The 144,179-nt window shown below is 34.5% G+C and overlaps 8 protein-coding genes and 4 long non-coding RNA genes across 14 annotated transcripts; 9 read left to right on the top strand and 3 right to left on the bottom strand.

The window, feature by feature from the left end:
- The first annotated feature begins 8,922 nt into the window (after window positions 1-8,922).
- LOC115978913 (extensin-3-like) lies at window positions 8,923-10,193 on the top strand. Its single transcript, XM_031100829.1, has 2 exons — window positions 8,923-9,292; window positions 9,323-10,193. The coding sequence occupies exons 1-2, from the start codon at window positions 8,966-8,968 to the stop codon at window positions 9,866-9,868; spliced, it is 873 nt and encodes a 290-aa protein (XP_030956689.1). The 5' UTR covers window positions 8,923-8,965; the 3' UTR covers window positions 9,869-10,193.
- Window positions 10,194-23,963: 13,770 nt separating this feature from the next.
- LOC115979516 (extensin-1-like) lies at window positions 23,964-26,118 on the top strand. Its single transcript, XM_031101571.1, has one exon. The coding sequence runs from the start codon at window positions 24,025-24,027 to the stop codon at window positions 25,762-25,764; it is 1,740 nt and encodes a 579-aa protein (XP_030957431.1). The 5' UTR covers window positions 23,964-24,024; the 3' UTR covers window positions 25,765-26,118.
- Window positions 26,119-28,522: 2,404 nt separating this feature from the next.
- On the bottom strand, window positions 28,523-33,323 carry LOC115981702 (putative laccase-9). 2 transcript variants are annotated; one of them, XM_031104022.1, is made up of 5 exons: window positions 33,020-33,323; window positions 32,761-32,854; window positions 31,163-31,314; window positions 29,757-30,001; window positions 28,523-29,147 (listed from the first exon to the last, which is right to left on the bottom strand). In XM_031104022.1, exons 1-5 carry the CDS (start codon window positions 33,088-33,090, stop codon window positions 29,095-29,097), a joined length of 615 nt encoding a protein of 204 aa, XP_030959882.1. In that variant the 5' UTR covers window positions 33,091-33,323; the 3' UTR covers window positions 28,523-29,094. The 2 variants fall into 2 exon arrangements, with proteins under 2 accessions (XP_030959882.1, XP_030959883.1); XM_031104023.1 differs by lacking the exons at window positions 32,761-32,854; window positions 33,020-33,323 and adding an exon at window positions 32,173-32,716.
- A 13,507-nt stretch (window positions 33,324-46,830) lies between these two features.
- On the top strand, window positions 46,831-49,611 carry LOC115979389 (pentatricopeptide repeat-containing protein At3g12770-like). Its single transcript, XM_031101416.1, has one exon. It carries the CDS (start codon window positions 47,041-47,043, stop codon window positions 49,498-49,500), a length of 2,460 nt encoding a protein of 819 aa, XP_030957276.1. The 5' UTR covers window positions 46,831-47,040; the 3' UTR covers window positions 49,501-49,611.
- A 2,470-nt stretch (window positions 49,612-52,081) lies between these two features.
- On the bottom strand, window positions 52,082-57,450 carry LOC115982121 (double-stranded RNA-binding protein 2-like). Its single transcript, XM_031104640.1, has 4 exons — window positions 57,181-57,450; window positions 55,297-55,544; window positions 53,563-53,782; window positions 52,082-53,408 (listed from the first exon to the last, which is right to left on the bottom strand). Exons 2-4 carry the CDS (start codon window positions 55,540-55,542, stop codon window positions 52,210-52,212), a joined length of 1,665 nt encoding a protein of 554 aa, XP_030960500.1. The 5' UTR covers window positions 55,543-55,544; window positions 57,181-57,450; the 3' UTR covers window positions 52,082-52,209.
- A 5,516-nt stretch (window positions 57,451-62,966) lies between these two features.
- LOC115979575 lies at window positions 62,967-65,546 on the bottom strand. The gene is made up of 3 exons (XR_004089099.1): window positions 65,274-65,546; window positions 64,276-64,342; window positions 62,967-63,304 (listed from the first exon to the last, which is right to left on the bottom strand). It is a non-coding gene; the product is annotated as an uncharacterized LOC115979575 (long non-coding RNA).
- A 16,881-nt stretch (window positions 65,547-82,427) lies between these two features.
- On the top strand, window positions 82,428-86,343 carry LOC115981493 (probable nucleolar protein 5-1). Its single transcript, XM_031103673.1, has 9 exons — window positions 82,428-82,533; window positions 82,950-83,040; window positions 83,313-83,354; window positions 83,579-83,758; window positions 83,927-84,091; window positions 84,162-84,362; window positions 84,739-85,236; window positions 85,313-85,447; window positions 85,527-86,343. The coding sequence occupies exons 2-9, from the start codon at window positions 82,963-82,965 to the stop codon at window positions 86,037-86,039; spliced, it is 1,812 nt and encodes a 603-aa protein (XP_030959533.1). The 5' UTR covers window positions 82,428-82,533; window positions 82,950-82,962; the 3' UTR covers window positions 86,040-86,343.
- A 14,078-nt stretch (window positions 86,344-100,421) lies between these two features.
- LOC115980042 (probable serine/threonine-protein kinase At1g54610) lies at window positions 100,422-107,397 on the top strand. The gene is made up of 8 exons (XM_031102239.1): window positions 100,422-100,686; window positions 101,129-101,524; window positions 101,913-102,197; window positions 102,277-102,594; window positions 103,263-103,490; window positions 104,429-104,529; window positions 105,128-105,245; window positions 106,495-107,397. Exons 2-8 carry the CDS (start codon window positions 101,162-101,164, stop codon window positions 106,831-106,833), a joined length of 1,752 nt encoding a protein of 583 aa, XP_030958099.1. The 5' UTR covers window positions 100,422-100,686; window positions 101,129-101,161; the 3' UTR covers window positions 106,834-107,397.
- A 3,659-nt stretch (window positions 107,398-111,056) lies between these two features.
- On the top strand, window positions 111,057-124,963 carry LOC115979866 (protein HASTY 1). 2 transcript variants are annotated; one of them, XM_031101933.1, is made up of 22 exons: window positions 111,057-111,338; window positions 112,064-112,165; window positions 115,094-115,237; window positions 115,323-115,403; window positions 115,507-115,576; window positions 115,730-115,800; window positions 115,875-116,038; window positions 116,123-116,194; window positions 116,315-116,552; window positions 117,443-117,505; window positions 117,597-117,887; window positions 118,832-118,945; window positions 119,070-119,196; window positions 119,293-119,462; window positions 119,556-119,657; window positions 120,153-120,256; window positions 120,348-120,642; window positions 120,784-121,031; window positions 122,613-123,116; window positions 123,213-123,507; window positions 123,643-123,826; window positions 124,310-124,963. In XM_031101933.1, the coding sequence occupies exons 1-22, from the start codon at window positions 111,237-111,239 to the stop codon at window positions 124,387-124,389; spliced, it is 3,621 nt and encodes a 1,206-aa protein (XP_030957793.1). In that variant the 5' UTR covers window positions 111,057-111,236; the 3' UTR covers window positions 124,390-124,963. The 2 variants fall into 2 exon arrangements, with proteins under 2 accessions (XP_030957793.1, XP_030957794.1); XM_031101934.1 differs by lacking the exons at window positions 111,057-111,338; window positions 112,064-112,165 and having other exon boundaries at window positions 115,147-115,237; window positions 115,327-115,403.
- Window positions 124,964-127,413: 2,450 nt separating this feature from the next.
- On the top strand, window positions 127,414-129,121 carry LOC115981627. The gene is made up of 2 exons (XR_004089410.1): window positions 127,414-127,922; window positions 128,744-129,121. It is a non-coding gene; the product is annotated as an uncharacterized LOC115981627 (long non-coding RNA).
- A 4,471-nt stretch (window positions 129,122-133,592) lies between these two features.
- LOC115981581 lies at window positions 133,593-134,942 on the top strand. Its single transcript, XR_004089383.1, has 2 exons — window positions 133,593-133,895; window positions 134,439-134,942. It is a non-coding gene; the product is annotated as an uncharacterized LOC115981581 (long non-coding RNA).
- Window positions 134,943-136,929: 1,987 nt separating this feature from the next.
- Window positions 136,930-138,610, top strand: LOC115981948. Its single transcript, XR_004089485.1, has 2 exons — window positions 136,930-137,138; window positions 138,296-138,610. It is a non-coding gene; the product is annotated as an uncharacterized LOC115981948 (long non-coding RNA).
- Window positions 138,611-144,179: the final 5,569 nt, after the last annotated feature.

Below are 144,179 nucleotides of genomic sequence, written 5' to 3' on the forward strand. Positions count from 1 at the left end.
GTCCGTGCACCATTGGTCATAGAATATAGACATAGCTCCCCGCCAAAAGTCATGCCGACGAAAGACTATGGACATAGACATAGCTCCCTACCAAAGCTTGAGCAAACTAAAGACTATGGATACAAGGTCGATCCAGTGAAAGAATATGGATACAAACATGGTGCTTAAACCAAAGATGAACTGGTGAAAGATTTGTCCACGGATCGGGTTGGATCAGGTTTTGGATTGACCTGCACTCGACCCTATTGGCTCGGGTCAACATAAAATGGACCCGCAACCGACCATATGTTCGAGTCGAACCCGGTGGCTTGGGTCATCAGTTGAGCGGGTTGAAGCCGTTGGGTAATTTTGGGTTTGAAGCAAAAGAAGAAAATTGAGAAATCACAACCCAAACAATTGAAACAATACAAAAAATCAAAACCCAAAAGAACACAGATACGGAGAAATCAATCCAAAAACACAAAATCAACACCCAAATGGACACAGATAAATCAACCTAAAAGAACATAGAGAAATCAAAATCCAAAAAGGACAGAGAAATCAACCCAAATAACACATAGAAATCGAAACCCAAAGGACACAAACCCAAACACAAACTACAAAAATTACATAGCACAAACAAGTCCTTAGATCTATGAATTGAAACGAAGAAAGAGAGAGAGAGAGAGAGATATATAACACTAAATCGGCACCAACACCACTCCCCTCCCCCATCATCACCACATCCATCACAAGATCAGTGTGAAATCTGAATTTTTTTTACTAACCCACCATCAGATGCACAAGATCAAAGGATATTTCGAGCAAATTAAAGGAGGTTTCGAGTGTCGGGTTAGAGCAACTTGACGATGGTGGCAACAATATGCCAATTTGATGACAACGGCGACAATAGGCCAACTTTACGATGACGGCGGCTGTAAGACGTGGTTAGGGTTAGGATTAGGGATTTGAGAGAAAGAGAGAGATCAGAGAGGGAGAGAGAAAGCGTGAAAATAATTTTTTATAGAATGAAACTCCACGGGTTAGATTTTTTGCCTTTTTTTAAAACATCTCACGGGTCAAGTTGGTTTCTACGGTTATGAGTTATGGAACCCGAAACTAAACTGAAACCCAAAATTTTGTCTTTAACTGACCTGCACCTGACCCTTCTGGGCAGTCAAATCCACCCATGGGTCAGGTTTGACTGGTTGATGGACAGCCCTACAAGCTAGAGAAGAAAAGAAGAAAAGTTGAATAATAAATAAATGAGGTCATTTGGCCACTTGGTGTAGAAGAGTGAAGAGAAGTCCCAGAGTGTGAGGATTGGTGCAATCTTGAAGAACTACATAAGTGGGAACAAGCAAAAGAGAAGAGAAACATAGAGAAAGCAAGAGAAAATTGTGAGAGATACACAGTGAGGAAGAGAGTTGAGAGAAAAGAGAACGTGAGGTTTTTTTTTTTTTTTTGCTCAAGTTGTATCTCTAAGTGTTGTAATCTCTATTTAATATAGTGAAATTATTTGGAGTTTATCCCGTGATTTTTCCCTTTAAGGAAAAAGGTTTTCCACGTAAATATTTGTATTCTTCTGTGGTTGTATTTCCGCTGTACTTGTTAAAATATATTCAGAGTCATTTAGAATTTTTCCCAACACATTGAGCATCATATTTCCTGAATCTTATCTTATGTTGAAACGTGAAGGAAGGTACACATTAGCTTTCATGGAGTTAAAAGGGATTCTGTCACTTTTATTATTCTCTTAAGGTGGATATGACTTATGAGGTAGTCTGAATAGAAGGCAGGACAAACTACTATATGAAGAAAAAAGTTCTCATTCAAGGGAAGCTAATGGAGATCACTATCCATGGACAGGCAAAATATGATTCTTCCAACTGTTTTGTCGTTAATGGAACAACTTGAAGGGAATCTAAAGGTGCATGAGAAAAAATAGTATACGACTCTTGCCCCATGCAATATAGTCGAATCTTCTACCGTTCATTTATCATGTAAGTAGGAACATTATTTCTCTATTTAAGGATAAGTTATGACAACTATAGAAACTGTGAAAGAAGTCCTAGTTCTTTAAGAAAACAAAGATTTCACTCAAAGGTTAGTGATGGCCAGATCTGGTTATGCTTATAGAGGCTACTCCACCTAGTTCTGATGAATGGAGCAAAACAAGCTATGCCTCTGACACTGATCAATATTTGTGCCAGCCTGTCATCGCCGATGCAGAGGGAAGGAAATTGGCAATCATTTTGGCAAATCCCTTTTACTGTGCACAAGGCTATGTTACAAAAGTTGAGGCAGTTATTGAGTACCATGGACCTTCGGCGATAATACCAAAAGTTGGGAACGACTATGGATACAAACATTGCTCCCCACCAATGGATGAGCCAGTGAAAGACTATGGTTACAAGGTTGAGCCATGGAAGTACTATGGATACAAAAATAGCTTCCCAACAAAGGCTGAGCCAATGAAAGACTCTGGATACAAGGACGAGCCCGTGAAAGACTATAAATACAAGACTGAGCCGGTCAAAGGCTACGGATACAAGCCCGAGCCTATGAGAGACTATGGATACACGGCTGAGCCGCCTGTGAAAGACAGTGGATACAAGGTCGACCCAACGAAAGACTACGAAAATAAGTCTGAGCCAATCAAAGACTGCGGCTATAAGACTGAGCCAAAAAGAGACTACGGATATAAAGCTGAGCCAATGAAGGAATATGGTCAAGTCGAGCCAATGAACGATTATAAATACGCTAATGATAAGTGGCATAGGCCTTCGAGTCCAATTCATGATCGCCCGCAAAAAGTTGAGGATTACACTGAAAATGGTCGAAGAAGGAGGTTTCAAGATGGACGACAATACAATAATTACTCACTCAATGCGAGTACAAACATTCCTAAGGAGCCCAGTAGCGATCGCTCTGTCAAGCCGCCTGAAAATCTTCCCAGGAATGGAAATGCTATGGAACCAACAATGATCAATAATTGAGGCTGGGTTAGGCCAAATCGTGCTACGTGGTCTACACACCACCAAGTCATCATGATGCCACTTTTAGCAAATCTACACCTGATCTTGGCACAGCCGTGGAGAATTCGAAAGAAGCATTGAAGCCTTTATCTGTCTCTGGTCCTACTCCTCGGTTCTCAGTACCACCAATGTCAAAAACAGTGCCAAAAAAAGATGCCTACACAGAAACCATTGATAGTAGGGAGGCTGCAAGGCGGTATATCAATGTAACATATCTAGCACCAGCTACAGAACTAACAGAAGACAACTACACCAAAACCATTGATAGCAGAGAGGCTGTTAGGAAGTATGGTGGTGCACTAATTGGTTAAGCCTCAAGTCAATGCTTCTAGCTGGGACGTTTGTTTTGAGATACTGGTCCGTTCCATCAGTCTATTTTCCCTTCTATTTACGCAATTACTATTATATATGCATGTGAGTTTATAATTAAGTTGTATTGCCTCTAATAATAAAATAAACTCTTGTAAAATGCTTTAGCAATAGACTTAATGCTTTCATCCATGAATTATTTTCATGCACACAAATATTGTTAAGCGTTATATGTGTTTGTATGTATGTGTTCTAATCAAAAGTAGCTTTTGTACGGAGTTTCTCAAAATGAAAAAAGAAGAAAGAAAAATAATAATTATTCTATAAAAGATATTGTATATATTAGCATAACTTATCTCATTATCTTTTAAAAGTTCTTATGACTTTTTCAAAGAGTTTGTGATTTGTCTCTATGTTAAAATCCTATCAGTTTACTTTTTATTTATTTTTTTGATTTTAAAAGTAATCGACATCATTCATATGATATGTTACGCATACAACAACTATATGTCTAAAACATAACTTTTTAGTATTACCAATTTGATTGTTGATATTATTAACACATTTCTAGTTGACATATTTAGTTAAATTTTTTTATAAAAAAAATTGAGAAAGGTTAGATTTTTTAATTTGGTATTGATAAAATAATTTGTTAAAAATATATCCTAAGTTTGTAACAACTTAGTTATATAAAATAAAAAATTAAAAAATTAATGTGTTAATATTTTTCTTATAAAATTTTCAATTATCATATGAAACACAATAAGATATATGATTAACAAGAAGGGGAAAAAAAACAATTCACAAGCATATTTTTGTGATTATTTAGGATATATTTCTTATTTTTTTTGGTCATTTGTTTGATTTATTTGACTTGAATGGTCATGATTTATATTAATCCTATAATAGACCATCTAATAATAAGGATATTTGATATTTTATTTATTTCACTATTACTAACTAATCATTATTTATTTATGATAGGCCAAAAACGGATTGACTCCTTGTGATTAATTAATTGATTAATTAGCCAAGTTTATTAATTAATCAAATTAACATGCAAAACGCGTGGTAGCACAAACAAATCACCAATTAAATTAGGTGCAGCAGAAATTAAATTGACACAGTGATTTGTTTACGAATGAGGAAAACCAATACGGTAAAAACCCCACCGGATAATTTTAAAGTCACCACTCCTGAGAATTCACTATTATCAAAACAAGTGGTTACAAGTAAAGGAATCCAAATACCTTATGCCAACTTACAGTTGAACCCTTACCCCAATACCCAATTGAACTTGTTTTGTAGTGACAAACTCTCCTTTTGATGCATGGCTCCCAGTACATGACTAACCAATTGCGCGGATCCTAATACGTTACTTCAATCACCAATTAGAGAAGGTTGTTGACTGCAAAATTCTTCAGTTCATCTAGATGATGAAGATCAAAAAAATGCTTGGTCACAAAACTCTACGGTGCACAAATACAGCAACTTCTACACAAGAACAATAAACTAGGGCAAATTCTGTCTCCGATCACAATTTGCTTAAACAAACTTTGCTCAACACTTGTACAACTTGTGTTACCTTTAACGGCCCTTAAAATAATCATTTTATATGTTTAGGGTTGTGAGAAAAGAAAGTCCAAACACATAATTACGAATTAAAGTCAAAACAGAACTGAAAATCTGTTTTTCTTAAACCTCGACAGATAGGCATCTGTTGAGCAGCTGTCGAGTCACGGGGTTGGAACAACTCTTCAAGCACGATAGATACTAGCTGTCAAGCTTTAATAAACTTGCACTTTTCAGCTTGAATCTTGGATAGACTTGCATGGCTTCAATACTTGATCTTGAAACACAATTTCTTGAAGTATTAAACACATCATAGATCTACTCAAATACAAGTAAAGTGCGTTTTGTCAAATAATTAGCCAATTACATAAAATAGTGACATATGTTCCTAACAAGTTAATCACATATGTCCTAACAGTCTCCCCCTTTGGCAATCCGTGACAAAACCATAACAAACAAATGAACATATGAGAGAAGTCATAAATCACTCAACTCATATTCACTTGTTGAATACAATAAAATTTATCTTAACACAAATTCTTGAAAAATTTTGAAAGAAGAGAGTTTATGGCAAGTAGATTTTGACAACTTATATTTCTAAAACACTTTAAACAAAACTTATCAAGGCATCTTTGTATGAAACAAAAATAATATATTACATGCACGTAATAAGAAACATATGCATAAAGAGATAAAAGAAACAACACATGTAAGGGTAGGTGAAAGAAACATACATCAACATTTAAAGAAAATAAGTATAATATATGTCAATAATGGTCACAAGACCCCCATGTACAAGAATAAATGTATCTAAAGTAGAGAAAAGAAAAAATATACATATAATCCTCACTACATCTCTCAGATATCAACACTCCTCCTAACAAAATGGTCTTATACTAATTCTCTCCCTAAGAATGACTACGTTCATATCCAAAACTACTCCCCCTTTTTTGTCAGGAGTGACAAAGGGTAAGAGTGTCAAGTAGACATCTCATCTATACCGAAAGAGCTAGCATCTCCATCATCATCATCCTTGAAAGTATCATCATCATCAACCTCAGCCTCAGAAGCCGCTGAAGGAGGTGGAGGAGAAGCCTCAGGAACAAAGCCACCCATGCCCGCCTAAGGCTAAGGCTTTAAAAAATGTGTATACTATATTATGATTTTTATAAAAGTGGGGAATCAAAATTTTATTCGACCCCTATGTAATTGTCATAATGAAATTATTGAATTTATTGTTCAATCACACATACCAGCAAATAACCTATACTCTGTTTGTTTTGATGGAAATTTTTTCATGAAGATGATTTTAAATTTTCTTGTGTTTGGTAGTATCAGAAAAAAAAATATTTTAAGGGAAAAATATTTTACTCAACACAAAAGCCTATTAAAAATAAAACTTATTTTTAAGAGATTGTTTTATGTTAAAATTTTTCAAAAAACAAATTTATCTCATATCACACTAAATTAAGAAGTTTAAGAGGTAATACGAAAACCATTGAAACTATTCTATCTCATTTTCAAGAACGCTACTAAACAAATGGCAAAACAAACAGAATGTTAGTACAGGCATGATTGCCTACTTTATGTTCCTCATCCTCAATTTAGAAGAAAACAAACAAAATCTACATTTCATTCAAAAAAATCTGTTAAAAAGATATTCTCCTTATATTAATCTAGCTAGTTATGACGAAAATGATAAACAACATTTATAAAAATTATAACTTCACGTAAATATCATCCACTTCTAAATTTAAAAAAAAATAATAATAATAATAATTATCAATCCATAGCCAGAATAGTGAAAAAGAAGAAGAAGAAAGTTTGGCTACAAACTTGATTAGCTACTCTTTATGTTTTTAACACACATGTTAAATTTTGTGCCAATAAGATATTATTTACTATATAATATATAAACTTATTTTTATGTATAAATTTAGACTACAAAAACTTGAAATTTAAACATTTTTTTGATGACATAGCTATTTATCTTTGATCTTGTGGAAATTTTGCTAGGTGAAGTATATAAGAAGAAAATGTAATTTATTGAATTTGTCAAAATTCACTTTCAATAAAAAGATATTGAGTGAAATTGTAGTCTTAAACTACAACCAAGTTGGTTACAAAATTTCATTAAAATATAAAGAAAGACTTCATAAAACATTTTTATTAGTCCCTTTCTAAATTTGAAAATGATAGCCTATCTCTCATTTATTAATGTTTCAAGTTAAATATTATAAATCTAAAAATGTAACCAATGCCCCTAAATACATGTTGTTAGATCCAAAAATAAAATTTTAACTATGAAATGGGTTCTGTTTATTTGAAGTGAAATGGAGACGTTTCTACCCCTCATCCTAGTAGACAAGGTTGAATCAGTGTCCTTTCCCAACCATCTTATCCCAGAAGAAAGACATCAAAGAATTTTGGAAATTTATAAAGCTTAATTATGCTGTTTAACTCAGATCCACTAGAAATACACTTGAAAATAGAGAATAATAAGCAAGTTTCCGAATGTGCTACAACTGCGCGTTAGTGCTACGTGGTTGGAAAATATCCACATAACAAAGATGTACAATGGGTCACAGTGACACCACAAGCATGGATTCCATGTGAGTGACTCCAAATGTTTTACCATGAAGAGATCGAGGGAACTTTAAATGAATTTGATTCTTCAGAATGCTTTTGTAGTGGCAGAATATAGGTGTAGTACACAATGTAGAATTGATCCTTGATGGATCGCTTAGAGAAAAAGTATACGAAGCCAAGTAATACCAACATTTTTGTTATATAACTGGGCGTCAATCACGTTATTGCAGGCTTCAAATGACTAATTATCATTCATCATTCTTCCAGAAAATTAGAAGCTGATGTAAAGAAGATGAAACTACTCAATAAAAGTATATTCACAGGCTGTGTTTTTATTTGAGTAGATTGTTAAATCAAGTGACTCAAAATATGCAATGACATGCATGGCGGGATGTAATAGGCAGCTTGGTTACCAATTCCGGCTATGGGAAACTACCAAAAGCATGTGAAGATGAAGCTAGGGCTTCTCTCTCTCTTAGTGATTATTGTGATTCAAATTTTATATCACTAAAAGAAAAATAATATAGAAAATGTGCTAGCTGGAAATGGGGTTTGTAGATGACTAGAAATTCTATTCAGAATTATAAGATTAACGAATACAAGATCATGAAGTTAGTAACATAGAGTAATATGTTCTTGGGCAATTTCGGTACGTGTGGCCGGGAAGCGCTTTTTGCAGTCAATCAGGCAGTGTTTCTAAAGAGTGGCTTTTCTTCTGAGTAATATGTGCTAGCAGAACTGAATAGGATACAGCTATAATTCTGGTTTGCGGGGTCCAAACTCAACTAATTTGTGTATTATGTCTACTGTATGTGTTGATTGTAAACCTTGAGTGTATGTTTGTATTGCGCATTTGCGTTCAGCGTTTTTTTTTTTTTTTTTTCTTCAACGCCTTTTACACTGTTCATGATAATGAACAATATAAACAGGCTAATGAACAGTATCATATGTGAATGGTAAATTTTATTATTATCTTTTTATTGTTTTTAATTTTTAATTTTCTGAAAAATAAGTTATATCCAAATGGATCAGAGTCTCTAATCTCATCAACATTGTACTGAAACATGAAAGAAGGTCACATTAGCTTTCATGGAGTCAAAGATATTCTCTTAAGGTAGATATGACTCATGAGGCAATCCGCACAGAGGACAGGACCAAGTGTTATCTGAAGAAAACAAGATCTCATTCTAGAGAATTAATCTAATGGAGATCATAATCCATGGATAGGCTAGAATATGATTCTTTAACTGTTTTGTCATTAATGAACAGCTTGAAGGGAATCCGATGAAAGTGGATGAGAAAAGCAGTGTATACGCTCTTGCCAAATGCAATATAGTTGAATCTTGTACCATATCAATTATCACGCAGATAGGAATATTATCTCTGTATTTAAGGATAAGTTACGATAACTATAGAAACTGAGGAAGAAGTCCAAGAGTTCTTTGAGTAAAAAAAAAAAACTCACTCAAAAGTTAGTGATGGCCAAGTATGGTTATGCTTATGGAGGCAACGCCACCAAGAGTGGTTTTCCACGTCGCTCTGATGAATGGAGCAAACCAAGCTATGCATCTGAATCTGATCATTTGAGCCAGCCTGTCATTGTCGTTGCAGAGGTAAGGAAGATGCCAATCATTTTGGAAACTTCCAACAACTGTGCACAGAGGTATGTTGCAGAAGTTGAGACAGCTGTTGAGGAGGTCTGTGCACCATTGGTCATAGAATACAGACATAGCTCCCCACCAAAAGTCATGCCGACGAAAGACTATGGACACAGACATAGCTCCCTACCAAAGCTTGAGCAAACTAAAGACAATGGATACAAGGTCGATCCAGTGAAAGACTCTGGATACAAACATGGTGCTCAAACAAAAGATGAACTGGTGAATGATTACGGGTACGAGGTTGAGCCGATGAAAGACTATAGATACAAACATAGTTCCCCACCAACAGTTGAGCCAGTCAAAGACCATGGATACAAAAATAGCTCCCCAGCAAAGGTCGAGCCGATGAAAAACTATGGATACAAGGCCGAGCCAGTCAAGGACTATGAATATAAGCCTGAGCCTGTGAAAGAGTATGCATATAAGGTGGAGCCAATCAAAGACTATGAATATAAGCCAGAGCCACTGAGAGATTACGGATATAAGTCAGAGCCAGCGAAAGGCCATGGATATAATCAAGCTCAATCAGACAAGCAGAATAGCAATTTTCCTCGGTTCAGAGTACCAGCGATCCAAAAACCAGTGCCAAAAAGAGATACCTATACAGAAATCATTGATAATAGGGAAGCTGCAAGGCGGTATGGCAACTTAATATCTCAGCCACAAACCATCGATAGTAGAGAAGCTGCTAGGAAGTACGGTGGTGTTCTAATAAAATAGTTGAGCCTCAAGTCCATGCTTCTAGCTGGGAGGTTTGTTTGGAGATACTGGTCTATTCTATTAGTCCTTTCTCCCTTATATTATTACCCAGTTACTTTTATGTGGCTTTATAAGTAAGTTGTATGCCGAGCTTAGTAACGTAAGCTTGTAACCAAGTTGGGGCATTAAAGTAGTTGAATGTATGATGGAACCAGCTAGGTGGGAGAGGTGGCTGTTGGTCTGTCACAAGCTTGCCCCTCGTCCTTGGGTTAAAGGGCACCCCCATCCACCAAGGGTGGGTAGCTCTCAATATCAAAAAAAAAAAATAAGTAAGTTGTATTACCTCGAATATTAAAATAAACTCTTGTAAAATATGCATGTGCAATAGACTTGCTACTTTCATGGTATGAAATTTTTTATTTTTTATTTTTTTATGCACACAAGTATTTTTACCCGTTATATATGTGTGTGTATAGATTCTCTAATCAAAAGTAACCTAGGTAGTGAACTTGTAATGAATTGTCTATTGTAAGATAGGCATGTTTGGCTGTGTCTAACAATAAAGAGAAAACTTATAAATATGATACTTTCATTAATTTTCTTTACCCTAAAAAGAAAACCTTTTGGGACCATGTTTCTAATAACAACTAGTCACTAACCCGTGCAATGCATGGAAAAATTATTGTGTAAGTAGATGTTAACAACTATTTGTCTCTTCCACTTTGATTGTACATAGTCGCTAACCCGTGCAATGCACGGAATAATTTGAGAAAAATAATATATATTTTCTTTGCTTAAAAACTCACTTTAAAATGAATATATAGGCTGGCTTTCTACTCATAATATGACTCAACATACTCAAAAACTGGAATCACGTTTGATTAAAGGAAAATTGAACAATATCAACTATTGTAAAAATGGTAAAAGAAAAAAAATATATAACAAATGAAAGTTTTCCATTATGTTTCTTCTTCTTATTAGGAAAAAAATAGCAATAAAAAAGCATATCAATCAATTTATTGAATTTGATTTGAATACAGTTTAGAATATATAAATTAAAAAAAAAAAAAAAAGGGACTCTCTCCTATAATTGAAACACTTCAATTTGGACTCTTTAAATATGCTATGCACTGAAATCCTGGCTATTGTAGACAATAATTTGGGATGATAATAAACACCATTTCCCCTTGGATCATGACAATAGAAAGAACCTGCAACATCTAACATTCAGTGAGCTAAAAGAGATGACAATCCAACTACAAAGAAAGACAACTCAAAACAAAATGGTATATAATTGATATTAAGATATGGTTGTTACTTAATGTAACCGATCACAAAAATATAAAGAGATGTATATAGGTTGCTAATCCAAGTATACTTTGTTATCCATTAGAAACTATTTGTTGAAATAGACACATCCATCATCAAAAGTTTAGGTAACATATTAATAACATAAAACTACCCGTCAAGCATTAGTTTTAAAACCAACACATGGTATGTAATAAACTATTTTTTTTTTTTTTTTTAAAAAAATGGTCTTAAAAGTGGGATAAGCAAATAAAAGCAGCATTAAATAGAGACACAACTACTAAGATGGCTTTCACATCAATATCTAAAAATTCCTAAGGAAATAATATTCTCACTAACTACATGCACACATGACATATCATGTAATTTACACACTTAGCTTTGAACTCATCATTGATACAATTCTCCTAGATAAAACTTTAAAAGATATTTGAATTTATACATGAATCATAAATATGATTGGAGAGAACAAAGCAAACCATTTTTAGTGTTGAATGGGTGAGCATTGAACCGCAGTCCATAGTGGTTCCCCTGCAATGCTTGTGCAGAAACAGCCTAAACAATAGAGGATATGACGAAAACAAATTAGACTATGAAACATGGAACCACTAATCAGATTGAAAAAGAATACATAAATCCCAATTAAGTCCTCAGGATAATAATATCAATTTCCCGGTGAAAAAATAACATATAAATATGTGTGTGTGTGTGAGAGAGAGAGAGAGAGAGAGAGAGAGAGAGAGAGAGAGATGAAAGAATTGACAGTAATAGTGGAAACAGCAAGAACACTCTACTCACACCAAGAATGATACTTAAGCAGAAAATAGAAACCAAAAAAAATTGAAAAACTCCCATTTGAAAAACCAAATATCAAATAAATAATCACGACTTCAATTAAATCAAAGGGAGCCTAGCAGTTACCTAAAAGCTTCAATCAAGAGTTCAAAACATAGTTCCATAGAATTTGGGAGTAACAGTGGCAACTATCAGTATATATACTGCCCTACATAGTTCCTTACTTCTTTTTTTATATATAGGTTATAAAAATTCATTGAAACAAAAAGGAAAATGGTTTTACCTTGTGGAAGAATAAATCCAAAAATACAAATTCAAAATGTTAACTCCTAAAATCTAACCTATGATATCTGTGAATCCATGAAAACTCAATGAAGAATATGAGGTCACAACATGTACCCACTCAATAAGAGTCTTTCAAAACAGAAGATTTTCTAAAACAAAACCCAATAACTATATAGCATCAAATCAACCGTGCCTAAAATTATTATTAAACCCCATAACTATCTGCAACACACAGCCCATACATATTACTGAAAATTCTGAAACCACAATCTACATCAATCATCAAGCCGACTCTTAGGCCTTTCAAAAACACAGAAAAAAAACCATTAATTCTTACAAAACCTGTAGAATTTGAAATCCCTAAATCGATAGAAAACCTAATTGAAGACATATAATTAAAACATAACTTTGAGGCTTTGCTCCTTTTAAACCAATTTCAATCTGAATTTTAACCCATATCAATCAAATAAAATTGAAACTTGAAAAAGATTAGATTGGAATTCTTCATACTTGAAAAATCATCCAACATCAGAAACGGAAAAGGATCCAAATTTTTCAAGTCAGTCCTGAAAATCAAATAACTTTGAGGCTCTATTCCATTTAAACCAATTTCAATCTGAATTTTAACCCATATCAATCAAATAAAATTGAAACTTGAAAAAGATCAGATTAGAATTCTTCATACATGAAAAATTGTCCAACATCAGAAATAGAAAAGGATCCAAATTCGTCCATAGATGGGTTCTTAGGCCGCGTTTTTTTGAGCTAAAAACGCGGCCTAAGGACCTCCGTACTTTATTTTTTGGCAAAATTTTTTTTTCTTTTCCTTAACTATGGCCGCATTTTAAAAACGTGGCTCTAGACGGGCTCTTAGGCCGCGTTTTTGAAGCGGGGCCATAGATGGGTTCTTAGGCCGCGTTTTTTTGAGCTAAAAACGCGGCCTAAGGACCTCCGTACTTTATTTTTTGGCAAAATTTTTTTTCTTTTCCTTAACTGTGGCCGCATTTTAAAAATGGGGCCATAGAATGATTCTTAGGCCGCGTTTTTTGAGCTAAAAACGCGGCCTAAGAACCTCCATTCAATAGTAATAGCACACCAAAAAAAACCCAAAGCCACAAAACATTTCAACCCCAAACCCAGAGCCATTTCGGTCAAAAAAAAAAAAAAACACAAAAACCACAAGCACCGTCGCCGCTGAGCTCAACCGTCGCCGATGAAGCTCAACGGCGACGCCGAGACTCCAACCCACACCGATCGCGACGCTCAAGCGTCGCGATCAGCGCCGATCGCCAGTGCAACCCACACCGATCGCCAGCGCAACCCACACCGATCGCTGAAGCGTCGCGATCGGCGCCGGTCGCCAGCGCTGAAGCGTCGCGATCGGCGCCGGTCGCCAACGCTCGGCGTCGATCGCTAACGGCGACGCTCAAGCGTCGCGATCAGCGTCGATCGCGACGCTTGAGCGTCGCCGTTGGCGATCGACGTCGATCGCGACGCTTGAGCGCCGCCGTTGGCGATCGACGTCGATGGCGACGGCGCACCGATGGTGACGATTAAAACGTCGCCGTTGGCGCCGATCGCGACGCTTCATCTGGCAGAACGTTCGCGATGCTTCAGTTCGCACCATCTGGCGACGCTTCCGGCAACCCTTCGCCTCCCACCACAACCTGCAACGCATCAGTTCGTGTAATGGGTATTTTTTACATTTGTTCTCTTTCTTTGATTAGATCAAGTCTTTGTTAGTGTTATTCTATATGGTTCTTTTCATTGGATTGGTTGAAGCTTAAGCCTTCAATTTCATTTCTTGTTAATGCAACCTTTCCTGTTGTATAGGTGCAATGTGGAGATGTGGAACTTGAAAAGAAAATAGATGAGAAGATTGAGCACTTCATTGGATCTTCATGTCAGTTTCTTTTCCTTATACTTGAGTTTAGTGTAGTTTCTATTAATCAGCTTAAAAGCCAATTATTTGAAATGGTCTTTAGTTCCTTTGACACTGTAAATTTCCAATAATTGGTGAATCTACTGTCATTTTCATTTGGTGTACTTGAGATGGTTAACTTGCACCTGAGGGCAAATTGAAGGTGTTTTTTTGCTGCAAACAATTAACTGTAGCCTTAAATTACTGATAATAACTGTAAATTTACTTTTACTCATCAAAAAAAAAAAAATATTGATTATAACTTTATTTTGGGATTCCTTGTGAGTGAAGCTCTAGTGGAATGAGCACTTACTAATATGGGTATTTTCATTTTGTGTGTCTCTTGATGACTAATGAAGTCATTTTGTCCAATTCGTACTGTTTATTACACCAAAACAATGTCCTTTTGGAAATATATGATTTTGGACCCTTAATCATTATTAGCCCTATATGAGAACAGTAATTGCTAATGTGATACACATTTACTATATATGTGTCCTTAAATCACAAAATTCTGGTAAAAAAAAAAAAAAACACAAGATAAATAGAAATATTTAAATATTGATTTTGGAAGACTAGCATAGAGCCTAAGGATGAAACTGAAATCTAATGGCATAATTCATAGACTAATTATATTTTAATTAAATAAATGAAACTAGGGATACTTAATCTAGGATGGAGGAGATCATGATTAAACATAGACATATTGAAGTTTGCGTATTTTTTTCAAAGATCATCCATGGTGATTTATTGAATGAAAATATTTTATCTCGCTTTGTAGGATGGATTAGATACTAATCAAGAAATTTGGCATGTCAAATTTTATAGTCCTCACCACAAATTTTATCTAAAGTGCACTGTGAGTACTATGTATGTACTTTCATTGCCCTCCTTTCTTGCATTTTATCTTTGCAAGAGATATTACTATGTATGTACTTTCAAAGTTTTTATAGTAAATGTGAGACTAATGCAAGATTAAAACTGTTTAATGAGGGCTTGGTTTGTGGTGACTGTACTAGAAAACAGGTGTGGAGGTCCTTAAGGCATTTGGGCTAGGAAAAAGAAAAAAAGGAAAAAAAAGGGCTATAGCCGCGTTTTTAAACGCAGCTATAGCTTTCACCTATAGTTGTCAACAAAGGTCCTATGGCCACACTTTTCAAACGCAGCCCAAGACGAGGACCTATGGCCACGTTTAGAACGTGGCCACAGGTCCTGGTCTTGGGCCGCGTTTAAAACGCGGCCCAAGACCACCACCTTAGGCCGCGTTTAAAACGCGGCCTAAGACCAGACCCTTAGGCCGCGGTTAAAAAGTGCGGCCATAGGACCGTCAGTCCTATAGTCACAGGTTTTAGGCCACATTAGAAAGCGCGGCCTAAAAAAACGCGGCTATAGGCTATAGCCAGGTTTTTTTGACATATGGCCGCGTTTTAAAAACGTGGCCATAGAACCTTTTTTTTGTAGTGCACACATGACATATCATGTAATTTACACACTTAGCTTTGAACTCATCATTGATACAATTCTCCTAGATAAAACTTTAAAAGATATTTGAATTTATACATGAATCATAAATATGATTGGAGAGAACAAAGCAAACCATTTTTAGTGTTGAATGGGTGAGCATTGAACCGCAGTCCATAGTGGTTCCCCTGCAATGCTTGTGCAGAAACAGCCTAAACAATAGAGGATATGACGAAAACAAATTAGACTATGAAACATGGAACCACTAATCAGATTGAAAAAGAATACATAAATCCCAATTAAGTCCTCAGGATAATAATATCAATTTCCCGGTGAAAAAATAACATATAAATATGTGTGTGTGTGTGAGAGAGAGAGAGAGAGAGAGAGAGAGAGAGAGAGAGAGATGAAAGAATTGACAGTAATAGTGGAAACAGCAAGAACACTCTACTCACACCAAGAATGATACTTAAGCAGAAAATAGAAACCAAAAAAAATTGAAAAACTCCCATTTGAAAAACCAAATATCAAATAAATAATCACGACTTCAATTAAATCAAAGGGAGCCTAGCAGTTACCTAAAAGCTTCAATCAAGAGTTCAAAACATAGTTCCATAGAATTTGGGAGTAACAGTGGCAACTATCAGTATATATACTGCCCTACATAGTTCCTTACTTCTTTTTTTATATATAGGTTATAAAAATTCATTGAAACAAAAAGGAAAATGGTTTTACCTTGTGGAAGAATAAATCCAAAAATACAAATTCAAAATGTTAACTCCTAAAATCTAACCTATGATATCTGTGAATCCATGAAAACTCAATGAAGAATATGAGGTCACAACATGTACCCACTCAATAAGAGTCTTTCAAAACAGAAGATTTTCTAAAACAAAACCCAATAACTATATAGCATCAAATCAACCGTGCCTAAAATTATTATTAAACCCCATAACTATCTGCAACACACAGCCCATACATATCACTGAAAATTCTGAAACCACAATCTACATCAATCATCAAGCCGACTCTTAGGCCTTTCAAAAACACAGAAAAAAAACCATTAATTCTTACAAAACCTGTAGAATTTGAAATCCCTAAATCGATAGAAAACCTAATTGAAGACATATAATTAAAACATAACTTTGAGGCTTTGCTCCTTTTAAACCAATTTCAATCTGAATTTTAACCCATATCAATCAAATAAAATTGAAACTTGAAAAAGATTAGATTGGAATTCTTCATACTTGAAAAATCATCCAACATCAGAAACGGAAAAGGATCCAAATTTTTCAAGTCAGTCCTGAAAATCAAATAACTTTGAGGCTCTATTCCATTTAAACCAATTTCAATCTGAATTTTAACCCATATCAATCAAATAAAATTGAAACTTGAAAAAGATCAGATTAGAATTCTTCATACCTGAAAAATTGTCCAACATCAGAAATAGAAAAGGATCCAAATTCGTCCAACATCAGAAACGGAAAATGATCCAAATTCTTCAAGTTAATCTTGAAAATCAAATGCCCAAAAAGGGGGCCAAAAAATAATCAATGCCTAGATGATAAAAACTCAAGAACAAAATAACCATGAATCAAAATTGACACTAGCTAGAGGAGTTGTGGCTGAGAAAAGAATGAGGGAGCTGCATTGAATAAGAGAGTTAAAGAAGAAGAAGGAGATGGGAGTGAGTTTGATCGTGGGTTTTGTTAGGGCTGAGTTTGCGTTTGAGAGATAGTGTTGAGAGAGTACGAAGAAAAAATTTACTGGGTATGGGTAGGGTTATATATATATATATATATATATATATATAGATAGAGAGATAGATAATAAAACGTTAAAAAGAATTTTTTTTAAAAAAAAAAGTGACGTGAAGGATAATGGGAGAGTTGTATTATTGTATACTATTGGGAGAGTTAAATTGATAAATTCTAATATAACAAAACGTTAAAAAGAAAAAAAGAAGGTGACATGGAAAATTGTGGAGCTAGCAAAGGCTTCAGTTTTATATATATATATATATATATATATAGATTATTAGAGAAAATGTTTCATAATTTAAAAAAAAAAAATTTATTTTTACACTATATTCTATTATTGGGATTTTTAAACAGTTTTTTATTTGTAAAAATGATAATCCAATGGGTCCTAATCTTCTCTCCCAACCACAACAAATATGGCCGTAATAGAATGGACAGGTTTTGGGGGAAATGGGCTTTTGTCTTTATTTTTTTAAAATATTTAGCAAATTATTTTTGTTTTAAAACTATTAGGCACTATGTCCTTTTTTTTAACTTGATTTTTTTAAAATCGAGTTTCAATATAACTCGATTTTATGATTATCAATTTTTAGGTAAGTTTTTTTCCTAGAACTTAATTTCAGTAAAATCGAGTTCCACCTAGATTTTTAAAATTGGGAAAAACTACTGGTGCTCCTCCAGTGTGGTAAAAATCAATGTTATGAATTCTGTTTCGTTCCGGCCAAAATGGGCGGAATTTTTCGTACCGGTATGCAAACCGGAACAAGAATAACTATGTTCCACCTTGGATCAAATTTCGGCCAGTTTCGGGTATTCCGGTCAATTTCGGATAATTTCAGCCGAAATGCCATTTTTGGCCGGAATGAATTTGGCTATTTTTTTTTTCCTCTTCAATCTAACCATATTTTTCATCATTACATGCAATAGTGTTGAGTTTCACTGATTCTATTCTAACCCATAGCATCAAATATAACCAAAAAAATTCACAACAATGAACATATATATATATATATATATAGAGAGAGAGAGAGAGAGGGGTAAAAAACTGAAGGTGACCTTTGATAATTCTTTGAGCTTGAGGTGGATTACTCATGAAACTTCGACTTTCACAATGTTCACATATTTGCAGCACAAAGAGAATGGGTGGCAGAGGGAGTGTGGTACCTTGTAAGATAAAAGTATAAAATACAGAGGTAGAGAATTTGAAAACTAGGGGCTCTATTCAAGTAAAAAAGGTGGGTTTAGGTGGGGCTAAGTGAAATATTAAATGGGCACCCAAGCAAATAGTGACACGTTTTTTCTTTTCTGGCAAATAGTGTCCTTTAGGCAAAAATCTAACATGAGCTGATGGTTAAAAATAGGAGTACCACTTGTTAAAAAAAAAACACACACACACACACACACATTGTCAAAAAAAGGCACCGAATTAATAGTATATAAATAAAATTTTTTAAAAGGAATAATTACCTTATTATTTGCTTATTTGTGGTTACTTTGGTAATTAATTACTTATTATTTTTTGGAAATTTTGTTGATATATATATATATATATATTGCAACCCTGAAACAACTCAAAACGGTATGTCAAAATAGGCCGGTATTGAAATATTCCGTTCCAGTGGACAAACCGAAACATCTTCCGAAACGGTATTCATAACATTGGTAAAAACTTACCTATAACTCAATAATCATAAAATAGAATTCTATGAGAAATTCGATTTTTAGAAAATCAAGTTTTAAAACAAAGATACGATGTTTAATTGTTTCAAAATAGAGAAATTGTGCTAGATATTTTAAAAGGGTCATGTTAACGAGTGCCCTTAGGGCATTAGTTAAGAATTCATTTTAGGAAAGTTTTGACATCACTTTTATGGGAAATGAAAAAAGCTGTCAAAACATTAATTGTTTTTTTTCTTTTCTTTTCCTATAAAAACTTTCTTTAACTAGATTCTTAACCAGTGCCCTAAGGGCACTCGTTGGCATTTCCCATTTTAAAATATAAGAGTAAAAGCCATTTTCTCCCAGGTTTTGCGGCAAAAGGTTGGGCGGACCCTTAAAAATGTCCTAACATCAAGGCTCTAATTTTGACAAAATTAAACTTGAACGTGTTTATATGTTCGAAACTAAAGGAAAATGTGAGTATAGGTAGAGGAATTTCTTACCTTTGAAAAGAAGGGTTGACCCATTAGCCTGATGGGTTAAAGGAAAATTTTGCAATAAATTCACCAATAATCTCTCTCTCTCTCTCTCTCTCTCTCTCTCTCTCTCTCTCTCTCTCTCTCCTTGGTATGTGTGATTATTTAGGATTATCAACTCATTTCGGTTGTAATTGTTAAAGTGTTTGCTTAAATGAGAATAAGTTGGATTGATCTTGTGATAAACCACTTACTAATTGAGTTATTTATTTATTTATTTATTTATTTTATATATATATATATAATTTTTTTATGCATGATTGTCAACGTTGTACAATATATGTGATGCATACAATAACTATACAACTGAAACATAACTTTTTAGTATTGCCCATTTGATAACTAGCCACAGACCTACACAATGTGTAGGAATATTATTAATGATCGATCATTTGTGGATAAACTTATTTGATTGTAAAAAATTTATAATGATAGTTCTTTAAGGATCATTTTGTCAATTGTCAAAAGAAAATTTTTACTGCTTAAATTAATAAATTACCATTACTAAAAAAAAAAAATCAAAGAAATATAACACAACTTATCAAATTATTCAAACAAAATTTTGTCAAGAAATCATTTGAATCAGCCATCAAAATATATAGCATATCCTAGAAAATTCATAATTAAATATAGTGTAGAGTAAACATGGATTTTACAAAAATTAAACAATGAATTCAAATTGACATAATAAAATTAATAATAATAAAAGTAGAAAAATGAAAAGAAGACAAATCATGGTGTAAATTTTTGTGTTGTTGAATATTAATCTCATACTTGTGGACTATATATTTTCATATATAGTAAGAATGTAACTATTATTTGAATGATTATTGTGATTTATTGATAATAATTAATAATAAAAAAATTAAAACCTTAAACGTTTGTTTTTTTTTTTTTTTTTCTGATATAATGGTGGAGGCAGTTGATTGTCATTTAATTTAATTAAACCAATAGATAATATTCTCATATAATCATACGTTTGAATTATTACCTATTACCTAGGCAAACAAAGAGTCATTCTTATAATATTTGATAACTTTTATATTTAATGAACCGTTTTAGAAAAGACTTTGATTATCATTATTATAATGCATTAGATTCACAAAATATTTAGATAGTTTATTCAAATATGATATGGATAATGAAAATAAAAATGCTGCTATAATTTCCCAAAAGAGTAGTAAGCCCGTGTGTTTACAAAAAGAACACACCTAAATTGTTGGAAATAATACACCAAGAATTTCTAAACCTAAGTTTCTATAACGCACTGGACATATAGATTGTTAATGTGTGAAAGCCTATAATAGTTCAGAGAGGAAGCCTATAACGCATTAGGCTTAGGCAAAACATTTCATATGCATTGGACTTTCATTCCAATCACATTACATACTCATGAATACAAAGAAACTTAGAGTGAGGAAGCAAAACATATTCTAATTTTACACACTATCTATAACGCATTGTTACTAAGTAATCTATTTTCTTTTTCTTTTTCAAAAGTAATCCAAGATTAACAACTAGCAAAAGCTGAATTTTTTTTTTTTTTTTTTTTGAATAACTAACGAAACTTGATTTGCATATAAACCTAGTTTAAGGAATCCAAAATTCGATAATTTGAACAAAATTGAGCAATATAAATCAATAACAAAGAACCCAATCGCAAGAAAGACCAAAACTTTAATGAATAATCTATGAAAATTAGAGGAAATTATGAACCTAAACCCCCCAAAACCAAAGCAGTCCAACAAAACAAAATATAAAAAAAAAAAAACAGCTCTTGAAATTTTTGAAGGGCACCCATTTACAAATACCTCATGTAGAGGTCAAAGTTCAAATACCCACAAAACAAAACCTTAAAATTTCAAATATTACATGGTGCAAAAAGAGAACACAACCACAAAATCACAGCAAAGAGCACAACTTTGAAGGAAATGTGCATACACATACCATATAAATAAACCTAATTCAAAAAACTCATACGAAAAAACCTCACAAAACCACCAAAAAAGCACCGACTAAGAAAAAAGAGTTTACCTTTGTGGGTCACAACCAAAAAACCTCAAAACCATAGATCACCATCAAATAAAAACTAAGCCTCAGCGAGAGATAGAGTGTGTCAAATTGAAATGAAAGTAGGATATTATTAGCTAGGTGGTGTAATGTGATTGGACATATAAAGTTGGGTTTTAGAGTGAGGAAGCAGAGAGCTAATAATCTTAAACATTGTTCTCGTACCACTGGTCTTGTGCTTTTTGCAAGAGTTAAATCCAAAACTATTCCTCTTCAAGTTAAGAGAGATAGAGAACATCTAACTGTTTATACATGATCTCTTTGATTTTATAGGGATAGTGGCAACTTAACAAGTATGAAATGGTTGGATTCAATGAGGAGAGGAAGAGGTAAGAAATGGGGAGATGGAGAGTCTCAAACATTAAAGAAGTTATATGGGATTTTTAAAACAGTGGAGAAAGGGAGTCATGGGTGTTATGGAAGCTGAAGTAGAAATTTTTAAAACACTAATAGAAAAAGAATGAAAATAAAATAATTTTTTTATTAATAGAAATAATAGCGTGGTTACTGATGTGACTTAATAAGAGCGTAGCAACAATAAATACTAAATTTCAGCTTTCAGATTTTTTTTTAGATATATATGGATTTTAAGTTGACATTTTAATTAGATTTGTTTTTTTTAGAGATAATTAAAGTATACTACTAATTCCGCAACTCGAATTTTTTCTCCTCTAAACCTCTAAGTACTTTGAACATGAGGAGACGCAACTAATAAAATTAATTATTAATTCAATATATCCTAAGTTTGTAACAACTTTACGCATTTATATATTTTTGCATAAAGTGTCCATTTATTATACCATACACAATATAATATACACAAAAAGATAAAAATCCGTTCAGGATATGATTTGCATAAATGGTGCAAATGTAACTATCTATTTTATGTCACCCGTCCTCATTTTAGAAGAAAACAAACAAAATGTGATACTCATTCAACAAATCTGTTTTAAAAAATTTCATCAAAAAAAAAAATCAGTTTAAAAATATATTTTTCTTATAATTATACTAATCTAGTTATGACAAAGATATAATAAACCAATATAATTTGTAAAAATCTTTACTTCATGTGAATACCATCCACTTCTAATATATATATATATATATATATATAATATTATCTGGCCATGGCCAAAATAGTGAAAAATGACTCTTGAAACAATCTATATCATTCCATTTCTAAATGTGATAGTAATAGCACTCCTCATTATATAAAAATCATCTATTTCATGCTTAGATTAAATATTTCAAAATAAAAAATATAACCATTGCCTTTACATGAGGTGCACTTTGTACATTATTAGCTCTAAAACATAAAATCATAACCATAAATAGACTCTATTCATTTTAAGTAATAATGGAGTGGATTCTACCGTTCATCCATCCTAGTAGACGGTCGAATCAATGCTCTTTCCCAAAAATCTTAGCCTAGAAGAATGGCATAAAGAATTTGGAATTTCTGAAATTTAATTATGCTGTTTAACTCTGATCCATTACTACTGGTAATAAACTTTAAAATAGAGAATAGTAAGCCAATTTCAGAATATGCTACAACCATTTGCTACATATGGTTGATATCTACATGACGAGGATGTAAACGATTTACATTGAAGGGAGGGAACTTTATAAAAATTCGATTCTTAAGAATACTTTTGTAGTGGCAGGATCCGGGTGTAGTACACAAAATGTAGAACTGATCCTTGATGTATCGCTTGGAGAAAAGAATTTGAAGCCAAGTTACTCAAAAAATGTAGTGACATGGCAGGAAAATAGGCAACACAGAGTTTCAAAACATGAGTTACATGTTCTTGGGTAATTTCGATACAAAGTACTTGTTGCAATTAAATCAGGCAGTGTTGCTAAAGAGTAACATTCATTCTAAGTAATTTAAGGTAAAACTGAATTTATATAAGTTCTCTATTATTTTTATTTTCAGGGTTATTGTATATATTAACTCCATGTCCCAACTCTTATCCTCATCTACAGTGGACCAATATGCTGGTTCCTGCCTTGTGCCAAAAACAGAAGGAACAATCACGTCAGTTTTCATGGAGTTAAAAGTGATTCTCTGGTTGGACGCGATTTAATAATACATTCTACAGAGAGTGCAAAACTAGCAAGTGCATGTGGAAAAAAAGTTCTCATTCAAGAAAAGTTACGTAGAATATGATTCTTCATCTCATGTAAAGGGAATATGAAAGTGCATGGGAAAAAGTAATACACGCTTGCGCATGCAATATGGTTGAATATCGTACCATATCATGACATGTGAGTGAAATGGAATATTATTTTCCTATTTTAAGGATGATTCATGACTCGTTTAGAAACTAAGAAAGAAGTCCCATTCTTTGAGTAATTGAAGTTTTCACACAAAGAAAAGTGATGGACAGGCATGGTTTTGCGTTTAATGGCTACTCCACCAACAATGGAGTTGCACCGCGTGCTGATGAATGGAGGAAACCAAGCTATGCCTCCGATGAAGGTTACGGGCCTGATATCACTGATGTTGTGGGAAGGAAGGCGCCAAGCATTCTGCGCACTCCCAGCCACAACGCACAGAGCTTTTACAGATACAGTTCTCCACCAAAGGCTGAGCCAGAGAAAGACTATGATTATGGGCTTAACTTCCCCCTAAAAGCCAAGCCAATGAAAGATGATAGATACAAAAATAGCTCCCCACCAAAGGTTCAGCTTGTGAAAGACTATGGATCAAGAAATAGTTCCCCACCAAAGGTTGAGCTAGGAAAAGATTATGGATCGAAATATAGCTCCCCACCTAAGGTCATGCCTGTGATAGATAGTGGATACCATAGCTTTCCTCTAAATGCCAAATTAGTGAAAGAATATGGATCTAGAAATAGCTCTCCACCAAAGTTTGGACCAGTGAATGACAACGGATCTAGACGTAGCTCCCCACCAAAGGTTGAGATTATGAAAGACAATGGATCCAGAAATAGCTTCCCACCAAAAGCCAAGCTAGGGAAAGACTATGGATCCAGAAATAGCTCCCCACCAAAGGTCGGGCTTATGAATGAGAATGGATTCAGACATAGCTCCCCAACAAGGGCTGATCCCGTGAATGACAATTGGTTCAAAAATAGTTCCCCACCAAAGGCATGGCCTATTAATGGGTTCAGACATAGCTCTCCATCAACGGCATGGCCTATTAACGACAATGGCCTAAGACGTAGCTCTCCACCAAAGCCCAAGTTAGTGAAAGACTATGGATTCAGAAATAACTCCCCACCAAAGGTCGAGCCTGTGTATCTCAATGGATCCAAACATAGCTCTCCACCAATGGGCTGGCCTAGGAATGACAATCGATCCAAATTTAGTTCCCCACCAAAGGTCGGGCCTATAAATGACAACCAATCCAGATTTAGCTCCCTACCACAAGCTCCCCACTATGGATCCAGAAATAGTTTGTCCCTACCAAAGGTGGGACCTGTGCTTGACAATGGATCCAAATATTGCTCTCCACCAAAGGCCAAGTTAGGAAAAGACTATGGATCTAGAAGAAGCTCCCCACCGAAGGTTGGGCCTATGAATGACAATCGATATAGAAATAGCTCTCCACCAATGTTCGAGCCAGTGAAAGACTATGGATTGCAAAATAGCTCCCTACCAAAGGCCAAGCTAGCGAAAGACCATGGATCCAGATATAGCTCCCCACCAATGGTTGGGCCAATGAAAAGCAATGAATCTAGATACAGCTCCCCACCAAAGGTTGAGTCTGTGAAAGATCATGGATATGAGCCAGTGAAAGAATATGCATATGCTGATGATAAATGGCAAACTCCTGGGAGTACTCCAGATCATCATCGCCCACAAAAGGCTGATGATTTCAACGACTGGGTCAAGGTGAATGGAAATATCGTTCAGAATGAGAATCATGATGACTACAGTGGCTATTATGGAGGCTGGGTTATGCCTAATCGTTCAACATGGGTTGCACCACCAAGTAATGATGCCACTATTGCCCCTCCACTTTATTCCTCATACGCAGCACCAGTCTCAAAAGGGCCAAAGAAAAGTGCCTATGCTGAAAGCATTGAGAGCATAGAAGCGGCAACGGGGTATGGATACTTGAACTCATCACCTTGGCCACTAAACAACTGGTGAGACTTACACAAGTGACAACCATGCATCAACATTAGAGAAGTTGCTAGGAAGTATGATAGTACAATGATTGCCTGAGCCTCGAAGTCAATACTTCCTGGGATTCTTTATTAAGTCTATTTGGGATAATCTAAAGCTATTACTACTATCTATTTTTATGAACTTATAATTTGTGTCTCAGGTCAATGGTTCCTGAGAGTTTTGTTTGGGAATGTAAGCTACTTTATTTACGTGTCTGTGTTTTTTTTTTTTTTTTTTTTTTTTTTTTTTAACTACCAAATTAATATATACATGTGCTTCTATGAGTAAATTTTCTTAATACCATGCCAATGATGGGTGAATCACATAAAATTTTGGGTGTTTTTGTGTGTACATAGAGCTTTTATGTTCACTATTTTCAGTTGTTAATATCTCAAAGATCTTGGGTTAGGTTTCCAGCTGTTTCCCGTGAGTGTGCAAGAAAGACGACTTTCACAAAAATTCTGAGATGTTGAGGTTGAAACAATTTGGGTTTAATGCTCGTGAAGTATTGTCATTGACTGTATCCTACTTGTGCTGATTAATTGCATATAGGTCTATATGAGGGATGTAATCATGTAATATTAATTCAGTATTTTAGGCAATATGACTTAAGACCTTATGACCAGTATGGATAGAGGGAGAGGAATAAATAGGTAGAGTTGGCTGGAAAGACCAAATGACCTTTAGTATGAAATTGCAAAGAGGTAAAGACCAAGTAACCTTTTATTTTGGACAAAAAGTAGAGATTACAGTTTGTGATCAATGACATTACACTTTCAAAAAAATAAGTAAATCATTGGAATGATTGTTACATTGTCTATTATAATCTACTAAACATATCCTAAGTAACAAAAAAGCTACCTTCATTACCAAGCAATGTTGAAGTAGCCGACATATGAGGAATTTAATGTGTAGCTTAAAATTCATCAATTTAGGTATACATGAAAAATAGGTAAAAGTAGAATATATATAATACTGTCATAAATCCATTCGGAAAAAAAAAATACAACTAAGGAACTATTAGAAGAAGAAGAAGAAAAAAAAAACAAAAAAAAAAAAAAGGAAATTTACTTGATATCCTAGAAAGTTGGCTTCCATATCACCACCATCGCCATATTATGGTCCTGTTGAGATTGGACTGAAAAAACACTATATTTCAATTATGATCTCTAAAGCACAGATTTCAATTCCCGAAATTAATGACTCTAACGCTAGATATTGGCAAATGTTTTTGAAAAATTAACAATTTTATATCTAAAAAACCATTCCATTCAATTAAATATTAAATTAATCGGCATAGCATCCAATCCAAGAGAATGAGAGCCTCAGAAATGTTGATCATTTGGAGAGCAGAATCTGGAAGTTCAAGCTATAAATTTAAAAGGCAAAAGTTAAGGGATGCAACTCACGAACCATATATATAATTAAGGAGATTGCTAGAATATTTGATGAGTTTTTCCTAATATGATGCCGGCCCATATTTTGTTTATGAGAAGTACTAATCTACTAAAAAAAAGTTGTTTAAATTACTAATTTCTTTTGTATTCAGCGTATTGGGTAAAGTTCAATTCGATCACTCAACTATTAATTGTTTTCTTTCTCAAAAAAAAAAAAAAAGCTATTAATTGTTTAAAATATAATCCACTCCTCTTAAAATAAAATCAATTTCAGCATTGAGTTCCTCTGCGTTTGAATTTTATTAAAATTGATATGATTTTGAAATTTCCACACTTCCGTAAGAACCTTTTAACTTGTGCTATATAGACCACATTTAAGTAATTTCAAAAAAAAATTAATCAAATGGAAAAGTCAAGAACGAAATTGACTTGAGTTTTAAAGTTGAGGAACTAAATTAGCGAATTGATAGTTGAATTGACATAACTAATATTTAAGGGACCATATTGAACATTATCCTTTAGTTGGAGGACAAAATTAGTAGTTTAACCAAAAAAAATTCTAGAGCCACTGAAATGACATAGGCAACTTTCTTAAAGATACAAGGAAAACTTATCCAATTGATATGACTAGCTGTTCTTAAAACAAGGGGAGTACAGAAGCACTCTTATTTAATTTATGATAAATTTGGTCTCCCCACGGCAGAACCAAATAAAAATCTTCTACCCGATTTTTAATATTCTAAGTTAAATACTAGGAGATATCAACCAGTTGAGTTATAAAACTTTTAGTGTGTATAATTTTTTTTCTAATAATAAAATTTTGTTATTTTATATGAAAAAAAAAAAAAAAAAAAAAAAAAAAAAAAAACTTTATGGTAAACCATGATTAGTGAAGAATTTTTATTCAAATATAAACATACACCCACTAACAAACCTCTAAATAAATTTCTTTATAAAGAAAACCTTATTGCAAAATTAATGCACCACCTAAATATGGTTTCAAGACTTTCACTTATATATAACCTATATCCTTGAAGGCTTGAACACAACCAAAGAGTGGGACAATGGTTACTAAACCTATGTATCAATTGTACATTGGTCCTTATTGACCATGCTCATTCACATACTTGTCTTGGAGCTAATGACTTTAGCATGCTGACAATTATACTCAAAAGTCATTTATCAACATTTTATATAGCTTATACTTATCGTAGTTAAGTGATGATGGCTAAAGAATTAAAACCATCAAAGTGTAAATACTGAAAGAAATTAATAGAAAGATTATTTAGTTAAGTGATGATGACTAATGAATTAACACCACTTAAATGTAAGCACAGAAAAAATTAGCAAAAAAGATTATTTAGTATTATTTAATAATAAGCAACATTTCACTGTTCAGAAGCTCAGCCCATCCCAATTACATAGAAGCTAAAACCATGTAGATCGATGCATAGGGTGATTATCTGCAACCCCAACTTTAGTTACTTGAAATACTATCTCAACTACATCGTTATAATTTACTGTCAAAGACTTCTGTAACACTGATAGTCAAGCTTCTTGAATCTTGATAACCTTTTTTGGCATATTGATACGATGTTCTTTGCTTGCTAAGCTCCTTAAACGTATTGTAAACTTGCTAGCAGCGTCTTTGTCATTGTAGCTAGGAAGTTTTAGGATGGGAATAGATGATGAGGTAGTATAATTGCCTTTATATTGGAGAATTGCTGTAGTGTTGGTGCAATGTAATATTGACTAGGAGATTGATTGGCTGTGACAAAAACCTCCATTGTTTGTCCTGGAGTTATCATGATATAATTAGTTTTTATTGGTTTGATGTATGCACCATCAATCCCAACAACTATGAGGTAGTGCTTAGCAATTCCAAAACATTGTTCTACATTCGTTATGGAATTGATTATGCGTAGAAGATAGGTCTGCCATAGTTAACTGGTAGACGATATGTAGTTCCTGCAAAATAAAGTAATGACAACCATCATTAGATAAATTGGTTTCATAAACCCGAGAAAAAAAAAAAAATAGAGTTAAAATATCAAAACTTATGTGTATTTTTATATTTTCAATTAAATTTAATTATGTGGTTTATTTGGCCAATGCAACAAAATTTCAAAATCTTTTGGTTTACTAGTTTATTGGCTAATGTATGGTTATATCTTCTAAAGTGTTATTATTGAATTTAGATTAAATTACTAATTTGGTCCTCCATATACCATATATTAGAACATTCATAGAGGTTTTCTGGTTGACCATTGATAGTGATAGCATCTGAGATTTTTGGATCACCACCAGTTGTGAGGGCTTCATCAATTATTGTCATCACATCTCCTTTATAACATTTTGCTGTGAGTAAATTAAACCCAAAGATGTTTAATTCATACTTTCACCAAAAATAACAGATAAATAAAGTTGTTTAATAGATAGCATTGGTGTCAATGTGGAAGTTTCTTATTGTTACACTAAGAACCAACAGATAAATAATTAAATATGTGACAGAATATATTCGTATTTCACAAAAAAATATGACAACAAAAGGAGTATCTGAAATTTTAAATTGCATACCAGGAACAATAGCCTCTTCTGCATAAGGCTTAGGAAACAAATAGGTGGTTCCCAAAGTAGGTAAAATAATAATGGCGCCATGTTTTGTGGCACGAGACCAATCACTATGTGCATGCCACCATAGAGTTCCTTTTTCTATGAAAAATATTATCTCTTGAGTGAAGCTTGTATTAAGTGGAATAGGACACTTCATAATGTTCTTTAGTCCATCTGACCATGGATTTCTTGGTTGTCGGATTCCATGCCTGTATAATTAGCAAAGTTCTCTTCGCAATTAGAAGTCTATTTCATTTAATGCTCTCATCATGGTCACATAAAATGTGGTAAGACATAGTTTATAGGATCATTGTATTGTGATTTATCACTAAATTATTAAAAATGTTACACTTCATTTCATCTACTCCGGCTAACTTTTATCCCACAAATCTAACTAGGTGGCACTATTTTTAACATTAAGAATCTAATATCTTTGACATACAGCATTACATTAATAATAAAAAAACACAAAAAACTAGACACGTATAAGGAGAACATGTATTATGAAACTATTGGTCAAAAGCATGATATAAAAGATCTAAAGTTAGAAAAAAAAAATCAATAATTTAGGGATAGGAAAAAATATCTTTTTTAAAATTTAGAGACAATAAGCGTAACATTTTTAATAATTTAAAGATAAAAACCATACTTTTGAAATTTAGGAATACTTTTTCGGATAATTTGATAGTTAAGAGAGAGAAATTGATTCTAGAATGTCTCTGTTGAAAACATAGGTGTTAATTGGTTGAGTTTCAAGACTCTTAACAAAATTTAGCTGTTGAAAAATGTTTTTTTATGTAAATTTTAATTAAGGGCTTAACCTAAACAGAAATAATTAGTTAAAGCAACTAATGCCGTGGCCTTAACATGTGGAAAAATGATGTGCCCTTTGTCAAAGGAGACTATAATATTTAGAGACAATGGTTGTCAATTAATAGTGTCATTTGTCGCTGACTGAGCCAAACAGGCAATTTGGTTTTATATACCAAATAGCATGTACCAAGGGGCTTTACAGGCTGTATGTTCCTTTTTTTTTTTTCTTTTTTTTTAAGTTCTATAGTTATAACGAGCGAGCAGTGAGATTCAAATCCTAGATGTTTTTATTGGAAACACTAGCAAATGTCCACTAGTTGATTTACAAGACTCTTGACAATATGCATTTTTTATGTTAAAGTAGAAAAATAAAAACTCTTTTAACCTGGGTCAATGGTGTTTAACCCTCCAACATATACCTTGCCTAACCATGCCTAACCTGGGTCAATAGTGTTAGGTATGGTTTTTCAATTCATTATCAGCTCTTTACTCAACACCACCTTTCACTACCACCACAACCCTCCAACATATATGAGAGAAAGAAAGTTTGAAATTACCAATGGATTGTGATTCCATATTTTCCACGATCGTGTATATTAACAAAAACAGTATCCCATTTGTGATCTGGAATGGTTGGTCCAGGGAAATTATCATTTACAGATGACACAGTCTTTGTGCTGCAGAGTCTTCTGTAATTTGTGTCCTTCATCTGCCATCACAAATCCCAAGAAGGAAAACAAAATAGAAGTTTAGAGGAAGTGCAATTATCAGTGAATTTCAATCATAAAACTTTATTTTAAACTCCTTAATTTTCATATAGGTTTTGACTTTTGAGCATGAAAATCTCATGTGCGTTTGAAATTTAAATGAAAAGCATAAAAACATCAAACCATTTTTCAAGTTAATTGAATGAGTAGTATTACAGGTATTACAAATTTTATTATATTAAGCTTACAAACTAATGCGTCACTAATAATAAAAGGACAAATTTTGTTTAATCAATTTTTCTAACTCAACTCACTAGAGAACAATGAGAGAAATGTGCCTTTATTTTGTGATCTTCTTGAAGTGTTCATAGTGTAAGTAGCGTCCACAAGTGGATTTTTCAAGCAGCAACACCATTAACGTACAATTATATCAAAATTTCAAACACCTATGCCCCCTCTAAAAAAGTATAAATGTCAAGTCTACCTCTTTTTAAAAAAAATTTAGAAAATTTCCTATTTATTAAGGAAGTGTCTAGACCTACGCATAATTGGAGTGTTCAAATATGTTATATGATTAAATTTATTATCTCCTAATCATATAAGATTTTGAGATTTCCAACTAGGACACATTTTTTAAATAAATATCTATAATTTATCAAGAAAGGAAAATGGCTTCTCTAGAAGAATGATCCCGCATTTTGGAAGAAGGATTCAAATAAATTTCAACCATGTGATGTGAACATCAAATATGTTGAGCAATAAAAACACGATAATTTAAAGAATAGGCTGAAGCAAAACTTATAGTATATTAGCATGTTTAATTTACCAATTAGATTGCAACAGTTAATAAAATTACTTACAATGAAGTTCATTAGCTCAACTGATAAAGTCTCTTGCCGAATAACTAATTTAGATTCAAATCTCACATTCATCAATATCAATTTGTATCTTGACCTGATTGAGAATATTGATTAAACTTACTATTTAAATTTAGCTTAAGTTTGTTTCTCCAAAAAAAAAAAAAAAAAAATTAGCAATTGAGCTAGAAATATTCTTAACTTTACAAGTCTACCTCTTTTTAAAAAAAAATTAGAAAATTTCCTATTTATTAAGGGAGTGTCTAGACCTACACATAATTGGAGTGTTCAAATATGTTATATGATTAAATTTATTATTTCCTAATCATTTAAGATTTTGAGATTTCCAACTAGGACACATTTTTTAAATAAATATCTGTAATTTATCAAGAAAGGAAAATGGCTTCTCTCGAAGAATGATCCCGCGTTTTGAAAGAAGGATTCAAATGAATTTCAACCATGTGATGTGAACATCAAATATATTGAGCAATAAAAACACGATAATTTAAAGAATAGGCAGAAGCAAAACTTATAGTATATTAACATGTTTAATTTATTAATTAGATTGCAACAATTGATAAAATTACTTACAGTGAAATTCATTAGCTCAACTGGTAAAGTCTCTTGTCGAATAACAGATTTAGATTCAAATCTCACATTCATCAATATCAATTTGTATCTTGACCTGATTGAAAAAAAAAAAGGAGGACACCTTTAACATCAAATTATGCAGGAATGGGGGAACAGAAAACAAGAAAACACTACTACTCTCCTTAGTGGAGTTGTTGCCTATAAATTTCAATTTCAAAATATAGTGTTAGAAAAGAGTAGTTGGAAGGTAAAATCTTACCAATAAAATGAACCTTGATACCATCTCAATTCAATTTCGCCTTTTGATCCACGTTGACCTAAGCTTCCCATTAGAAATATAGAGTCTGTTTGGTTTGAGGGGAGAGTGAAGAAAAGGTAGAGTAGAGTTAGCTAAAAATATACACTTCGCTCAGGTCAATGGCTTTCTAGGAGAGCAAAATCTGTGAAAAAAAATAAGAAAAAGAAAAAAAGAGAAGCTTTCTGAATGATCTAGTGCAACACTATAAAGAGGATCTACAGAAACTATGGATGTATAGACAGTGGGACAACATTAAGAAAGAAGACTGATAAGTGATAACTGAAGTGAGAGCTTCAATGAGTTTCATTTATAGAGTTCCAATTTTTCTGTAGTACATAGATTGAAGTACAGACCTTGTACTACATTACTAAACCAAGTTTAAATAAATAAAAAATAAAAATGTTTTAAGGCCAATAATAGAAAAGTCTTCATCATTATCGGTACAACTCACTATATTCTCTGAAATATATAATTTTCTATTATTTTTGTCGTTAACTTCATATGGTAATTAATTCATGTTTGGTTAACTTCTTTTGGAGTAATTACACCAGTACAAATTATTTTATAATATTTTTATAAATTGTTGATATAGTCAGTTTGTACTAATTCTAACCACTTCATATCTTTGATGCGATGGTCACTCCATAAGTATAAATACTTGTGAGGTGTGAGGGGTAAAAGTCAGAGTTTAAACCTTCAAGAAGGAACTTCACATATATACATACTTAGATTAGAATAGAATATAATTTATATCTTGTATAAAAATAAATAAATAAATCTCATTTAGGCCCACCACTAACGTCATTTTTTCACTTACTAATAAAAACTCACTAAATTAACATTTTGTTTATCTTATATACCGTTTTTTAAGAACATTATTTTTCTTAGATATAAATATATAATCTTAATTTTATCCACTTTCAATAAATAGCGAATCTACAATTATGCCAACCCAAATGCACATTAATCTTCATCATGTGCAATTTGCAGGTCGGTTTTTTTGTTTTTTTCCTCACTTCATAATATATCCACTCTTAACCTGTACATTATAAAGGAAAACGTGATTCAGTTATAAAAGGAATTTTCTTTGAGTGTAAGAGCACTAGCCTAATATGAAAAATGCCAATGACACAATAAAATATACAATTTTTACAACAATTTATTTATGTGGCGAGTGATAAGTAATGGAATTATAAACTGCTAATTTTTTTTTTTTAAGTACTTGCAACTCACGTGAAAAAAATTTTGCAAAATTTGGATATTTTGTGGTTATCTTGGCATTTTTCTCTTAATACTAAACTAGCGGAGCTAATTGGCCAATACTTGATCGTAGTTGTACTACCACTACTATTACTTGAATAGTACATAGGTGAAAGGGATCCAAAGAATAGGTCCCACAATTATAAATTATTAACCACTTGGCCAATCCTTCGTCGAAAGATCCTTATTATTATTATTATTATTATTATTATTATTATTTATTTAATTTTTTTTCTTTGAATATAATATTCTTAGTGTTATTGCAGATGTTTTGAAAAATTATTAAGTATTCTCAGACTACAACAATATGGTATTTTTTTTAATCTTATGTAACAATGAAATACTACTAATTATACAACAATGTAGTATTTTTAAAGTACAACAATGATATCCACTAGGACCACTACTATATAAGAAGAAATCCTTTTGAAATACTAAATAATTATACAACAATGTGGTATTTTTAAGGTACAACAATAAGATCCACTCCCATATAAGAGGAAGTCCTCTTGAATCCGATGTGGGGCGTGTTAAAATTAAAGAAAAAGAACAGTGTTACAAAACAAAATCATTTAGCAAGGATGATGTTACATTTAGGGTCGGTTTGGATTAAGAAAAGAGGGAGGGGGAATATAGTAGAATTGACTGAAAATAAGTTAATTTTACAGTCATTTCTATTCTACTATACTTTACTCACCCTTACTCCCCCTTATTCCAAACAGACCACTAAACAAGGACAAAGCTGCTCCTCAAAAAAAAAAATTGACAAAATTTAGCTACAAAATTAGTTGTAACTTAAGACTACAAACTCACTCAATAAAATAAATATTACAATATATTTTGAAAATCTAATAGTTGAATTGCATGTTCTTTACGCCCTTAATACACATGTTAAATTTTGTGTCAATCGAATATCATTTACTATATGATCTATAAGCTTATATTTTATGCATAATTTTAAATTACAAAAACTTGCGATTTAAAAATTTTATTAATAACATAACTATTGATCTTTAATTTTCTTGAAATTTTGCAAACATGGAGGATATAAGAAAAAGATGTAATCCAATGATGGATTTGTCAAAATTTACCTCTAATAAAAAGATATTAAGTAAGTTTATAACCTAAGGCTATAACTAATTTTATAACTAAACTTTGTCCACTAAACAAAACGTCTGTGTTTTAGTTGGTTACTGTTTTTTCCCTATTTCTTCCCCAGATTTCTTGTATATAAGAAATAGGGCCTTATGCCTTTGATTCATTTTGTACGTTTTTACAAAGCAATTAATTTTAGGGATTTATTTAGAGAGTGTGAAGTTTGACAAGGGGAAAAATTTATGCCAAGGTATTACAGGTAATCGGTTCACCCTTATTCAAGAATGATGATAAAGTTACAGATAAATATGAGTATTTAATTCCATTTTGTTTTCTTTTCCAGTGTGCATCCATAATAATGCATATAAATGTGGGGACCTTCATACAAAAAAATAAAAAATTGTGGGGACCTTTAATTAGGTGACATCCAATATATAATATTCTGAAAAACATTGTGTTAGGTTCTTAGTTGTTGTCTAATTTCGTGTTAAAATTTCTTATAATTAATTCTACAATTTCATTGTAACTTGTATTTTGTGGGTGTTTAAGTTGTATTAAGTTACTGAGGTGGAGTGTGCAAGTGCTGAAATTGAAGTTGCTGACTGAAGAATTTCGCTCCTTTGAAATTGGGTCTATGAGGTAATTTGTGGTACGAAATCAAGAATTGAAAAATGGTTGGACAATTACTTCGCCCCGCTCTTCAGTTTTAAGAAACTGTTCTCATCTAACACAATTCAATTATTTTTCTCCCTATTGTTTTGAAAGCTCAATTAGTGTGAAATCACTAATATTTGTTTAGAACCCCAATTTTAAATTATGGTTTAATTGCTTTTACTCTAACTTATCTAAGTGCGGAACAAAAGTAAATCAAGGGCAATAAACCTGAACACTACTCTAAGCCAAGCAAGTACAATAAGCAATAAATGTAAAACTTAAAAAGTAGAGAAGAGAGATGCAAACACAAAGATAATACCGAAATGTGTTATCAAAAAGAAAACAGAAGTACTCGGCAAAAAACCTCTCTGCGGCCCTCCAAACCGTAATCGATCCACTAGTAAATAAGTTGGAGTACACGAATATCAAAAAGACCCTCCACGCCTAATCTACCCAATGTACTTGAGCCCTCCAAGCTCCAGCTACTAACAGACTTTTCGAAGTCTTGTCTTCACTAGTTATTCAGATCCCACAATACCATTCGATTGCATCCGCCAAGCCTCATCGGCTTCTCTTGGCAAATCCCCAATACTTCCCAAGTTCCAAATCACTCTCTACCCTCTGAATAGATGTGGGTTGTGATTGGGTACAAATCTCTTCTCAAGATCTAACAATGGGAGAGGGAAAGATAAGAGACTACAAGGTTTTCTCACTAAAGGATGAGTAACTCTCTCTATAAAAAGTGAGTGTGTTGTAGAAACCTCTCTAGGGTTTTCTTCTGAATAGCCTCCTTTTACTTTTGTGGACAATGAGAGTATACGTAGTATGAGTGAAGGGTATAAAAGTCACACATAAAATCCTCCATGCAGAGAGTTTCGTGAATCACTCGCGACTTAGCCTGAGTCGTGAAATGACTCACAAAATATAGTTTGCCACTTGACTCTTTAACTTCCAGTATGTGCTTCTCATGTGACTTTTGCAGGTTGCACCATTCACAAGACAAGTCGCAAGATCAACTTCTTGATCAATCTTCACCAACTTAAAATTAAACCCAATACAATAAAATCTCACAAAATACAAGGAAATAAATTAATGCAATTACAACACTTTTTGTCATGGAATAAGCCAACATAAATGTAATGTGAAAAACCATAACTTAACATGTTCTAACTTCTAACCCATGCCTTCACTATATATATACTCTCATTTCCCATGAATTTGAGATACCCAATTTTCATATGAAGATTCGGAGAGAAAAGAACCCATAACCCTAGAGAAATGCCCAAACTTATCTCTCTATCCCTTTCACCATTGCCAAACTTATCTCTTGGGAAGTATTGACCACCACGATACAATCAAGGAGACTTGGAGATTGCAATGGGAGCTCAATTGTGAATCTAAAGCTAGAAAGGAATCATAGAGTTAGTAACTAATAGAAGTTTAGAGGGTTCGAGTACATTGTTTGCATCTTGGCTTGGAGGGCTATGTATGTAAAATGTATTGCAACTATCTATTCTTAATCTATTTGAAGTTTCCTCTCAATTTGAATTCACATTGTACTTATTTAAGTGTTTTGCAATTGTCGATGGTTGGGGACAGCCAACATAACACTTGTGAGTGTTCTAACGATGACATTTTGGAGGGTGGCACTAAATTGGCGTTGAGTAGGGAATGTGTAAAGTGTGTGGAGTAAAGAATGGGCCTTTTGGGGGTGATTTGTTGAGCTTTAACACACGGGGTTGATATTTTTAGTAAAGAATGTGTCTTTCTTTGTCATTGGGTCCTTAGACTCCGAGAATAGACTGAAACAAAATGGGATATCTAGAATTATATAATATATTACCCTTTCAATATTAAGGGTATATATTATACATGTGAAATTACCAATATATGCTAAGAGTTATATAACTCAATTAGTTGGCACCTCTTAGTATTTTCAATAAGATATCCAGGATTCAAATTTTCCTCTCCCAACAATTGAAATATAAATAAATACCAAATATTCCTTACCTCAACAAAAATTGCCCATACAATATGTTCAGCCTTTAAAACCTAATATATATATATATATATATATATATAACTGTATTCAATATTAAGATATATATTCACACCATTGATAGTGGAATGACCAAATTGACACAATAAATAGTTGAGTGACTACATTGAACACTACCCTTTAGTTGAAGGGCCAAGTTATTACTTTAACCAAAAATAGTTTTGAATCTACACAGTTAACATAGGTAACCTTCTTAAAAATAAAATACAAAATAGTTTGACTGATAAGCCTTGTGGTTCTTCACACAATTAGTAATTGAGGGACTAAATTTAACATTACCCTTTGAGATTGTGGACAAGGTGTTTTGAAGGGGAATGTTAGGAACCCCAATAGGTATATAGATAATAATTGTTGTAATGTTGCATTTAGTTAGTTAGGCATTTAGTTAATTAGTTACAATTAATTCCAAGTATGTAAATCACATTTACACATGTTGGAATTATTAATGCTCATGGGGGATAATAGATCCATTAATATAAGGTCATATGGGTCAATAAAATAGTTTTATGATTCTATAAATATCTACTTGTAATTACATTTTCATTCAATAAAGAATAAGTCAATTGATTGCTTAGTGCATTTTTTTACTTCCTTAATATTTCTCTATGAATAGTGACTACCTTGAATTAAATCAATTTTCCTTCAATTCCCATCCATTCCCATAAGTTCCTAACAAAAAAATAATAAATAAAGGAATTAATGTGTAATGAAAAAGTGGGGAAAGAGTCTTACTTATGGGGTTTTTTTTTTTTTTTTTTTTTTTTTTTGGTAATTATGAGGCCAAAATAAGAAGCTTGAAAATTTTTGTACATCGTTTTACTATATTTGCATTATTTTAAAGTAATGGAACCAAAAAAAAGATTTTTGGGTTTCTTTACGTTAAATTAAATTATTAAAAAAATTGATTTAAATTTAAATATTAGTAGAAATTAATTGTGATACATTAATAATTGAATAATAGCTAGAATGAGAATGATTGGGGAAATTAATTAGCAAATAACAAAGTAAGAACTAATGGTCATAAATAAAAATTAAAATATGGACAAAAATACCATTGTAAAGAAATGCACTTAATTCAAAATTTTAAATTATATGCCACGTGTGGATATAGATGTAGGAAGTTGTCACATGTCATCGTAGTATGTTTTAAGAAGGGAAAATGTATCACCTTACCTAAACCAAGTGACAATTGACTATGGATTTCAGTTAGCTCAACTGGTAAAATTTCTGATGGTTGAATAAGAGAAATATTTGGACATTATCAAATATTCATTGAGATGCATAGTATGTGATTTATATGATTTAGTTACAAAAGATGTAAATCACAAGTTCTTTGTAAACTTAAAATCTTAGTTCGTAGTCAATAATGAAATTAGGCATTTCATCTGTGAAGACTATAACATGTCAACTAAAATGATTTGTCTTGATCATGGAAGTGGAGACTTCTAGTTGATATGTTAATATGTTTTAAGTGTATAAGACATATTGAACTGGACCACTATAAGATTTATTATTCTATTAACGACTGTCAAATGAATAATAAATCTCACGACTTTTATTTACATAAATTCTGAATTCTAAGAGAATAGTGAACCCGATCATGAAAGGTATATTACTTTAATATATCAGGAATGGGACCTAATTTAACGGTCAAAATCTCAGTATGTTAGACAACCACACATAATGTTGAAGGAACACATATTCTCAAGATGGAATATAATCTCTTTATATAGATATAAAATATTCCCTTGAAATAAGTTTAATGAGTTTAATTATCCAGAATGTTAGGCCTAACCACTATAATAAGCAGTTACTAAAGTTTATATTTTATGAAATTGAATTTCTTAAATATATATGAATAACTTAATAGATTTAAACTAGATACTCAAGGATCAAGATATAATAATATTCAAAAAGATAATTATATATTATGACTATGTATTACTACGAATATTTTTATGAAGGGGTTAAATGTTTAATAAAATCTTAGGATATAATTTATTAATAAGGCCTAGAAGGAAATCATATTTATATAGTGATATTAAATATAATTAATGGTAACTTTGGGCTTGTTAAAAGTTGACAGATAAGCCTGAAGTCCATTGGAGTTAGAGCTTTATTTGTCTCTTTTGGTCCCACTCCAAGCCACACACTAAAGCCCAACTAGGCTGGCCCAAAAGGCTAACCCAATTAGATAATCAGTTATTTATTTATTAGGAGTTATTAAATAAAGTAACTGTTAAGGTAATTAAAAAAATATACATATGATTAAAAGAGAAACATATAGATTTCCTAAGTATCTCAATTATTCTCTTGAACAAATACGTATAGAACTGATTGAGAGACCACACATCTTGGGTATATGTGGAATTAGAGTGAAGATTGAAAGTCTATCCAAGTTCAATCTTCATTTGTTTTTTAATTTTACTGCATCAAGTTACGCCTTCCTATGCTTTGTTTCTAAAATATGTATATTCAATGTTATCTCACATGAATGAAGTAGATCCGCTTATTTCGGCTATGTGTTTTTATATGAGATGCAAAACTGTGTTTTCCTACGATTATGAGTTATGACCAAGGATAGCATGGCATGAATGTGGGGCAAAGGGTGTAGATTTCTTGCACTTTCTCGTGTAGTCAGCCATGTATACAAACAAAGGCTATTGCGGTGAGAACAGAAACTGGTCAGTTTAGTGTTTCATGTAGTTTTGTTTAGGAGCCGTTAGAGATTTTCCAAAGTCGGTTTTACTTACTTTCTCCACTCCACACCCCCCCCCCCCCCCAACAACTCTTTCTTTGGATAATACTAATAGACACGTGCTTTTTTTTGTTGGTTATGCTGGTCTTTAGAGCTTTTTTTTAGTAATAATGTCCTTACTTTTTAAAACAAATCATATTATATTATCCATATTTACTGTATTTTACTAAAAAAAATTCTTTTAATTTTTTTTTCACAATAAGAACCACAATTCACCTTTTTTTTTTTTGAAAATTTTATAAAATAAAAATGAATAAAAAATTAAATTCAAAATGATAAATGCTAGCTTAAAAGTTAAAGCTGTTATAGTATTTTATACACAATTTTAAATAACCTGTCATTGGGTTTGTTTCTCTTCATTTTCACACCAGAAATTTCAGCCCCAAAACACTCTTCAGACTCATTCACTCCTACACCTTACGTACTTTTACTACTTCCTTCATTGATGCCCAATCCTATCAATCATCTTCCGTTGTTTCCAGATTCTTGTGGCTTTTGCAGGAATATACCCAGATGGCCTATTCCACGTCAAATCCATCCATGCTCAGATTATCACCAATTCTGTATCCAAAAACCAATTTTTGGCTACAAAACTTGTTAAGGCGTATTGAGATTTAGGTCGTGTGGGCAATGCCCGTCACGTGTTTGATCAATTTTCCCAGCCAAAAACCATTCTATGTAATGCCATGGTTGGTGGGTATTTGAGAAATGATTGGTGGGTATTTGAGAAATGAGTGGTACAGTGAGACCCATGAGTTGTTTAAAATAATGGGGTCATGCAATTTGGCAATTGATAGTTATACATGTAATTATGCGCTAAGGCATCCATGGGATTGTTAGATTATGAAATGGGTAGGGAAGTAATAAGGAACGCAGTTGACAAAGGGGTTGAAAGCGATCAGTACTTTTTGGGGAGTTCAATGAATAATTTCTTGGTGAAATTTAATAGTATTGATGAAGCGCGAAGAGTCTTTGATGCAATGGCTGAAAGGGAATTAATTTGTTGGAATTTGATGATAGGTGGATACGTGTAGGCACACCATTTTAATGAGGCTTTTGGTTTGGTTTTTTGATATGCATCGTTTGGGAATTAGACCAAGTCAGGTAACTATGGCAAGTATAATTCAAGCTTATATGGAAACAAGAAATTTGAAACTAGGAAAATTTGTTCACGGGTGTGCATTTGGATTAGGAATGGGTTATTATGTTTTGGTGCTTACCTCATTGGTTGATATGAATGGTAAGATGGGTGATGTTGAAAGTGCTCAATCAGTTTTTGTTAGCATGCCCATAAGAAATTTGATTTCATGGAAAGTGATGATCTCAGGATTTGTTCAAAATGGGTTGGTGTGAGAAGCTGTTGACCTCTTTCAAAGGTTGGTATTAAGTGGTGGTGGGTTTGATTCCGGAACTGGAGTTAGCCTTCTTCAAAGTTGTGCTCAAACAGCTGATTTGGGTAGTGGAAAAATCATTTATGGTTGTATATATAGAAAAGGTCTAAATCCAATTTGTCTACTGCAATTTTCAATTTGTATTCTAAATGTGGTGCCTCGAAGCAGGCATCAATTGTTTTTGACAAAATGAAAAATAAGAATGTGATTACTTGGACTGCCATGGTGGTAGGATTAGCAAAAAATGAACATGCCGAAGATGCCCTGAAGTTATTTACTCAATGCAAGAAGAGGGAGTTTCAGCCAATTCTGTTACACTTTATGTTTAATCCATTCTTATGCCCACATTTAATTCGCCGGGGCTATGCATTTGATGCGGTTAACATGACAGCCCTAATTAATATGTATGCCAAGTGTAAAATGATAAATTCTGCAGAAATGGTCTTTGGCACTGGATCCACTCTAGTGATGTTATTTTGTGGAACTCAATGATAACAGGCTGTGGGATAATGCATGGTCTTGGGCATCAAGCTGATGGTGTCTATAGAAAAATGATAAAGGAGGGACTCATCAAGCCAAATCAAACCACATTTGTTGCCATTCTAACTGCTTGTAATCACTCAGGGCTTGTGGAAGAGGGCTTTACCTTGTTTCACAGAATGTAAAGAGACCATAACATTAGGCCTAGCAAGAAACACTATGCTTGTATTATGGATCTTCTTGGCTGGGCAGGCTGTCTAAAGGAAGCTGAGGCAATGGTCAAATAAATACCTTTTGAACCAGGCACTGTTGTGCTTGAAGCTTTTCTGAGTGGACGTCGAACTCATAAAAACATTGCTATGGGTATACAAACTGCAAATAAATTACTTCATCTAGATTCTGTAAATCCTGGAATTTTTATTTTGTATTATCAAATATTTATGCTGAAGCAAGGAGATGGGATTCTGTAAATTAATTAAATTCAAGGCCTGATGAAGACACGGGACCTAAGAAAACACCTGAATATAGTTTAATTGAATTCAGAAACCAGGTCTACACATTTTTTACTGGAGATGATTCTCGTACAAATTAGGTTCATATTCATCGATTCTTGGAACTCTTAAGGCTGGAGGCTAAGGCTTCTGGTTATGTACCAAATACCAGTAGTGTTCTCCATGATGTAGTTGAGCCAATGAAGGTTAAGTTGCTTTTAAAAGGGGCTATCGGTGCTGATGTTAATGAGGCTTTTCGTCTGTTTTTTGAAATGTATCGTTTGGGTAGTAGGTTTGTCAATGCTGATGCTGATGTTGATGTTTAAGTATAATTCAAGCTTGCATAGAAACAAGAAATTTGAAATTTGGAAAATGTGTTCAAGGGGGTGTATTTGGATTAGGAATGGGTTATGATGTTTTGGTTCTTACCTCATTGATTGATATGTGTAGTTGAAATTGCTCAATTGGTTTTTAATATGATTCAAGAACCATGGTTAGGCTCCTTCAGGTTTTTTGCTCAAACAACTTAGGTGGGAAAATCATCCATGGTTGTATATATAGAAAAGCTCTAAACTCAAATCTCAATTTGTACATTGCAACTATTGATTTTTTTATGGGATGCAATTATTGATTTGAATACTAAATGTGGTGCCAATGTGCCATGAACAAGGCATCATTTGTTTTTTACCAAATGAGTGTCTGTTTGGCTCCACCTTAAAAAGTCAGCCTATTGTACTATTTAACTTATTTTTGCTACTATTCATGGGTCTCACTACACTTTTTGGTACTATTCATAGGTGCTATGTCATTCTAGTAGGTTAGCACGAAACAGCGTAAGGGACATTTCAAAAAAATAATAAAATATTATTTTGGTTCCTAAATTTTATAAAATGTTTATTTTTATTCCTTAAACTTTAAAAAATTCATTTTTCGACCCTACACTATTGAAAATGTTTTACTTTCTATCCATAGATTTTACCAAAAATTTATTTTCGTTCCAAAACTATTATTAAAAAAATTCATTCCTATTTTTGTCTCAAATCTATTAAAAAAACAATTACAAAGTTTAAGGATTAAAAAAAATTATTTAGAGTTTATATATCAAAATAGTATTTTATCCAAAAATATCGCCTTAATTTGCATAATAATAAATGTAAGGACACAATTCTCTGGCGGCCCAATAAGGATGTTGGGCTCGCGTACGAAAGATCCCTCACAATATGATTTGTAGAGAGTGGGCTTGAAAAGCTAGCCGCTGGTCACGGGGCGGTGCCCGATCCTGGTTTTAGAGGAACTCATGTAGAAGATAGGAATTGGGCTTGAACATTTAAGCCCTAAGACGTCGCACCCTATGGGATGGGACTCCTCGGAGTTGATCCGAGGACCATTGAGGTATTACCCCGGTTATCCAACGACGGACTTTCTTCCATGAAGTCAGGCGTTGTTCAGATGTCCTCCCCCATGTGATCTCTCCTTTTTCGGAGGTGGGATGGGCTCCCCTTTAGATTTACTTACTTTCTTCTTTTATACTCGTCCGTGTTGATTATCCTTCGTCCACGTGTAGGGTCAATCTATACAAGACTGATATTTGTCCCATCAGTCTAATCCCAGAATTGTTGGGTATGGTTGATAAGACTGCAGAGTACGGCTCTGTCATGTGTTGGATCTTATCTGGAGGGGTAGTAAGGATAACTTCCCCAAGATATTTTGGATCTCCTTACAAATTCGTCCCTATACCAGTTCTACCCCTTTGTTTCGGTGGGATTCTGGATCTGCCGAGGACCAAACTGTCCTCGGCTGCCTTCCAAAAACTGTTTTGTGCTCTGCATTGTAGAGCTTGGGCCACAGCTCTCCTCGGATTGGGCCTTCGGACTTCCCAGGAGCAATTGGGCTTGGCCCTTAAATTATTGGGCCCCACAATAAAAAATCTACCAAATTCACTAATATTAAAAATAGACTGAATTATTTAATTTCACAAATTTTTATTCTTATCTGTCCATACCACATAAACAGCGCATGAATATCTATGCAATCAAGGGTTTCATTCAAAAACCTTTTTTTTTTCTTTTCTTTTGAGAATGAAACCTGGGAACTTTTATTAGAAAATTCATAAACGTGTAATCATGGTACATAAAGCTTTCTATATGATATATCCTAACCAAAAATTGATGTACAAATTGGTAGAAAAGAAAAGCAACATGGACAAAAAAAAAAATTAAAAAATTAAAATCACTCGAAAAACCAAGTCTTCTTCTGAACAATATGTTGGTATTTTGCCAAGAAAACCAAGAATGCAATGAACGCGGCAAGAGCCCAAGTCTTCAACCCTTTCTCGAACCAGCAGCAATGGTTTCTTGAATTGTTGTTGTTGTCAACTTCCATTCCCGTCATCTGAGACTTGAGTTTGGAAATCTCCGAGGAGGCCGAAAAATGCAAGACGATCACCAACACGAGCGGGGTTGCTCGGACTACCCAACCCATCTGTGATCCTAAAGTAGATTTCTTGACGCAGTACATGCGGTTGAAACGCCAATTAGAAATACCAAGAAACATGGAGATTATGAGCAAGAATAGCAGGGCATGAGCGTATGGCAAAGGGCGCAGAGTAAGCAACTCTGACATTGAAGGGGATTTCTTGCACTTTCTCGTGTAGTCAGCCATGGACACAAACATAGGCTATTGTTGTGAGAACAGAAACTGGGGTCAGTTTGGTGTTTCATGCAGTTTTTTTAGGAGCCGTTAGAGCCTATATATAGAGAGATTTTCCCAAAGTCGGTTTAGAAGCGAAATTTCAAACTCCCATGGGTGGTTTATTTACTATTGTGCCCCCAACCCACCCTTTCTTTGGGTAATTATTTTAGACAACGTGCTTTCTTTCGTTGGTTTTGCTTGCTTTCCGAGCATAGTTAGGAATACCCTGCTTTTTCTATTTATATATATTTACTTTTCAAAACAAATAATAATTAGATTATATATTTTACACTATAATTTACTATAATATTAATTTTTTTATACACAACTATCGGCATCAACTTTTAAAAAAATTAAAAATTAAAAATAATATTCCTATAAATTTATAGGGTTATAATAACAATTATTTATTTTTACACAATTTTACATAATCTAACTTAAATGAATTTTGAGTTTGGTTGCGGTGATACTTCTTCTATTATATAAGCAATAGAGGCATTCATATTAATCTTTGTAAAATAGAAAAAACTCCACATTTTTCTTAACTAATTTGGCTCTTATATCCTTCTCAAAAACAAAAACAAAAAACTTACCTTTCATATTATATGTAATTGTATAAAATTCATTCATATTTACAATGGCCAAGTAAATTTACAATAGTATTATTTATTTTACATTTTTTTTTCATTTTTTTTTACATTTTATATTTTATTTTTTTTATGTATTTTGAGAATGAAAAATTAATATTTTAGTGATATAAATTTTAAAATAAATAATATAATGTGGGTATTTTTAAAAAGTTATTACATAATTTTTTTTTTTTTTGAAAAACAAGTTGTTGCATAAAATAGAAATAGTTTGTTCATACACTAAAATACTGAAATTACAAATGCTCTAATGCTATAGAGTGGGTTTTGACTACTCCGGCAAACACATTTTAGTTAGATTTTAGAAAACAAAAAATTTGATCTGGACTTGGTAATCGTCACTCTTTCTGAAGTTTCAAAATGCAAAGCATATTTTCGCGCTTTTTGCTCTGAAACACATAGTTGCTTTATGGCTTCAACACTTGAACCAAACTCCACTCTATACTCTTCTCCTTCATGCCTTCTCTTCATTTTCACACCAGAATTTTCAACCCCAAACCACCCTTCAGACTCATTCACTCCTACACCTTACGTACTTTTACTACTTCCTTCGTTGATGCCCAATTTACTCAATCAACTTTCATTGTTTCCAGATTCTTGTGGCTTTTGCAGGAATACCCACATGGCCTTTTACACGCCAAATCCATCCATGCTCAGATTATCACCAATTCTGTCTCCAAAGACCAATTTTTGGCTACAAAACTTGTTAAGGCGTATTGTGATTTGGGTCATGTGGGCAATGCCCGCCACGTGTTTGATCAATTTTCCCAGCCAAAAACCATTCTATGTAATGCCATGGTTGGTGGGTATTTGAGAAATGAGTGGTACAGTGAGACCCTTGAGTTGTTTAAAATGATGGGGTCTTGCAATTTGGCAATTGATAGTTATACCTGTAATTATGCGCTCAAGGCATGCGTGGGATTGTTAGATTATGAAATGGGTAGGGAAGTAATAAGGAAAGCAGTTGAGAAAGGGGTTGAAAGTGATCGGTTTTTGGGGAGTTCAATGATTAATTTCTTGGTGAAATTTAGTAGTATTGATGAAGCGCGAAGAGTCTTTGATGCAATGCCTGAAAGGGATGTAGTTTGTTGGAATTCAATGATTGGTGGATACGTGCAGACACACCATTTTAATGAGGCTTTTGGTTTGTTTTTTGATATGCACCGTTTGGGGATTAGGCCAAGTCAGGTAACTATGGCAAGCATAATTCAAGCTTGTATAGAAACAAGAAATTTGAAACTTGGAAAATGTGTTCATGGGTGTGTATTTGGATTAGGAATGGGTTATGATGTTTTGGTGCTTACCTCATTAGTTGATATGTATAGTAAGATGGGTGATGTTGAAAGTGCTCAATTGGTTTTTGTTAGCATGCCTATTAGAAATTTGGTTTCATGGAATGCGATGATCTCAGGATTTGTTCAAAATGGGTTGGTGCGAGAAGCTGTTGGCCTCTTTCAAAGGTTGGTAGTAAGTGGTGGTGGGTTTGATTCAGGAACTGTAGTTAGCCTCCTTCAGGGTTGTGCTCAAACAGCTGATTTAGATGGTGGAAAAATCATCCATGGTTGTATATATAGAAAAGGTCTGAATTCAAATCTCATTTTGTCTACAGCAATTCTTGATTTGTATTCTAAATGTGGTGCCTTGAAGCAAGCATCCTTTGTTTTTGACCGAATGAAGGTTAGGAATGTGATTACTTGGACTGCCATGCTAGTAGGGTTAGCACAGAATGGGCATGCAGAAAATGCTCTGAAGTTATTTAGTCAGATGCAAGAAGAGGGTGTTGTAGCCAATTCCGTCACTCTTGTTAGTTTAATCCATTCTTGTGCCCACATGGGCTCTTTGAAGAAAGGAAGAAGTGTCCATGCGCATTTAATACGCCATGGCTATGCATTTGATGTGGTTAACATGACAGCCCTGATTGATATGTATGCCAAGTGTGGAAAGATAAATTCTGCAGAGAGGGTCTTTAGCACTGGGTCCATCTCTAGAGATGTTATTTTATGGAACTCAATGATAACAGGCTATGGGATGCATGGTCATGGGCATCAAGCTGTTGGTGTCTATAGAAAAATGATAAAGGAGGGACTCAAACCAAATCAAACCACCTTTGTTGCTGTTCTAACTGCTTGTAATCACTCAGGGCTTGTTGAAGAAGGCATTACTTTGTTTCACAGAATGGAAAGAGAACATAACATTAGACCTAGTGAGAAACACTACGCTTGTATTGTGGATCTTCTTGGCCGGGCAAACCGTCTAGAGGAAGCTGAGGGTATAGTCAAACAAATACCTTTTGAAGCAGGCAGTGTTGTGCTTGAAGCTTTGCTGAGTGGATGTCGAACTCATAAAAACATTGATATGGGTGTACAAACTGCAGATAAATTACTTCATCTAGATTCCATGAATCCTGGAATTTATGTTGTGTTGTCAAATATTTATGCTGAAGCAAGTAGATGGGATGCTGTAAATTACATTCGAGGCCTGATGAGGACACGGGGTCTGAGAAAAACACCTGGCTATAGTTTAATTGAAGTAGGAAACCAAGTCTACACATTTTTTGCTGGAGATGATTCTCATCCAAATTGGGCTCATATTCATCGGTTTTTAGAAAGCTTGAGGCTAGAGGTGGAAGCTTCTGGTTATGTGCCAGATACCAGTTGTGTTCTCCGTGATGTAGACGAGCCAATGAAGGTTAAGTTGCTTTGGGGCCACAGTGAGAGATTAGCTATCGCATTTGGTCTTTTAAACACGCCAGCTGGGAGCTTGATTAGGATCACCAAGAATCTGCGTGTTTGTACCGACTGTCATGCTGTAACCAAATATATATCAAAGATTGTTAAGAGGGAAATTATTGTAAGAGATGCCAATCGTTTCCATCACTTTCTTGATGGTAAATGCTCCTGTAATGATTACTGGTGATTAGGACATGCTAACAAATGAGTTTGTCTCCTCAAGTTCTGTTTATGTACCTCATACGTAACTACACGAGAAGATTCTTCAAGTTGAGGGATAGTTTAACATTTGATGCATTAAAATTATTTCTAAAATCAACTGAACAGTGTAACCTTTAAAATATATATATATATATATATATATATTTTTTTTTTTTTTGTGCAAGCTTGATCATTATATATATATATATATATTGTGCAAGCTTGATCATGTTGTGTCGACATCTTTGGCAACAAGCCATAGGAACATGTTTAATCACTCATGAAGCTTTTGGTTCTATATTTAGAATGTGTTTAGATATCGTTTATTTTGCAGAAAACTGAAAACAATAAAAATAATAATAATAATTTATGGTTACTGTTCACACTAAAAAAAACACTGTTCGTTTGCCTATTTCATGTCCATGAACAATGCACCAAGCGCTGGTAAAAAAAAAAAAAAATTTGAAACGCAAAACGCGTGGACGTGATCCAAATAGTACCTTAACCTCAGACCTCCTTTCCAACCTAACCCATACTGATGTTACAAACTGATTTAACAAAATAACTCCCCTTTGCTATTTGTAGTCCACATCAACTTTTTAGCTTTTCTTGTCAATGGTAAGGAGATTCTCATGATGGCTTGCATTGAATCTTCATCAAATAAGAGTCTCAAATTTACCTCATCCCAACTGTGGAGTCTCTATTTTTAAGTTTTTACTACCATGAGTTCCCTTGAAATTCAATAATCTTTTCTGTCAACCTGAGCCAGAAATTTTCCAATCATGGGACTCAAAGATCTTTCCAAACACTTTTGCTCATGCCATCACCAATGATCTAACACGCCACTTTCCTTAAAATATCTGTACGTTTTCCTATACCTCTCTAAATGTTGATTTTGTTGTCTCTCTCTCTCTCTCTCTCTCTCTCTCTCTCTCTCTCTCTCTTTTCTTTTTTCTTTTTTCTTTTTTTTTTTCCCGGAGAAAGAGAACTTTCATTAAAATGACTAAAGTCCAACATCCATCTTCCAAGCATCCCCAATTAAAAGAGGGAGGGAAGAATTATTACATACTAAAACAGAGTCAAGAGAAACTGCACACTTAGTCATAGAGTGGGCTACTATGTTCAGCCTCTTAACCCAACAAGAAAACAACTATCAGAAGAGTCTCTGAGGTCTAGCACATTATTAAGTACAGTAGGAATGGCCATCTTTCGAGCTACTACTGCAATGGATGAGTAGCCAGTAACCACATTCAGTTTTGCGGTTCCTGGTGGGGGCCTTTGCCTTTTTCCTGCACTAGCCTCAGCAAATTCCTTCACCCTATTCTCCTAGTCACTTGTAACCTTAATATGGTTCACCATCTTCTGCCTATTATGGAGGACCTGGTTCCTAAGGTTCCAAATTGCTTCCAGAGTAAGGGCCATTTTTAAGGTGCCATTAAGGGAGAAACTTGATAAAGAAGGGTTGTCCCTGTGCAGCTGGTCAGGAGGGTCTAGCACCAATTTAATAATATCTGTACTGCTAAACATGTTTAGGGTGTCTGTTCTCAAGCTCCAGTAACACTTGCACCCATACCAGATGACCCTAGCTTTGTTGTAAGCTATCACCATCCTCAACCAATGCTCACTTTATATTTGCTCCTTGTCATGCTGGCTCAAAGACTAGAGTGGCCAGTTGCAACCATGTACCCCACTTTTGCAAATAGAGCCCTGTTAAAATCCTTTAAAAAAATTAGCCCAATCCACCATTTTTCTTTGGTTGACACAGTTTGCCCCAATCTTTCCAAGCAATAAAATTATTATCACTTCCAGCACCCTTCCACCAGAACTTCCTAGTAACTACATCAATTCTTGAGCAATTTTGGAATAAGATATCAGAACTAAACATAGCACATATGGGGGTGGCCTGCACTACAAATTCGATAAGAGTAATTCCTCCTGCTCAGGAAAGTGTATTGTTCTTCCAGCCGATAAACTTTGCTTCACCTTTTCATTTAAAAAATTGAAATCTTGTGCCTTTCTTCTTGATAAAAACATTGGAGATCCCAATTATTTGGAATCCAAAGGTACTTTTCTTACTATCTCATGCAACTCCAATACTTTTTATCTCTCAGGCCATGTATGACATGAGTGAATGTAGACTCAATCCCAATCTGATCAACTTTGATTCCTTTGTTTTGCAATAATTTTTCCATGAGAGACCATAACAATTACAAATTCAAGTTCTGCATTCGGAAGTGGTACACACTTCACGGCATTACAAGATCCTGAGATACTGTGGTGATGGCCGGTTGAGTTCAAATTAGACAAACAAAAACAAGAAAGGGCTTACTGCTACTGCTCAGTATTTCTTTTGCAAAGATGATTGTTCCAAGATTTCATATACATTATTGACACTGAAAAACCAACCTTGTAGGTAGTACCAGAGAGAACAGCATCCTTTGGCAATGAAAATGCGGATCATTTTAAACAAATTCATCAATGCTATTTAGTATACGTATAGAAAAATGCGACTAAATGGGTCAATACTGATAAAGCTCAAGCAATATAAAAACTCACATTTACCCAGATTATCAAAGAACTAGCCATTTATTCTGATTTACTATGAAGAAGCATCAATGGCCTCTCGAAACCACCATATTCTGCATAATGAAAATTCAGGACAAAAAAAAGGATTCTTGTAGTATCTATACTCCATTCATATCCTAAGCTTCCCAAACTTTGAACCTGCACTTGACATGCCTTCCGGTTCTGAATTTTTCTTTTCTTTGTTTGATGACACTACTTCGTTACTCGAATTTGGCATTTTTCTCACTGGTGGGGCTGAACAGACTGGTACCACTGATCTGATTCGAACAGCTGGTGCCATGAAAGCAGGGGGTACTCCAAGGTCAAATCTTTCAGGTGGCCTGGGTGAACATGAAGCAACCCCAGTTCTCATTCTTGGTGGAGCAGCCCAAGGTGAAGCCATATTTTGTGGTCTGAACCCCAGTGACGAAGTGGGGCTCACAGTTCTGGTCCTCACAGGAGCAGCTGCAGATAAAGGTGGTACAGAATATCTGTATTGGGGTCCGACATTGGACAGAGAAGAGTCAACACGTGGGTTTTGTAACTGAAACTCAATTGGCTTAGATCCAGAAACCATGCCTCTATGACAAGCCCATTCAGAGTTCCCTGTTTGGTTCCCTTCTAGCTGAAGATTAGAAATTTTTCTATCTAACCCACCAAGGTTTTGTTTTTCATCCTCCTGAACTGTTTCCAGGATTTGTGGTTCAGTACTAATGTTACCAACACAAGGGGGATCCGGAACTCCAGATGGAGAATAATTGGATGATTCTTCCAGTTTTTCCTCCTGTATTTCTTGAATAGTCACAGTGGACCTGCCCCTAATTGAACTAGGAACCAAATGGTTGGAGAAGCAAAGTGATGGGCCAGAGGTAGCAATTGTAATTTTGGGTCCCATGGGGACTGACTCCAGCTCTCTTCCTGGAAAATATAAACAGCAGTCTGGCTGGAGCATAGATTGCATAAATGGATAAAGCTGAGGAGCGGATGGAGTAGCTGCTGGAACTGCAAGTGCCAACAAGCGATGTTGCTGCTGTAGTAATTGTTCTTGATGCCAGATCTGATACATTGCCATCTCAGGGGAAAAAGTAGAGTATGCCCAGTTCTGGCATCGCATAGGGTATAAGGTTGGAGTTGGCGGGTTTGATTCCCACAGCATGGGAGTGGATCTTTGCCTACCATGTCGATGATAATTTTCTGTGGACTTATTTGCCTCTGATGGACGCAGACTTGCAAGTACACGAGCAATGATGACTTGTTCCTGCTCTTCATTGCCTTTACACTCCAATGAAGGAGAGGAAGAAGTAGTGGAAGATGAGCGACTCTGTGACACTAAACATGGAATGTAAAGTGATTAGAAATGAAAGAATTCGATTTAGGAACCAGTAAGAAGCTTTGAAAAGCATGGAAGCCCAACAGTTCTTGTATGATTATAACAAGTTGAGCATTATGAAGAAGATGAAATAGATGAAGAGTAGATGCTCACATTTTTTCAAGGCAGACCAAGCAGCCATTGCAGCATTTTTCTGAGCTTGCTTCTTGGTCCTAGCTGGTTCACCTGTAAAGTTCATTCCTGCAAGCTCAACCTTACATGAGAAAACAGGGACATGGCCTGGTCCAGATCGAACAGTGGTATAAACAGGAAGTTTTAACCCAGCTCTGTGAGCAGTCTCCTGCAGCAAATTCTTATAAACTCCTGTTTCATCCTGCAAAAGCAGCCCCCAAAACAAAACCATATGATATTCAATTTTAAGGCAGCATACTATGTGCAAGTTAAAGAGACTGGCAGCAAATATATCTGGGGATACAGATCATGAAAGCACATGTGACAAGCAGGCTATAGAAAATACATACAGTTCACCGAGAGAAAGAATGATAAAAAATATTGTACAGCTTGAATTGGTTCCCTTGTACTTCTTTTCCCGCTACTATATTATTGTACCAATACAAGTTTGTGCAAACATTCCATTTACCACTAATTGCAGTACTCTACAAGAAACAAACATCTTCAAAAATCTAGAAAGCAAGAAAGAACATATGAAAAAGGGGTGCTCAGAATTTTAGGAAATTCCAAAGCAGTTATAATGAGACTTCTAGTTGCAGAGATAGAGTGGGAAGACGTGTGGGAATCAATTTAGCCTTTGTTTTTGCAGGTAGGATTCGGTCTAGGAAAAAGAGAAGGGATGTTCAAGAGGTAACTACTAAACTGAACCCAAGAACGGTCTCGATTCAGGAGAGCACAGCATAACAAATAGGTTCCATGCACAGATTTAATGAGAAATAAAGTACTCTCCTGAGCCCAGACAGTTGGCTCTTACATTTCACATAAGTATAATATGGACATTCAAAAGTGGTGAAATTTTTAGAAACCTGGTAAGGGATCTAAGGTGTACGATTGCACTACACTTCCCATTTTAAAGGGAAATAATAAGTATGAGAAGCAAAAAAATTATATATTTTCAGATGAAGGAATTCTTTCTTGTGCATGCGCTTCAAAAGTATGAAGTATTTCAAATAAATAACGCTTTACTTTGCTAAATTTTTTCCCCTTGTATTCATGCCTTTCTTTGATAAATAAATGCATATGAAATCTATCTGACATTATCAAAATGACTTTTAGTGTCATATATTCCAAGGAACTTTTAAATAATTCATTATTACACACGACTCCCATGTGATCTAAAGGTAATTTACAGGTCCACAGCATTCCTCTCAATTTCTAGAATCCACACATAACTAAATAAAGCACTTGTCCAACTCAAATCAACTAAAAATCTTAATCCCAATTGAATTGGGGTTGGTTATGGATCCTCATCAACTCTAATTACTATGGTTCCTCTAACTCTCATCATCCAATTCAAACACTTTAGGATACTATTTTTATACTATTTTTCTTAACCCTAAGGAATAGAGCAACCACGCCTCATGAGGCCAAGGTCACTAGTTCGAATTTCTCATTCCCCCTCCCCAAAGGGCCAAAACTCATTATAATAATAATAACAAAAGAACATCATTTTTCTTAATTTTCAAAAACAAAATTCAATGGTTGTATTAAAGGAAAATTTTGAGCAATTTTCTCACCTACAAGTTCAAATGGATGATCCCTATCCTTCTAAAACTAGTAATTTAAAAATCAATCAACCAATTGTGAATCCAAAGGAGAATGATATATTTGAAACACCAAGAATTGAGATGATACAGGTTTACTTAAGATGCTCACCAGAACTCTTGCAGCCAAGGCTCTAGAGGGGCCTCTTGTTGCAAGTGTATTCAGAGCTACCTCAGCTGCAGCATGTTCTGCCTGTCTTAGAGTAGAGCAGAAGGTAGGGCTTTCAAAATTTTCTCCATTAAAGTTGACAGTAGCTTTGAATCGAGGGGCATGATCTGGTCCTTCCCGGATGCATGAATATGAGGGAAGGTTAAAGCAGCTTCTCTGAGCCAACTCTTGCAATTGGTTCTTAAACATGTCTGCATGCATATGAAAAATGCATATATGGATTATTGGACGAAAAACCCTCAAGTAAATCATATGAGAAATGGTCCAACTAACATTGGCACACTTTTACAGAAGTTAAGATCTTTCTTTAAAATTATATCCCAGAGCATTAGTTTGCAAATACTTGAAGTTTGTAAAAGCTCTATAAAATAGGGTAACAGAAGGCGTCAATGCAACATATAATAATGATAACCCAATTTTTCTGTGCCATTCTATCATCTCCTGAACAACCAAACATCAAAGGAAAAGGAAAAATGAAAAGAAAGAGGTGACACCAAAAACATGTGCAGAGCTTATTGACAGATCCATCTTTTCAAATTCTCTTAAATATTGCACACTACCAAAAGATTATCAAGCCATTCTTCATTTTCATTTTTCATCCAAGACTAAAAGAGAACAGCAGTTCTATTTTATAACGCCTTCCCATTTCCACACTCCTCTCTCTCTCTCTCTCTCTCTCTCTCTCTCCACACACACACATTTCCATTATAAAAGCTCATATTTGAAATGTCTTGAGGATCCACAAATACAAACTTTTAAAATATGAGCTTTTAGAATGCAACATTAACCAGACAGGGCTTAGATTCTTGCGTTAAGATTTATCATCTCTTTCTCTTTCATACACTTTCTTAGTAAACAAGCTAAGCAACCATCACAAACTTACTAAATATCATCCTCTATACAAATATGATTTAGAACAACCATCAAGTCTCAAAATCAAGAGCCTTATAGCTCAATGGCATTACCTAGTTTTCCCATTGAGGAGAATTTAGGTTCAAAACTCTCCTCCCCATTGTCATTGGCCAAAAAAAAAAAACTACCAGTATCAGCTTCATTTACTACCTCTTCTCTTAGACCTAATTTCAACAGCTATCAATTCCTTGAATCAACATCAATTATAAACCATAAATCTGGGATATGAAAACCTAATATCTTTCCTCCTCCACATTTCCTTTATCTTCTTTATTTAAAAAAGTAATTTCATTCTTTTCCCCCAAATTTCTCAGTAACCACATAGAAAAAATATTAAACTATCCACCTCAAACAGAAACAACTGAAGAGATTATATATATATATGACAAACAGAAACACAAGAAATGAATTATTCAAATTAGCTTATTCCAGAGTATCTTTTCACCAATCAAACAGAACAGTAACCACCAAACAATCCCATCTATCCCATTCCCACAATGATCAGACCCAACAAACAAAAATACATATAAATACAACAAATAGCCCAAACCCATTGAAAAAAGTATTCAGACAAACGAGAAATAATCTGGGTAAGACCCAAAAAGGGAGTGAATGTCCTTTTATGGTCTAATTCACCACACAAAAGTCAAATTTATTTTCTGTTTCCCACATTTTCTCAGCAACCAAACAGAGTTAAAACAGTTCATATCAACCCCAACCCATCAATATCATCCAAAACCCACTTCGATCAAACCCCAATACTAAACAAAAACACAATAAAAACAACCCAAAACAATTGGAGAGAAGAAGTACAAACTAGAAAGACAACAATCAAAGTAGCTCAGCAAGTATACAAAGCAACTCCATATACCCCAATAAACGATCTGGGTATGAGCTAAAAGGGAAATCACTGACCTGGGATGCGTAATTGAACCTGTCTAGATTCTCCGCCGAGGGAATAAAATAAAATTTTCCCGAGAAAGTGACGGGAAAAAGTATGCAGAAAAGTGAGAGAAAGAGTATATAATATTCACGCCATTCTACAACAAGTATAACTTCTTCACACAGTAGTGCTGAGTGGTGACGAAAGCGAAATTTACGAGGACTGCAACTGTGGTATAATGTATATAGTGTATAGTGTACAATGTAAAGAGTGTACAGTGGGAGCACAGTCATTTTCTGTGCGTTGTTGTGGCTTTATGGGGAAAAACGACCATGTCGGCTGTAGAGTACGAGGTAAATGATCAAAAACTCATAAGACGTTGTCGTTTTTATTTTCCAAGTAATTTTGGTACAAAATACAAAGTGTTTTTTTCTTTTTCTTTTTCTTTTTTGAGGGAAAAATACAAAGTGTTTTTTTTTTTTTTTTTTGAAAAAACCGGAAGGAAACTTATTATTAAACATGCATGAAAATCCTGTTTGCAGATACAAGCTCTGTTACATTACAATAAATTTCCTCTAACCATACTTGTGGTTCATACAAATTTTTCGCTAGCTTAGCGAGTTTGTCTGCAACGTTGTTACCCTGGCGCTTGGTGTGAGTGAAGGTAGCTGACCTGAATGATGATGATAGGGAGCGTGATTCTTCAATGATGTGTCCAAATACTGACATGCAAGGTTGTTCTGCTGTGAGGAGTCTAAAAATACAAAGTGTTTGTTGAGAAATTATGTATGTATATATTTAAATGTCACGTTAACCGGTACTTAGGACAATTATAAATAAGGCATATTAGAAAAGTTTTAAACACAATTTTCATGGAAAATATAAAATGCTGTAAAAAAAATTAATTGTTTTATCATTTTTCTATAAAATATTTTTAAAAATAGTTTTTAAATTAATGACTTTAAGGCATGGATTAACATTTCCCTATATTTAGGCTATATTTGTTTGGGGTGATTTTAGGGAGGATGAAAAATGAATGAGAGAAAAGTGGAGAGAAAATGATGTTTTTGGTTGTTTGGTCGAGGATGGAAAAGATGAAAGATTTTGATGGGACCCACCAGTTTTCTCTCTTCCTCTCCAAAACACAATCTCTCCAAATTGGAGAGAAAATGGGAGTGAAAGTTGGACAACATTGCCCACTTTTTCTTTTTATTATTACTATTTTCTTTTTTTGGCAACCTCAACCTGGTGTAATAAATGTGGCTTGCCTACCATTTTTTTTGTCCTTTTTTTCTTTTGGGTTTCACAGTTTCACTGGATGCTGATTTTTTTTTTTTTTTTTTTTTTTTAATATGATGATGTGCATCATTGCATGAATCCGTGATTCACCATAGTATCATACAGTGCTTTTTTTTTAACGTTTTTTCTTTTTAATTTTTTTCTTATATTTTATTGGACATGAATTTTCATTTTTAATAAACTTTGGATGATTGCATTTTTTTTTTTTTTTTTTGTTGGTTGTTTGCCTTATTTTTTCTTAATTGAACATTATTTTTAATAAAGACATATGAGTAAATTTATACAAACTCCATTTTCTATCTTCCTATTTCTCTTTCCAACCAAACAAAAAAGTTTTTCATCCTTCCACTTTTCCACCCTTCCAACCAAACACAAATAAGGAAAACTAAAATCTTTTATATCCTCTCACTTTTTCATTCTCTTTCCATTTTCTATCCTCTCACTTTTCCATCTTCTGAACCAAACAGACCCTTAAAGTAAAACTTAAGAAAAAATCTAAATAGAATTCTTAACTAGTGTCCAATTTTATGTCATGTGTCTTTAATTTCTTCTTACTTTTGGTTCCAAATGAGTTATTCAATACTAAATACATGCTAATTTTTTTAATTTTAATGCATGAATTTGCACTACCTTGAGAACCGAGGGTCCAATACCTTAAAACTTAAAATGTTATATATATATTTATTTATAAGGAATTTGTGATTATATAGTGGAGTTTGTGGTCTAAATTATTTTATTCTTCATGAAGAAAGCTTACGTGAGCCAGTAGTATTTTTGAAATCAACTCTTCAACTTTGTTTTTTTTTTTTTTTTTTTTTGGTATAATATAAATATTTCTCATGTTGTCCCTTTTATCCTATGAATTTGTTTCTTTAGGTGTACAAAAAATTTGAGAACACCATCAAGGCTAGTCCTCTCTCTTTTCTTTTTCGTTTTTTTTTTTTTTTTTTTGATGGGTTTTGTAACTTTTTTTCTAAATGTTTATGTATAAATAATTCAAAAATGTTGTTCAAGTTAATCCAATCTCTCTCTTTTCTTTTCCATAATTTTTATTTTTACATTGTCATTCACCTTTTGCAATGTTGTTAAGGAATCTATTGCTTTTGTTCTTTCTTTGGGCTAAAAACTTCAACTGCAAGTCTTTTATTCAATTAACTTGATAAAACCTTTGTACGGCACCGAGATCCCAGGCCCATACAGGCCCTGGGCCTGCACCGAGATCCCAGGCCCATACAGGCCATGGGCTCAGGCCCAACCGGCCTTGGGCACAGGCCCAGCAGAAAGGTCCAGTTACCCTGCGCCCTTCTTGAAACTTCCTTAATGTACAAATAAGTTTTGGGTATTGAATTCCAAGAGGTGATCGGTTAAACGTTACCGGGCAAGTATATAAGCCGTGCCCGGGAAAATGTAATATGCACGGGAAACTGAGTTGCCGAACATAATCGGTCAAGATGGAACCAAGTTCCAAGACCATAAATGTTGCACCGCCCTCTCACCTAAACATCTACTTTAACCAGATAATATTGGACCTTCAGTAGCACTAACGGTGACTGTAATCATAATCTCCCCACTAACCTTAACTATAAATAGAAGAAAGTTGGGAGAAGAAGGGGTTCATAAAAATTGAGAGAAAACAGTCAAGTGAGAGAGTATCAACTGAGTGTTGCTTTGAGTCTCTCTACCGAGAACGACCCATAGTAGGAAATCCTCAAGCCCACTACAAATAAATTGTGAACCCAAGTGATTTAAGGCCCAGAAGTCTTATACTTGGTTCCTACAACCTTCAACTCCTCATAAAGGTTTTAAGAATATTCATTAACTAGATTTTATAAAGGTCCATAGACTTCATAAATCGTATATTCAAGGTGTTAATTGTGGTAAATATTTATTCACTCCTACTTTTCCTCTTCTTTCGAGATTTTAGGTTTTTTTTTATTGATAATTTTTAATTTTAACATATTATCATTTGGTAAGGTTTTTTAATTGGTGGTGTTGATGTGGTGCTTATGATGAGCAAGTGGTAAATACAAACAACAACAACAATTCAAGCCACAAATAAATATAACGGTTAAGTTTTGCCGCCACTGTTGCATTTGGCAGAAAATAGTGCACTCTATAATCTATAACTTATAGTAACATCTCAAATTACAAAAACAAAAAAAGAAAAAAAATTATTCTACAAAATAAGAAAAGTAGACCAAGGTTTCTTTGAATCTTAGTTTTTGTTAAGGTACTTTTTTTTTTTACACCTAATTTTATTTAAGTATCACCTATTTATTTTCAAACACCACTAAGAAGTTATTGGGCTTTCACAAAATATTTTTTACCCTACTATTTTGTTAACCACAAATATTTCATATCTTATTATCCAAATTGGGTCATGATGTAAACTATCACAAAAAGCCCAAAAAATTATATCTTATCCAATATTATTATTATTTAGTTAGCCCTATGAGCCCAATACACACATCCCATTTTATTTAAAGCCCAATAATACTTATGCTTCGTAATATTTGAAAAGCCCATGATTCAAGTTTATGGCAAAACAATTTTATTAATAGAATTCAAATTCATAATCAAAGCCCATGGTTTAAACCCATGGCAATTTTGTCAATGGAATTCAAATCTCATAAGCAAAACCCATGGGTTAAACCCATGGCAATTTATTTATCTAAAACCCAATTCACATTGGCAACATTATCAAAAGCCAAATTCTCATTGGCAACATCAAAACCCAATTCTCATTAGCAATATCAAAAACTCAATTTACGTTGACACTATTAAAATCCTAACCTAACTACTTGGCACTATTTTATCAAAAGCCCAAGGTTATTAATACTTGGTAAAATACTTTATCATAATTATTTCACTTAAAAGTCCAATAATGAACAATACTTTAAGTTTTTAAACCTATTACTATAATGTTACAAGCTCATGGAATTTATGGTAATTATCTATTCTCAACTCATGGCAATCATCTTATAAAAGTCCATGGAAAGTTATGATTATCTTAAACGCATGACATTTGTTTATTTATACCATATTATAAACCCGTAGAATTTATATAAAACCCCATGGTCACTATTTATCTTATACATTCTTAATAAATATTTCCAAAATTCATGATAATTATTCACCTTGTTATGATTATCTATAGAAAAACCCATGAGAATATCACATTATTCTAATATAGTGGTTGTTACCATATTTTATTTGAAACTCATGGATATTGCCTCTATTTAAAACCTGTGGTAAATATTATATTGATGATCATTATTTAAAAGCCCCAAAGAAAATATTATTTACAAAAATAATTCATAGCAAAAATTATGAGAAACTATACAAGTCGTTATTTAAAGCCCATGGATATTAATACCCAAAACCTATCATAAATATTCATTAAATTTCATGGATTCATTTTATTTCTAAAGCCCACGTGGAATAAAAATTCATGACAATATATGGTAATTTTGTCCATTTTGTAGGACTCACAATGAGAAAGCAAAAGGATAGGCCCAAGTGGAAAGAATCACTAAGTCAGAGGCCCACCAAAATACTTAGCCCTCATGGCCAAACCCAATATGAAATCTCAGCCAAAACAGCTCATGTGTGCAAATTGACCCCATTAGAGAACTCCATTCAGTTCTGTCTTCCGTTGGAGGTCAACTCAAGAAGCAACCAAGATCCCAAACCAAATTAGGAGCTGGCCACCTGTCCCACTACCAACTCTGACGTGAATAGTACCAGAGGCTGACATGTAAAGGCTAATGGGCAATAAATACCCTTCTTTCCCAAGTTTTGGTCACAACTCAAGGAAGCCATAACCAAGACCTCCAAGCTCATGAAATTCTCAACCAAATAGTTTATTTTATTACTAAAAATGTATGTAATTAGTTCATGAACCAAGCCCATAAATCCTAAAGGAAAAAATTTGGGAACATGTGGTTTGGAGGGCATAAAGGGATTTCCAGCAAAACCCTTTAAAGTAGACTTAAACTTTGACACCTGGTTTAGGGTATTGAATCCTACTTCCTAGGGTCCGAATCCTACTTCCTAAGGTCCAAATCTTAGTTGCAACACTAGGATTCCTCCATAATACCTGCCTTAATCCCATTGGCTAAACACAATCTCAAAATTCTTAACATTTAATGCAAAATTATGCTGATTTTTACCCATATGTGACATTGCCCAAAGAAACAAAACAGCCCCAAAAGCAAATCTCACATTTTAGGCCAAATCGTAGGATAATTATATCAGCTATTCTGCTCCTAAATCAGTCCTACGTTTTGAACTTTTGCTAATTAATGCTCCCTTAAACTCCCCTATAAAAGCCTAAGCATACCAACCCACAAGAGACACTAACTGTCACGACCCAAACCTGTATTTCAGAGTTTAGAGCATGACCGGCATGTTAATATCAAGTTTGCCTCAATATTAACACGAACCAACCTAACTGAAGGTACATATCAAGAATTGTTTGTTCAATTCCTGCTTATTGTCTTGCATAAAAGCCAATATATACAAAAATGATGGCAACCCTGACATTTCATTTCCTTCAAACTTGGAAACAAATACCACCTATCTGAAACTTAAGGTATTCAAGTAAAAATTTACATAGCTAAACGTTTAGCAAAACTCTTATTACAAACCTAACCCCAAAGACATACAACTGGGGTTCAAAACAGACTACAGTACCGAATTACAAATATGCTCAAAGGATCAAGTACATCTTGATTCCTTCTATACATCAAAAGAGCTAACTACTATACAACAAAACTCTACATTCTAATAAAACGAGAAAACACAGAATCCTTGCCACCTCTCATACTCTCACTGCTTCCAGGAAGAACCTGTGCACTGAAATATAATAGGGTGAGCTGCGAAGCCCAGTAAGGTTTTAAAGCTCCATGGACCTTTAATAAGAATGCATGTAAAACAAATAGTTTATGGATATGCCAACTTTGATCAAATAGCCTTCATACTATTCATATTGCTCTTAAATAACTTATGAACTTTTCAAATAAAAATATTTCATTTTCCTTTCATATAAAAAAAAAATAAAAGGACATAATAATAGGGAACATACGTATAATTTCGTAACCTTATCTTTATAACAAAGACTATAAAATGTTTCATCATAAACTTCTTTTCATGAGAGCTTTTAATTTTCATAATGCATTTTAACAAAATCATTCTCTCATGCTCAATAACATAATGTAGCTATTCATAACATATTAGTTAGTCCACTTTTGATAAGTCTGTATAGAGAAGGCCTCATCACATTTGGGTAACCTCGTGTGCATGATATTGTCCTCTTTGAGAGGCCTGATGGCACATCTCCTCAAGGTTTTATTCCTCCCCGCCGTCCGTACACATTGGGGAGAAGGCCTTATTCAGATTAGAGTTACGGGCAACCCCATTTCCTCTACTTTAAATGGCCTAGAGTTACGGGCAACCCCATTTCCTCTACTTTAAATGGCCAAACAGATAACATCTTTCCATGGAAAGCCAATAATTAACCCCTATTGGCTGAGTTCAGAACATAACAGTTGAATAACCCGAACGCTATATTATTCTGATAGCTTTACTTTTACATAATTATTTCATAATAGTAGCATATCCACTTCATTCTAAAATATTATGTTCGTGACATAGGTACTAGCATTAATATGCAAAATTATCATATACATAAGGTTGAACAACTCCCGAACATATACTTTACTTAAATCATGCTTATATGTAATATCTCAAATCGACAAATTTTAATGCATATTAGTTTTCGAAATAAACTTTATACTTATTAAAAGCACACGGCACAAGTCCCTTACCTGAAAACAGAAGGCGCGAGAGATTGTACGCGAGGAGCTCAAGTATCCGTGTTCTCGTTCTCGCCACCTAAACGAAAAGAACCAAAACTTATTATGGACAAACTCTTCCTAATACATAAACTTATACCTAAATCACCACCTAACTCTCAAACTCAAGGAAATCCTAATTCCCATCACATAAAGTTCCCAAAACATATGATACAATCATCAAACATATTTGCAGCCAAACCATAGAGAAATCAATCCATAAAATTTATATATGCTTCAAACATACCAAAGGATGAGTGTATAAAATTATAACTCAAAACATACAACCTAACTTGAGAATTAAATCCACAAAGTTAGGTGTAGTATATATTGCTCACTGCTCAATACAGCCACGTATGCTCCATTTGTAAAATACAAACGGGCTGTCCACAGACCTCCAATTGTCATGAAATTTTACAGAACTACTCCCCTGTATGTCCAGTATAAACCATAAAAATTTCGGAGTCAAAGCATTAACCCATGATTTACTAAAAATCACACAATGTAGTATACTCAAAACTGTCCTGACAGAATTTCTTGCAACTTACAAATTAAACCACTAATTTTATGTTCATCCAAATGCTGTGAGACCACTTCTATAACAACCATATGTGTCTTAGAATTCATAAAAACTACTCCTTGCATCCTAATTCACAAAATACAATTTAATACAGAATTTTCTTGTAGTAAACATCAACTCTGTCACAGAGACAGCTTCAGTACATATTCTTACAAAATCATCAACAAATAGCAATAGGTCTTAATTTCATTTGGGTATTTTTATACCTATAGTATACATATTAAAATACCCTAATAAGCATTCAATTGATCAAAATATCATCAAACTTTCAATCATTAAAACAGAATCACCAATTCAACTTCCAGAAACAGAGTAGAGAACAAAGAGGGAAATTAAGCAAATAATTATACTATCCAAGTACACAAAATCAGATGAGATTTAACTTACTTACCCACACACTTTGAAGATAAAATCTTGGGGTTAATTGTCTAATTTCTTCTTCAAAGAAACTAGAATTTTTGGTGAGAAAGGGAGGGAGAGATGTTGCCGTGTAAGGAAGGAAGAAGAAAGAAGAACAAAGAAAGGGGAAATAGAGAAAGAAGAAAAGCAGCTGCTGGACTTCAGAAGCAGCCAAGAAAATCAGAAAAGTAAGAAGACTTTTGGGGCTTGGGTACGTGTATGGCTAGGGAGAAACAAATATCACAAACACCTTTTCCAATTTTTCTTGTATTCACACACACACATATAAATATATATATATATATATATATATATATATATAAACTTTGCATTCACACTTACCTACAAAGAATAAATAACACATTACCCACACACACATATATATATCCTTAATTTTATAAAGTTATAACTAACACATTAAAATGGCATATATGTTCTATAATATAACAAAATCAAAGTTTCATGCACTTAAAAGTAATTAAAATAATGACATGCATATAAACCCATAAATTAATTAGGCAATTAGGTTGGGGTGTTACACTAACCCCCTTTAAAATTTCTAATTTTCTTGCCACTTTGCTTGTGGTTTAGCTCTCCCCAAGCTCATAAATCATTCCCCTTAGCCCACACTTATTTGGCTTCAAACATTCCCTTTCTTTTTCTGCATATTCACAGCCCATAAATACTTCATAATTAATCATAAACAATTCTTTACCCATTAAAACCTTAGCCTCAGCATTAACTCAATCACACCACAACAAGCCTAAATGCCCACTCACTCAAAATAGCCTACACTACCCCATTCATGCTCTATACATATATATATTCCCCAAGAATCTTAGTTCAACATTTGCTGCACTAAGCTGGAATCTCTCTCTCCCTTCATTCCACCTGTTTTTTCCTCTTTTATTTGTAATTATGAAATTTTTAATCATTTTTTATTGTTATTATGATGAAAGCCATAATGTTTTGGATACTATGGAAGTTTTCCCTTATGTTGACTTAATAATAATAATGAAAACATATGATTTTTACCATATAAACAAACTTATTAACCTGTCAGACATTTATCGCTGGAGGTCTGTCATATTCACTGCTGAACCATTTTTTCTCTTATGTACTTGTTATAACGGGCCCACTTTTATATTAACCAACTATGAAAGAAATGCATAATTTTTACTATGTAAATACATTTATTGATTTTCCAAACATCTACCGCTAAACGTTTTTCTTATTTACCGTTAGACTATTATTTAAGCACTTATTGTGGTGGGCCATCATTTGTGCTAGCTTATTTTTGTAGGAGGAATTTTGGGGTCTTATTATAATATTTGTTGGATGCAACCTAGACTTTGAGCAAAATGCCAAATGGGCCTTTCACATTTCACCGCTAACCTTTGGGCCATGTTCCAAGCCTATAGTTGAGTCTTAGTCTTGACTCCTCTAACATCATATGGGCAACGAATGAAAAATGCCCCTAATAGTTTTCAATGGTTTTCAGTGTGTTTTTGGATTAAGATTTTGTTACTTTGTTAAAAATGGGAAAAAAAAAATCAAATTAAGTTGAAGTACAAATTTAGAATTCAAATCAAATCAAAATTAATTCCTAATTGTAGTATAATTTTGTGCTATATGTCCAATTTAATTTTTTAAATTTTGGTTCCAAGTGACCTCCATTCATAATGTTCAATGTGAAAAGCGAGATGAATATCTCATCATCACAATTGTTGGATGTTTCCGTGCGTAAGCATGAGTTAGAGCATCTGTAACAGGTGTGTTAAATGCTATAATATGACACATTTGGCACACCAAACACCAAAAAACCATTCTCATGAGGTGTGCCAAATCTTATAAATTTTGACACATGTGAACGATATCGTTCCATCTTTGGAACAGTACGGACAGATGTGTTAAAAAAAAATATTTTATTCATTCCTCTCTCTTCTTTATTACTTTTCTTTCTTCTCTCTCTTACTTTTTTTCTTCTTTCTTCCTCCGCCTGCTCCTTGCTCCTATCACTCCCTCTTCCCTTTTTCTTCTTCTTTCTTCTCCAACATCTTCATGGTGGCTTCGGGTTTTTTTTTTTCTTTGCGCCTCTCTCTCTCTCTCTCTCTCTCTTTTATGTCACCATCTCTCTCTCTCTCTCTTTCTTTTCCTGTCATGAAGAAGAAGGCAATTCTGATCTGAAGCAGAGCTCGTCGATTGAAGCTTGCCAATCTGAACCTCTGCTTGCCCAGGGGTAGTCACCAATATTTGCTCATTGTCCTCCACAGTCACCGATCTTTGCCCGTCGTCCTCCACAACTCTTGCTGCCAATCTCGCCGTCGATGGTTGGTTGAGTTTGGTCATTGATTGATTTGTTGGGTTGGGGTTTTGTTGAAGATTTTGAGTTTTATTTTATTTTTATTTTTTTATATTTTGTTGAGGTTTTTGGATTTAGAATTTGTTGGAGGATCCGGTGATTATGGTTGTAGTTTGTGGTGGTGGTTGTAGCGATGGTTGTTGTTGTGGCGGTGGTTGTAGCGGTGGCTGTTGGTTCTTGGGTGGTGGCGACTGCCACTGGCTGGGCATTTGTATATTTACTAGGTTTTTGGTAAATGAAGATGATAAAATATAGAGCCTGATGGGCCTACCTTAGTGGGCCTGACGGATTGGGGCTGTTGGGCCTGTGTACAGATGGTCCCACGCGCTTCGAAGGCCCATCGCTGGCAGACATAGTAAGGGCCCATGATCCGAAGTCTCCATAGCCTAGAAAAGCCCTAAGATCCAAAAAGGGAGATCCTTGCTCACCACACTTTGGAGAATTTGTATTAGAGTCCCACATTGGAAAGATCTGGAGGACAGGAAGAAAAGCCAACTTTCCACCACTATAAAAGGACTAACATTCTCGGATATCGAGGTAAGATTAATTGACCCTCTCTAGCGCTCTAAAAGTGAAAGGACGAATTCTGACTTGACCTTCGGAGAGTGTTAGGCCGGCACCACACCGGTGCTCTCTAAAGGTTTTCTTTGATTGTTCTTGTCGTGCAGGTTCGCTTTGAGTCGCGAGTACGGTATGATCTATTGGTGACAATTTTCAACGTCATCAGTTGGCGCCGTCTGTGGGAAAGATCACTTCCTAGACAAAAGAGTTACATGGTACTTACTCGCTCAATGGCAACCACGAATGACGTTCAAGAAGAAGAAGCCTCTACGACCGCCCTTGAGAAACAGGTCAGGACGCTCGCCACAGCCGTGGAGCGCTTCACCAAACAAAACCACGACCTAGAAGAGTAGCTGAACCAAAAGAATGCGGCGGTCAATAACCAAGGAGCGGATCAAGAAGGAACCAGCGCTGAGAGGAGAAATCAGGACGGACAACAGGAGAGTAACGCCCCGAGCAGACCAGTGCGACGGGACATTAACATCCCTTCCCCAACGGATACGGCTCCACAATCCTTCATCGCGGAGATGCAAGCGATGAAGGAGCAGATGGATGTAATGATGAACGCTCTCAAGGGTCGAGTGTCAAGTGATCTTGATGACCTTGTCAACCGGACTGACTCGCCATTCACGACATCCATCAACTCCTTCCCCCTGCCGAATAAGTTCCGCATGCCAAATATGGATAGTTATGACGGAGTAAAGGACCCTCTAGATCACCTAGAGACCTTCAAGACCGTAATGCACCTTCAGGGAGTGGCAGACGCGATTATGTGCAGGGCCTTTCCTACAACCCTGAAAGGCGCAGCAAGGATTTGGTTCAGCCGACTCGCACCCAACTCCATCAGCACCTTCAAGGAACTAAGTGCTCAATTTACTACGCACTTCATCGGAGGACATCGGTATAGAAAATTCACTGCTTGTTTAATGAACATCAAGCAGTGAGAGGAGGAGACGTTGCGGGCCTACATATCACGCTTCAATAAGGAAGCGCTCTCGATCGACGAAGCCGACGACAAGATATTGGTAGCAGCATTCACGAATGGGCTGAAGGGGGGTAAGTTTTTGTTCTCCCTATACAAAAACGACCCCAAGACCATGTCGGAGGTGCTTTACAGGGCCACCAAATATATGAACGCTGAGGACGCACTATTATCGCGAGAAGATAGACCCAAGAAAAGAGACAGACAAGAGGATCCCCGACAGAACCAGGGGCGGAAGAAAGGAAGGATGGGAGACCGAAGGGAGGACAGACGTCCAAAACCCACGGGCGGAAGGTTCACAAGTTTCACCCCGCTAACCGCGCCGATTGACCAAGTCCTAATGCAGATTAAGGACGAAGGGTCCCTGACGTTCCCAGGAAAGCTGAAGAGTGATCCCAGCAAAAATCCAAAGACAAATATTGTCGCTTTCATCGTGACCACGGCCACGACACGGCCGATTGCTACGACTTGAAGCAGCAAATCGAAGCCCTTATCCGACAAGGGAAGCTGCAGAAGTTCGTCAACAAGGGGAGAACGGATCAACCCCCACAAGAACAACACCCCCGCCGAGAAGACGAGCGACCAAGACCCCCATTAGGAGACATAAGAATGATAATCGGAGGAACTGCTGCGGCCGAGTCGTCAAAAAAGGCTCGCAAAACATACCTTCGGATGGTACAGAATGTCCAGTTGACGGGCGGAGTGCCAAGGATAGCAAACAGGATAAGCCCCGTTGTTGGGTTCACGGAGGAGGATGCACGGCGCCTACACCATCCACATGACGATGCCATCGTCGTCAGCATGCGGACAGGGGACTACAACATACACCGAGTGTTGATCGACAACGGCAGCTCGGCCGATATCTTGTATTATCCGGCATTCCAGCAAATGAGGATTGACAGGGAGCAGCTAATACCGACAAACGCCCCGCTCGTTGGGTTCGGAGGAAGTAGGGTATTCCCGTTGGGCGCGGTAACATTACCGGTGACGGTAGGAGATTACCCCCAACAAATCACCAGGAACGTAACGTTCTTAGTGGTCGATTGCTCGTCCGCCTACAATGCTATTCTTGGACGACCTACGCTCAACTCGTGGAAAGCGGCAACGTCAACTTACCACCTAATGGTCAAGTTCCCAACGGAGTATGGGGTAGGAGAGCTACGCGGAAGTCAAGTTGCCGCACGAGAATGCTACGTAGCAATGATGGACATGCAAGACCAAATCCAGGCCTTGAACATAGAAGAGCACCGAACGATGGCAGAACCCACAGAGAAGTTAGAAGAGATAACTCTTGACAGTTCCAATCCGGACAGAACAATCAAGATCGGAACGCTTGCCAAACCCTCAATCCGTCAAGAGCTCGTAGCTTTCTTGAGGAGCAATAAGGATGTGTTCACCTGGAACCATGACGACATGCCGGGTATCGATCCCTCGATCATGGTACACAAATTGAATGTATTACCTTCATTTCCACCCGTTCGACAAAAGAAGAGAGCGTTCGCGCCGGAACGAGACCAAGCAATAGCGGAAGAGGTCCGCAAACTCCAAGAGGCAAGCTTCATCAGGGAAGTCTACTATCCCGATTGGCTGGCGAATGTGGTAATGGTGAAGAAAGCAAGCGGCAAGTGGCGGATGTGCGTGGATTTCACCGATCTTAATAAAGCGTGCCCTAAAGATAGCTATCCCCTCCCAAGGATCGACGTCCTAGTAGACTCGACGGCTCAACACCAATTACTAAGCTTCATGGACGCTTTCTTGGGTTATAACCAGATCCGCATGCACGAGGCCGATCAGGAGAAGACCTCGTTCGTAACCAGCCAAGGACTGTTCTGTTACAAGGTAATGCCATTCGGCCTGAAGAATGCGGGGGCAACATACCAGAGGCTAATGAACAAGATGTTCGCGCAGCAAATCGGGAGGAATGTCCAAGTCTATGTCGACGACATGCTGGTGAAGAGCCGGAAGGAGGAAGACCACTTGGAGGACCTTAAGGAAACATTCGGTACGCTCCGATACTACAACATGAAACTCAATCCGGGAAAGTGCGCGTTCGGCGTAACAGCAGGCAAATTCCTAGGTTTCATGGTTTCCCAGAGAGGAATTGAGGCTAATCCGGACAAAATCCGAGCCATAGTAGAGATGGCCCCCCCGCGAAATGTGAAGGAGATACAAAGTCTTAACGGCAGGATAGCAGCATTAAATAGATTTGTGTCGAGAGCAACGGACAAGTGCTTGCCTTTCTTTCGCACATTAAAGAAATCTTTCGAGTGGACGGACGAGTGTCAGCAAGCGTTCGAGGAATTAAAGGCATACCTATCTTCACCACCCCTATTGAGTCCCTCGCAACCTGGTGAAGAACTTTTCCTCTACTTGGCCGTCTCCTCTGTCGCCGTCAGCACGGCCTTAATCAGAGAAAAGGATAATGCACAGAAGCCTGTATACTACGCCAGCCGGGCTCTCCGCGGTGCCGAAGAAAGATACCAACCCATGGAGAAACTCGCTTTTGCATTGGTCACGGCGGCTCGCAAGCTCAAACCCTACTTTCAAGCCCATACCGTGAACGTAATGATCGACAAGCCCTTGCGAAGGGCACTGAGTAATCCTGAAGTCGCAGGTCGACTGACGCTGTGGGCAATAGAATTGAGCGAGTTTGATATCAAGTACCGTCCACGTGTGGCCATTAAAGGACAAGCTGTAGCCGACTTCATAGCAGAGTTTACGCGTAACGAGGACAAGGGGGCAGAAGAACCCCCCCAGTGGAGCATCTACACGGACGGATCATCCAATCGGCGAATTGGAGGGGCCGGCATAGTATTGTTGTCCCCTGAAGGAGACAAGATCGAATTTATGGTCCGTCTCGACTTCCCCATTACCAACAATGAAGCAGAATACGAAGCGGTGGCGGTAGGGCTCGACCTAGCCAAAGCCGCCGGAGCTGAAAGTGTGGTCGTCTATTGCGACTCTCAAGTCGTGACCAATCAAGTAAACGGAGATTATGAGTGCAAGGGGGAAAGGTTGAAGAGATATCTTGATCAAGTAAGGGCAAGAGTCAACGGGCTAAAAGCGATGGTCGTCCAGATCCCCAGGGGAGAAAATGAGCTCGCCGATCGGCTAGCCAAAGCCGCTTCAGCAGAACATATGATGACACCGGGTAATGTGCTTTCCTTTGTTCAGCCCTTTCCACTAATAGACCCCGACAACATGCAGGAGATAAGCTCCGAAAGAAACTGGACTACACAGATAACTTCATACTTGAAGAACGGGCTACTGCCAGAGGAGAAGGAAGCAGCGAGAAAACTAAAAGTCCGAGCGGCAAGGTTCGTCTTAATAAAAGACATTCTTTACAAGAGAGGTTTCTCCCGCCCTTATCTAAGATGCCTCGGGGTTGAAGAGGCAGACTACGTAATGAGGGAAGTTCACGAGGGGATATGCGGGAACCATTCTGGATCGCGGTCATTGGTGCACAAACTGGTACGAGCTGGGTATTACTGGCCAACCATGCAGAAGAACGCCGAGTCTTACGTTAAAAGCTGCGACAAATGCCAGAAGTTCAGCAATTTTATCGGACAGCCAGCCGAAGAGCTGACCCCTATAACGGCTCCATGGCCGTTCGCTCAGTGGGGACTAGATATCATGGGACCTTTCCCAACGGCGGTAAGGCAGCTAAAGTTCTTGGTAGTGGGTATTGACTACTTCACAAAATGGGTAGAAGCGGAAGCCTTGGCCACCATTACAGAAAAGAACATTAGAAGTTTTGTCTGGCGGTGCATCGTATGCAGGTTCGGTATTCCTAGAGTCCTTGTCTCAGATAACGGGAGGCAGTTCGACAACGGCCACTTCCGGGATTTCTGCACACAGCTAGGAATAAAAAACCACTACTCATCACCCGCCCATCCTCAGGCTAATGGCCAGGTTGAAGTCACGAACCGATCCCTGTTAAAGATTATCAAGACTCGGCTCGAGGGGGCAAAGAGCATATGGCCCGAAGAATTACCGAGCATACTGTGGGCATACAGGACAACGGCGAGGACTCCAACAGGAGAGACGCCATTCCGACTAACATACGGGACCGAGGCGGTCATCCCAGCAGAAGTTGGGCTCACAAGTTACAGGGTTCACAACCATGACGAAAGCAGGAACGACGAATCTATGAGGCTACAGCTGGACATGATAGATGAGGTAAGGTCGGTGGCGGAGCAAAGGATCGCTAGATACCAGGATCGCATGGCCAAACATTACAACTCCCGGGTCCGACATAGAAACTTCCAAGTAGGAGACCTCGTACTCAGAAGGGTCATTGGTGCAACTAGAGACCCTACACAGGGAAAACTCGGCCCCAACTGGGAAGGACCTTATAGAATCACTGCGTGGAAAAGGAAAGGAACATATCACCTGGAGACAACAGATGGAAAGAAGCTACCGCATCCATGGAATGCCGAACATTTGAGAAAATACTACCAGTGATAGTGACACGGCGTAGGGCAACCAAGTTTCTTTGTGGCTTTTTAAGTTTTTCTTTGAACTGTTTTTCTTTTGCTACAATTTTGTCGTGCCTTTTTTAAGCCCAAGGGGGCAGGCACTTTTCCTTTACGCATCTCCATAATTAAATACTATTATGATCTTCTACTTGGATGTCATTACAATTGTCCACAAAGTCAACGAAAGCTAGCAAAAGTCCACAGGATGGACGGGGCAACCTAAAGGGATGCTAAAATCCTACAGGGACGACAACTTGAAGTCCATAAAATGGACGGTATAGCCGCCACAAAGTGGACGGATCACCCGAAACGGGGAATAATTTTACAAGTCCAGAAAATGGACGGTATAGCGCCACAAAGTGGACGGATCACCCAAAACGGTGAATAATTTTACAAGTCCATAAAAGGACGATATAGCCGCCACAAAGTGGACGGATCACCCAAAACGGTGAATAATTTTACAAGTCCATAAAAAGACGATATAGCCGCCACAAAGTGGACGGATCACCCAAAACGGTGAATAATTTTACAAGTCCATAAAAGGACGATATAGCCGCCACAAAGTGGACAGATCACCCAAAACGGTGAATAATTTTACAAGTCCATAAAAGGACGATATAGCCGCCACAAAGTGGACGGATCACCCAAAACGGGGAATAATTTTACAAGTCCATAAAATGGACGGTATAGCCGCCGCAAAGCGGACAGATCACCCGAAATGGGGAATAATTTTACAAGTCCATAAAAGGACGATATAGCCGCCACAAAGTGGACGGATCACCCAAAACGGGGAATAATTTTACAAGTCCATAAAATGGATGGTATAGCGCCGCAAAGCGGACGGATCACCCGAAACGGGGAATAATTTTACAAGTCCATAAAATGGACGATATAGCCGCCACAAAGTGGACGGATCACCCAAAACGGTGAATAATTTTATAAGTCTATAAAGTGGACGGTATAACCACCGCAAGGTGAACGGACCATCGTCTAGATAAAAAGCTGCCCGCAAAAGTAGACGGACCATAAAACGGCTGATATAATTATGCTCCCAAAACGGACGATTCTAAAACGCCCACGAAGTGGACGAACAAGACGATAAAGGTCAGCCAACACAAAGTGGACGGATAGTATTTCCTATCCATAAAGTGGACGGGTCCGATTAGAAGTGAGCAAAGCTTTTTAAAGTGGACGGATCAACAGACCGGTTGGTCCAAATTAACACTTAACATACAAATAGACGGAGAGAAAAATCCTTAACGGATACAAATACTTTACCAGCAACAAAAATACGCGTGAACATATATATTGAAAGAAAAACATTGTTCGGTACAAAAGCTAAGTTAAAACAAACCGTCTCCAAAGTACAGAAAACATAAAAAAAAAAAAAAAAAAAAAAAAAAAAGGAACGGATCCTCCTCAACATTACAAGAAATTAATCTGCTTTATTGTGGTTGGCAGCAGGAACTTCCTTCGGCACAGCGGACTCTCCGTCACCCTGAGCTGTTTCGTCTCCAAAAAGGTCCTCCGTATTGTCTGAAGCGACGGGCAGAGCAGATGTCTGATCTTGATCACTGACGGATATCATGGACACGTCCAGATCTGGGTAGGCCTTTTTTATCTGACGAAGTGCATCGTCAAAGCCTTGAAGGAACGATCCCCCCAGCTCCTTCAACAAAGCCTCAGAGTCGCGATACTCGATGACGGCGTCCTCCCTGGCTTGACGGAGTTTCTTCTTTAAGTCTTTGACCTCGTCTTCTTTACCCTTCAAGGCCTTCCCAGCTTCCTCCGTCCTCTGTTCAAACTCTTTCCTGGTCTTCTCAGACAGTTCGAACTTCTGCTCCATTGTGGACTTCCACTTATGTAGTTGGCTAAGCTCCTCCTCCGTCTGCCCAGCCTTTGTCCGTACACGTTCCAGAGCCGCTTCACGGTTGAGGCAGCGATCCATCAAGCCCTTCATCATAACCAAGGACTGAAATAGACCAAATTAAAAGGGTGTTAAATTGAAAACTAAGAGTGGACGGGCAAACATTGACGGATAAAAAAAAAAAGGTGTTACCTGTCCAACGGCGAATAACCCCGTCTCCCCCATTGCCTCCGTCGAATGATTCCCCAGATCCTCGTAATCCTCTGCGGAAATTATCGACGAAAGTTTCTCTAAGGCAAACTTCGAGTCGTCACGGAGAAGGGGAGGGGGCTTCTCCTCGTTGACGGGTGGGGCTTGCATTAAGCCCTTACCGGATCCATGTTTGGCTGGGGTGACGGTCTTAACACCCTCAGCCATCAAGCCCACGACGGGTTCCAATGAAACCTTCGGCTGCTTGTATGGACGGTCAGACTTTGGCGGCTGCTTCCTCTTAGACGACGACCCCGGCATCTTAGGAACCACAACTTCACCCGTCTTCTTTTGCTCGACGGCTAGTGATTTTATCATCGCCCTTCTCTTTGCGTCGTCCATTTCTGCAAATACAGGACGGATGAAGATTTTTACTCAAATTAAAGGCTAAATTCAAGAGTAAAAGTTGACGGACTCACGTTTGTGTATTCTTTCGTCGTATGCAATGGCCTCGCGGGTAGGTTCTGGACCGTCACAATACCAGTGTATTGTTTTTGGGTTCACTAACTTGGCCCAGGTCCTTTCTTCCGGCTTAGTTTTTCTGCAAATCTCTTCAAGGAAACTGAATTCTTCAAGGCTAACTTGCGGGTGCCGTCTACCTACAGAGAAAGACGATCAGAATATACACATAAAAACGGACGGATATGAAAAGCAGTACAAAACTAAGACGGGTGCATACGCAATTGATTTATCGCCGCCCAGGTTGTGTCAACGGGCAGGTACTCCGTCTCCCCTGGATGGTTCATCCATCTGTCACCCTCCAGGAAGAAGTAATGACTCTTCCAGTCTCTATTTGAGTCTGGGGTCTCAAAGATCACCTTCAACAAGGGGCTCCGACTAGCAAAACTATACATCCCCCTTGACCCAGAAATCTCGTCCGGACGGTAGCAGTGAAGAAATTCACGGACCGTCAGTCTCCTCTCTCCATTCGACCATGCACCATAGAGAATCTCCATGACTATGAAGACCCTCCAGGCGTTAGGAGATATTTGTGTGGCGGACAACCCTAGATAGTGCAAAAGTTCCCTATGAAGTGTGGAGAGCGGGAACCGAAGTCCTGCCTTCAACGCCTGCTCGTATACTCCGACACCTTCTACCCCTTCATAGTAACATTTCTCCGACACATATGGTAGACGGATGGAAACATAGTCCGGGATTTGGAAGTTGGTTCTAAAAGTGCTGAAATGTCTCTCCCTGATGACGGATGTGAACCTATGCACTGTCCACTCTGGCAACATGATGAACTTCCTTAGTCCATCAGCACCCACAACGGACTCCAGTGCTTGATTCCCGTCGTCATCAGAACCCTCTATTTCAACTATCTCCACATCCTCATTTGTTAAGGACGAAGAGGAGGCAGACGGACTCCTATCTTTGCCTGGGCTCTCTTGGTCTTTATGACCGGACGGGTATACATCTTCGTATTCCGTCCCGTCACGAACCACCGACTGGTTACTTGACGCACTAGACATTTCCTACAATTGACAATGAAACCTAAGACTGACGGGTTTTAAAACATTGACGGGGATAGTAAGCCTAACAACAATGCAAGGACGGAAATGTAACTTGATTATGGTATTAAAGTAAACACTTACAACACTTAGCGGAGGATGGGCGACGGTTGTTGTAATCGGTAGATTGTCGTCCTCGACGGAGTGCTCTGACAAGGTTGATGGCTTTGCTCTGACAGACGATTTCTGACTAAAGATTGTGAAAATGGGAATGTGGCGCCTTATATATATATAGGAGATGCACGGAAGACGAAGCGACGCTTCGATCCTATACAACGACCATTCAGAGATTGACACGTGGCATGCGCAATAAATGTTGACAACCTGTCAGTACGTATCAACAGATTGTACCCTTCGTGTAACCGTCAACTTGATGATTCTGCTTTTGACGGGTTGATTCGTCTGGAACCGTCATCCTGTCTTGCATGAACCCGTCAATCAGTTTAATTTCTCTCGGATCCCATTCCGTCATAAAATACCCGTCGTACCCTTTCGTTAGGATCGTCACCCCATTGATCCTTTGACTTGAAAGTGGACGGACCATTGGGGTGAAGGGGGCAACTGAAGATGATAAAATATAGAGCCTGATGGGCCTACCTTAGTGGGCCTGACGGATTGGGGCTGTTGGGCCTGTGTACAGATGGTCCCACGCGCTTCGAAGGCCCATCGCTGGCAGACATGGTAAGGGCCCATGATCCGAAATCTCCATAGCCTAGAAAAGCCCTAAGATCCAAAAAGGGAGATCCTTGCTCACCACACTTTGGAGAATTTGTATTAGAGTCCCACATTGGAAAGATCTGGAGAACAGGAAGAAAAGCCAACTTTCCACCACTATAAAAGGACTAACATTCTCGGATATCGAGGTAAGATTAATTGACCCTCTCTAGCGCTCTAAAAATGAAAGGACGAATTCTGACTTGACCTTCGGAGAATGTTAGGCCGGCACCACACCGGTGCTCTCTAAAGGTTTTCTTCGATTGTTCTTGTCGTGCAGGTTCGCTTTGAGTCGCGAGTACGGTATGATCTATTGGTGACAATTTTCAACGTCATCAGTAAATATATTATTTAATGTGTTGTATATATTATTTTAATCTTTAGAATCAAATAATAGAACATCTGATAAATGGAATGTTGTAAAATGATGTGCTAAAATAATAAAGTAGGCTTTTGGTGTGTCAAAATTGCATTTTTTATGAAACACCTGATGGTGATGCTCTTACATGCTAGTTAAAAAAAAGATAGAATACTAAAGTGTCATAATTTTTTTTAATTATTTGAAGGGTTTATTAACAGTTACCCTAAAGCATTTATTAATGGATTATTTTAAGAAAGTTTTGATATCACTTTTATGAGAAAATATATAAAGTTGTGAAAAAATAAGTTATTTTTTCTTTTTCCTATAAAAAAGTTCTAAAAATATTTTATAAATCAATACCCTTAGAGACATCCATTAATTTTTCCCATCTTTAAAAACCACCTTATCTTCCTCTATAAACAAAAACCCAAAAGATATTAACATTTTGGTAGTGGGTTCAACTAGGTTTATTGAAAAATTCTTCTAAAAAAAAAAGGGTTTATTGAAAAAGTTTGTGGTTTAAAAGTTAGTTAGTAGGGGTTTCGATGTTAGAGAGAGAGAGAGAGAGAGAGAGAGGTTTAGAAGTAAAAATAGCAAAGCAGATATTTTGAATCAACTGAAAAGAGCCTGTGTTCTTTTCAAATGTGTCTCATTCAAATTTATTTGAGAAATCTTTAAAAATTTTAGGGATTTTTGTTGATGTTTCACGTCAAATAAGAAAAAAAATTCAGGGTCATAAAAAAACTCAAATAGCAAATAAGTAAGAATCGTACCTTAATAAAGAAAGTGTGTGGAAACCAAAACCAACAATAGACAGATAACGGTCTCGACAATTTGCATTTTTAAAGAGTGGTAGCGTGAGACCAAATGAAGCAAGTCCCCTGAATCTCCCAAGACAACGTGTCCATGCCAAGCAAAGTGACACAGAGAAAGATTAAGCAAGTTCCCTTAATCTCCCAAGACATAGTGATGATTTGGTGATAGTGACCATAGTTAGTGACTTAGTGATGGCAATAATAAGGGGGGCGATTGTGTTTGTCTAGCTTTCTTGAGGGATGTCTCTTAGAGTTTTTTTTTTTTTTTAAGTCTCTAGCTTTGTTATTATGTTGTCCCTACTATTTTGTTCCTTTAATATCTTTAGTTCCCACACACACACACACAAAAAAAAAAAACCAACTCTAATTTCACTCTTAGAAATGAGGGAACTTAGATTATATATAATATATTTTCATAAATACATACCTCGAGTTTTATTCTAATTTTACAGTAAAAAAATTAATTAATCAATTATAATTTTTTTTTTTCAATAATAAAAATTATCATTATTTTTTATTGTAATATTTATTTAGTGTATTAAACTTGCCTTTTAGAGTCAGAGATATGTCAAAGCTTAAGTTGGACTTAGATTGCAAATATCCAAATAGAATTACGAGTTTAGTGTGCATATAGTATAATTTATCTTGGTTGTTTTCCAAAAAAAAAAAAAATTTATCTTGGTTAATTTTGCTTGGATAAAAGCACAACTCTACCTTTAAGCTAACCAAAAAACTATATCAAACCAACACTATCTTTGTCAGATATCAAAATATATTTATTTTTAGGACGTACATCTGACCAACGTAGACTTTTGCCCCTACAGATATAGGCTAGCTATGATATGAATTTCATACCATTTAGTACTTGTTAGACTTGTTACCAATTTTAAATTCATACTTTATCGTTTCTCCAAAAAAAAAAAAAATCAAACTTTGTCAATAATTTGTTTAACTGATTTAAAATTATGACGTATGAGAATGTTTGGCATGATTATATATATATATATATATATATATTGTACATTACACCAATCAAGGCATGGAGGAATGTTGACTCGGCTGGATCCATACTCTACACGTGGAATGACTGTGAACAAGGGAAAATGAATGTTGATTGGGAGAAAAGATCTTTGGTCTATGCCAATGGCGTGACCATCTTAGGGAAGAGTAAGATTTGCTTTTGACATGACACAAAGCACTCACAAAAGGGAGATAATGACCCTCTTTGGTCAGAGGTTATGAAATCCTTTTTTTTCATTGGCTGTGCATGTGTTGGACCATTGTTAGGGACACATGCATCACTCTCAATGCCCCTAATGTCCCTTTCCTTTCCAAGGACCACTCTCCACGTAGTGGCAGGGTCACTTTTCACACCGCTATACTGACCTCAGCATGCTTAATCTCTCTCCTTCAGCCACTACATAGTACAACAACTATATTAGGATTCAAATGGGGGAATCACTGTTTGATATGTCTCTTGTACCTAGCAACATTCCTTGGACTATAAGAGGAACATTTTATTGGACTATTAGGGCAAGAATCAGGATAGAACATTAGAAAAAAGAGTAGAAAGTTTGTAAGAAAGTGAGATAGAGAAAAGACATTTCCTTTAGTAAGAACATCATCATTGTACAAGGGAAACCTCAATTTTCATATAATAGAAAGCTTGACAGAGTAAGGGACGAACTCTTACTTGCCTGTAGTTTTTTATCCCTCTGTAAAGGGTTTTCGGCGTACATCCCATTGTTATATTTACTTTCCTTGCACTACTTTCTTTTTCTCTCGACATTATGATGTTAAAGTTTTCATTTTTATTATTCTAGAGTTTTTTCATCAAAATGTACTATTAGATATCTTATATGCTTTTTTATACGAGTTTACAAATCTAACTTGCATGTAAACACATACATAAAATTGATTCTACATTATGTTGACAACAAATTTGAAAAAATTGGAGAGGATGTCCTAGTTTCTATTATTATTATTATTATTTTCTACAGGCTTAATGGTAGTATTATTATCCAATTTTTTGTTATTTTTTATAGGGAGTATTATCCAATTCTAGAATTTTTGTTTTTTACTAAGTAAATAATAAGTAATTAAGAGAGAGGAGAAGAGTAGACGAATATAATTCATGTTGTAAATTCCAAGCCCACCCCAAAAAATGGGTAGTGGAATACTTCCCGGCTTCTTCTCATGGGAAAAACCTGAATTCAAACATCTAATCCCAGTTTTTATAAAGAAAAAAAAAAGATAAAAATTATAGTATTTTTTAATGACTTAAAATTTATTTTCAATTCCATATATTTATACATCTTTGATGTACATTCCGTGAGGTCTATTTAAGATCAAAGAAAAATTATTTAGATAAATTATTCAGCCACTTTCAATGTTGTCCCTCAAAAAAAAAAAAAAAAAAAAAAAACCCACTTTCAATTTAAAATTTAAATGGTGTTTGAATTTGTTTATTAACTTCGGCTACTTTCCCAAAGCAAGTAGAACCATAGAACCCATTGAAGTCTAATTAACGTCTTAAAAAGAGCATAAAACCGTTTATAAAAAAAGAGAGCATAAAAATTAAAAACACCTGTTAAAGAATTCACATTAACTCATGCAATAATTCATGTTTATTTAACATAAGAACTTATTTTTTTCTATGTTACATATTCTCTTTTCAAAATACTAAACATCAAATTATCTATTATATTACATTTCATTAAAATATCAATTTTTTTTAAAATTATTTTTCTTGTTTCAACATATAACAACCACCATTTAGCTTCTCCAAAAAAAAAAAAAAAAAACCAACATTCACTCACTTGTTTTATCTTCATGATACATAAAGAAAAAATAAAATAAATAAATACATAATAAATAGTGTCAATATAAATTTATACAGTTATTATAACAACCATATATTTTTACGCAACTTCTATAACTTATAATGAGTGAAACTTGGATTTTGTTGGCTAAAATATGTATTTTTTTTCCTATTATAATGTCTTTTTTTTTTTTTGTGGTTAAATATAATGTCAGTGCTCTTAACATATTCGATATAATTTTGTTTATTATAAATTTAAAAAAAAAAAAAAAAAACATGTTGGGCTCAAGATGGGCTGAAGTAGATTTGAAAATTAAAAAATAAATAAATAAAAACAAAAATAAAAACTCAAAACCTAAAGCCTCCAAAGTCCAAAACCGGCCCATTGTCTTTTGAAGCCTTATAACATTTATAAGGCTCTGCAGCTCTTCCTCGCCTCTTAAACCCTAGACTACTATACCCTTCTTCTCTCCATCTTTCTCTCTCTCTCTCTCTCACAAACGCAGCTCAGCTCAGAGAAGAAGAGTACAGGTATGCAGGGTTTCTTCTTAGTGTCTCTCTCGTGTATATTTATATACACATTTCATGTATATGTATGTGTATGTGCGTACGTACTTGTTTTCTTTACGTGTCTTCTTTTGTGCAAAATTTAATGAAAGCTTAGGTTTGATTGTGTACTTGTTTTGCTTATGTTGATCACTTCTATAATGGGTAAAGATTAGTACAATGTTTAAAGTCATAAAGATAGGATTTTTGGCCTGGTGCATGTAAGTGGTTGTATCTATGTTTAATGGTTTATGTATGTTTATCCATGTGTTGGGTATTTATGGGGTTTTGGGTTTAGTTCTGAGAAATAAAGATGGGTTTTTTGGGAATTAATCTGGGGGTTGAGTTTCTGTAAGTTTGGAGCTGATTTGTGTGTATTGGGTGTTTTTTTTTTCTTCCAGGAAGTTGTGAGAGATGCTTGTGTTGTTCGAAACCCCAGCGGGGTTCGCCCTGTTCAAAGTTTTGGATGAAGGGAAGCTCAACAAAGTAGAGGTATTTATGTTCAAACTTTGTGTACGTGTGTTCTATTTGTTTTCTGTGAAAAGTGGAGGAATGTATGTCCAAGGGAGAATTTTGAAAGTTAAGAGTTGTGATTGGTATTCAAATAATGGAGAACGTTCCTTGAGAAAATAATTATATTGTTTGTGTTGGGCTGAGTTAAGTACTTCTTGTGTCTGTGTTTAAGGTATGGCCAAGGCACCCCCGCCAGCCAGTGTGGTGGCTAGCCTGATGATGTTTGTTGACTTGTATGATTTGTATTGCAGGACTTGAATAAGGATTTTTCCACTGCAGAGACCGCTAGAAAAGTAAGCTCTTTCTGTATCTCTCGTTCTCTCTGTTAAACAAGGAAAATAACTTGTTAGAAGGAAAATTTTGTAATTGTACTTACAATTTCAATTAATGCTTCTCTCGTGCCCAAAAAAAAAAAAATGCCAGTTGTTAAATTTTGTTTCAAATTCGTGATCTGGCTAAAATATTATGTTTGGATTGGTGAAGAATCTAATTTCTGGTTTTGGGTATCAAACTTTAGGTGGTGAAGCTGAAAGCATTTTCCAAGTTCGAGAATACATCAGAAGCTTTGGAAGCAGCGACTTTGTTGATTGATAGCAAACCCAGCAAGGGACTCCGCAAGTTCTTGCGTGTTCACTGTGATGGTGAAACATTAGCTGTGGCTGATTCAAAGCTTGGGAATATCATTAAAGAAAAACTGGTATTTGGAAACCTGTTGATGATAGCCATATTGGACTGTATTTTAGTTTCACTTTTGTTTAAGTTGGAGTGATTATTTTGTTCACTATTGTGAACTATGTGGTATCTTTTCTGCTTTTCTTTTAATAATATTACTTTCTTACTTATCAAAAAAAAAAATTTCTTGCAGAAAATAGAATGTGTCCACAACCAGCCTGTTATGGAGTTGATGAGAGGTCTCAGGTCTCAGCTGAGTGAGCTGATATCTGGCCTAGGAGTTCAAGATTTGGCACCAATGAGCTTGGGTTTATCTCATAGCTTATCTAGATACAAGCTAAAGTTCAGTGCTGATAAGGTGTGTTTCTTCAAATGTATGATAAGCTGTGGTTAATCCCATCTCTGATATATATTTGCTCTCTTTCTAGGTGGACACGATGATCATTCAGGCCATTGGTTTGCTTGATGACCTTGATAAAGAACTTAACACATATGCAATGAGGGTTAGAGAATGGTATGGTTGGCATTTTCCTGAGCTCACTAAGATTATCCAGGACAATATCCTTTATGCGAAAACTGTGAAGCTTATGGGTGACCGTGTTAATGCTGCACAGCTTGATTTTTCTGAGGTGAGTTGCTCATTTTCTTTTGAAGTATTTAAGAAGCCCCATACATTTTTTCCCTTCTGTACCTCAGATTTCTAGAAATCCAAAAACAACCCACTTGTGTTATGTTTTCTTTCTATTGGATCTTGTCCCACACTTACGCCATCCATTGGCTTGTGGCTTCATCTGAACAATCATGCTGCCAAAGAATTCCCCAAAATTGTATTATTATCATACTTAAGTGAAAACCCCATGATTAAAATTCTTTATCTTCTCTCACTGTGGAAAAGCATGGATGTTGGATAGGGAAGTGCTGATAATATATATTTTTTCTCTGAATGAAAACACAATGGTGATCCTCACTATGTTTCTCTTGTTTTGATTGCTCAAAATATTATAGATATTGGCAGAGGAGGTTGAGATAGAATTGAAGGAAGCAGCTATGATATCCATGGGAACTGAAGTTAGTGACCTTGATCTGATAAATATTAAGGAACTCTGTGACCAGGTTCTTTCTCTTTCTGAGTACAGAGCTCAACTATATGATTATCTAAAAAGCAGGATGAACACCATTGCACCAAATTTGACTGCACTTGTTGGAGAGCTTGTTGGTGCTCGCCTCATTGCTCATGGGGGCAGTTTGATGAATCTCGCAAAGCAGCCTGGTAGCACAGTCCAGATTCTTGGTGCTGAAAAGGCTCTCTTCAGAGCCTTGAAGACTAAGCATGCTACTCCCAAATATGGGCTTATCTACCATGCGTCCTTGATTGGTCAGGCAGCACCAAAGAATAAGGGAAAAATCTCTCGGTCACTTGCTGCAAAAACTGCATTAGCAGTTAGATGTGATGCTCTTGGAGATGGTCAAGATAATTCTATGGGCTTAGAGAACCGGGCCAAGGTACTTTGCACAAATTTGTCTGGTACTTCTCTGACCTTCACTGAAATCATTCTCTGACATAAACTATGTTTGACAGCTTGAGGCACGGTTAAGGAAACTTGAAGGCAAAGAATTGGGTCGCTCTGCTGGGTCAGCTAAGGGCAAACCTAAGATAGAAGTCTATGACAAGGATCGAAAGAAGGGAGCTGGTGGATTGATTAATGCTGCCAAGGTCTGAGATTTGTTTTTTATGTGATGTGTAATTTTCCCCCTTGGTTTTAGGTGTTCATAAGCTTCTCTTTTTTATGTAGACTTATAATCCTTCAGTGGATTCTGTTCTTGTGCAAACCTTAAATGCTGCCGCTGGCAATGAGGAGGAAAAAGTCACAAAGAAGAGGAAAGCAGAGGAAGCAGCAGAGGAGGCTCTTGCTACCGTTGAAGATAAGAAGGAGAAGAAGAAGAAGGAGAAGAAAGAGAAGAAGAAAGCAGATGAGGGGGACAACGGAAATGACCATGCCGAACCAGAACATGAAGAGAAAGAGAAGAAGAAAAAGGAGAAGAAAGAGAAGAAAAAGAAGAAAGCTGATGAGGGGGAGACAGCCATTCCAATTAATGGAGACAATCATGCAGAGCCAGAAGGTGAAGAGGTGGTGACAAAGGAAAAGAAGAAAAAGAGGAAACATTCAGCTGAGGTACAGAACGGAGATGAAATTGTTGATGCAGGTGAAAGGAAGAAGAAGAAAAGAAAGCATGCTGAACAAGAAGAAGAATCTGAAGTGCCAAGCAAGAAGGAAAAGAAGAAGAAGAAGAAAAGCGAGGATTGAGAGGTTCTGGACAGCAACTGAACAATTTTGGTTAATTTAGCAGCAACTAGGTACTTCTATCTGTAAAATTCGATTTTCCAGTGCTGCACCCTTTTTCATTTGTGGGTTCTTAAAGTTATTTCTAGTGTATGCTGATGTTGGGTAGGGAGAGGACTGGATGTTTTATATCTGGCGGATCACATAATTAATATTTCTTCTTGCATTTCTTCTCACTCCCTTTCAAATCAGATTATTTATCTTACAAAGGGGGGTTAGTCAGCTTTTTTAATTTGATATATGGTTCACTTTTTCTCCCGTTGTTTAATCCAAGTCCTCCAACTGCTTAAACATTTGAATATTACCTCATGCTTCATTTACATTGAAACTGGATATTCAAGGATTCAGCTCCAAATTCATCATACAAAAGGATTTAGCTCACCTGTAAAGTGCGTTTGTGCAATGGTAAATGCTAGTGATTGTTACATACATTTGGTGTGTACGTGGGTTATGTTTATGGGGTAATTTACTGGGGGAGACGTGTGTTGCTTAGGACATCCAAGAAATCTCATGAACTGATAGTATGTTGGATGGTATTTTGGATCTTTGAAATTCACCAAATCCATTGAACTCACCACCCTTCCTCGAAGGGACAATAAGCATACATTTATTTTCAAAATCAAAGTTAACATATATACTGTTAATTGCTCGTTAAATGGCATTGTCACAATTGTTTTTACTAGGCATACATTTGTTTTCAAAATCTTTGTTAATTGCTCGTTAAATGGGTCCGTTACAATTGATTTTTGGTTGGTAAAAGTCAAACTATATCAGTTGCTTGTTGGAGTTAAAAAAAAAAAAAAAAAAAAAAAAAAAAAAAGCATACGTCTTAATTACTGTACCATACCTTACCATTGTCAAAGGATTAGGAATGGCAATTGCTTATATGGTAGTCTCCTAATGCATATGCATCTGCGATAAAACATAGCCTGCATGTATGCTGGTGAAGGACTTGTTGAGAACTTTCCTAAATAAATCATTTTTGTCCATTTTTATTGAGTCCATCTTTGAGGTATTGAATTTGTGTGCTCTCTACTCATGCTGTAATATACTAATACCCACCTTTTATTAAATTTCACTGTTTCATGCCTAAAATGTTTTGGGTACGACTGTATTTTTGTTCAAATTATTTTTTAATAAATAAAAATAAACTATCTGGAATGAATAATAAGGATTTAAAAAAAAAATTACCTATAAATGTGATTTCATATGATTATGCAATCCAATAGAATTTTATGTGGGAAAAGTTCTATCATGTATCCGATACACGTATCCACCCTCCAACCTCACGTGAGAGTGGATATATGTATCGGATACGTGTAATACCACCTCCATATGGCACAACTTATTTATCTGTAAAACTATAACTATAACTCTATAAGCTAAGAAAATAGATTCCTTGTGCATCATATTATCATATATATATGTATATGTGTGTGTGTGTTTGGTCCCAAAACTTTTTTTTAATAGAAATTAAGGACCTCCCAAAATCACTCACCTTTTTTTTTTTTTTTTTGCTGAACCGAAATCACTCACCTAAAACATCTAGCATGCACGAGGAGCAAATTTAAAAAGAGTGAACTCTCCTCCCTCGATCTTATAAGCTAGAACAAGTTAAAAAGAGTCCCAAACTCCACATTTTTCAATGTTAATACATATAACTAGTTACCGAAACCATACCTGAAAAATGATGTTACAAGTTACAACTTACAATCCCACCTTTTAGGACACACAACTGTTCATCTTTCAAGTGTTACAAGGCAGCTCAAGGGAAAAAAACATAAAAATTATAAATATACCAAAGCTTTTATCACCTTGTTTGTGAAACCTTGGAAGAATAAATGTTCAAAAATCAAATAAATAGAATATATCTCTCAAATGAGTTTGGAGTGATTCAGTCAAAACAAAGTTTTGGGTCAATTCTGAGTTAATTCGCCAACCTTAATAAACAGATTTGGAAATTGCTTCTTTTGTAACTAAAAATGTGTAAATTGTTGAGAATATTAACTATGATACAATGGACAAACTACCTAATGAATTTTTCTTTTTAAATTTACTAACATTAGAAATTAACTGCATTGATCAGGTTGAGTATGAGTTTGGGGGAAGAAGCCGTACAAATCAGATTTTTTGAGGAACACATCGAGAGAAAATTGAATTTGGTTAAATAATGTGTGGTGTTTTTGTTTTTTTTTGGTTAAATAATGTGTGGTGTTTTTGTTTTATTATCATGTGCATAGTGAGAATTCACACTTTGTATTATTTCCATAACCCAAAATATCATTATACCACCGGTGTGATTTCACAAGCTTCTTCAATCCTTTTTTTTTTTTTTTTTTTTTTTTTTAAATTTTAGTTTTTGGGTTGTATAGCTTCCTCAAACTTGATCCGTGCTCATAAAAATGAAAATAATTTGTAGAAGTCTATGACTTGGTTTGTTTTTGTTTCTATTGCTTTGTAAGTATTTTAATCACTTTAAGAGGTAAGTACGTTTTAGACGCAAAAATAATAATAATAATAATAATACTAATAACCCCTTTATTAAAAATAACTAACAAAAAACCACATAGATAATCTCTACTGCCAATAGAGAATTTTTCAGATGTACTGGTACTCCGCACTTGCGTATATTTCCATCATAGTATTTAATAAGCAACATAACATCACTCATCACCGAAGCACATATTGTTCCTTTGTCTCCTCTCTGTCTCTTTGAAAACTTTACTTAAACCCCCAATACTACATTCACAGTTCCACTGCAATTCCAATGTAAGTATATGTATTTCTCAAAGAAGAGATTATTACAGACAAATGAGGAGACAAGTTATAAAACACCTAAGCTGCCCTTTTTTTTTCTTTTTTTTTATAAAGTAAATACTTCATTTATAAAAGAAAAAGAGGCGCTACCTGAGCACACATGATGTGTACAAGGAGCAAAGAAAATACAAAATGAAGGAAAAGCTAAAAGAATGAATGCTCAAAAGTATAACAAAGAATTAGTGAAAGCTCAAGGAATTCAAAAATTTTAGAAGCCCCGCAACAGAAGATGTAAGAGATGTTGAAGTCCATTCATATAATGCCTTCAATAATAAGTATTTCAGCTTCACCATGGGTATATTTCATTCCAGCCAATCTCCTTTGCATTTGTTCTAATGGAATCCAATATAGATCTGCCTTGAATTGAACTCCCAAAGAAACCAAAGTACTTCATCGAGAAATATGAGATGCAAAACCCATGCCAATTCTTTAATGCACATTATACACCATTATAGATTCACTTTAGATTATTTCTCAAGGCTAATACTATCTCAAAAAATTGAGGATACATCTTAAATACCAAAGATGCATAATTGCCACTCAAATAATGAGGATAACATCAGCAAAAAGGAGACGAGATATTACCATTGTTTCACTCCTCAAGCAGTCAATGGAAAGACCATTTTAAGTAACCCCCTTACACCGCTTTTGTTATCATCCCACTCAAGGCTTCCACAACAACAATGAGCAATAAAAAGGAAAGCGGATCCCCTAATATAAACCCATACTACTAGAGAAAAGGCCAGTAGTAGTGCCATTTACCAAAACCAAAAATTGATTGTGGGAATACAGAAGGCTGTCAACCCCAACTTTGGAATTCTATCATCAAAGAAGAATCAAGTAAGTAAACATCCTGACGCACTTAATATATCTGAAATTCCAGCAAGATTATACACTACAGCACATGTCATGAGGCTATGAGAACATAAAAGAGCAAAACAAAAGGCAACAAACTGAAAATGTAATGGGCATCTAAGGATAATTGCCTTTGTACCCAGTGTTAGAACACAATGTATGCAGCTCAATGTCCAAAAATTGAATAATGAAAGGTGAACTACAATATTAATGAATAAAAATTAAAGAAGCTATGATTAAATTTTTTTTTTGAAACTGTATTATTAAGCATTGGCTATGTTGCAAAAAGACATCAAAGGGCCAAAAAAGAACACTTGATTACAGAACACTACTTTAGCCATTGATATTAATGCTTCAACAGTCTAAGCATAACTGACATGCAATCTGAATGAGTGCAAAAGGATTGCAACAAGTAGAGAAATGAACCTGCAGATATAATCATCCATGAGTTTACCTCTTCAATGAAGTAAACATGATAAAGCTGTTCATCAGAGAACAACAAAGAAACAATCGCTCAATTTTTGTCAATGCAGACTCTATTACAGCTCAGTTAGTGCTGCCGTTAGAACTGTTGAAACGATGCCGTTTTGCATTTTTTTTTTTAAATTTGGAATTAAAAGAAAATAAGAAAAATCTGGAAAAAAAAAAAATTCGTCGTTCCCCTTCCCCTAAATCAAAACAAAACAAAGGACCCAAATCCCTAACCCGTGTAACTTTGAGAGAGAGAGAGTGAGCCGGTTTGAGAGAGAGAGAGATTGAGTTCACCAACTGCTCTCCTCGCCATCCCTCATCGTACCTCGCTGCTCTGCTCGCCGTGTAAACCACCACCACCACCCTCATTGCTTTGCCTTGACTAAATTGGTGATGGAGTTCTAAATCGCCATGTAAACCACCACCAACCACCAACACAAAATTTTATTTTGCTACAAAATACTAAATAGGACCACTAAAATCAAATTAAAAAAAGCCTCATCGCATGCGCAAAGCACATATGATGAGACTAGTACTATTATTTAAGAGGCTTCCTCTGTTTAGATTTCTCTTTTTTTAGTTCAAAAACGCTCCTATATCCCTATATTTAAGTAAAGACAAAACTAAAGGACAGTCCGGTAAAAATGCAACTCTAACTCCCACTAAAACATTGCCTAAAAAAAAGGACAACTATTCTATCAATTTTCAAATTGTTTATCTACTTATAAATTAAATTTTCAAAATAAAAATTATATATATATATATAATAAAATAAAAAACACAGTTTTTTTTTCCACAAAATAGGACCACTAAAAAAAAAAAAACTTCATCGCACGCTTGAAGCACATGTTATAAGGCTAGTATACAACTACTAGTTTTCGGTTTTTCACACTGGCTCCAAATTCTTTTTCCTTTCCCATCAGGGATTTCGACTTTGGACTTTGGACCATCGATTAGGCCCAAATTACTATCTTATATTTAATACAAGAGCCCATTCAACTTTGGCCCAAATTACCTATATACATCAATAGGCCCACCTTGCTCAAATTTGAGCTTCTTACTTTTAATTATGTGCATAATTCTATACATTTGGATTAATCTTTAATTGTTTTCCAATCAATTTCCATTTTAGTAAACAATTTTTTGAACTCCCTCTCCCACTCTCAACTACCCCAATTAACCAAACGTGGGATATAATAAGCCTATTAATGTAGTCAACATTTTTAATGAAGTGCTGTGTTTGATTCGGTTGGAAATTATGAGAGACAGAAAATAGAGTTATGAAAACCAATTCGAACCAAGAAAAATTATGAGAGAGAAAACAGAGTTATGAAAAGCAATTTGAACCTATTCTAGGTTTTGTGCGAAAGAGATTTGAGAGAGAGAACATAGACTGTGATACTAAGAGCTAACCAAATTTGTTCCTTATTAGAGTCTTAACGAAAAAAGGAAACAAAAAGTGCACAGTTCAGACACCTACAACCACTAGACTGTGGACTATGAAGTATGAAAAAATTATGTAAAAAAATTGGCTACAATAATCTGTGTTGAGATAAGAATAAACATTTTTTTTTTCTATTGCTTCAAGCCTAATCTATAACCCACTAAATTGCTTATAGTGAGGTCAATGAGAATATTCTTGTGCATGAAGCTAAGGGAATGAAATGTTTTAAGCATGTTGGATTGGAAGCAAGATATAATCATCATTGTTTAACTTTATTTATTTAAAAAATGAAGTATTTACCCAAACATGCCCTGCTGCTTTTTTTCTTTTTCTTTTTTTTTTTTTTTTCCTTTTTCTAATATGCAACCAAGATCAAATGATAGTGCACATATGTATTTTTTGTGAAGACGAATGTAGAAGATGACACAAGCCAAGCTACTGCAAATACAATTCAAACCAAAACAACATGTAGTAAAGTGAGGAAGAGGTTAAAGTTAAATAAACATGTAGCTTAGTATTAGCTGTTAGTAATAGGATTTGTTTTTTCTCAAAAAAAAAAAAGTAATAGGATTTGTTATGTGAACTTTACACATGTCATGTATAGATTGGTTAGAGTAGAAGTTTGTTATTCTATTAGATTAGGAGCCAAAATAGTTTAGCAGCTACAAAATATCTATATAAGCATATTGTAGACCATATAGTTGATTATCAATGAAATCATATTTAGTTAATACAAATCACTAAAATCTTCTTCATTTTGCTTAATCTCTGTTTCCTTTCATTTATGATAAAATTACAGCAATGATTCCAATGGAACAATAATAATTTCCATCACAAAAGACAATAATACAAACTAAACATGAATTTCCAATATAATAGTCACTACCTTCTTTGTTGTACACCTAATTTGTACTAACTGTGTACCCATTTTGAACTTTGGAATAGATGGCACCGGTGATTCAGTTTAGCAAGGAACAAATGAAATAGTTCACAAATGATTTTGAACAATCAATGATTAAGAGCAACTGTTCAGAATTGTTTTGGGGCGAAGTAGATGGAAAGCAGGTTGTGGTAAAAAAATCCCACTCGTCTAAAAGAACAATGTGGTAGGTAGCTTCCCAACCAATACATTATGTATTTTTCCATTTCAATCTTGCCTAATTTACTACATCAATTCTACTTTAGACAGAGAAGAAGTCCCTCACACAAATTCACCATCACAACATTCAAGAGCTAATTGGATATTGTGTGGAGGAAAGTAGGTTATGGTCAAAAAATTCCACATGTCTAAAAGAATAGCGTGTTAGGTTGCTTCCCAATCAATACATTATGTATTTTTCCATTTCAATCTTGCCTAATTTACTACATCAATTCAACTTTAGGCAGAGAAGAAGTCCCTCACATAAATTCACCATCACAACATTCAAGAGCTAATTGGATATTGTGTGGAGGACCACCTATGCCTATTGGAGTATGTGCCAAAAAAACTGTCAGATCTCATGAATGGTGAGTTCTATACTAATCTTTCAACTACAAACTAATTATATTTTATATGTTGCTTTAGAATAAAAAATCTGATTTAAATAATAATTGTGTTGTTTATTAAAATAACAAAACAAAGAATAAACTAATGGAGAATAAGGATCATCTATTTTCATTCATTCTGGGGATATTAATGTTAATGGCATTACATTAAATAGTATACAATTATACCATACTATAGTATACTTAAAATTTAGTATACTAGACCACTGCACACCCTTAGTGCAATGGTCACTCCACAAGTATAAGTGCTTGTGGAGTGTGGGGGGCAAGGGTCAAGGTTCAAATTTTTAAGAGGGAGCTTCACACACATATACACTTAGATTAGACTAGAGTAGAATTCTATCTTATATTTAAAAAAAAAAAAATTAGTATACTATACTTAAAACTTAGTATTTTCTCTCTTTGGCATGACGCTCAATCAAGGTTTCAAATATATATATAGCTAAAAAGTAATTCTCTTCAAATTGATTGTGTAAGACATAGAGGTTGGAGACACCAAAAACACACTACCAAGGAATAGGTTTAATTCTAGAATTTTTACGAATTGCACATTTGAAACATAGCAAAGTAGCTATACCAATAGAAAGGATATGCAGTTTCTAAAGTTTTGCTTCAAAGAGCATGCAACAATAAAATCCATGATTGAAATCATTCAAAAACTCAAGCTACTTTAGATCTTTGTTAAGTGAGGATGCAACAATGTTACTGCTATAGAAATTTCAAAGTTGGTACTTTGATGCACATAATTCAACACACTTGCATGTCCAAAATCCATGTCTGAAATCATTCAAAAACTCAAACAGCTTTAGAGTTTTGTTAGAGTTAAGAGAAATAACATGGTGCTAAGTTGTATACTCTTCTAATATAGTTTATTAAAATTGGATGATGAAGCGTATTACTAAATTAGATGATGAGTCCAATGCACTTTCCCCACTATAAGAAAAATTACACGTTTTTAAGACAAACTGAATAGAATTAATATCAATAGCACTATATTAAGTGAACGTTTGGATCCCACATCCATGTCCACATTTTGCGTTTCTTTTCTTTTCTTTTCTTTTCTTTTTTGACCAGTGCCTCTTGCACTGTTCATGGTCCCATGAACAATGCATTAAGGCAAATGAACAGTGACCCACGCGTGAATAGTTTTCAGCAAAATAAGCGGTATCCAAACACACCCTAAATAGTATACAACTACACTACTATACTTAAAACTTAGTATTTTCTCTCTTTGGCATGGTGCTCAAAGTATATTCAGCTATAGTGTAGTTCTCTTAGAATTGATTATGTAAGACATATAGGTTGGAGACACCAAAAGCACACTAACAAGAAATAGATTTTAGTCTAGAGGTTTTATGAGACATACATGTTGATAACGTAATTTTTTCAACCTTAAATTTTGTTGAGAACTGGAGTTTTAAATTAAGAGTCCCACAAACTTATTTTAGTATTGCATTAAAGGTTGTGAAATTCCCTTCATTTTTAATATTTAAAGACAAAAACAAAGTTTGAATTATTATGGAAATATAAAATTTGCCAATTAGAGCTTATCACGAAAAATGTGTTTTATTTCTTAAGCTGACATTTGTTTTCTCTTAAAGGGCATTAGGGATTCACTGATGTGTCACCACAGTTTTAGGCTACTCTGGTGAACCCAAACTTAGATAAAAATTAACCTTGGACACACTTGAAGCTACAATTCAATTAAGGAAATTATTTACATTTGTCAAGAGATATTAGATATTATTTTCAATCAAGTCAAAAAGTCACATATTGATTTTAACTGGACCAAGGTTGTCAAAATTGAGATCTTACGTAAGATCGTGGGAGGTAGATAAGATAGTGAATCGTAGGATCGAATTGTGGATCATAAAATCGAATTGTGGATCGTAAGATCCTACATTATTTGAGAAAAAAAAGAAAAGAAAAAAAAGACACACATTGGTATGTTAAATAATCACTTAAATTATACATTCATTCATAATTTGCATCTAATTGATATAATTACCATACATCAGTACATCCATTTGTAAGCATCATTTAAAGAGGCCAAAAACCTTAAAACATGACGCTCTATTGGGATATTATTTTTCATTTGGATCTAACTAACACTCTATCTCACTATATTACAATAACAAAACTTGGTATATTAGGATGTTATTTTCATTTGAGTCCAACTGAGTTTTCTGTCAAGTTAAAAAAGATTATAAGAAACCAGGATCATTTGGAATCGTCAAAATCATACAATCCTACCAATCATGAACAATCGCAAAGATCCTTGTAATTTATCTCTTGGAGTTTATCTAATAATCCTAATATGTGTGTTGAGTGTGTCCAATGTAATTTAAAGTCCACTAATTATTGGGTGAGTATCGCATTCTTACTTGTCAATTAAAAGAAAATGGATTGAGAAAAAATGGTAAAATTACACAGCATTATTCTAGAGAATTCAGAATTCCTATTATTCTAGAGGATTTTCCCCCAACTGATTTTGGCATCATATGAATAATACTCAAAACAACCTTATTGCTTCAACTATATAACATACAACAGGGAATGTAACTCAAAGTATGATCCCCATACCACATATTTTGCCAATAGTTAACATTACATGAAACAACTTAAGTGAGAGTAATGATCAGGTACTCCTGTAGTATGGTAATGTAGTGCTCACTTTCACATTTACGGTGGGGTCCATCATCAATGTTAGAGAAGAAAACACCATGTTACCGTACTCTAGGAGTACTTACTAATTTATTTTCCTTTATGTAGAGGCAACATACTATATTTTGTGGAGTTAGTGTATTTCTTTTGTAGGTAAAGCATAAATGGGATAAAATAAGGACAAAATTTCTCTTCAAACTAGTTTAAAGATAAAATCTTTTAAATTCTCCTTATATTTTTTTTATTGAATGTAAATTTTGACAAATCCATGGTTAGATTGTATTTTCTTATTATATCCTCCATAGTTGCAAAATTTCAAAAAGAATAAAGATTAATAATTATGCTATCAATTAAATATTTAAAGTTCATGTTTTCATAGTATTAAATTGTGCATAAAAATATGTCTATGAATCGAATAGTAAATAATATCTGATGGTGAACTAAAAGTTGATTAACTCCAGGCTTATCCATAAGAGCCATCCAGGCCAGGAAGACAAGAGTAGCCATGCCTAACGAAACAGTCGTCCATAGGCTTGTGGGTTGTTGTGGGCCTATGGTTGTCTATGAGGATTGTACCAAGACGATTCCCAACACTTAGAAAAATTCCAAGGGAAGTTTATCTTCGCAAACTATAAAATTAATCCATGTGTTATTATTCTAAAGATGTAAATAAGGCCTCGCTTCATCACTACATCTTCCTTCTAAATACTTAACTACCATTAACGGTTATAAAAGATGAATATATGATAACTCCAATAGTAGTTGTGGAAGTTATCCTTGAACCCTCTGATTTCCTCAAATGTAGGGGAAGTTACATGTCAAATAACCGCTCCAAGAGCATACTATATAAACACTCATCTACGACAAGAAAAGGTAAGTGTGAAACATTTCCCAAAAAGTTGGAACTCCAGAATTTGAGAGAGAAACTAACTTAAGCATCAGAGGGTTCTTGGTCGGTCTAGACCGGTCACCTTTGATTGTGTGTTTTCTTTTTAGGCCTTTCAAGTGACTAAAAGATCATTAATGCTCGAAGCATTCAATCTACTGATTTCTTGTGCATCATCAATATCCAATTTAAATGAAATTTGACATACATGTTTAAAACATGCAATCCAATTATTATATTTTTAAAATATATAGTCATGTTAATTTTTTAGTGGGAGTTTGAAGGGCCTTCAAACTCACAAAGCTCCCCTTACATCTTTTTATTAGATGCAAATTTTGCAAATCCATCGTTAAATTGCGTTTTGTTTTTTATTATATCATCTATACTTGCTAAAATAAATAAATAAATAAATAAAAAAGATTAAAGATCAATCCAGGGACGAACCAGTAAAGGCCCATGGGCGCCCAAGCCCCCTCTGGCTCTACCCAAACAATATATGTTACATACCCATTTTCAACTGGGGCCCAAGTAAAAATAGATTTTCGCGCCCCTTGCTTCCAAAAGGTTGGCCCCCATCCAAAAAATTAAAATTAAAACTCAACCCACACAATACCACAATCCAAATCTAACCCAAACAATATCACAACCCAGTCCAAGCAACTAACTCAAAAAAAAAAACCCAACCCAAACAAAAATTCAGCGATACTAACAACTGAAATTCACCCCCAAAAAAAAAAGGGTGGGGGAAAAATAAAAGAAAGGGCATTTGGGACTTGGGCAAAAGATGGGGTACATGTTGGCAAGATAATTACCATTTTGATTATTTCATTTACGGATTTGCCCATTAGTTTTTAAATTGTTCATTCCAAAAAAAAAAAAAAAAAAAACCCACTTTCCATCCACCAACAAGTTCACTACTTCATATTTATTACTTCTCATTAATTTTCATAATATCCTAATTTTATCTTAATTATTCTAATAAAAAATAGCATAATTAATAAAAAAAATTACTATTCTAATTATTAACAGATTACTAAATATATTTATATATAGTTCCTTAGTAACTTTGAAATGGTAAATAAGTATTAATGGATACCAAAATATATTGTACCCATGACTAAATTGAAACAACATTGGGTATAGTATTAGCTCCTTTGGTTTTTTGTGTGTTTATGATTGTGATTGTGAGTCTTTGTTTTAGAGGCTGTTATATATATATATATATATATATTTGGCATTTTCGCTAGCTTTGAGTTGAGGGTTGTGGGATGAGAATGAGATATCAAATATGTGAGTAGAGTGAGTAAAGTTATAATGTGTATATATATATATATATATAGAGAGAGAGAGAGAGAGAGAGAGAGAGAGATAAAACTTGTTTGATGGACATCATACAATGGTAAAGTGTGTTGGCAGTGCAGTAATTCAACAAAATAAAAATAATTGGCAAAGTTACAAAAAGTGTGTATGGAGTTGAATTATTGATTGGTATATATAAGTAATACACTGAGGATTATTGGATCAATGATTTTGTCTCTTTATCTTTGTTTGTAGTTTGTGAATACTAAATGAATTCTTATTTGGAGTTTAATGATTTTTTTTTCTTATGCCCCATCCCCCCATTTTCAATTCATGTGTCCATCAATAGTTATATCATAAATCAAAATTTTAAATTTCAAGTTTTTGTAGTCTTAAACTATGCATAAATGACACATTTATGGATTGAATAGCATTCAATATTTCTAATTTCTCAAAAAAAATTACAATTTGAACAAAATTTGACATACATGTTAAGCATATAAAGAATGTGTAATTTAATGATTAGAATTTCAAATACATTACCTTTTACTACAACTAGTATGTAACCTGTGCTTGCGCATGAGAATAATGAATTGTAGTGGTGCTGTTGATGTTAGTTTGAGTTATTAAACATATAAGATATAGTTCGACCAGGACATTTAGAGGTACTAAAATAGCTTATCCTTGTAATTTTCATGATATTGGTTACATCAAGTTTCTCATGACATTGCTATTATGTATATAATTTTGAAAACTATTATTGGATATTACATATACAATATCAACTCACAATTACTATCTATGAAATTGTACTAAATATAATACAAAATAAAATAATAAATTGGTTAAATAGTATCTCTTAAATTGAATGAGGATAAGTGCATGGGATTGTTCAACTCACTTACAGTTTATTACGTTTAATATCTTTGAATACAAAATATCTGAATAGAAAAACAATATAGAAAATATGCTCATTAGTTCAAAGAAAAAATAATAGTAAAAATCTAAATAATTTAATTTGTATGGAAAGCTAAGAAAGGCAAAATCCAATTTTGATTCTAATTGAATTTTTTCTAAACTTTGATTTTAAAATAGTAATATATATATATATATATATTACCTAGTTAATAATGAACCATATATAGTCATGGTATATTATATAAATGACTTACAAATTTAAACTATATTTAGTTATACCAAAAAAAGCTCATAAATATAAAATAATTTAAACTCTCTCTTCCTTTAATTTTATATATAGAGTTAGATATATGATTATATATTTTTATGGTTTATTTATATTGGACTCATTGTTTTCTACATTAAATTAACTCATTTGGCATGGGTTCCAGTTAGTTTAGGTAAAATCTCTGATAGTTGTATAAGAGATCTGATGTTCAATCCTCACCTACACCAAAAACTGATTGGTGTCTTGATATGATAATAAAGAGATATTATCAGAAGTGGACGTCATAGGACAAAAATTTAAAAAACTCATCTGGCACAAAAATTTTAAAAATTTAGATTAGATTGGATATGTGACACAAAATTAAACCCTAATTGAAATCTAATTTTTATATTGAATTAACTTACTTGACACAAAAAGTTTTAAACTTAAATTAGATGAGACACGTGACGAAAAATTAGATTATAATTGAATTTCAATTTAAAATCTAATTGAATTTTCTCTCATTTTTACCTTTGTGTGTGTTTGTATATATATATATATATATATATGTGTATGTATTTGTTGGCTACACTGTTGCTTTTCTTCCATCCCAATACTGTACCTCTAGGCTCTAGTTAAATCCCAAACCCAGATACCACTTGATTTATTGAATCATTTCTTTATATGTTAAGCCCAGCGAAGGAAGTTTATCGAAAAAGCCCAGCTAAGGTAAAATTATGTAACAAAATTACAAAAGTTACTAGAAAAAACAAATAAGAAACCAAAGAAAAAGAAAAAATATTCAGCAAAAAAAAGAAAACCAAAGAAAATAAATAAAAAAGATTTAATTACAAAATAAACTTTCTAACCTTGATACGTTTTTAATTTATTTTTTATTTTTAGTCCTTTCAACTTCTCAATAGTCCTTCACATAATAGCACCATTAAATTCACTAAAACAGTATTACTTTTTAAAGGGAAAATATCACTGCAACTACCGGTAAGAATTGATGGAAGAACTAAAAATTGATAACATATTTAAATTGAAGGATTAAAAAAATGAAAAAAAAAATTGAACGAATAAATTGAAAGGATATAATTTATAATTTAACTAAACAAAAAAACAGTTTTTTTTTCTTTGAATAACAAATTTGGGGATTAAAATGTTTCTAAAAAGTAAAAACAAACAAAAAAAAAGTCCAGTTTCCAGTCCATGTTAGAGAGAGAGAGAGAGTGTAGAAAGGGGCCAGAAGGGGGTTTGACTTTCGTGTAATGAAAATAGGAAGATCTCTGCTGCTTCTCTTTTTATTCTTCTTCTTGTCTGAGCGCAAGAGTTAAAGACGGCATAACTAAACACAACACACCAAAACAAAAAACACAGCTTTTCTATTACAATCACTCTCTCTCTCTCTCTCTCTCTCTGATGCCACCAGTCACTTTCTTTGCATCACTCAGATTCAATCACTGTAAGTCTCTCTCTCTCTCTCTGACATAGTAAATCTTTGATACCCAGTAACTCATTTCCTTTTCATCTCTTACTTTTAAAGCTCTCTCCTTTTCTTACTTTAGTTGAATACCCAGATCAACTTTTGGCTCCAAGTGAATCTTGGAAGCCCCAAATCGTTGATAATTGAATTTACTGTGACTGTCTGAATGATTTTATGTACTTTTGATTATGTGGGTCTATGTTTATATGCATAGATATGCTTGTTTATGTGGGAAAAAAAGTTGTATACTCGGATCAATCGAAGTTCCTATTTACTATGTTTGGATCATGTAGCTAGAGATAGAATTGGATTTTAAGTTGTAGATTCTTGAAGTTATTTTATGCTTTCCAGTTGGTTGATTGTTTGAGATAATTCTATGTTACTGAAGGTCTTAGATGTGTATGTTTATGTGGGTGTGTAGACTATGTTGAGCAATGAGATTTAGATTGAAGAAATGGGGTGTGTAATCAGTCGAGAAGTGTCGGGTATAGTATCTGAGGCAAATGAGGATAAGAATTTGAGTTCTCAGTCTAATAGGAAGGTAGATGATGTTCCAGCAAGGAAAGTAGAGAGGAATGATGTTGAGGTCCATAATGGTGGGATAAAAAAGGAGGAGAAGGATGGTGGTAATGGGGGTCAGCGGCCTCCAGGGGAGAAGAGAAGGTCTAGGGGGAATCCAAGGTTGAGTAGTCTATCAAAGCAATTACGAGGAGAGCAGGTTGTGGCGGGCTGGCCACCGTGGCTCACAGATGCTTGTGGGGAGGCACTCCAGGGGTTGGTTCCACGAAGGGCGGACACTTTCGAGAAGATTGATAAGGTTTGATACCATTTGTTTTTTGGAAAATGGTTTAATTTGGGATTTTTTTTAATGCCCTCTTGAATGACGTAGCCATTGCTGTTGTGCAATTAATTGCAAAAATTATGTTTATTGTGTTTCAAAATGGGTAAATGCATGTGTCCTGTCATTTGAGATGCATTCTTCAAGAATTTTCTTTCTTCGATTGCATCTCACAAATGATGTGGCAATGACATGCTTGAAATCAATGCCCAATGTTGGTCAATATATGTTGAAATAAAGGAAAAACACGATGGCTACATCATTTGAGATGGGAAATTTGTGATGTATAGGGTTAATTTTGTTTTTCTTTGATTTAATTTGCGCTTTTGATTCTTTTATTTCCCACAAACTTTTTTTGTGATGTTAGATTGGGCAAGGAACATATAGCAACGTGTACAAAGCTAAAGATATATTGACGGGTAAAACTGTTGCACTGAAAAAGGTTCGATTTGATAATTTGGAACCTGAGAGTGTGAAATTTATGGCTAGAGAAATTCTCATTTTGCGGCGACTGGATCATCCCAATGTTTTAAAGTTGGAGGGTTTGGCTACGTCAAGGATGTCTTGTAGTTTGTATCTGGTGTTTCAGTACATGGAACATGATTTAGCTGGACTTGCTGCTAGCCCAGCAATCAAATTTACTGAGGCTCAGGTTTGCCCATGTTTGCCTTGAAAGTTAAAGTTAACAAACATGTTTTGGTATACTTGATATTCTGTTCCTGTTACTGCAGGTCAAATGTTACATGCATCAATTACTATCTGGACTTGAGCACTGTCACAACCGTGGGGTGCTTCACCGTGACATTAAAGGATCGAATCTTCTTATTGACAATAATGGAATACTCAAGATTGCGGACTTCGGGTTGGCTATTATCTGTGATCCAAACCACAAACGGCCTATGACTAGTCGGGTGGTCACTCTTTGGTATCGACCTCCTGAACTTCTTCTTGGAGCTACTGATTATGGTGTGGGCATTGACCTTTGGAGTGCAGGTTGCATTTTAGCTGAGTTATTGGCTGGGAAGCCAATTATGCCTGGTCGTACAGAGGTAACTCATCACTCTCTTCTTTCTCTTTGTTTCATACAAAGCATCATAGGTCAACTCTCTACTTCAATATTAATAGCTCTCTAGTCATCTTTTATTTTTTACATGCGGTTGTAATGGAAGCCCTGCAAAATGCTGTCAGAGTTTGTTGCAGTGTTATTTATTGCTTGAGCATGTATTTTTTTTATATTTTATTGTATTAATATATTGTTTTTGTTGCTATTATAGCTGAGCTTTTACTGGCCTGTTCTCATCTTACTCAGAAACTTAAATATGGGGAATGGGATATGATTGTGGTAATCTAGTTGGCGACATTGCTTGTTAATTTGAATTAAAAGGCCTTCAATTTTGTGCTAGGATCATATTTCTATTTTGGATTATTATAAAATCTTGGATCGGTTAGATTTTTTTGCATCTTACTGTTTTGGTTTCTTCTACTTTAGATATGGAGCCTTTGTTTTTCAGTGTATGGAAAGTTGTATTGTCTTTAAAGCTTAAATATAATCTCTTTTCTTCCTCTTCTTGTTACTGATTTGTAAGCAGAAGTGAGAATATTGTTTACTTAGCATATCATGTATAGAGTTTGCACTCCCTGTCATTTACTGCATTTTGGACATAAATATGTTAGCATTTGTATTAGTACAGGTCTGATATCTTTACTGCTCACTTAGGTAGAGCAACTACATAAGATATACAAACTATGTGGCTCACCATCAGATGAATACTTTAAAAAAGCAAAGTTGCCAAATGCAACCTTATTCAAGCCCCGAGAACCTTACAAAAGATGCATAAAAGAGACGTTTAAAGATTTCCCACCATCATCATTGCCCCTTATTGATACTCTTCTTGCAATTGATCCTGCGGAACGTCGGACAGCCACAGATGCATTAAGAAGTGAGGTGAGTCTTGATGTATTTATGACCAATCTTTTTCAATTAACTTGCTTGACCGTATTCTATTCTTGTCATCCCTTGATGTTGATGTTATGCCTTCTTGATCAGTACTATATTTCTTTCTCTAATCTCGACAGTTTGAGTTTCTCTTGGTTTCTTTATTTATGTTGGGAGCTTGCAATTTTCTCAATCACTTATGAAGCTATGCATTTTAATCCTTTAAACTAGTAACTGTGTAGTAATGGAGTTGTTTACTTAAGAGTGATCAACAGTCCATTGCAGGTCTAATGTAATGGTTTGGTTTCTAAAAGTCATTATTTCCTGTCGGTGCTAATTGATTTGTTGGTCTGTAGTTTTGACCATACACAGTAGAGATTGTTATTAAAAATAATTACAAATTCGTTAAAGATCAAGTTCTTCATTTTTCCAGCTAGCTATTTTGTAATAATATGCAATCATATCTGTTTATAATACAGACTTCTGAGCACCTAGTTACTAAGAAGGAACAGGACACTGGACATGGTAATTATTGTAAAATTTGGACATTCTACAGTAGGGACACATGGCAATTTATTAATTAATTATATATATCCGACATTATGTTGAAGTTGGGATATATCCGACATTTAGAAGTTAGAACTGTGAAGAAGGATCTGCTGTAGAAAATGTTAACCTACTTCTTACTGGCAGCCACAGAAATTAAACAGTTCTATCTTACTTACCCTATAATTTTAAGTGAAATGAAGTCACTGTGTAAAGTGTTAGGCATCAATGAGGTTGATATCAAGTCATGGAGATGATAATCCTAAAAAATTTGACTAGGTCTGCACACTACCTACTTAATTATTTAATTCTGAACTTGTCGCTTGTGTGATATCCTTCTAAAATTGTGCCTATATTCTTCCAATTTTTCTCTTTTCCCAACTTTTTTGTTGTTGTTGCAGTTCTTCACAACAGAACCTTATGCTTGTGAACCTTCAAGCCTCCCAAAATATCCACCAAGCAAGGAAATGGATGCTAAACGACGGGATGATGAAGCTCGGAGGTTTGGATGCTCTTAACACCCTGCATTCTGCTACTAAATAATTGATTTTTTATGACAATTTATTTGAAAATTGTTCGTATTGCTAAAGTTCTGAGTGATATCATTTGCTGGGGTCAAATCATTAGGAAGGGCTGGTATAATTTAGGCTTCTATATTTATTGCTTTGGTTAATATGGTAAGGGGCCTAGTGCAACCCACTTCTTCTCTTAATTTACTCTCATTATTTTTCTTTTTTTCTTTAAAATATCTGAATTTTGGAAAACCTCCTTATGGTCCGGCCTACCTTATTGCCATGATTTTTTTAATGCATATTTCTACAATTATGCTAAGCTTAGACCTCATTGTGGATTGAAGCATATTTGTATTTCTTATATTTGCTGAAGATGTGTTGATTATGATAATGGTTAAGAAGCAGATGATTTAGAATCATTAAGTATTGGAGGTCAAGTAGGTGATTTGTCGGATGTGGTCTCCATTTCTGTGCATTGATTCTTATTGTGCATTTCAAGCAGATGTGTTCTTATTGTGCATTGATTCTTATCTGTTCACAAAGCACTATTTGTCAAAGTTTCTCTTATTGCCAGTATGTGTGGTGCAGATTAAGAGCTGCCAGTAAATCCCACGCTGAAGGTCCAAAGAAAACACGTACACGTGACCGTGCTGCTAGGGCATTTCCTGCTCCAGAAGCCAACGCTGAGCTTCCATCTAATCTTGAAGTATGTCTGATAAGTTGCTTCTATCAACCATCCTCTTTTTTATTTATTTAATTAATATTTACTTTGGCTTACTGAGCTACTTCAAAAACATGGCTTCAAAATTTATTATCTTCTACGAATAGATAGCCAGATGAAGTAACTTACTATTTCTTGAAGAACATATTATGACTACCCTCTGTGTGTCTCTCCCACTTTTATTCTTGTCCTCTAGGTGCTGGAGTTGACACTATATTCTTTCATTACTGATGTTTATAAATTACAAGCTCATTTTATTTAGAAACAAAAGTGGAAATTATAACTAAAGGTGTCCTTGATAACTGAAAATTGGCAATGTGAGATTAGTTATTAGATGTTTCATGACAATAAAGCCTCTCTTCATTTATAATCTTGATTCACAATCTGGCTTTTATATCTAGTGGTCTTTGGTTGTTTGTCACCAATTTCCATTTATTAATTTTGAATTATTGAGAATGCCAATGAGTAAATCTAAATGAGATGGGGAGAAACTATTATTGTGTCTCACAAGCTTTAAATGCAACAATCAAATTACTTATAAAAAGAATTAAGAAAAGTGCAACACTCAAAACATAGTTGAGCTTCTTTCCAAACCTGTAATGACCATGTATCTAGTAAAAATGTATCTCATTCTCTCCTGTGTGGAGATGTTTTCCACACGTGCATGCCCAAACACTAAGTAATTACCAACATGGATTTGAAATTAGGTGATTAAATATTGTGGAATATATAGTAAATGTATGAGTGCTATTGAGCGTCCTTAATATTCCATACTGCTTGTCTTCCTGTCCTGAATTGTAAAATGATGTTTCCTGTCTCCCTGGTATTGCTTAATGATGAAGCTACTATATTCAGTACTATATGAGATGCTGTCATAGTTAGTAGTTTGTGTACTGCTCATATGCTTAATTATCCAGATGTTAACAAGAGCAGAATATGTAAAATAGGTCATATGAAGCCTATGGGGCTCATGGACCATGGCTATTGAAAAGAACTTTCATTGAACAGAGAACAATATGAAAGTTTGTTCACTTAAAATAAGCTTAAGATTTTTGGGTTAGCCAATCCCATATATTTGATGCAGCAGCATAGGCTCCTAGGCTCCTCAGTGTGTGAAAGATCTACATGCATACAGTTTTAATGTCAGTTCAACCAAACTTTATAGTTGCTCTTGACTCAATCAGGTTTTAGTTCCCGTTTATGTTTCTTGACTGTTGGCTTTCTTCTGAAACAGAGAAGGCGTTTTATGACCCATGCAAACGCAAAGAGCAAGAGTGAGAAGTTTCCTCCACCACACCAAGATGGACAACTTGGCTTTCCCTTGGGTGCTTCACATCATATTGATCCTGCCAATGTTCCTCAAGATGTCCCATTTAGTTCAAGTTCATTAATTTATTCAAAAGATTCGCTCCAAACTTGGTCAGGTCCATTGGGTGACCCTGCTGGCCTTGGTGCTCCAAGGCGGAAGAAGCATGCTGCAGGTGATGAACGGGAAGCATCAAAATCACAGAGAGTTACCCACAGAGACAAAATTATTGATGTTCGTGATAAAGGAAAGAAAATTATGGCTTAATCTTTTTGAATGCATACATCAAGATTCAGAAGATCTGTTAGGCCTAAGCTTGCTCACAGTTTCGATGAAATCCTACTGCAATGTAATGCAAGTCTATCCAATAAGCCTGCTTTTCGCATAGAGGGATGTAAGTCATTGGTTAAAAGTGCGGGGGTATAATCAATTTTTCATTTTATAGTCCCTTACTTTTTTTTTAATCCCCAAAAAGATTTTTTTTTCCCCTGCTCAATTGTTGGAAAAGTGAGAAAATTCATCCTATTATGTAAATCTTTTTCTTTTTCTTTTTAAATCATTTTTCCTTGGTTCCACAGTTCCTTGTGTTGAAAACTGAATACTGCTTAGAATAGTAAAAAAAAGAATCTAATAAATGCAGCATAGCACCATTCTTGTGTTTGAAGTTTTGTTCAGCAATCTAGCTTCTCAGGATAGATGGCTTCCAAATGCCGTTCTCAATCTCTAATTTTCTTTGTACTTCATGCTAAAGTCTTGGACCTATTCTATGTATTGACTCTCATTGGATTGTTATAAGAGATTCTTTTATGAGTTGGTAGTTGTTTTTTTCAATGCATGCCATGTGCTAGTCAAAGAGCCATGCTGTGTTCCTTTTCGTGATAATTTTTTAATATTTCATAAAGCAAATGCAAAAACAAAATAGAAAAAAGGCAAACAAAATTTCTGGAGTATCTCAGCATTCCTTAGCCAGCAAGTTGCCTTTTTTATGGGGGTCATTGTACATAACAGAAGTCAGAATCCGAAGCTTGAGAATGATTCTGTAAAACTTTTCCTCAGTCAACATATTCCTCACAATTCTTTTTTCATGTGATGCATGTTGCTTACATTTAAAAACTTGAACTTAAATCCTATCCTAATTTTACCTTACTCTTTCTTGCATTTAAGATCTGCCTATTAGTGTAAAGAGTTTTGTAGTTGAATGGAACACGTAATTCTCTTATTGGAGAGAATCTGATTCTAATCTCCCTTTTGTTACTAGTTGTAATGGAAAATGACAATTTCTCTCAGTTGAGAAATATGTTTTACGTGAATGAAGCAATCGCTTGAAACCGTGAAAAGAAAAAACAAATGCCAACGTTTTTTGATAAACAAATGGGATGTGGACATGAATTTTGTGCATTTCATTTGAGCATTTGCTTTAAGTGTGGTAAATTAGCACCATAATATAAACTGATGCGTCCATTGCTATGGTTCTTATGCAAATTATATATATATATATATATATATATTTCTACGTTTTCAAGAATAGATGATGGTTGTTGCATTTAAAGAGGGGGAACAATTAAATTTTTTTTTTAACATTTTAATGAAATAGATTATATAATTAATAATCTTGTGTAAGTGTTTTGAAAAATTGTTTGCTAAAATAAAAAGGTAGGTTCTTATTCTAAAATACATGGTAATTTTTGCATAAACTAATATGAATATTGTAAGGACTCAATTTGTAACAATCCCAAATTGGTGTATTGGGTTCGAACGTTAAAGGCCTAAACAATAAATTTATAGAAAGTGGGCTAAAAGGCTAAGTCTCGGTCACCGGATAGTGGTTAGTCATGGTGTTCAAGATAATTGCACAAGGGTGAACCGTGCTTGCCCAAAAAGGTTTTCTCCTTAGCACGGCCTGGGAGGCTCTAGTTCTTGGCCCCCCTCCCAGGAACTTAATGTACTTATTATTCCTTTTACTTTTTGTTCTCATGGTTCAAGAGTCGACCCTTTTGGCCCATAAATTCTTATATTATATAACCCCTCTCAGTTAATCCTGACCTTCCATGTGTTGATCAGGCAGGTGACTACTTGAGTGCTTGTCCCATCAGCTGCCTTCCCCCACTTTCTGTTAGTTGCAATAACCGAAACCACACTGTTTAGGGGTCTTTTCCCATCAATGTGACCAGAACGTTTGTTGGCGCATTCAATGCGGAAGTGACGTCTTTTCCTTAAACCGCTCCCTCACTGTACTCCCGTGCGAGTCCTATTCTACTTGCCCCTTCTTCTGGGAGCGCTTTGGGAGCTGCCTTTGATGACGTGTCGTTCTTCCCTTCTAGGCCTTGGGATGCCGAGGATAGGGTCATCCTCGGCTGCATCTCTAGGCCATTTGGACTTTTGCTGCATGTCCTCGGCAACAACTCTCCTCGGCGCGGGCCTTGGGCCCTAATGGAAAGCGGGGCCAGGATCACAAATTCTCTGGCCCCACAAATATACTTGGGTTTTTTATTTTTATTTTTATTTATTTATGGATATACCCTTGGTTGTGAACTTGATTAATTAGTGTGCCCAGAAGAATGAATAACAAAAAAAGAAAAAGAAAAAAGAAAAAGATATAGTTAAAAAATGATCTTTAGAGTGTGTTTGGCATAAGCTTATAAATTCAGCTTTTAAAATTTTTTTTTCTAACTTTTATGTACAACTTTTTAAACCTTACTTTTTCCCGCCTTTTCTCACATTTTCAAATTTTTTTTCAAGGTATAAACATACTTTAACACACTTTCAGCAAAAAAATTTCAATTTTAGCTAAATAAATTGTTCTTAAATAAACCCTTAGTGGGTTCTATTCCCTAGTTTTGTGCCAACATGATCTACATTTCAGAGTGATGCTACTTTGACAAGCTGCTTGATTCTTATCCTTTTTATTATATAATAAATTTAAGATATGAACTTGGTTTTTATAATTAAAGCTTAAAGGTGAGTATCAAAATATGTAAAATATTTTTAAATAGAAATTTGTAAAAAAGAAAATATCATCAACCTGTCACCAATATTGACTTTGATATAATAGGGGCCCAAGAGAGTTCGTGCACACGTATATTCTCTAAAAATTCTCGACCCATCACACACTTACTGTGACATTATAGAGGAATTACCTTTTTTATACAATGAAAAGACTTATTATGCAAGTTAGATAAAGTATTCCAAACAAAGGAAAAAGTGTTGATTCATGTTAGGTTGTTAGCCCGATTATTTTATTATGTTATAACAATAAATATGAGATAAAAACAAATTTCACAATATTTTCTTAATAGTTAATGTGTCATGTTGTAATTAAAGGATTGTTATTAGCTTACCAAAAATTTTCTCCTCATTTTATGATAAGAATGTATATTTCCTATTTTAGGTAACTACGTTTCATTTTTCATCCACCTCAGATTTCTTATTTTGAACTTTACTTCATTTAAATATTATTTATTCTTTTCTCAAAAAAAAAAAAAAATATTCATTCATTTTTAGTTATTTATCTCACTTTTCAAAATACTCATTTGTTTTATCACATTTACCAAGACACAAAAACCATAAAATACTCATTTGTTTTATCACCTCCAAACAAACACACCCTAAAGATAGGAAACAGTAGCAAATCCTCATTTTGGTGTAGAAATGGAAAATCTAATGTGGCTAAGTTTTGGGGTGATTTTTAGTTTCGGTTGCCTGTGTTTACTCCTTATCCTATTTAAAGTAACCTATTATCAATGTTTAATGAAAGTGATGTTAATAATAATCCCTTCATTGAAAGTATTGCATTAATTACAATTTGTCCAATCATCAAATCATGAAAAGATTGTAAAATTTATTGTGTTTAAACAATTGTTATATATATATATATATATATATCCCAAAAGATGGAAGTTATCCTTACACTTATAAAGTACTTGTAACTCGTAAGAAGAATGTTTTCTATAGTATATACTATATACTCTATAGCCAATTAATAATAGTATAAGATAATTTTTTGCATTTATTATTTATATTATATAAAATAATTCTTTTAATAAAAAGATTATATATTTTTTGAAAATAATTAAAGATTATAAATTTTATATGATTATAAATTTTATAATTATGAAACAACTCATAAATCATAATACATACTAGTAATACTAAGACTACAACTTTTACCATAACTTATTCACGTGATGGTAAATCCCACAACCCACCACTTTTACTTTATCATTGACAATCATAGCCTTTTTTAATACATAATTCAGCATTTCTTTAATGAAATATTCTGAATTTAGAAAGAAAACCTATATATTCCTTTACTCCTCCATAAGAAGAAAAGAAAGAAAAAGAAGATAAAACAGTTTTTGTTTTGTTTGGGTACACAAGTAGATAAACGTTGAGGTGAGGAGAATCACAATTATAAATGCCATTGCAAAGATGAGTCATTAAAGCCAGGAAAAGTAGAATAGAAACCTCGAGAGGCTTTATTTAAAATTTTAAATAAACCCACCACGTTAAGCTTTCTTTCTTCCTCTACACACACAAGACACACTCTCTCTCACATAAACAAATAGTTCAACTGCTATAGTCTGTGTAACCGTGTGTTTTTGAAGCCACAAGAAAAAAACCTTACAAACAAAGAAGTAGAACACCCCTTTTCAGAGAAGAACCAAGTAGGCATGGAGGACAGTGCCACCAATGTGGCCCGTGCCATTGTTGCATCCCTCGACTGGGCTTCTACCCCTGATGCTCGCAACGCCGCTTTTTCTTACTTAGATTCTGTACTCTCTCTCTCTCTCTCTGTCTACTTTTTTTTTTTTTTTTTTTTTTTTTTTGTGCAATACATGTGGTCACTTTGAGTTCTCTATAGAGTTTGAATCGTTGAAATTGGATTGCCTGTTGTGGAAAAAGTTGTTTCTTTTGTTGAGTTTTGGGTTAAATAAATGTAAGTTTTGATTTTGGTTGAGTTTCACCATATGGGTATTTGTGCTTCGTGTTTAATTGCTGTAAATTTGTTATCTTCTTATGTTTTTATGGGTTTTGGCCGTTTGGGCAACTGGGTTTGTTAAATTTGATTGCATGTTATGGCCTTAGAATTTAGAAGTGGTCAGTAATTTGGTTCAGTTTTTCCAAAAGGGTTTATGTGGTTTTTGTTTGAAGGGGTAAAATTGTTGAATTGCTTATTTTTCTGTAGGGGTTTAGCCTCTTGGATAACTTGAATACATAATCATGAAGTTATTTGATTAAGTTTCAACAAAATGGGTGTTCATGGTATCAAAATTTGAAAATTTAATGTTAGAATAAGGAGTTTATCAGACAAGGCTTTTGACTGCATTCTTACTTTTACCCTCTACAGCTAATTTAGTGAAACAAAACCCCTAATAAATCAGCCAAAGACCTGTAACATTACATTTGTGCAATTTTTTCACTTCTGTATAATAAGCACTGTAATTTCCTATTCTTATCTTATTTTTGTTGATACATACATTCTATTCGATTTATGCAGATTAAAACAGGAGATGTACGGGTTTTGGCAAGCACATCATTCCATCTAGTCAGAAAGGACTGGTCTTTAGTAATTCGGATGCATGCGTTTAAAATGTTGCAGGTTTGTGTGCATATGCCATTACTCTTTGCTTACTGGAGAAGTTTATTTATGCTATTTGTTATATTATCTGTTGATCCAACCCATGTATTAAACCAACATGGTTAATGGCGTATCTATAGGAATGCTATAGGTTATGTGCCGTGGGTCTTCTGGCTGGGTAGAATTTTGGCCTAGGATTCTGTCTAGGTGTAACTCATCAGGTGCAAGATGGGTCCTGCACTTCTGGCTTTCTCTCATGATATATTGGTGTCCATACTACTATATTTTCTGTTGTTGGTAGTGTACAGTAAGTGAATTAGAATTGATCTTATTTTTATTGTTTGGTTTAGTGAATTGATAAAATAGGCCATTACGTTTGAATGAACAACATACCATTTGTTAAACAATGGCTGTTGTTAGTAGTACTTTCAATGAGTAAAAGTTCCATGAAAATTGGAACTATAAACACATAAATTTCTAAGTGATGAATCTTATTAGAAGTATGTGGTTAAATGATTAAATTTATCGTATCCCAATAGCTGAAGCTTTTAGGACAATCGGTAATTTAACATGCTATCAGAGCAAGAGGTCTTGAGTAGTTGAGTTCAATCCTGTCTCCTCCACTCTACCTCCCATTTAAAATTCCACATATTGGGCCTCACCTATTAAAAGGAAGTTTGAGCCCACACGTGGGGGGGAGTGTTAAAAGTGTGTGGTTAAATGATTAAATTTACCATAACTTAATAGTTTAAGCTTTTGGGACAATCGGTAATTTAACAAACCTATATGGAAATCATCCTCTTCTATTATTGTAGCTTCAGTAATCTCATTGAGGTTATGGACTTACTGCATGCATCAGATCTAAGCATGTAAAAATTTTTGTCTTCAAAAGTGAACCTGAGGTTCCTGCAGAGTATGTCATATATCTTGTCACTAAGACTTGATAATTAAATAAGAAATTAGTATTTTTTTTTCTTTGTTAATATTTTAAGTTTTTTACTGGCAGTGTCTGACATTATATCATGTTATTTTTTCTGAGGTTATGTCTTTTAATCCCGCTATTCAAGCAGTCAAGCTAGGGTTGCAATGTAATGGTTTGGGTAATTGATATTTATTAGCTATATCATGTGGATTGTGGAGCATGAACAGAATTATATTTCTTTTGAAGGCTAGCAAGCCCTTCATTTTTTCCTTTAGAGGCAGTGTTTTCTTGGTGGGAAGTCTGCAGTGGAAATCAGATGGTGCATGATTTTGATTGCCCCACCCTCTTCCATGGACACCCCAAATATAAGTCTTAGAACTTTATATTTTTGGCAACTTCTTTAAAAAAGGATTTATTATTGGTAATTACACACACCTTGTGGGTCTTGAACCCATGATCTCACATTTTCCTTGTCCTTATGAGGAGAAGAGGTGCCATTAGCTCATTGGCTAAAAATATTTGCTGTTCAAAATCCTTTTACGCTTGGCAACATGCTGCTGAGGACCTCTTGCACGCTGGGGGGGAGGGGGGGGGGGGGGGGGGTGGTGTTGCTAAAAAGAGGAAGAAAGCCCACATATTCATGTATAGGAACAATGAATAATGCAAAAGAAAGTGTGATTCAGCTTAAAGAATTGCAGCATTATAGAGGGGAAAATGACTTTTTCTTTCATTTGACTGCAGAGAGATTTTTGGAGAGACTCTTAAACTTCTCCAAAGCATGTTTTTCAGTGTGTCTCCTTATCCAAAAGCACCAAATTGAAGCATGTAGGTATAGGCACTGCCCATTTGGGTGGCATTTTATTTATAGAAAGCTGAGCCTTCTATTTCTGAAGATGATGATGTGAGGCAAATGCTGGTTTTTAGTTTCTCAATGGAATAATGTTCTAGAGTGCCTAGTCTTTAAAGTGCATCCCAGTATCACTGCTATAGAATTTGACCTTTATGCTCTTGATACATAAAACTTATCGCTTATAGTCTAATTGTGTTATCAATCGCTAAAGTTCAAATGTCCAAGGCAAGTGTTGAGATTTACTTGAGTTTTGGCCTCTGCTGTTAGATTTATTACAGAATATAACCGAGTCGGTAATTAAGTGTACTAGTTTAAACCTTCCATTCCCTCTCCCCTTGGATCAAGACTTACTTTGAAGAAAAAAGAGAGAAAACTATAATTTATCCCTGTGGTTTGGCTCTCTTACATTTTAGTCCACAAACTTTCAATTGCTACAATTGACTTCCAAATTGAATTAAAATGAAAATGTTGGGTTTCATCCAAATAAAATGATTTTGCATTCTATGGACAACTTTGCCTGTCAATTTCCTAGTAGGGTAAATTACAGTTTGTGGTTTGGCCCTAGTACAAATTGGTTTTGCAAACTTTCCAGTCTCCACAGTTTGGATTAAAATGAAATAGTTAAGAGGGAACATGCCCCGAACATGCATAAAACACTTAGTTTTGATGTAACCCTAATGATTTCATTTTGGTCCAAATCACAGGGGATAACTTGTAATCTACCCAAAAAAATTCTGCAATTCAGATAGATGCCCTGAAGCCACAGGCATCAGAATATTTTTAGTGGAAGTCATTTCTAAACATGTTAAAGTTTTCTTTATATTTTGGCACATTCCTATCAGCTGGAATGCTAATGAGTGGATGGTAGTTCTGTTCATCTGTTGCCTGTGACAGGAATTGGTTCAGTTATACTCTAGAGATTTGCAGTTTCTTTCACAAGATATTGAAAATGATAGCAATAACGAATTTAGTTTAAAATAATCATCACAAAAAGACATCAATTTGCTTTTAAATTGCCTAGATCATGATTAGTGTGAGTGTATCAGATTGGAAGATCTTTACTTAGACTTTCTCTTTCTGTACGGCCTTTTTTGGCAGCCAAATGGTATTATTCTGATTTCCCTGTAAAGTTCAATGTTCTAAAAGGTGTGACTATAACATATGTATCCTTCTGCAGCATCTGGTACGACTGCGGTGGGAGGAATTAAGCCCTACAGAACGAAGGGACTTTGCAAATGTCACTGTTGATTTGATGTCTGAGATTGCAAATGCTTGTGAGGAGTGGGCTTTGAAAAGTCAAACAGCTGCTCTTGTTGCTGAGGTTTACACTATGCTGGTCTTGACTTTTGTTAAACACTAATGTTAATCATTTGCTGTTCTATTGCTCATCTTATGCCGTGTGACAGATAGTTAGAAGAGAAGGCTTAGTTTTATGGCAAGAACTGCGGGAGCCTCTATTTTCTCTGTCCAGCAAGGGTCCTGCACAAGTAAATTCATCTTTTTCCACTTGCAGTCATTGCCTTGCTTTATTACATTTTATTTTAGAATATGCACTAGGTGTTGTGTTGATTTTTTCCCCTTTTGTGTCAGGCTGAGTTGGTTTCGATGATGCTGAGGTGGCTTCCTGAAGATATTACAGTTCACAATGAAGATTTGGAAGGTCTATCATGGACTGCCCTTAGTTTTCTTTATTCTCTTTTTTGGGGGGTGGGTTGAAATGTGGAAATGTGTGTGGGTGCATACACATTAGATTTCTCATCTGCGGTTGTATTTCTGTAGCCCCTCTTACCCTGGTTTTGAATGTCTTACACAGGTGATAGGCGTAGGCTCTTATTGCGAGGACTTACTCAATCTTTGCCTGAGATTTTGCCTTTATTGTACACTGTATGCCTTGGTCCTTATCTTCAATTGACGTAGTTTATCCTTTCCTATTTATAATGCTTTAATTCTTGATACAGTTACTAGATAGGCACTATGCAGCTGCATGGAGTGAAGCAGCTAATCAACACGTTGACATTGTAAAACAGCATGTAGCCGCAGTGACAGCTACTTTAAATGCTGTGAATGCATATGCTGAATGGGCTCCCTTGCCTGATCTTGCTAAATATGGCATAATTCATGGGTATGATGTCTTCTTCTCAGTTTGGCAGAGTCGGATTCAAATAGATGTTTTGGTATCTTACCCTCTCTCTTACATGCACAACAGGTGTGGTTGCTTACTTTCTTCTCCTGAATTTCGTCTTCATGCTTGTGAGTTTTTCAAACTTGTCTCGCCAAGGTATGTGTTTCAGTTTTTTCAATTGTATGTTTGAGGTGGTTGGTAATTGAAAACATGCAAATATTTTTCCCTGGTGAGAGTTTCCTTGACTGTTGTGTTATTCTTATTTGTGACTTACAGGAAGAGACCTATTGATGTCTCTGCCTCTGAATTTGATTCGGCAATGAGTAATATCTTTCAGATCTTGATGAAAGTCTCTGGAGATTTTTTGGACAGATCAAGCTCTAATGCTGGATCTATTGATGAAAGTGAATTTGAGTTTGCGGAATATATATGTGAGAGTATGGTGTCTTTGGGTTCTTCAAACTTGCAGTGTATAGCTAGTGATAGCGCCCTTCTTCCTCTTTATTTACAACAGGTAATTGGACTTTGTAATATTTAGTGTTGTTAAAAGTGTGGTTAGGGCACTTAAAGTTCAAATTTCAAAGCTGCAAGGTCTAAGCACTTTGCTTGGCCTAAGCGAAGTCATTTAATGAAGCAAGCCGAGCCTTAGGCATGCTTTTCTGGTGCTTTTTGAAGAAACACAAAGCACACCTAGGCATGCTTTTTTATTGTTATTCTTCTAAAAATATATGAATCATTAAAATTTACCACTTGATTTTGAAGGAAATGACATAGACCATTGATTGTGGGCTACTGGGCTCTCATCTCTACTATGGTTGGAGTACAATGGCCAATGGGTGATGCCAAAGAGAGTGATTGAGGTTCTTTTTGGATGTTGTAGCTGAGTTAGTAACATAGAAGTTCTTTTGCATGGAAAGCCACCCCTTTGTTTAATTTTGACTATGTGGAAGGAAAGGAACAACCAAACATTCAACGATAAGGAGTCTACTATTTCTGAATTGAAATCTAGTTTCCTAAGGACATTGTTTGAGTGGTCCTAAATAATAGGTTCTAGTGGTTTGCAATCTTTGTTTGACTTTGTTTATTCCCTTTCTCTTTGTTTGTAAGGACTGGTGATTGTATTCTTTAGGAATATTTGGTGTACACATGTGTGCATAAAGTCTTTTCAATAAATTTATTACTTATATAAAAGGAAAAAAAAAAAAAAAAAACTTTGTCCATCCATAAAACTTTTATGATGTGGGTTTTCATGTACAATACCAAGTTTTATAATCTAAATTGTTAAACTCTAGTTCCAAATGATTTCTCATCATGTGTAATTGTGTGAACTATTCATTTCCATGGATGTTTAATGTGTGATTGATTTAGTCAATTACATTATAACCCATTTAATATTCTTTCCAGATGTTGGGGTTTTTTCAACACGTTAAGCTAGGTCTTCATTATCACTCCCTGCTCTTTTGGCTGGTATGTGTAGTAATTTTCCAATTATCAATAATAAAGGTTAGGTAGTACCTAGTTACCTTTAAATGTTTTTAATGATTGCTTCCCTTGTTAGGCACTAATGAGAGACTTAATGTCAAAGCCGAAGGTTGTTGCACATTCAACTGGAGGCAGTTCAGCTGTGAATAGTCTGAGCACTGGTTCTGGGCAGGTTGATTATGAAAAGAGAAAGATCTTAAGTTTTGTGAATGATGATATTTGTAGTGCAATTCTGGATATATCTTTCCAGCGCACGCTAAAGAGAGAAAAGGTTCCTCCTGGAACAGCATTTCCGCTGGGGGCATTGGAGTTGTGGAGTGATGATTTTGAGGGCAGGGGTGATTTCGGCCAATATCGTTCAAGGCTGGTATGTATCACATGGTTTGGAATTAGTTTTGTTAATTTTGCATTCTGATACCCTGCCTTTTTCTTTTTCTTGTTAACAATATGCTGCAATTATGATAGTTTTTTCTAATAAGAGAAGGGCGCCCCTGCCGCGCGCGCCCGGGGGGGTGGGGTGTTATTCATACAGCCATAACAGGTGTGAATTGTAATTTCTAAGGATGTTCTAGTCCTATACATTAGGTTTTGTTGATAATTTCAACTCAGATGAAGGGAGATGTCAAAATACCAACGAAGGTATAACTGAGTTTTTCTAATCTTAATTTTTTATGGCCAATGGATATTGTGCAAAATGGAAGTCTGTTTCAAACAGAAAAAGAAAAAAATGGTGAAGTGGCATGGAGAAGACTAGGGATGTATGCTAGCAGGGGTTCCCCTTCCCCCCTGCTCTATATTTGCTCTATTATTTATATTACGAATCATTCTATAATCAAAGTTCCATTAAGTTAGGATCATTTATTTTCAATAGAAAATTTTGACACTTAACACTGTCATCAACATAGTATGTTATAAGTTGGGATTAGAAATGTCCACAGCCTCGCTTTGGCCACAGCTCATAATCTGTAAATCTGGTAATTGTCATGCAATTGCAATTTTTTTAGAGGGGATTATTTGTATAGTTTATAATAATAAAAACAAAAAAAAGGCTAGGAAAAAAGAAGAGTAGTTTACATCTTGCATTATATAAGGGTTTTTTTCCCCTCTGTTTTGATTTTATGATTAAATCCATAGTGTGGCCTAGGAGTGGAATGTTATGTCCTTTTAGGTAGTTACCTTTTGCTAGGGGAGGTCAGAGGGACTAACATTGTATGTCTCAGATGGTCCTTACAGGTAAAGGTCTTAGGGTTCTTTCTTTTTGATCTTTCTTTTCTGGGGCTTTGTTTAATGATGTGTGATCTCTTAATGCAGTTGGAGTTGGTCAGGTTTGTTGCTTCTTACAAGCCCCTCATAGCTGGTGCTAAAGTTTCTGAAAGATCTATTGCAATCATCAAACACCTCTTGCTTTCTCAAATGCCTGCTCAGGTTTGGGTATAAACATTTGTTTATAGGATTTACTCTCTCTGGAGTTGCAAGATTCCCAGCATCACTTCATGCCTATGTCATAAATGACAGTCTTTTGCTGTGTACTTGCTTTTCTAAATTTCAGGACTTACCTGTGATGGAAAGTATGCAATTGGCTCTAGAAAATATTGTGAATGCCATTTTTGATGGATCAAATGAATTTGGAGGGGGTAGTTCTGAAGTTCAGCTTGCACTGTGTAGAATATTCGAAGGTTTTTTTTAGCAAACTTTTTTCATCCTATTAGAGTTTTTAGTTTTTGGTTATATATATTGGACTCCTTAAATCATTTTGGTTGCTTGACCTGAAGGTTTACTCCAGCAACTGCTTTCTTTGAAATGGACCGAGCCAGCACTTGTGGAAGTACTCGGGCACTATTTAGATGCATTGGGTCCCTTTCTGAAGCATTTTCCTGCTGCAGTTGGTAGTGTCATCAATAAGCTATTTGAGCTCCTAAACTCACTTCCTTTCGTTGTTAAGGTTGTCTGCAACTTTTAGTTGTCATTTTCCTTTTCAATTCCTTGTAAAGAAAACCGTAAGAAGCATGGAATTTAAACCAGTTTCACTTGGCAGGATCCTTCTACAAGTAGTGCACGGTATGCGAGGTTGCAGATTTGTACATCATTTATTCGAATAGCCAAAGCTGCTGACAAAAGTATTCTGCCTCACATGAAGGTGAGTTTTTTTATCTACTTGTATGTAATTCACAGCCCAGGTCCAGAGGTTTCAAACTAGAACATGCTGCATATTGAGCATATGCAACTGCTATTCTTACTCCCCCCTCATGTGTGCACCCAAACTCTTCTCAATAAGTGGTGCTCAACTTACGAAATTTTAAAATTTTAAAATTTTAAATGAGAGGTAGAATGGAGACATGTTTTGAACTTAGTACCCACTACTTTGATACCATGATAAACTACTACTTATTCCAAAAGCTTAAGTTTATAGGAAAGGGTGAAATTAATCACTTGATCATTATTCTAGAAGTAACATGCTCTAAATTCAAGTACTGCCTGCACACAATGCTTATTCATGCTTCTTTTGTACATATCAATACCTCATAAACATATAAGGAAAATAAAGTTATATAATCATCCATGTCCGCATAAAAAAGAACCTAAGAGCTCATCTCTGGTATCTTATTCGCTTTGTAATGTTCTCTTTGTAAAGGATATAGCAGACACCATGGCGCATATGCAAAGAGAAGGTTGTTTGCTCCGTGGTGAACATAATATTCTTGGGGAAGCATTTCTTGTAATGGCTTCTACTGCTGGGTAATTACTTGCTTATAGTGACTGACCCTGTGTTTATATGTGTGATTTTGTATGTCTTTCTTATTACTGTGAGTTTGTAAAATTGGTGCAGGATTCAGCAGCAGCAAGAAGTTTTGGCATGGTTACTAAATCCGTTGAGCCAACAGTGGACACAACTTGAGTGGCAAAATAATTATTTGTCTGAACCACTAGGTATGGTTCGCCTGTGCTCTGAGACAACAACTATGTGGTCAATTTTCCACACCGTGACATTCTTTGAGAAGGCACTTAAGAGGAGTGGACTGAGAAAAACGTATTCAAATTTACAAAACAACTTGACATCTAGCTCTAATCCTTTACACCCAATGGCTTCTCATCTGTCATGGATGCTGCCTCCTCTTTTAAAAGTATGCATTCGCCATGTTAAATATTCTCATCAGTGATGCTCTTTAAATGTGATATTTTTAGGGCCAGGCAATAATTTGACTGTTTGTATTCTTTAAGTTTCTAGATAGTAATAATTGTGGCATGTCTTTGTTTATTTGCAGCTTCTTCGTGCTGTACATTCCCTTTGGTCTCCATCCATATCTCAAATGTTACCTGGAGAGATTAAAGCTGCAATGAGCATGACTGATGCTGAGCAATTCAGTCTCCTTGGGGAAGGGAATCCTAAATTGTCAAAGGGTGCATTAATTTTCACAGATGGATCTCATGCTGACATGGGTAAGGAAGGATATGCAGAGCCAAATGGGTCCGATGATATACGAAATTGGTTGAAAGGTATCAGAGACAGTGGGTACGTATGTATGCATTTGGGTTCTCTTTGATTACTCAAAGTTATTATTTGAATATTTGTTGATACTTTTTTCTTACCCCTTTCCCTGTTTTGCCCTTATCATAGATCATGGATACATTAGAAGATAAAGAAATAGAGAAAAGAGGCCCAAAATTAAGATCAAAAGACAGTCATACTAGATATTAACCCCAAATGTCCTAAAAAATTTTTTCCCATTGAAACCATGTTCCATTTTCACGTAAACTAGTAAAAAAAAGGCAAACAAACAGAAAAGGCTGTTTTAGATCAAATTCCTATATGCTCTCCAGTGCAAGACAAAGAAAAATGGAAAATGTTATATTATGTATTGAATTAACATATTGTTGATGCAATAAAACTATTGAAAATTTACCGAAACGCTCAGATGACTTCTTATTCTATCATGGACAGCAATATTTGCTTCTCAGTTAGGTATAACCATGCAGTAGCGTGTTTATGGGGGCCGAGGAACCCTTCATATAAATTTGGCAAAAGAGTCAACATTGAACTCAAATCTAGAGTATTGAAAATATTTGGTTAATGTCATCTTTGTTTATATTTTAATAAAATTATTATTTGAAATTGACTTGATATTGAAAGTTGAGGCACTAAATTGACACAATTAATACATGAGGACTAAAAGGCACAATTCATAGTTTGGAGACCAAATTGAACTTTACCCAATAATTGAAGGACCAAATTAGTAATTTAACCAAAATATGTATTTGCTTTTTATCTTATCAATGTGATAAAGACAGATATTCTGGCCAACATTTTCAATGAATAATGAAAGATATGCTTGGGAAATTTCTCCTAGTCTCTTAGCTTTGATTCTGGCTCAGGTTTGGCTGCTCAAGAATCATGAAGCACCATGGGAGAATTATACAAAACTTCACATAGCCAAGTATTTTCTTCATGCAATTAGGGTCTGTTTGGATATCGCTTATTGCTGAAAACTTTGTAGCAAAATAATTTTTAAATGTGTGAATAGTAGCGTGGGACAGTTTTAAAGTTGTTATTCTAGAAAAAAAAAGGTACTTGTGGGTCCCGTAAACAGTGCACGGGACCCACAAAAAACGCTTGACGCACAAAAATGCTGGACGTGGCTGCTATCCAAACATACACTTAATGTTGTTTGGTGCAATTTTTAGATTCATCTAATTAATCAAACAAAAAAGCATATTTGAAGTCTTGAGTGAAGAATCCATGGACATCTTTGAATGACTCCTCATTTACTTGCGCTTAATTGAGACAGTGATGGCACTGTTGCCATAAGTTGTCAGTTGGGATCAGTATCTCTTCATCACTATTATGTTACAAATTTCAAGCTGAAGTAAATTCTAATATTGTTCTTGGTAATTAGTGGAGTGAATCATTTTATATTTTTTATAATTAAAATTTCATTTATATATTAATGAGCATTTATTGGTTTCGTTTAATGACATATTATGGATGTATGCAATAATGAATCTTTTAAACTAGTTTTGTCATGTACTATTTAGGTTTAGGTTGATGCGAAATGTTCCTTTTTGATGCTGATGCATCCTACCTATGTAATCCTAGGTACAATGTATTGGGCTTGTCAACAACCATTGGAGATTCATTTTTCAGAGGTTCGGATCTACATTCTGTTGAGCTAGCCCTAGTGGAGAATATACAGTCAATGGAGTTCAGGCATATAAGGCAGCTTGTTCATTCAGTTTTGATTCCTTTGGTTAAATTTTGCCCTTCTGACTTGTGGGATGTCTGGCTGGAAAAGATCCTGCATCCATTATTTAACCACTCTCAGCAGGCTCTAAACTTCTCATGGTCCAGTCTTCTACGTGAAGGTAGAGCAAAGGTTCCAGATGTCCGTGGCATACTTGCTGGGTCAGACTTAAAAGTGGAAGTAATGGAAGAAAAGCTACTTCGAGATCTAACTCGTGAAATATGTTCACTCCTTTCCGCCATAGCTTGGCCACCTCTAAATACTGGCCTTCCTTCTCTAGAACAGTCTGGGCATGCAAGCCGTGTCGATATGTCTTCTCTTAAAGATTTAGATGCTTTCAGGTTGAGCTCTATGGTTGGGTATGTGCACTACTTACTGGAGCTTTTTCTGTTGTTTGTAGGATTCTTTGCATCCTTACCAACAAATTTGTTTAAAAAATTGTGATTCGTTTGCAGTTTCCTTTGGACACACAAAGGTCTAGCCCTTCCAGCCTTAAAGATATGTCTAGAAGCTTTCACATGGACTGATGGTGAAGCTGTGACAAAAGTTTCTTCATTTTCTGCTGCTTTGGTTGTCCTAGCCATATCAACCAATAATGAGGAACTTCAAGCATTTGTTTCTAGAGATCTGTTTTCTGCAATTATCCGAGGGTTGGCCCTTGAGTCTAATGCTATTATCAGTGCAGATCTGGTTGGTCTCTGTCGTGAAATATTCATTTATCTCTGTGATAGAGATCCTGCTCCTAGGGAGGTTAGTTGTGATTCCTCCCTCTTTTAAAAAAAAAAAAAGTGTCTTGTGCATGACATTTACAAGTGGGTAGGCTTTGATTAAAGGAGTATCTAAGAAGTTTTAATGAGAGGGGATGTGTTTCTTTGGTTGTCCCAGGTGTTGCTCTCGCTCCCTTATATCAAACCCCATGATTTGGCTGCTTTTGAAGAAGCTTTAACAAAGACATCTAGTCCTAAGGAGCAGAAGCAGCATATGAAGAGCCTGCTTTTATTAGCTACTGGAAACAAGTTGAAAGCACTTGCTGCTCAGAAAAGTGTAAATGTTATTACAAATGTTTCAAGTAAGCTTTCATAGTTATCAATTTTTTGCATTTCTTTTTAATTCATTTTCAAAATAACATTAGTAGAAGTAGTTAAAAAGGTCATGTCAATTAAGGAAGTAACAAAGTGTATAACTTTGGATATAATAGAATTGAGAAAAAAAAATGTGGCCAACCTTGACTAATCTATGGAATATCCTTACCAATCCCAAATAATATGGGGTAATTGTTGTTGATGTTGTCATTGTCCAATGACAACTTATTCTATGGAAGATGATAAATCAAAATGGAAATATTTATGAGTTTGGAAAGTTTATTATTCAATATTCTCTTTCCATGGCCTATCTCTATCGTGTGACTAAATTTCCCATGCCCTATATTTAGCTTTAGAGTTTGCATAAACATATATAAACATCTTTTCATTACAACATATGTTTTTTATTTATCTTATAATTTTATCAGTTTGGTAATATTTGCTAACATATAGCACATTCCTACTCACAGCAAGGCCTCGCAATTTGGTAAATGCTCCAGAATCCAGATCTGATGATGGGGAAGTTGTGGGATTGGCAGCAATCTTGTGATCATGGCAGATTTCTTGTACAGATTTGAGTTTTACTTTAAAAGTGGGGATATCTTCTCACAAATATATATATTTTTTGATGACATAGAACCTCAACAAGGTAGGGCCCTTTGAACTCATCCCTGCGGAGTAAACCACGGATACAACGAAGGTTAAGGTATATTTTTTCTCAAATATACCATGGTCTAAGGCACATTTTTCTCGCCGAAGGTCAACAGCAAACCAGTTCACCCTCCGAGAACCTCGAATATAGAAGATTTTGACTGGGGGTACAAAAGTTCCATGGCATTCCATTATTTATATGCGTGTATTGCCATGGGAGTGAGGCTTTTCAAATTGATATATACTTCATTTATATTTTATCTTTCTTTTCTAGATTTAAACCACACTTACAGACTGTCAGCCTATGATTAAACTATTCCTTACCCTAGTAGCTTCTTTTTTTTGATGAACACCCTAGTAGCTTCTTATGTTTGAAATAGAGAATCCTGGTCATGTTTCAAGGCATATATAGACTTCCAGAAGCTTACTGAATGCTATTTTGTTCAAATGCTTTGAGCACCTTTTCATCTACAGGATGTGGCCATATTGCTTTGTTTGTAGCTGTAAAAAACCAACATTTAAAAAAAATAAAAAATAAAAAAATAATTGGAGAGAAACCTAGAATGTACCAAGGATTGAGTTGCCAATCAATCATTGGCATACTGGCAAAGATGTAAAAAAAAGAATGTAATTACTAATATAATGTCCAATGTTCGATTTAGCGGGTGCTTTGTGGAATTAACATGCATTTTGGAAGATAGCTAATTGCATTTCAATGGTAGGTTTGTCATTTTACATCAGAAAAATTAGGCCAGTATTCGAGAAAGTTAGCTGTGTAAGTCTAAACACACCAGAGGCCTTGTCATCACAAGGTACTTTCTAAAGTGTTCTAGGGTTGTCCTGGTTTTGGAGTAAACGTTAGGTTTAGACAAATTAAATCCTCTACACTTTTATACGTTTTTCTTTTCTTTTATAGTTTTAATTTTTAATTTTATTTTTCCATTTCAGTTCTTTAATACTTACATTTATTTCCTATATAATCCTTATACGTCTTTATCCAAATTGTGCCATTAAGCTCCGTTAAGCTCCATCTACTTTTGATAACAAAACTATGTTCTTTTATGGGGTTTAGCAGCATCATATGAAAAAAAAAAATTGAAATCATTGGAACAAAAATAAAAGCTGAAGAAAGTTTAGGCATGTTTGATTGATATTATTCTTCTTTGAAGTGATCTATATTCTTCAAACTTTTGTTATAGTGTGATATGTTTTCCCCGCTTTTTTTTGATACAACTAAACTTTTTTTAAATTTCAAATTAATTAATCAAATTTCTCATTATTTTATGGAGATTAATAATCAAACTTCATTATTCCCTTTCACATACTGTCATGTGTGCAGTTGTATTTTCCAATCAAGTTATTTTAGACATTCAATCAAATCTTCAAAAAAAAAAAGGGGTAGCTCTGAAGTATTTTTTTAACACGTGATAGCATCCTCCTAAACAACCTTGGGGATGTTTTCTTGGATTTAAGATCTCAACCTGAATCTCTACTACTGAATTGTATTATCAGCAAGACAAAAACCCAAAATTAAATATTCAAGACATTAGGAGTAGACTAGTTTTCAATAAACAAAAAATTCAACATTCAATAAACAAAAAATACTCCTACCAACCTTGCTTTTCACCTTCCCCAGTGAAAGAGACTCCGTCACAGTAATAAAGTTTTACTCCGTATCACTGGCTAAGCCATAAAGTTTTCCTAGAGGGGCAAGTTAAATACAATATAATTCTTAAGTAAAAAAAATATCTTATATTCATAATTCATTCACTCAAAATTGTCTATATTGTCAAAATTTAGGATAAGTTTCAAGGAAATAATATCTATTTTCTTAGAATCACATTTTTTATCCTTTAGGGGGTTTAAGATTTCAGAATTTTAGAATTTGAGATAAATCATAAATAATTGAATTACAATTTGCAAATCTTGAATTTTTTTTTTTTTTAATATGCATAAATTGTGGATATTTTTTTTCTCATAAATTATTCTTCCTTTAGCTTATGGTGTAAAATCAGTGAGATAAAATCAAACAATTAAGCAAGCTCTAAACCAAATATAAATACATTAATGTACAACAAACAAAACCATTTTATAAAATATATATGACATTTACTTTAAACTAATCTATCACTTTGCATTTAGGCAAAAGCACAGTAACAGGTAATCAACAACACATACCCATTTCTACCCAAAAAAAAAACGCACGTACCCATAAAAAAATACAACATTAAAGTTATATAAACAAAAATGTAAAGAAATTGGACAACACAATTTTTTTTTAAGAAAAAAAGAAATTGGCAAACAACCACAAATAAAAACATAGCTGTATAGCAGTAAAGCACAAAGTATTTCAAAACCAGAGAATTTAAGTATTTAACAAGAACCCAATGGAGTTGGAGGATTGGGGCTGTCCATTTCACTTATAGTTGATTTCAAAAGCCCAAATCGCCTGAGTTGACATTATTGTTGCACTTAAATCAAATTCCATGGTGAAACCAATCTTCAAGAAAATGAACTGCAGTTGGAAAATCTGGTTAGCCTTGAGGCTGCTCTATAAATATGAGGAGGCATAGTTACTTTAGGCTGAAAAGAAAAAAAGAAAGAAAATTGAGACTATTTGCAATGCCACATCACTGTCTCAAAATAATTTCATAAGCTAATTTATGCAGATGTCTAATTTCCAGGCTGTCCACCTAATCCAGAGGCAATTATATATTCTATTTAATAACAAAACTTTGTACTAATTAACAATCTCAAGAATTCTGTGGAAGCACTACGTGGCATGCATGCCTTGTGTTGGGCCTCATGCTTAATGTGTTTTGGAAAATGCATTGCATGCACAAATAACTTTGAGACAAATTTGCCATGAAATACGTGATAAAATGGGACTATACAAAAGGAGGATTGGCCTTGACTGGTAGCTTGGAGACGAGTAGGTGAAATAGAGTCACATGTACAAAAAGATTGGAGGATAGCTAATTGGTTCGATATAAATTTGAATGCATGGTAGTCATATGGATGCTTCTAGTCTAAGCAATTCCCTCTATAAACCCCATAAGTTATATAAGTTTACAAGGAGCTACTAGGAACTTTTGTTATTGCTGTGTATATTATGTTAGACATATTCTAAGGTTCTGAGAGTGCACCTTCTTCTGGTGGAGACTGTGGCAGTGGTGGTGGTGGTGATTTCATTAAGAGTTAGCTTGTAATGAGACCTGGAGGCCCAGGAGGACCAGGAGGGCCAGGAGGACCGCCCGGACCACCCGGATGGGGTCCAGGACCAGGAGGACCGCCAGGACCACCTGGATGGGGTCCACCCGGACCGCCCGGACCGCCCGGATGGGGTCCACCTGGACCTCCCGGACCACCAGGATGGGGGCCAGGACCAGGAGCACCGTTCTTCTGTGGTTTCTTTGACATGATTGGTACTTGGTATGTACATTCTAACATCTAAGTTTTGGTTTCAATTTACTACTAAATTTTTTTTTTATTTTTTTTATTTTATTTTTATTTTTTTTTTACTATTAAGTAATTTTAATTTTGAGCATTCCACCTTTTTGAATTTCTCTTTATTGGACTCAAGCTTCCTTGCTATTTTAGTTATATGATCTCATTAATCAATTAAGATTCAAAGGTTTGTTGGCATTATTATTCTCAAAGGAATGGTGAGCTGTGAGGTGACATATTAAATGTAGAACATGAGAAACAGGTGTTGTTTTTTCATGTCCTTGTAATTCACTGAAGCTTAATATTTCTAGTTTTCAAAACTTTTGCTTTGAATTAGTATTAATCTAGCTTACAAGATCGAGTATCCCACGCTATTTTCCTTTTTTCAATAACATAATCATTTCTTGATAATTCGATAGTTGGGATGAAGGATTTGAACTTATGATATCTCTATTAGAAACATTAGGAGATGTCAATCGAGTTATAAAACTCTTGGCTCAATAACAAACTCGTAATATACTAACATATAGAACATTAGAGTATAATGAAAAAAAAAAGTTGCATTTATAAGATTATTGATCTCTATGACAACAACCAAGCCTTATTTTTCAATGTTGGCTAAAAAAATTTAAAAGTTAGTGGCAAAATATTGAAAGGGTTTTATTTATTTATTTATTTAAGATTGAGTTTGTAAGGGAACATTGAAGTTTTTTTAAAAATTAAATTAAATTTTTTTATTTATATAATTATTATTGTACCAATCCTGGTTTTAATGACTTTGTTTTATTTGATATTTTTGGCTGCAGCCTGAGCTTCTTATGCTGTTGCTGGTTGTTTCAAGATTGCTTTGGTGGCCCACCTGGGCCTCCTGGGCCTCCTGGCCCACCAGGACCACCTCCTCCATAATCAACTTCTTCCTACCAATACACACACCATGTGCAACTACTATCTAGAGATTTACATCTATCAGCTATGTGAAAATAATGACTACTTTAGAGCAGAAGGACTTAGTAACAAGTTACTAAAATTGAAAGACATACTGGTTTTTAGTGTGCCAGTTTAATGTCTCTCTTTATCAATGGCTATTGGACATTTATTTGTATGCATTTAATTTTAATTATAACTATTGGATATATGTGATGATCTGAATGAACCATCCAATCCGATGCTTTCATTCCTTTTGAGTTTCTTGTGCAAAATGTGGTTGTTTGCAAATATTGGCATTTAACAATTTGCTTTACACTGTTTTTTTTTTTTTTTTGGAAGTCTTGAGATGATTATGCAGTACATGATAGTTCTTGTGTTAATCAAAATCAAATCAAAATTTAAACCAATTAATTAGCGTGCGTTTGGACTCAATTAGAAGCCTTGGTACTGCCTTTAATAAATTTGTTACTAATTTTTTTTCTGGTTTTAAGAAAATTTAATAAATTGAACCTTTCAACTCAGGTTCAAAATAAGGGGGAGTCAAGTCCACAACTCACTTTAGTATTAAATAGAGGTTAGTGGTGCATAACAAATAAAAAAATGCCAAGACAAAAGCTCGGAATAGAGACAAGGGGATTAGGTAGAAGTAGAACTGATAAACTAGAGGGAAAAATACTTTATGCCACTACACACACACACAAATACTATTCTTGTGAGCTGTTGAATTTACTTCAAACCAGAGTAATGAATATGAAAATTAGGTAGAAGTGGAACTGATGGTTGGAGGTCCTCCATTATAGCTTTGGGATTTATAATGGATTAAGAAAACTCTTATTATTTTTATATTAAAAAAAAAACCTCTTATTATCCACTCTCCGTAAGAACTAAGGCTTTCGATTTTTGAATTGTTAAATACATAGTAATCTTGAATTTTGATCTTAATTGGATAAAAGGTTCAGCTGCTTCAATGACTTTAGGCAAACCTTTGATCATCCTCACGTTTTGGGCATTGCTGAAGGGATGAGAGATTATATATGTAACCCAATACGTGACAGGTTCAAAAAGAATCGGGTTTTGCTTCATGCAGGCTTGTAGGATATTCACAAAAAAATAACAATAAGTACTTGTCAAGTCAAGATAAGAAGTTTTAAGGGCCACCAAATTCGACTCAATCAGTCACAAAAACCAATGGCTGTTTTCACTTTTCACTAATAGCAGTGAAACTCGACATAGATTGTCAATGGGCACCTTCAGAATATAATATAAAATAAAAATAATCCTCTTCATTTAATTAAAATTGACAATGTTTATTTCATAATAAAGAATAGCTTTTTTAAATTTTAAAGGTAATTTAAAATCTCATTCTACTTCTCCGGATACTTGTAATATAGATTATATGAGATTAGATAGCAACCAAAGGTTAAAAACTATTCTTGGTGTACCATGTTGTGATCGTTTAAAAAGCTAGTTTGAACGAGGACGGGGCAACTCATGGGCCAATTTATGCTTTAACTTGTGATGGGGATGGCTGTTTCATTTATTCTAGTGGTTGGATTTATTTGTAACGATTGCATAATAAGTGTAATTAATTGTACCTTTCTTTCCTCTTAAGAAGGTATTTCTTGCGCTTGTCTCATGTGTTCTATGTGAAATTGACATGTAGTTCTTAATGTGAGATTGACATATGAGTCTCAAGTTTATAGAATTCACATATTAGTTTCATATAAGACACATAAGACGGGCGCATATGAAAATTTTGCCTTCCTCTCACTATTCTCAATGTCTACTTATCTAAAAATTAAAAATGTCAAATTACTTGACAATATTCAATTTCATTCTTAAAAACATCAATTATTTCAATTTAAGCATTGAAATTTCAAAAGCGACTCAATGTTACTTTTATACCCAACTTATTTGTCATCATACGAATGACAATTACTGATGTTACAAACATCTTTTTCGGATATTGTATTTATGACGTTTATATTGGCAATTTGGCATGTTAAGTCACATCCTAATCTCTCAAAGACAGAATATATGAAGACAAGTAAAACATTTGTGGTCCTTAAGCCTTAGCATTATGGGACTAATATGTGTATGAAAAAACATTTGCCACAATAGGGATTGCCTTATACTCAGAGACTATAAGGTATGGTAAGGGAAATTGGTACATTTTTTTATATTTTCAAATGGTACGTTTAGTTAGGCATTTTTAAAACTCAAAACTCTATGTTGCAATAACAACTCCTCATAAGTTTTTTACAAATGCTAATTCTAAATTCAAAACATCGTTTTGCAATAGCTTATCCGAACGCACCCAAAGTTTGGTCATTACTACTCTAATTAGGTAACAGACCCAATTTTGATCTATATACATATATTGGATGGGTAAATAGTGGGGGACGTAGGGGTGTGGTTCAAACCAAACATAAGACACCATAATTGATGCATTACATTAGATAATATAAAGTATATTTCTAATTTCATGTTAAAAATAGTTGAAAATATTACTAGGGCTTGGGATAGAAATATAGAACCATATTAAAAATAGTTGAAAATATTACTAAAACTTGGGATAGAAACAAAATATTTGAATTGTTTGATTCCAACACAACAATCAATATTTTCAACATACATATTCCTTCTTCCCTTAAAGAAGATTCATTCCTCTAGAGTTTAGACCCCTAGTAATAACGGATCTTTCTCAAAGACATTGGCTTATTTGGCCAACCAGCAGTCAGGGCTCTTAGACACAGGACTAATGACATCTATGGATTGGAAATCCATATGGAAGTTAAAGAAAAATCATAAATGAGAGCAAGAATATTCTCATCTGAAAAATTGCTTGAAATATTTTGTCAACAAGTGAGGTTCTAACTTCTAAGTATTAGACTCTATCTTGAAGAATTAGCATGTCTTGTTTGTAAGGTAGCGGACCAATCTTTACTGCTATTCTCATGGATTGTCCAAATGGCAACTATATACATATATGGCCAATTTCTTCTTGGCCAATATGCTTTTCATCAATGAACCTTTCAAGTTTCAACTATATTTTGCCAACATCAACATGGGACGTTCTAGGTTTTGTACATGATCACTTTTCGTCAGTCACTATTGACAGAAATAAGATGGAAGAAAGAAAAAGAAAGTGAAAAGAGAATGTTGTAGCCTTGTAGGTAGATGTGAAAAGATGGGTTTGTTAATTGTTAGTTGAGTTAAAGGAATTTACTATAATGACTATCTTTAATGTATTCATTTTATTTGGCTTTTGGTTATGAGTTGGAGACGTTTTAGTTAATGAAAAGAGGACACCAAAATGGTAAAAATCCTATTTCCATGTGGCAAAAGGTTGAAATTGGTTTTTTTTTTTTTTTTTGGTCACCTTCTTTTTGTACCACCATTAGTTTTATCTTTTTGATAAAAGAAAAAGGCAAGTGACAAAATAGTTATTTCATTGAAATACGAATTGTCGCATCTCATCCTTGGAATTTATCCATTCCCTTTGTAGGTTATTTCAACGAATTACCAAAAATACAAGAGACGAAAAATAGATAATAAATAAAGACAATCACATAACATAAAATAATTTCATGGTTCAACAATTTACCAATGTCTGAGAAATTGTTGAGTTTTTAGTTCCATGTCAAAAAAAAAAAAAACAAAAAAAAAATACAGAGGTGGCAATTACAGTATATTAATACATAAAAACTCTAATCTAAAGCATAAAAAAATAAAATAAAAACATTTAAAAAAAAAAAAAAACCACCCAAACCACAAGTTTAAAATGTCCTAAAATCGGGCCAAAAATTTTTCAGTCCAAGTTGGACCACTCATAAACTAAGACTTAGGGTTTGTTTGGATAGAACTTATTTTGCTGAAACTGAAAACTTAAAACTGAAAACACTGTAGCAAAATAATTTTTAAATGTGTAAATAGTATCGTGGGACCCATTTTTAATAAAAAAGTTGATAAAAAGTGGAGTTTGTGGGTCCATAAACAGTACATATGTGCACTGTTCACTGCAGAAAGTCAACAATTGCGGTTACTGTTCATTGAACAGTAACCGCAATACTCCAAATGAAAACGCGTGAAAAAAAAAAAAAAAAACAGAAACGCAACGCAACGCACATAAAGTCGAACCCAAACACACACTTAGAAATTTGGGCTTGTTTGGTAATGTTGTTCTAGTAACCTTGTTTGTATTTTTTAGAAATATGTGTAGGTGAAAAAGTGTGTAAAAATACGTGTAATATTGTTTAAAAATTGAAAACTATTATTTAATTTCATGTACCAAACAGGCCCAAATCTCATTTAAAATTGTCACGCTTCCATATTGGGTCGGGATACAAACTAAACTCCACAGTAGCAGAACAACCTTAATTCCTCAACTTATGGATTGCTTGATAAAGATGGTTCCACACAAAACATGTTGATTAGTAGAGTTATGAATTATGATAAGAGACCGACATGGCAATGGTCTCAGTTCATACGCATGCCGACACGTGCTAGTCTTTTTGTTTACAAATTGCATTGGAATGGGGCAGAGACCAAGAAAGATAACTTAGTCTTGAAACTTTGAAGGTCAGGTTTTGCATTGAACGTTAGGTTGAAAAAGATAGGTGGATGAAATCATCAAAGTATCCTCAAACCAACTAAACTATGTACAATTTTCTTTGACTTACTAGTCCACCAGTACGCTATAATCTTCAAGAAACTTGTATCCTTAACCATTAAGCTCTCTTTCTCAAAGAAGAAAAAGAAAACAAATTAACTTAAAAAAAAAAAAGGTTCTTTCCCTATCTTGAAAGTCTTTATATAGACCTATAGGTTTAGCTCATTTTCATATATAACAACATTGCAAACTTAGTGAAAGAAGTTGGCCACATTGTCCAAAACTTAGAACTAAGAGAAAGGAGATTGATAGAGAGAAATGCCTCCTCGTTGGGGACCTCCACCAGGGCCTCCCGGTCCAGGACCATTTGGTTGCTGTGATTTTCTCTGTGGTGGTATATGCAGGCTTGTATCTTCCTGGTGAGTTTTTATTTTTACTATTTTTTTAATTTTTTTTTCTTGAAAATTAGAATGCTACTTCTTTTTGGGGATAATCTTGTTAATTAGTTGAAAATAGAACAGAAAAATTAGGATTCAATTGAGCTTGGCTAAGGTGCTACATATATATTGGACTGGATTAACAAACTTGTAATTTCATTTTTAAGAAACTTTGAATCATACCCATTACAAAGGACAAAGTTTTGCAAGCATGGAAATTAGAAAAAGAATATGTAATTGAATGGTGGATTTGTCAAAAATCGTCTCTAATAAAAAGATATTAAGTAAGATTGTAGCTTAAGAATATAATCAATATTGTAGCTAAACTTTATCTTATTACAAATATCACAAAAAAATGATCGTTAATTTTATATCAATGTACAACCTAGTTTGAGAAAATGAAAAAAAGAAAAACGAAAAAGAAAGTAGTAATGTAGATTATGATATAATATATATTATAAATTATCATTCTGCTTTTGTTTGGTACATTTTAAAAGTTTCTAATTTGGGCTATTTTGTTGGCAGCTTCTATTTGCTGTGCTGCTGTTGCCTCTTCGAGAATTGCTGTGGACCATTGTTTGGTGGGCCTCGTGGGCCAGGTGGGCCTGGTGGCCCACCTGGTCCTTTTGGGCCCCCTCGCTTCTGATCAAGCTGATTTCCAAAGCGTTTTGTAATATCATGAATGAACAATATTGCTGTGTTGTTATTAATAACAAATGAGTTTAGATTTGATTTTACTATTGCTATGTTGCTAGCCTTTCAATTCTCACCTTGTATTGTTGCTGACTGTTTGGGAATGTGAGAATAACAATGCCAATAACAGTTAGGCTTTTGAGTTTAGTTTGAGTCTAAACTCAGTGGATGCTGTTTGGCAATTATTACACATTCAAACCAACCATGTTGGTATTGAATGTGACCTATAATATGAAACAGTGATAATATACAGTTGGTAACAGAACCAATCTCTCTGCTTTATTCTATTATGCCATTTTGTAATCAGACTTTCATATATAACATGCAATTTTTGGTTCTCCAGTTTAACTTTACACACCTGTTGCCATTCAACTTTTCAAGTGCTTCCCCATGAAGAATTAGAAATATAGCTTATATATTTATAAATATATATATATATATATATATATAAAGAGAGAGAGAGAGAGAGAGAGAGAGAGAGAGAGAGGCTTTGGTTTAATTTTGATTTTATCTTCAAAGTACAACTGCAATTGTGTTTGTTCTCTTATGAGTACAAAAAATACACAAACAACACGAAAAGCTAATGTTCACTAAAAAGAACCAGGAAAAAGGGCAACAAAGGACTCTCATGAGTCATGGGTTATGCTTCTCTTTTACTTTTCTTTCCCCAATCAACATTGATCATTCATCATCCCAAATCAATTCCCTCCATTAGTTTGCACCCTGACTATCTATGGCTCAGAATCTTGGAGTGGAAATTCTTAATTGAAATTTTATAATATTTCCCCTACATTTTAGGAGTGTCTTGAAATTAAACCCTAAATTAAAAAAAAATAAAAATAAAACCTTGAACTTTCTAAATGGTCTCAATTCACACTATCAATGAGTCACTTTTAGCTAAATTGAGACTGAAATTTAATCCAAACACATTAAATCGTTCTGACTTGTATATTGTATTTTAGCACCAAAAAACCTTAGAAAATGACTCTAAATCCTAATAAATAAGTAGATTTTAATGAAAATCTCACATGACATGCCTGGCCCTTTAGTGTCCAAATAAGTTTCAAGTGAAGTTTATTTGACTTTTCATTATTTTTCACAATAACTCTTTGAAGGAGTGAATTGAAAGAATATTTAAATTTTAGGGTTCTAATCTTTTTTTTTTTTAATTTAAGGTTTAATTTTAAATTACCTTCCCCATATTGCAAATTTCCTCAAAATTCTATTATCAACGTGTGCTACTATTTGAGTATTAAATTCCATTGTGGTCAGATAATTAGACAACATTGAATAACCGACCTGCCTACCAAAAGATTATGATAACAACAATATCTTTACATTCAATTACAAAACTAATAATAAATTGGGATAAAATGTCATTCTTAGACCTTGATTTGATTGGGGAAGATAAGAATCTAAACCAAAACAGATGGTGTGGCCTCTCTTTAGCAAATCCATTGTAAAAATTATCTTCTCCCCATAACTTTCTACCTTCAATTTTCAACTCCTGCAATTTCCAGTCACATCATGCCATTTCTGTGTGCTGCATATCTGTTTTGTGCCCACAATGTAACTTTACAAAGTCACAGGGCCGCTTGATGCATTTAGGCTTAAGATAAAAATTGATTATATTGTTTTAGATGTAAAATTACTACTAATTAACATAAATAATGTATAATTTTTTTTTTTTAGAAATTTTATAGACACAAAAAATTAGACAAATCTTTTCACACTTGTTGATATGACAAATTGATAGTGATAAGTAAAAAGAGTAGGATTAATAGTAGACGTAAATGAAAACTAGTAAAAGTTTACTAACTTAACTCTTATTATTATTTTATTTTTTAGAAGTGCAACATTCACATATTTTTCATAACAAATCTTAGGTTTTAAGTTGTTTCTTGTTTTCTATTTGAAAACTCCACTATAATTATTTTTTTGCCATCAATAACAAACTGTAACAACCTATTATTTAACATTTGTTATAAAAGTGTTGTAAAAAATATTGTAGAGGTAACATTTTTCTCTCTTTTTTTTCATTTAATTAAAAATATTATTTTATTTATTAATTATAAATAACACTATTTATTAAAATTTGGAGGTTTTTTTTACTAGCAGTTAAACGACTGCATCTATTGCTTTTACTATTCAGCCGGCTGCAAAGTCATTGTAAAACCATGCATATATGTTGAATTTTGGACTATTAGGTTAAAAGAAGATTAGACGCATATAAAATGTCCTTATCCAAATTAAAGAATTCATGACTTCTTTACTTACTAGTCCAATAGGGTGCTAGAAATTCAAGAATCCTTATCCATTTAAGCCCTCTTTCTCTCCTTCAGTAAGTGTCTATAAATAAACACCTAAACCTGTACCTTGTTCCTACTAAATTCAATCTCAGTAGCTAAATTGAAAGAGAAAAAGAGAGATGTCGGGTTGGGGACCGCCACCAGGAGGACCTCCCGGTCCTCCGGGGCTATGTGGTTGCTGTGATTTTTGTTGTGGTGGTATATGCAGGCTTATATCTTCATGGTGAGTGTTATATATCTCTCTCTTAATATTAAGATAGCTTAAGGTCAATAATATTTTAATTCTCTTTATTACAAATTTATATTTCTTTTTTTGGATTTTAATATGTCAAGTTTCTAAGGAAAGCTATGAGAGAATTCTCTGTATTTAAATATTATCATGAAATTGAAGTTGAAACATAGTCAAGTTGCTGTTGATGATATCATGTTGACTAATTCACTATTAAAATTAGAATTTGAATGGCATATGAATTGATAATAATTATTGATAATTGCTATAAGTTAATCTTAATATTAATTTAATATTTTTCATAGAAAAATTCTATTTTGAATAAAAATATAAGAAATCAAATGAGTTTTCAGTAATACTGGTAAGTTATATACATTGCAATTCGTATACCAAAGGCTTAAATATGTTTGGGGAAAAAAAAGTTAATATTAATATTAATATAATAATTTTCATAGAAAAATTCTATTTTGAATAAAAATATAAGAAATCAAATGAGTGTTCAGTAATACTGGTAAGTTATATACATTGCAAATCGTATACCAAAGGCTTAAATATGTTTGGGGAAAAAAAAAACAAAGAAAAGTATATAGATAGATAACAGAGACAAATGTATCACGAGGTAAAGTCCAGGCAGGTGCAATTTTGGGTTGGTTATGTTTGTTAGATGGGTTTTGGGATTATTGGGATGGGTTCAAAACTTCAAAATGAGCACTTGTGTTTTATAGCAACATGACCCTAGCCACACAAAAAACAATTGCAAAGAATGCTTGACAGTTTTGATTGTTAACAAGATTTTTGACATTAATGGAGAATGCAAAAGTATAAATGTTCATCTAGTTTTACACCTAAGAAAAATGTTGTAACCTCAATGTTTATAGAAAATTGAAAAACTGAAAAGCTTTAAAAGTTGGTAGACCTTGAAGTGAAGGAAGAGAAAGGTTACTCTTATTGTGTGACCTACTATTTGAGAGAGGAGGAGTTAAGCTCACAATCAGGCCAAAATTGGGATTATCAGAAATTTCACAAAAATTAGACCCCTTTTCGGCCCAATGTGCAGCCCAATTTAGAAATGGTAAAATTGTGATAAATTTTGAGAAAAAAAAAATGGTCTTGTACTCTTTTTTTAATTTATTTGATATTTTGATTGACAGTTTTTATTTCCTCTGTTGCTGCTGCATCATAGAGAGCTGCTGCGGACCAGTGTTTGGTGGACCACCTGGGCCAGGAGGGCCCCCTGGCCCACCTGGTGGGCCTCCCTTCTAAGTAGACCATTTCCCTTCTAAGCAGACTCAATTTAAAAAAAAAAAATATGTGTTTATTTGTCTAATTTAAGTTTTTAATATTGATTTTGTATATTTATTTTATGGGTCTTGTATATTTATTTAGTACAATAAGGAACATAATTTATATTGCTTGTGTATAAATTGTGAGTGAGTTTTCATCATCTAATACATACTAATGGCTTACCCTGCCCTGATCTTTAATTCCCACATATTCTTTCCTACAAAATCATCAACTTAAAAACCTTTAATTCATATGAATTGGAAGAAAAGAAACCAAAATTAAATTTCCAGAACACACAGACACTCAAATAATAAACTACCTGAAAAGGACAGACAGCAAGGATGCAAGTGAATGCTGGAAATGTATGGTTAATGCACGAACAATTGTTGGGTCTGAGTGTTTTAAACCTATAAAGTAAAAGACCATATTTCCAGTTCCCCTGCATTTTGAGTGTAAATTTGTACAATTTAATTTGTAACAAGAATACCAAAGGAGAAGAAGATAAAATGTACTAATTAGCATGCATGCATTGGGCATGTAGACAACAAAAGGAAAAGCTCAAAAATAAAAGCTCCACTTGTATCTGCTTCAACTATGGTAAACAATTTTTTCTCCCTAAACTATTGAAAATAATTCTTTAAATTAAACTTCTAAATTATTGAAAATAATTCTTTAAAACTTTTAGTGATGATAAACTAATTTTTTGAAGTTTAGGAATAAAAAACAAAAAATTAATCAAAAATGTATTACGAGTTTAAGAATATAGTTTCCGATGTGACAAGTTGTAAGTACATTATTATTATTATTATTTAATAGGAATTGTAAGTACATTATAATTTAATGTAGTCTATTTTAAGTGAAATTCTATTACTAAATATTTTAAAAAAAATAAAGTACTGTTGTAATTAAAACTCAATCATCAAAAATTTTAAGAAAATTCTAAAACGAGTTTCATATATTCTTTATATTAAATTATTTTATGGTCTATTATAATTGTAGGTTATTTTTAATAAAAAATTTGGGGTGCAGGTTCTTAGATGTAAAGGGTGAGGATTTATTTATTTATTTATTTTATATATATATATTTATATGGCTCCTAAGCTCATTTTACTAGTCAATACCAATTTAATTTTAGTTTGACCAACATTTGAGAAAGAGAAGAGTATGATTATCTGATGAAGAGTGATGCTCCAACAACCGCTATTAGATTTTGCAAATTGATGTGTTATTCTTAATAGACTTGTGATTTGACTTCTAAATCCCACTTATATCAAAAACTAATTGGTTTTTCAAATTTAATGAACAAGAGTAATGGCTATGGAGTGGACACCATAAATTAAAATTCTATAGTATGTATTAAAAAAAAATGTGGATGTCTTTATAGGCATTTGCATAAGAAAGTTATTAATGTTATAACTTTTAATTATTTTTTATTCACTTTTAGGTAAGATTAGAACAATTTAGTGGACCAATCCTTGTCGGTCAAGTCTTGGCCCACAAAGTCCCACACAATAAATTTTTTGTAGAGTATGGGCTAAAGAACTCGGTTTCAGTTAATTTAAACAGTTTGTTGCATGGGTTAAGGAAATATACAAACAAGAACGAAAATGTCACCGTGTAGAAAGGTCTCCACCAATGATAAGGCTAAAAACTTGATTAATAGATACAGATCAATGCAGTAAGACTTCTCTACAGTATTCTCTCCTCTTTTTCCCCCGTCCCCCTCTTTTGGGAGACTTTTACATATTATATAGGCCATTTCCAATCATCTGGGTTTTACACTTGTTGATCATCCAAACCCCTACTTGAGTACCTATCCCATCAGACATCCCTATCAATTTTTTGTGAGTTGCGGTAGCCAAGGTAGCACCGTTCAGGGGTCTTCTCCTCATTAATGCGACCAGAAGAGTAGTTGTAATGCATTTAATGTGGTGGTAGCAACCTTTACTGAGATATTTTGGGTTTCCTTCCTTTTTACGTATTTGGAAGATGGACTATAGTGGCTTGGATGTATCTTTGCTCTGGATTTTGCAGTATCTGAGGAGAAATTACTCCTCGGACATGTTCTCTTTGCCCCAATGGGCCTGAATAAGGATTGCTTGGGTCACGCTGACTCCTCGGACGGGCCTAGGGCCCAGCCAGCCTGTTATTTTAGACCAGTCCCCACAATTATATATATATATTACTATTTAAGGAGCTTCTCCTATTTGAAATCCTCATTTTTTTTGTTCAAAAATACCCCTACACCCTTTAAGTAGAGACAAAACTAAAGAACAATTTAGTAAAAATACAACTTTAACTCCCACTAAAAAATTGTCTAAAAAATAGGACCACTCTCATGTTGATTTTCAAATTGCTTTATCCACTTTATAAATTCTAAATGCTTAATATTAATGAGTAAACGTGTAAACCTTAAATTAGAATAAATGAAAAATATGACCAAATCCTATGTAATATATATATACACATACACATATATGTTTATACTTATTTGTGAGTTTTTTTTTAAAATGTTTTCAATCTTATAAAATTTTAAATTTAAGAGATTCATCTCCTTTTTCTTTCTTTTTTTACAATTAATTACTAAATTTGGTTTGAGTCACAAATTTTAATTATCTTTATTTAAGAGAGAGAAAAAAAATTTAAATAGTCATTGGGTGAATGTGGCTAAGGGATCAATAATGAGCGAGTGGAGATAAAAAGCAAGACAAAGATGAAAATAATGTGCTAAAGGGCACTTAGGCCGGTCCTTATGAAATAATTCCTCCCTTTGATGCCAACCTGTCAGGCTGACACACATCATGGGTTGCCTTGTTTTCTTTTTATTCTCCTAGGCTTTTAGAGTAAATAATTGGAGAAAATTTGTAACATCCAAATTTTTCTTCCTCATGAGCAAGTCTAGTACCATAATTATTTCACAATTCCATCATTCACAATTCAGCATGTGGGTAAGTTGTAGCAAAAGTTGTGGAAATTATTGTGGTAGTAGACTTATGCTTTTTTCACTAACAAGAGTGTAACAAGGGTTTCAAAAAGTTTAATACCCAAATAATTTCTACAACTTTTATCACAATTGGCTCATGCGACAAAAATTGTGCAAATTGTTGCCAAACTTATTATAATGGTTTTTCTTAAACTTCAAATGTCTTTTATCAATTCCCACCATACAGGACAAAAAATGAAAAAAGTATAGTATAATGATGGTATAGTATAATGGTGGTACCAAAAAGTATAGTGTATTATACTAGTGGTACCAAAAAGTATAGTGTAGTATAATGGTGGTACCAAAAATTTGTTGCAATAACTTAAATTGAAAAATTATTGCAATAACTTGATACCAATTCTTTTTACAATATATTACAATGAAAATTTCAAAGTGATAGATTATTGCAATGAAGCAATCATTGCAATAACTAAATATCAATTATTTTACAATCTATTACAATGACAAATATGAAATTGCAATGAAAATATTATTACAATAATCCAATATCGATTATTTTACAAACTATTACAATGTCAACCATAAAACAATTATCTATTATAACAAAGATATCGTTGCAATAACTTGACCTAAATTATTTCGATAAATTATTTGCAATCTATTGCAATAAAATTTGTGAAGGCTAGTACTAAGTTATTGTGATTAGAAATGCATGATATTGTGCGTGACTTTGTACAATCAATCACAAAAAAGGAAAGCATCGCGAAAGATAGTGACAATTGGATGGAATGTGATTATACAAATGCTTGGCATTTGTATTTAGACAGTCAAATATAAGCTCCATTTAATCTGTTCATTGATAGTGCTAAAAGTCTATGCACTTTCTCTTAAATGGGTTGTAGCACTGATTTATTTCAAAATTTTAAACAATTACGAGCATTAACTTTGAAGAATTCAGTGGAACTTTTAGATACAATGGATAATTTAATACATTTAAGGTATCTCAATGTAGTTGACTGCTATGGAAAATTGCCAGTAATATGTGCAATTTATAAATTTATAATTTTTGAAGATTACTTGGCTTAATATTTTTGAGTACATAGAATTACCGTAGGGGATGGGCAAACGAATTAACTTAAGATATCTTATTTTCTTTGGAGGTTGTTTAATGTTTCCAATGGGATTTGGAAGATTGGTATCTCTTAGAACATTAGAAATTTTCAACATAAATGATAAGGATACTAGAGGATGTAACCTTGGAGAATTGAAAATTTTGAACAACTTGATGTAAGTGAAGCCAAGAATGCACAACTCAAGAAAATGACACACCTCCATGATTTGTATCTCTTTTTTGAGAAAGTGAATGAAAAAATGAGGAGTGATGTATTAGTTCTAAACGCCTTAGAGCCACCTCTAGACTTGGAAGGTTTACGCATTGGAGAGTAACAGGGCCTCACACTGTCTCCTTGGTTGATTTCCTTGACCAAATTGAAAAATCTCTCTCTTAAATATAAAACTACATTACAAAAATTTGTTGCAATAACTTAAATCAAAGAAATCGTTGCAATAATTTGATATCAATTATTTTTACAATCTATTACAATTAAAATTAAAATTTCAAAGTAATAGGTTATCGCAATAATAAAATATTTATTATTTTACAATCTATTGCAATGACAAACATGAAACTACAACAAAAATATTATTGCAATAATTCGATATCAATTATTTTACAATCTATTGCAATAACAAACACGAAACAATTATTAATTACAACAAAAATATTATTGAATAACTTGACCCAAATTATTTTGGTAAATTATTTGCAATCTATTGTAATAAAATTCGTAAAGTAATAACCTATTGTTACAAGATATTTGAAGTAGTAAATTATTTGTTGCAACAACAAATATGTAATAGCAATGTTGTCATTAAAATATCTAAATTTTACTTAAACGATTTTTTTGTTGCATAAACCTATTACTTCAAATTTTATTGCAATAACTCGTATCAACTATTGCAATAACTTTGATGTTATTGCAACAATTTTTTTCCATTGTAATAAATATTTTTCTTTTCTTTTAGTATATATAGGTTCAATTAATTGATGTTGTCAGTTTGTTACATCATGTTGTTTAAGTCAAGTTGGTAAACTTGTTCTGTGTCACGACATTTAAAAGAAATAAATGGAAAATTAGATAAAATTACTAGAGAGAGAGAGAGAGAGAGATGTATAGGTTTTAGTTGAATTGATTTATTGAATCCTTTTTTATGTTTATTTCCTTAAAATAATAATAAGGGAAATTATACTTTATCACCCTAAACTATGCATCAGATTACACTTTACACCTTAAACTATTTGAATGCACATATTGCACACTAAACTATCACATTTATCACACTTTACACTCCAGTGTTATTTTTGCTTTTATATTTAACGGAATCCTACTGCACATGACAAGCACATGTTTCATTCTTAGGTGAAACGAACTTAGAAGATCGAAACACCCTTTTTTAAAATCAATTAAAACAAAACCAAATTTTTTCCACATCTCTCTTGCGTGCGTGCCTCCCCAAATTTAAATTCTTATAAACCCTAAAGACACATGACCAAGTCTTTGCTTCTAGACCCCAATCTGATGCTGGTAAATGTACCACTTATAATTATCTCAATACTACCTGGGCACCTTATGGACCCTATTGGCATCGAGGGCGTAAGATTTTCGGCCCAATTTGCAGCCCAGTTTAGAAATGGTACAATTGTGATAAATTTTGAAATAAAAAATAAAAAGGTGCTCTTGTAATTT

Source organism: Quercus lobata, chromosome 3 (genome assembly GCF_001633185.2).
Source record: "Quercus lobata isolate SW786 chromosome 3, ValleyOak3.0 Primary Assembly, whole genome shotgun sequence".
NCBI lineage: Eukaryota > Viridiplantae > Streptophyta > Magnoliopsida > Fagales > Fagaceae > Quercus > Quercus lobata.

Excerpts from the sequence above, each read along its gene's own strand:
- LOC115979866 (XM_031101933.1), top strand. The coding sequence starts at position 111,237 with ATGGAGGACAGTGCCACCAATGTGGCCCGTGCCATTGTTGCATCCCTC. Across the intron at positions 112,166-115,093 it reads ATGCGTTTAAAATGTTGCAG|CATCTGGTACGACTGCGGTG; the intron begins GTTTGTGTGCAT and ends ATCCTTCTGCAG. Across the intron at positions 115,801-115,874 it reads TTTTGCCTTTATTGTACACT|TTACTAGATAGGCACTATGC; the intron begins GTATGCCTTGGT and ends TTCTTGATACAG.
- LOC115982121 (XM_031104640.1), bottom strand. The coding sequence starts at position 55,542 with ATGTTTAAGAACCAATTGCAAGAGTTGGCTCAGAGAAGCTGCTTTAAC. Across the intron at positions 53,783-55,296 it reads CCTTGGCTGCAAGAGTTCTG|GATGAAACAGGAGTTTATAA; the intron begins GTGAGCATCTTA and ends CTGCTTTTGCAG. Across the intron at positions 53,409-53,562 it reads TTGGTCTGCCTTGAAAAAAT|TGTCACAGAGTCGCTCATCT; the intron begins GTGAGCATCTAC and ends TTCCATGTTTAG.
- LOC115980042 (XM_031102239.1), top strand. The coding sequence starts at position 101,162 with ATGGGGTGTGTAATCAGTCGAGAAGTGTCGGGTATAGTATCTGAGGCA. Across the intron at positions 104,530-105,127 it reads CGGGATGATGAAGCTCGGAG|ATTAAGAGCTGCCAGTAAAT; the intron begins GTTTGGATGCTC and ends TGTGTGGTGCAG. Across the intron at positions 105,246-106,494 it reads AGCTTCCATCTAATCTTGAA|AGAAGGCGTTTTATGACCCA; the intron begins GTATGTCTGATA and ends CTTCTGAAACAG.
- LOC115978913 (XM_031100829.1), top strand. The coding sequence starts at position 8,966 with ATGGCCAAGTATGGTTATGCTTATGGAGGCAACGCCACCAAGAGTGGT. Across the intron at positions 9,293-9,322 it reads TACCAAAGCTTGAGCAAACT|AAAGACTCTGGATACAAACA; the intron begins AAAGACAATGGA and ends GTCGATCCAGTG.
- LOC115981702 (XM_031104022.1), bottom strand. The coding sequence starts at position 33,090 with ATGGGAAGCTTAGGTCAACGTGGATCAAAAGGCGAAATTGAATTGAGA. Across the intron at positions 32,855-33,019 it reads TATCAAGGTTCATTTTATTG|GTCAAGATACAAATTGATAT; the intron begins GTAAGATTTTAC and ends TTTTTCAATCAG. Across the intron at positions 29,148-29,756 it reads AGAAGAGGCTATTGTTCCTG|GAACTACATATCGTCTACCA; the intron begins GTATGCAATTTA and ends TTTATTTTGCAG.
- LOC115979516 (XM_031101571.1), top strand. The coding sequence starts at position 24,025 with ATGGACAGGCATGGTTTTGCGTTTAATGGCTACTCCACCAACAATGGA.
- LOC115981493 (XM_031103673.1), top strand. The coding sequence starts at position 82,963 with ATGCTTGTGTTGTTCGAAACCCCAGCGGGGTTCGCCCTGTTCAAAGTT. Across the intron at positions 83,041-83,312 it reads GGAAGCTCAACAAAGTAGAG|GACTTGAATAAGGATTTTTC; the intron begins GTATTTATGTTC and ends TTTGTATTGCAG. Across the intron at positions 84,363-84,738 it reads CACAGCTTGATTTTTCTGAG|ATATTGGCAGAGGAGGTTGA; the intron begins GTGAGTTGCTCA and ends AAAATATTATAG.
- LOC115979389 (XM_031101416.1), top strand. The coding sequence starts at position 47,041 with ATGCCTTCTCTTCATTTTCACACCAGAATTTTCAACCCCAAACCACCC.